The sequence below is a fragment of the Phodopus roborovskii genome, unplaced genomic scaffold, assembly GCF_943737965.1.
Source record: "Phodopus roborovskii unplaced genomic scaffold, PHOROB, whole genome shotgun sequence".
NCBI lineage: Eukaryota > Metazoa > Chordata > Mammalia > Rodentia > Cricetidae > Phodopus > Phodopus roborovskii.
The window spans coordinates 12053122-12197300 of NW_026125391.1; the positions used below are offsets into that span (position 1 = coordinate 12053122).

A 144179-nucleotide genomic window follows, 5' to 3' on the forward strand; every position below is an offset into this window, starting at 1 on the left:
GCAACACTGAAAGCCAGGAAGAATCCATGGAGAAGGTGACATTTGAGTTTTGGTGTGGGGGGGGTATGGATAAGCAGAAGTTGATCACATTAAAGAGAAAAACCACCCCAGGTTTAGCATAGTCCATGTACCAAGAAGACACAGAAACAGAGAGCCGGGAAGTACATGAAGCTCTGCATTGCTTATATACAAAGAAGGCTGTGAGGTGGCACTGTGTTACTGTGCCCATCATGAGGACCTTGGATTTTATTCTCTAAGAAATCAGAAACTTTTAGTAAATTTTAAAGTGTGAAGTAGTTATGTGATTATATTAAATTGGGAGGGAATCACTCTTATATATTTAACAATTTTAATTATGAAGTGAAGTGTTTAAGGATAAATGCATGCCTGACTGTACTCCCATTCTAAGCCTCTTCTGTTATGCAAATGTAAGCAAACAATACGGGTATGTCTTGTCTTAAGGTAAGAATGGCTGGGAAGAAATGTGTCCTCAGGAAACCTCTGTATTCTTTCCAGTAAGAATCCCAGACACATGAAAGATGTTTCCTTGTTTATTTCTGTCAGGCTTCTTTTCTGAGCAGTTCTCACCATAGGAGATCATGTCCTTCACAAGCCTTCCTAACAATGTACCATACACATGGCCTCTGTTCTTCATTTCCAGATGAGAACTGAGCACACAACACTCAGTGGAAGAAAAAAGGTATGTATTTAGTCACTGGAAATTACCCACCATGACCAGATCCATCTGAAGGATACTTGGTGAACATGAAGATGTTGTTTTAAAACAATCTACCAAAAGAGGCTACAAGAAGGAAGGCACACTGCTCCCCTAGATAGCAGTCAGCCTGTCTCTCCTTTCTTGTCTCATGCTTGCCCGGCCATAACCACCCAGAAAGAAGAGCACATTGGTGCCATGGCTGGGTTTCCTAACCTTGCTGGAAACAAACCCCCATTTCACCAGCCACTACTGCCATTGTAGAAACATACCATGTGAAGAAAAAATAGAATCTCTGTTGGCATATTGGGTACTTTATACAAAACACCCCTGTATGAGAAACTGAGCAGGTTGAAAGATAAACAGACAACATGCGGTTTCTCAATGTCTCATAGCAGGGTAGATATGATTTTCAGGTCAAACTAAATTCCCTTTGTGTAACTGACATTTAGCCCCTCAGACATTTTTAATTCTAAAACAGCGGAGAAGCTACTGTACTGTGGCTTTCGTTGGTACTTTTTGTAGCCGCGGTGTGGTAGGAAGTAGGGCCTGAGTTCCCTTGGCAACAATAGAGTAGAAGTTAAACACAGAAACACAGCTTGCGAGTGAATCATCTGAGGACTTCTGTTTCTGATCCTTGGAAATCATTGACCAACTGTTTTTACTTGCTCAGTGTTTGCTGAGTTCCCATGAACACCTCAGTGAACCCGAGGCCTTTGGCTAATTAACGAACAGAGGAACAAACAAACAAACGAAAACATGACTGTTCACCTTCCCTTTGCTTTCTTTATTAAGAGTAAGTTGGTGCATTAAGGTGTCTTCAGCAATGAAGTCCCATTTCTACAAAGATGTGTGGGCTACCCAGCAGGCTGTGTGAAGGCTTTCTACAAAGATGTCTGCTACACCCAGCTGTGTCAAGGCTTTGCCACAGTTCAAGCACCTCAATATCAAGGGAGGATGATCTCTGTAGATCTCAACTCCAGTCACAACAAATATGCAAATAGCAGAAACACAGACTGACCTTTACAATACTTTAGACAGCACTTATTTTTCCCCACAAATATCCCACTCAATTCCTTTATCTCTATATCTGTTGCATGTGCTTATTCAAGACTATCCCTTATTCTCATGGACAAGGAAAACAATGGCTGTTATTGTGCTGACAATCAAATCAAGTTCCTTGTTGGTTCCATAGCTATTAATGAACTTCTTTACTACTCATTATGGCTATAGCAACTGACATGGTGCCTGGATCATAGAATATGTGTAATTAATGGGAGGGGGAGTTGTATGTACATGGTGTGTGTGTGTGTGTGTGTGTGTGTGTGTGTGTGTGTGTGTATATGTGTGTGTATGTGTTGTGTGGTATAGCACTTGGTAATGTAGGTGTGTGCACATGTGTGCTGGGAGGGCAAAAGTGGATGCCTGGTCCGGTGCCTTTCCTGATCTCTCTCTGCTTTTATTTTCCAAGACAGGAACTTTCACTGAACCTGACTGTCATTGATTGGTATAAACCAGCTGACCACTGAACTTCATGGATCTGCCTGTTTCCTCCTTCCCACAACTCACACAGTACAAAGAGTTAAAGGCACATGGTGCTATGATTTATTTTACTATCTCAAACTCTGTTCCTTATATTTATGCAGCAGGCATTTTCGTGACTGAGCTACCACTCATGTCCCTCAATAAGTGTTTATTACAATAACTAGCAGATAGTTTCTCCTATGTCACTCCCTTCTCTGCTCCTACAGAAGCCTTGCCTCACATGTCTTTGTGTCTCCAGCTCATAGATGGCTTCTGATGTATTGTACATATCTAGTGAACATTAATTGAAGTGATAAGGGACATTTCCCTCAACTACTTGAGGTCACTTCCCACCACTATCTTCCTTACTATAAGATGAGTCGTTGCACCTTTTAAGTCCCACAAAGTCATTCAATGCCTTCATCTGAATGACCCTCTAACACTAACTATAATCCAGTCAAGACTTATGGACTACTTTCACCCGCACAGATCTTGATTTACTTTATCCATGTGGCCTTTCATTAGACTTGTGCCTTTAAATCCTCATATAATGTTATATATTTATCTATTATTCACATCAATTGCATGTTGAAGCCACCAAGTTCCCCTTCTTCTGGAGTCCAGACCTCTCCCTGTATATCAAAATAGTACTTCACTCAGATGCTAAACATGTTCAAAAGCATTCAAATTCTTAATTGTGAAGGCATATTTATTGTGTTTCTTGTGATGAGTCATTTTAATTTTATACATATAAATCAAAAATACAGAGGAAATGATATAATGCATCCAGTGTTCTTTCATATATTTGGGGAGATGTTAAAAGGAAGAGAATATTTTATTGTACCTACTACTCTATATGTTGGGACATTTCATTGCACAATGTCTACCCTATGCCATAAATTCCTCTGCTGTCACTCATCATCATTTCACATCTGTCCCTCCTTTGCTTATGTCTATTAGTGCTCCCCTAGTTTCAATGCTTCTGTGTGTGTGTGTGTGTGTGTGTGTGTGTGTGTGTGTGTGTGTGTGTGTAGATGGAGATTAACACCTGAAGATAAGCTGCTTGTGAGATAAGAGATAAATAGAAGTTGCTGGTGCCAAACCAAGTAATTTTTAAACATGACTAAAAGCACAAGGGCATATCATATATATATTTAAAAAAGAACCAGAGAATAGAAAGCTACTCCTACAGTCCTACAACTCTCCCAATGCCATGTTCTCTTGAAACAAGCTATGAAAGCCACCTCAGGTCTGGGCAACATTTCTCTTCTTTCTCCCATCTCCTTTTCAGCTGTACTGGTGACACTGCAACCTTTCTCCTCTTAGTTTGCCTTATATGGGTCTTCCTCTGTCCCCCAAAGACTGAATCAAATGCTTCTTCAAGACAGGCCCACTCCGCTTGTGCTTGCATCCTTTCGTGTGTTACTGTGGAACACAGCTGTGAGTTGATAAATGTCCAGCTTAGTACTACAGCAGATAGAAGATTTCCAAATTATCTCACCATGTTGAGAATGATACTCAATGACAGTCTGAAACTGAATCAGACAATATCTGTTTTCTTTACAGATATGGCTGTTTTTCAAAACTAACAATTGCATGTTGAAAGTCATCTCTTATGATTTCTTCTACACAAAGGTGTTCCTTATTCTTTTGAATAAATTATTTTAACACCTTTATAGCCTATATCCAATCTGACTTTGGCAATATGTATCCTATCCCCCTGCTGCCATAGACTTGTAAAAGTATTGGTGTGTCTTTCTTCCTGCCACTCTCTACCTCTCCTGAATATTCTTGGTTAACTTACTGAACTGAATATTTTAATATCAAAGACATGAGAAGAATGCATTTTTAAACCCGAAATTAATATTTGATATCCATAGCCTGCTTAAATAATGCCCTAAGCTCTGTCATCATTTGAGGGTGTTAAAAAGGTCCATAAACAGGCTGCAGACCCTAATTACTCATACAGATCATCAGGATTCTCAGTTATACTTTAACCATTTAACCAGTAAACACAAGCACAACAATTGAAGACTCATATCTGCATCTTAGCATTGGATAAGCAAACTTAGCTGATAGTAGTTGTAGAAACAGGTGAAAGTTGAATACCACACTTTCTGTATAGGGTCCCTATCACCTAGCTGACAGGTACCTCTCTGTGAATGGCATCAGGCTCAACTCACCTAACACTGCCCATCCATCACAAATACATTACAGGAGGATAGCTGTCTAAAGGGCTTAGAGAAGCTAGATGATGTTTAAAACTTGGCTGTGCCTAGTCTCGGGACTCTAGATGTCTTATTCCATCTAGTAAACAATGCCATCCACCAGAATACCAAAGACCAGGCTAATGAAAATGAATATAAATTTACTTGGCTGACAACTCTTGAGGCTTGGAATGCAGAGCAGTGTCCATGTCTGCTAAGGGATTCCCTCCTGTGTCACAGCATGCTTGATGACACCACTGATAGAAGAGGGGACCAGCTTGTTTCTAGAATATACCCATTGTCTCAGTAATAGCATTACTTCATCAGTGTGGGCAGAACCCTCAGGATCTAGTTACTAAAGTGCACCACCTCCTAACACGGTTGCATTGTGGGTTATATTATTATTATTATTATTATTATTATTATTATTATACATGTCAATCCCAGTTCCCTCTCCCTCCTTCTCTCCCTCTTACCCTCTCTGCCCCCTCACATGTACCCTGACACCCTCTCATCCCTCCACCCCAATTCCACATGTAGGGCAATGCCATCCAGGTGGGGTCATGTAAATCTGTCAAGTCATTTGAAGTAGAGTCACACAGAGATTAGATATTGATGTACACAAAGCTTGTGGAACACTGTTTTGCACTCAGTAAATGCTGTGGATAACAGTTTGATACCTTGGTTCTTGGATTGTTTCCTTTAAAACAAAGCACGGGCAATGCATTTTAAATACTGGATGAAGCATACATTTTTGGTGGGTTTTAGGAGTTAATTTCTGACACAGGAGTTGGGGAGGTTCCTGTCTTGCACACAGAGTGTGGGGGAGGTTCCTACCTTGCACACAGGAGAGAGCAGAGGCTGAGTGGGAGGTAATTTACAGGAAGAGGTCACTGGGGACTTCTATTCAGAGGCTTGGAAGCTACTGGTGACAGTATTATGAAAATGTAGTGAAAAAATATCCACCACAAAATAATTCACCAATACTATTTCTTTAAAAATTTGGAGTTTGGGGTTAGATTTTTCTCTTTATGTGTATTTCTGTTTTTCTCATTAAAATTCGTTATTTGATCCAATTGTAGTAAAATAACTTAAAGATCAAATATGGTAAGAGATGTATGCATATGGGGAGGGTTCTCTTTCTCTTTCCTTCTTCCTCCCACTTTGTGTTTGGAAGGATTACTTTTTTCTTTTGAATGAAATGACCATACAACTCTTTGTTAAAAAATTAGAAAGTAACTGATATATCAAATGAACTAAATTTCTCTCACAGCCCCAAGCCCTAACTGTGAGTTACTAATATCTCACTTCCAGAGTGGGAGTTTTTAGAGATTTGCTTGAGACTATTGGACTTCAGTGAACAAAGAAAGAAAACAGCTGATTGTTTTGTAATGAGCTTTGGCGGCTAAGTGCAGATGAAAATAAACAGAGGGTTGAAGAGCGTACAGCTAATTGGACACAACGTTGTTTGGCCTAGGTCAGGATCATATGCTGGAGAAGAACTTTGATTTCAAAAGTTGCTAAATTTCATCTCCCCTGAGCATGTCAATAAAAGATAAGGTCCTGTCTTACTGTGGAAATATGTTTGAGGGAGAGCAACACCTGGGAAGTTAGACTTGATCTTATGAACACAGACTAAAGTGGGTGGTGACAGTGGCAGCAGCATAATAGATAGCCACACTTCAGGGCATGAATGAGCCCAGCCAATGACAAAATCATGGCAGAAAACACCTTTCTCATTCAGAACATTTGATACCCAGTATTTCAAAAGCATAGCCTCCTCTTTTCCTCTTGGCCTCCTTCACCATGATGGAGTTAGTACTTCTCTGTTAACAAAGAAAGATTTTTCAGTTGCCTTCTACTGGGCAGCCTGGTACCCAAGCTCCAGGGACTCAGAGCCCCTGCACACCTAAATGCTAGGATGAGCCAACACAATGAGAGAATGTCTTAGCAACTGTCATCTCTGCTCTAGAGAGTTCTGTCTATCTCCTCTCCAATAAAACTATGTTCACTTGGGAACCAGGGATGAAAAATTAGAGCTGGGATGAGTCAGCTCTTCTTGACTGCCCTGTGCTTCTCAGTTTGTGCTTCATAAAGGAAGAGGTGTCTCCCTTAAGCAGTCCCCAAAACCACTGAAGTCCCCCAAACATTTAAGTCCCCAAAACCACTGAAATGCAACACTTTATCTCAGGAGTCATAGGGAATAATTCTCTGTCAAATGTATATGCAGATATATGCAGATATATACACACTCATATCACATGTGTGTATCCCTCTATGTATTTGTGCACATTCATTGTTGTAAATAAAGTTCTGTATTTCATATTGTCATTAATGAAGGTAGCTCCCCATCAACAATTACTCCTCAAAATATCTTCCTGCAAACAACACAAATAATCAATCATACAGATGTATCATTCATAGTATAACTAAAAGTACCCTGTTATTGAACATTTTTGTTCATTTCCAATATTATTGTAAATGATGGCATAATGAATTGTTTCCAGTTATTCATTTTCAGGATCAATCCTTAGATATAGGGGATCAATCCTTAGATATAGGCTTGGCAAGATCAGTCATTTGAATGTTTGTCAAGGTTCTTAAGACATATTGTCCAAATGCTCTATAGATACAGTATAGAAGACTATTATTAAACTCAGAAAGGTTGTCTTTTAAAATACTAGCATTAGTTTTTGACAAAATGTAACATATTATCATGAAGTTGCTTTTTATTTTCCCCCTTACTGAAGAAAATAGAGAAGGAAAAGAATTCTTAGTAGAATTAAAATGAACATTAGCTATCAACTACAGTTTTAAAATAGCATATAGTTTTTAAACTGTACAAAACATTCCATTTGTTTCTTTTCAGAAACTTTGCTTTTTGTAGAATTTCTACAGACCTTGGAATTATGTTGGTTTTGAGTCCCACATACTCAACTTTTGGCTATTTTGAGCAAAAATATTCCTAAAATGTATTGATACATTAGTATGCTTAAAATAGTATGACCTATGGATTGGATTGCAATCATGTGTTTAAGCTAAAAAAACATATGTGAATGACAAGTTTGCCTGAAGCAATAGTTTCATAGCATGGCTTGAACATTTTAATTTGTAATCTAAATTTTGCTTATAACTGTGAGATATTTCTAAATGAAAAAACTTTTCTTTGAGATATGGAAACAGTTTCAAAATATAGAATAAATTAAAACTGCCTTGATACTGTAAGATCATCTGACATTGGTTCAACATTCTTTTTCATGGCTCTCAATAAGACAGTTGTTTTCTTTCTAATCTTGTTACATTTGCCATACTTATTGTTTCCTTAGCAAAAATCATAAAATAAATTGAACAAATTTTCCAAATAATATTTATTTACATACTGTTCATATACCTACTGTAGTTTATGAAAAAATTGAAAATATACATTTATTCATTATGAACAAGGTGAATGCATTTTTAGCAATAACTCTCCATTTTAGTATCCTTTCAGAGAGGTGGCAATTGCTATCTCAGTTATGTGGATTCTTCAAGACTATTTTCTGTGCATTTGTAAAAATAGTTATGAAAAATATGTAATGTTTGATTTTCCTCTTTTATACAAGTGGTAAAGCATACCTACAATGAGATTGATCAAATGCTGAACTGTTCCATGGTATCCATGCCTTTTTCCTTCTGACCCTTGTACTGGGTCTGAGAACATGGTTACTCTGTCCTCAAATGTACAGTACTACAGTGGAGCTGGATCAAATGGTAGATTAATTTCAATTTTTTGAGAGTTTTCCAGACTACTTTCTAGAGTACATGTCTCAGTTTGCAATCCCACCCACAGTGAATGAGTGTTTCCCTTAACCCCACATCCATCCTCTACAGCACTTTTTGCCAGTTGTTTCTGTTTTATTTTGTTTTGTTTTGATCTTAGCCACTCTGACTAGGTTAAGGTAAAATATGAAAGTTATTCTGATATGCAATTCTCTAATTGCTAAAGATGATGGACATTTTTTGAAATGTTTTTAGCCATGTTTATGACTTCTTTTAAGAATTCTGTTTAAATCTATAGCTTTTTTTTGTGTGTGTGTGTGTGTTGTTGGGTTTTGTTGTGTTGGTTCACTTTTAGATTCTGATGTCTTTCTGTTAATCCTGTCACATGTGTATCTGGGAGCTTGGACTTCCTCTTCACTTGATTGTTTTCTTAGTCAGGGAGAAGCTTTAGTTTTATGAGTTCCTACTTGTCAAATGTAGGCCTTAATTCTTGGGCAAATGGAGTCATATTCAGAAAGTCATTTCTTAAACCTACACCTTCTTCTAGCAGTTTCATTGTTTCAGGTTTCACGTTTAGGTCTTGGATCCACTTGAGTTAGTTTTTGTGCAAGGTGAAAGATATAGGTCTAATTTCATTCTTCTTCATACTAAAAGATAAAAACCAAATACTAGAGATAAAAACAAAATATTGTTTTTATCTCTAATATATTCTATCTCTCTTCTATCTACCTATCTATTGATTGATAGATCTATCTATCATCTATCTATCTTTATCCGTACTGTGTTCTGTTCCATGAATCAGGTGAAGGCCTAGAGATTGAAATAAGAGACAAGACAGCAGGTCATTCATTCAATAGCAATGTGGGAATGCTGAATGTCATTTATTGAGGGGATGGAGTGGGCTTAAATACTCCCTTATAGCACAGTGGAAAATGACAGGATTTTCAGCCTTAGCTCCTCCCCACCAGGTGTGTGTTAGGAAAACAGGAAGAATTCCGGGGGGGGGGGTGGGGGGGTAGAAAGAGTACCAATAACAGCTCTGGGGCAAGAAGTTTCAGGCTTGCTCAAGGTGCCTTGAGGGTCCCTGCAGTGCCCTACAGGTCCCCCTTTCTTTTAATATAAACTAACACCTGTCTTAGGTGGCAGAAGATGTCAGCACAGTTCCTTACCCATCATTAGAGAGGTCACCCAGGCCCGTAACCTTCCTATCTTAGGTTGGATATTTACCCCCGTCTGCCTTACCTGTCTCTGGTGATTAGTTTGTCTGTAAGTTCAGCCATATGTGGGCAGAGACATTTTCTCTTGAGCCAAAGACAGTAGAACCTGTCTTGTTTGAAAGTTGGCCTGGGCCTGTCTAATGCTGTGGTGGTGTAGGAAGATCAGGTAGATAGCACCAAGTGAAAGGTCTATAAGCCCCAGTGAGAGAGAGCTTGTCCACTCTCTAATTAATCTGTCTGCAAGTTGAAGTCCTTGTAAAAGGTCTTCTGCACTAGTAGATGATACTCAGGTTTCACTGATATTAATATTCTTCATGGCTAAAGCATGTGTATATTTTAAAAATGATCACTCCTGGATCTCTGGAGAAAAGTGATTACAACAGATATGTGTGAAAGAGAGAGAACAAGAAACCATATGAGTCTCTCACCAAAAAAAAAATCCAATTGTTCATATAGGAAGCTAGTTTGTAGATTTAGTTTTAAAATGCCAATTTATACTAGATGATTGAGTGTGTTTTGGGTGGCTAAGGCTTCAGCCAATTCACCTTATAGTTGATCCTTTGTGCTTGCAGTATTTACAGATTGGGAGAGGGCTATCCTCAAAACTGATGTTGCAGTGGCAGAGGCGGCACTGGCAGCCATGATCCTGAAATCTCCTTTCCTCTCTGCTGCACAAGTTGGTCATCTGTAGAGGTCTCCGGCATATGTACCACCTCGGGTGCATGGCCCATGGCAGCTGTTACTTCATATGTCCAGGAGCTAACCAGTGGGCAGAGCTGCTGAGAACAATTGAGACTTCCTCCAAAATTAGTAGCATTAGTTACAACAAATAAAGAAGGGAACCAGAAAACAAGTGCCTGAGATGAAGATGGTTATGCTTACATGTATTCATGTTTGAGTCTTCAAAACTTACATTTGTCTACTTATATCATAGTGCTTTTATTACTATGACTCTGTAATAGATTTTGAATTTTGAAATGACAATCCATCCAACATTATTTTTTCCCTCTGGATCTATCTGGGTCATTTCATTATTACATTTGAATTTTAGAATAGTTTTGGTGTGTGTGTGTGAAATGAATGAGATAGGAATTTTAATTAGGACTGCAATCAGTCTATAAATGAGTTGTACTAGAATGGTCATTTTCAAAATATTAATTTTACTAAACCATGAGCATACTCTAGTGCCTTTCTCAGTCTTTCTTAAATTACAATCATCTAAAATTTATTTTATTAATAATGTAATAACTACTTTTCAAGTAAATACTCAATTGTTCCCCAAATTTATACTTCATAATTTACTTAGCTAACTGCCATGCTTATATTATGTGAAACATTATATATGTTTCAGTTTAATTTTTACAATTTATTTCTACTAATATAGTTCTCAATTCCTACCCTAGTGCTTGTATAATTATAAAGTATGTTTAATATGCAATAGATAAGGTCACTTCTCAGTCTCATTTTACAAGTTTTTATTTTTATATGGTCACTGCTCTGTATTAATTTCAAGCTTTGAGTTTCCTTAGCACATAAAAATTAAATTACACAATATTCACAGACTGTTTAGAAAAGAACAGACACTTTCAGAGTGTTGAATCTTCCTATTCATAAACACGGTATTATTCCTTCTCACCTCTCTTCTGTTTCCTTCCCACCTTTTATATGATTACAGCTATTATAAATAAAGCATCTTATTGATAGACTCTAGAAAAAAAATGCTGCCTCTGGCTGTGTTCAGGTCAAGGACGACCCATCACACTGTATTAATAGTTCCCTCCTGTAACCCTTCTTGTGTGTTCATCACTGACTTGGTGAGGAAGCTAATCGGACAGATAGGAAATATTTTTCAGTGCCTGGGAAAGGAAGAGTTGGTCAGATGGTGTGAAGTTCAACGGTGGGACACATGTTTGGCAGGGTGTGATCCTTCTAACAGAAGTATTTGTGCATACTCATATCCTCTCTTTTACCTCTTCATCATAGAATTCTGCAGCACAACCAACTAACATGTTTGACACAACATTCAACTTTGCAGACGTTTCACTTTTTAAATGATGTGAGGGTCACCTTTCAGCTTAACCAATTCTGAGGAACTAGAAACTTCATTTCACATTTTACAGACTTCCTTTTTTTCTACTTATCATACTTATTGCTACAGATACTTGGCGTCTGATCGAATGTGTTGACACCAGGAAATTCTCACCATAAAAAAACAACAAAACAAAAAAAGCAAACAAATAAACAAAAAAAAAAATCAACCGGTCAGACAACCCCAACCCCACCATGATAACACCAGAAAGTAGGATTTATAGAGCAAATTAACTCACATAGAGGAACAATGTTTGTTCCCTAGCAACGTATATGTGACCAAACATCACACAGAATACTTTTGCCTGCCTTAAAATATTTGAATTACTTCTGTCTTTCACTCTAAGATAAGCAGTATTTACAGTTCAATAAAAAATTAACTAAATTTGGCAAGCTGTAAGGAGTTCAAAAGTTTGTGAAGGTACAAAAACATTCATGTTTTCTTTGAATTGGACACTCACTTTTTAACTTAGCTACAAAACTAATCATTCTAGTTATTTCCTACTAAAAACTAATCAATCTTTTGACATTAGGTAAGAAATGATAAAGTAAATATGACACTGTCCTTAAATAAGAAAGGATATTTTGTAGCAAGTGTGGTGGTTGAAACTTCCTAATCTCTGTGGCCAGGAAGAATAAATCAGGAGGATTGGTATCCAAGCCAGCCTGGATTAGAAAGTGATATTTTCCTCAAACAATAAAATAAACATGTGTGCACGCACACACACACACACACACACACACACACACACACACACACACACAACACACCCATGCACTCATATTACATATATAATTGAGCATTACAATAAAAAATGTTTTGATACTGAAGATTAGAGGTTAATTATAACTCTGTTACTTTCCACTAGATAATGCTTAACTTGAAGTGTAACTATGATCCCTGTGGTTCTGTCTGCACTGAGCTACATTAAATAAATAAAGTATCAGGATGAGACACCCATTTAAAGAGAAATTCCTTAACTAGAAGCCATACACATCATCTATAAAATGATTAAATAATATTAATGAAAAATTAAAAAACAAGAGCTGTAAGAGATTTTATTAAAGTAGAAATTTCTTTGTTTTTAATTAATAAAATCAAACACTTTTAGTAAACTAAAGAAATTTATTAAAACTTCTATTTAGTGTCTTAAAATTAAGCCATGACAATGGTTAAATACTAAAATCAAAACATTTTCTTCTTTTGATGTCAAGGAACATGATTTTCTTAATCTGCAGGTGACTTCAATGTGAAAGAAAACCATGACTATCCCCATCACATTCTCTAGTCATGGTTAAATAGATTATTTTTGCTGTTGGTTTTGTCATTGTTACTATTTTAATTGATATATAATGTAGAAAAAGGACACAACTTGTAGAAATTAAAATCCAATATTTTTAAAATTTATTTTATTTTTTATGTGCATGAATGTTTTGCCCACATGTATGTATATGCATCACATGTATGTCTGGGGCCCATGGACATCAGAAGAGGGAATTAGATTCCCTGGATTCTGGGAATCAAACTTGGGTTTCTGCAAGAAAAATAAGTGCTCTTAACCAACAAACTGCTCTTCAAACAAAGCTAGTGTATTTAAAAACCCAGTCTTCTTATCAACAATCCATCAAAAATTATATCATTATAAATCCTAACCAAGAAACTTCTCTTCACTACCCTTCCCCCATAAAGGGAATAGTTCTTCTAGCTTCAATAATCAATGGTTAACCCTGCTTCCTTATGAAGCTTATGAAGCACTTATGAAGCACTGTTCATGGAACAGTGCTGAATATGGGTTTACTTTGTATTACTTTCTGAACATTTTATTGTTATTTAAAGTTGTTCCTTGACAGGTTCACACTTGTACATAATGCCTAGTTGGCACTCTCAACTCCCATACTCTCCCGTCTCCTTACTACCTCGCCTATGTGTCCTCTTCCTTTCTTGTGATCATTGTACTTGTTTTGGTTTACGGCCATTAAGCTTAAACAAGATTTTCAGTCCAGGCATGAATTTGGAGCTAACTGTTGGAGTCTATTGATCATACTACTGAAGTCAGTGGTTTCTACTTTCCCAGGATCTATAGCCATTAAATAGTTCAAGAGTAAGAGGTAGGGCCCTGTTCAATAAGTGTATTTATCATAGCATAGGTGACTTACCAGTGGTTACACTGCTGAAAAAATGACCCTCCTTGTCCCAGCAATCATTAATGGCATTAACTACCCAGGGAGGATAGAGGTCATTCAGGATACACCATCCATGATGGGTCCAATTTTGTGTAAATCTTGTACAGGTAACCACAGATGGCAGATAATGACAGCTGCTGTGACTTCATGAGTACAAGAGCTACATCGTATCCAGGGGGAAATATGCTTTTTCCAACGATCTCCCAACCTTCTGGCTCTTATATTCTTTATGTACCCTCTTCTATTATGTTTGCTGAGCCTTGGAGAGGATGTTAAAGATTCCTTTTGGGCATGATCACTCTGACATCCCTTTGACCACTGAGGGCGACTAAGGGCAGCAATACCCCATGGCTATAAACATGAGAACTTAGGAGGCCATTTGACAATATAATCATTTAGAAAAACAGTAGTAGTAGGCTCTCACCTAGGGCCTATAACCTCTTCATACACATAAATAGTTGACCAGGTTATAGTACCAGGCATGAGTTCCCGCCATGGAGTAGGCCTTAAATCCAATAATAAAGTGATTGGTTACCTTAATGCTCATGCCACTATTACATTAGAGGTCATATTGTATCTGAATGATCATTGTTGTAGCTTGTTGGGTTTATCATTGAGTAAGACTACTGATGATTATTTTCTCTTAGCTTTCTGCATAGCACTATCTAGTACTTGGGAAGGTCCTAATTCAGCTCCTGCTTGATTTCTGTGTCCTGTGACAAAACTATGCTCAGGTCTATTTTTGAAAACATATCAACACTTGTCATGACATTGATAATAGTCATTGCATGTGCTCATCCCTTTACCTGCATTACTTCACGGAAAATTTATGAGGAATGAATACTGTAATTGTGAGTTGCATTGTACATAGGCACAAAGAGGTTGAATTACCTGAAGCCATCCAGATGGCAAGTAGGAAAAGCAAGAGTCACCCAATGTCTAACTCCAGAGCTAAGGCCTTCATGCTTGCTGTTGCTTATCTCCTCTCTCCTTTTTCTCTTCTTCCCCCACCCATCATTTCTAACTCTTTTCCCTTCCCCTTTGTTCCTCTTATCTCTCTTCTTTCTTCCTCTCTCCATACATATATATGTATGGATACTAAAACACAAATATTATATGTTCTATATAGATAGGAAAACTGAAGCACAGACCAGTTAGGTGATTTGTGCAAATTAACAAAATAATAGATAAGGGATCTGGGAGCAAAAGTGTTTAACTTCAACAACTGGACTTTCCATCACTATATTCTCTATCACCTGTAGAAAGTGCTTCTAACAAAAACATGCCATTTCTAGCAACAAAATCAATTTATACAAAGACACATTTGTAGAAATATAAGTTGCTTGGTTCAGGAGGATCTGTACCTTTCATCTCTAGCCCCAATCTTTTTAACAAGCAGTTCTCAGAGGCAGCAAATTCTGTGAATATTTAGTATTATGTGCTGCATTTTTATGCCAGTCAATCATGAATAATGTTTTTTTCTAGACTATACACTCATGTTTGGCTTTTTATTTAAATAAAAATCAAAGAAAAGGAGAGTGAATATTAGAGAACTAACAATGGAATTTGGGTGGATGAAAACTTCATTTGAAAAATGATGTCACAGAAACAGAAAACTGGATTATAATAGTCAATGTCCACACCCAGAATCACGTGCATAGTATGAGGTACTTATTGATGTAAACATGCCACTAATGGCAACAAATCAATTTAAGCACTGTCTCATTAGAATATGACTCTAGAACCATTAGTGATTGGTGAACTAGTTAGGTGACACTATACCTTGAAGAGATTTAAACTCATTTTAGCTAGTGTGACATTATGCTGAAGTGGTCATCACCTTGTCATCACCTCCTTTTTGTAAAGTCCATATCATCAGGTATAAGTACATACAAGTTAAACAGGTACCAAGCCTGTTTTAAATCACCATGTCACCATGTATGTATAATTTAGGTCACAGAAAGGCTCTCAATAAATATTAAATGAGCAAAGGAATATATAAAATATTTGAGGTTCAAGTACACAGAATTTAAGAAAATTTTATACCTGTTATACTAGATTACATTTTCTATTGCTATGAAGAGGCGCCATTATCATCATGGCTGGAAACATGGTGGCATGCAAGAAGGCATGGTTCTGGAACAGTAGCTGAGTCGTATATCTTTGATCCACATGCAACAGAAATTAGTATGAGATATCAGGTGTGGCTTGAGCGCATATGAGACCTCAAAGCCCACTTCCATAGTGTCACAGTTCCTCCAACAAGGCCACACCCACTCCAACAAAGCCACATCTCCCAATATTGCCACTCCCTTTCGGGGCTTTTTTTTTTTTTTTTTTTCAAACTACCACATCAAGTTTAAGCTTATCTCACCAGAAGATGATTAGAGGTAGAATCATAATTTGTACCATGGTGAAATGGCTGAGTCCTGACTAGAAAGTCAACTATAGCTAGAGCTGAAAGGACCTAGAAGAATTCATCTGTCCATTCCCTAAATCTAAAGAGCCACTCCAACAGCAGATTTGATTCAGTGGACCTTTTCTTTCTCCTCTATGCAATGTGTTTACTTAGATTCCAGTTCCCCATACTCTCTTGATTTTTACTTTTGCATGATTCACTCATTCGTACTCCTGAAGTGACTCATCCATTTCTTCCCAGTTGATCTTTTACTTGAAAAGTGTCCACAGAATAGCAAACTTTAGCAACTACTTGTCTAGCTTATTGTATTTTTCTTTATGAAGCAACGTTTTGGTGTTGCATCTAAGAAGTCTTTGCCTAAATAAATCTAACAAAAAATTTCTACAATTTTATCTTGTAAAATGCTTCATAGTTTTCTGCTAACATTCATATCTATTTCATATTTGAGTTAATTATTGTATATAACTAATTATATTAATTAATATTTATTTTTGTATGTTTGTGCATATGCATATTCATGTGTCTGTAGGCACAAGTGTTTAGGTACATGTGCAGGTGTATAATAAACATGCTTGGGGAAGCCAGATGACAGCATTGTTATTCATCAGCTGCCATCTACTTCTTGTTGTTGTTGTTGTTGTTGAGGCAAAGTCTCTCATTGATTAGGAATTTGCCAAATATCCTAGGCTAGCTGGCCAACAAGTACCAGTAGGTTTCCTAATCCAATTCCCTATGGCTGGGATTATAAACATGCATTACAACATTCTTTTTTTTCTTTTATTGAAAATAGTTTTTTTTTTTTTTTCTCACATAACATATTCTGGTATGGTTCCCTTTCCTCTACTCCTCTGATTTCTTCCCCATTTTCCCTCCCTTCTAGATCCATACCCTTTCTGTCTCTACTTAGAAAACAAACAAAAAAATGCATCTAATGGATAATAATAAAATAAAAGACAATAAGATAAATAAAAAACAAACAAATTGGAATCATGAGAGAGGTTCCATGGAACCAGAGAGAGGTTCCGGACTTCTTCTCTTAAGTCCCTACAAGTTGATTCTTCTCTACCTCTCCCAGAATCCTCCTTGTCTTCTAGTCCCGCCTATCTTGCTTTCATGTTGGCCAACAAGGCTTTATTCATTATCCAATAAGAGAAATATATTTACAGAATGACATCTCCCATCACACTGGAAACATTGTGAAAGAAGCAGAAAGACTGTAAGAAGACAGAGGTGTTGGTTGGCCATAAGGAAACTTCTTGCATACAGTAAATGAGTTGCACATACGAATAAATAGTTGTTATTAAATATGCATAAGACATGCATAATCTCAAGCCAGACAAAATACAGCATGGGGTGGGAAGGTAGACACAAAGCTCCACCTCTAGCTGAGGAGACATTAGCAATTGACATCTGTTGAGAGAGGAAGGGTTAGTTTTCTTTAGAAATTTATCTGTTAGTAGACTGACATGTCTCAGTGGAAAGCCAAACAACCTAGAATATATGGACAGCACAAATGGGACTCAATAGTTTTTTTTTTTTTTTTAAAGAGAGAGAACACTAAATTGGTGGGTAGTGAAATGGGGTGGGTCTGGAAGGAGCTGGAGGGGAATTAAAATGATCAAACCACACTGTCAGAAATTCTCAAAGAATTTATATGACACTAGACACTTCATCAAAGAAGATATTTGGTAAGTAGAGAAGCGCCTGAATATTTCAATATATTAGCCATAGGAAAGACATTAAGACATATGTTACAACTGCTCAGTATTAGAGTGGTCAAAATAAACACTACTGTGACCCAAATAAAGTCCAGGTGGAGAGGTGGAGTAGCTCTGAGCTGCAGGTGGGAGTACAAACTGGTGCTGCCTCTTTAGAGAATTGCTTAAAAGTTCTTTACCAAGGTAGAATGTATTTCAATATGAGTTATTCCACAATTAGAAATTTACTACAGAGAGCTGCAATTCCATATCCATACATAATCCTTGGTATGAGTACTTATAGCAATTATTTACATAATTTTCCAAGCTGGAATGAGCTAATGTGTCCTTTGGTGCAAGAGTGTTGAGTCATTAGTGCCTTAGGCATACAGGGGAATGCCAATTACTAAAGAAAAGCAATAAATAAACAATACCATGGATGAATCTCATAGGCATTTTACTAAGTGGCAAAACTTGAAAAGCTATATTTACACGGCATTCTCAAAAATAAGAAGCTAGTTTGGTGGAAAATGGATCAAATGGAAAGGAACTGGTGAGAGGAGAGGCAGGAGAGCCCGGCTGTGAATACATAGCATGAGGACATTTAGCAGCTGGGGTGGGGGATGCTCTGCATATTTTATCTAAATTTATACATTTGTAAACTTCATAAGATTTGAATAGGTCTATGACATTATGAACTTGACTATTATTTTCATAAATACGTTTGGTTGTTCTTTGGTGCTTTCCTTCAAGAGAGTTATACCAATAAATAAATAAATAAATTACAAAATAAATGGAATACCAGGGATTAACTAATTAAAAGGGAAATTACTCATCAAGTATTAGGAAGTATATATTCATTTGATAAAGAGTTCTTTATTTGGTGCAGCTTCATTTTCTTATTTTCTCAAAAGTGGGTAAATTGATTGGTAGGTAAGATGAAACATGAGGCGCTAATCACCTAGATGTGACTCACAAAGAGAAATCTGGGCAAAGATTCAGAGAGGCCACTAAGCTTGAAATATTCAAAGAAGAGTACTCAAAGCAGACTTTGGAGGAGACACAGCTCAGTAGCAAGGTGGTTGTGAACCAGCTCACACTGGCCGACTAGTCCATTTCAAAGATGTGATGCAAAACTGAGAAAACTGTAGGCAGCAGAGACATACCTGACTTTGTTGTAAAGATACTTGTTTGGCATGCAATACAGACAACAGACCAAAATGGGAAAGGATGCACTGAGGCAGCCAGGTTCAGAGAGAATGGGATTTAACCATTTAGAGCCACTGAACGATCAATTTAGTAAATTATAAACAAAGTGCTATAAAAGATTGAATTAAATAAGTACTTTATCAGAATAAAAATATTAACATGCTAATATTTCTTTTGTATATACTTGCCATTCTATAAAACAACATTCATATATTTTTCTTCTCGGCTTTATTATGGAATTACTATATATTTGCCATATTGGCATTATTAGGTTAAAGAGATAATCTAGTTTAAATGGAAATATGTAGCATATGTTAAGATCTGCATGAAAAAATACCAAGGAAGTGCTGGGCCTAATAGGAGCTGTTTAGAATAAAGCAGGATTGGTGATATTCTTCCCTGCGCTATAATCATTTGAAAATAAATAGTTCTTTAACAAGCAAGAGAAACAAGATCCTCCTCTGTCAATTCAGGGAGTTTCTCAAGTTGAAAAGGACTCTTCAGCCCTTGCCTGCAGTCATTTCTTCATTTTGGATGACAGCAGTTTAGTGGCTCCTTTTCCATTTTGCAGAAATCTGCCCTTCAGCCAGTTTTGAATTAAACTGCTGCACTTGTTCGGTGAGAATTTTTTTCAGTATTTCTGGCTGAATGTATCCACTGTTCACAACCAGCATGGTTCAAAACAGAAATGCAAAATAAAAGGAGATAAAGTAGTATGTGATCATAGTATATAGTTAGTAATTGCTCATAAATTGTTGACAAATCTAATCTCATCTTTGCAGAGCCAGAACAGGTTAGGTAATGAGTTATTTCTCTATCTATCTATCTATCTATCTATCTATCTATCTATCTATCTATCTATCTATCTATTATATTTGTTTTATTTTGTTTTCACTTTAAGAAAGGGTATTACCCTTTAACCCAGTTTGGCCTCCAATTCATGATCCTATTTGGTTCTGGGATTAGAGGTCATACGACCATAGCAGGCATAAGGAGACAATAAGTGTATTTTTTTATTAGGTTATTTGTTTTTTGGACATGGACTCACTCTGTAGCCTGGAACTCCCTAGGTAGACCAACCATCCTAGCTTTAAACTCACAGAAACAACCCTTTTCTGCCTCTCCCAGACCTGGGGTTAAGGACATATTCCTAATGTCTGCAGCCAAACATTCCACTCATGCTTCACTATCCAACACAATAAAACTCATGAGTTAAAGGCCTGTCAGAAAAAAATAATCTAAGTGAGGCAATGTATTTGGGAATTAGCTAGATTGAATTATGTTGATGATGTGTGCATGCTTCAGACACAACACACTATACATGATAAAACCGTATCTGTTGGGCCTGTAAGATGGGTTCAGAAGGTAAAGATACCTTTTGCCAACTCTGATGATCTGAGTTCAATTCACAGCACCCATGCGGTAGAAGGGGAAGAACTCTATCCCACAAGTTGTCCTCTCACCTTCACAATTATGCCATGCTATGTCCCTCCTAATATTTTTTTCTTAAAACAATATCTGTTACTTTAGAAAACTAAAACTTTAAAGAAAGTTTTACATTAAAATGTGAACAACAACCTTGGTGCCAAGCCATTGTTTGCACAGGTAAACATTTCTGGTGTGTGTGACTTCCTTCTATTCTTTACCGAGCATCTAGGGAAAAGGGTCAAATAAAATGAAAGAGAGTGGGACTGTCACCATAAATTGCCATTTCTCCTGACTGCATTTGCTATTGTTCTTGTTAAACAGAACATCTTTCTAATATAAAGTTCTGCTATTTAAAATTCAAGCATAATTTTTTCCCAAGAGTTAGATTTGTCCCTAAAATTTATACTAATGTGTCTTAGCATTCAGTGATGATTCAGTTTACCGAGAACACACACACAGATAGACAAAACTCCTGCATAGACCATATTTATCAAATTATTTCTTATCATTGTCTCATTGAAATGCAAAATGGTTAGTGCTCAGAAAACAATATAAACCAATTACCACAATCTGGAGCTTGTACATAGAATGCCAAATGGAATTTAAGGTCTTATTTTGAATTCGTACAAAACTTAGATCTGAGATATAAGAATTTATGAAGGTTATTTCGGTTGGCTAATTATTAAAAAATAATGCATATTCATGGGGAAGAGGTATTTTTCATATACAAGTATTTACTTTCTCTCCTTCTCTCTCTTAGCTTATTTACAATGTGTACTTACTGAACTGAAGCACAATGTCAGGAAAAAAGATATAGGGGGAAAAAACAAGAGTCATTCAGATTTGAGAATTGAGTGTAAAGGGATTATGGGACTTTCATGGGGAAATACCCTAAAAGCTCGGTTGCTTGTCTATTTAGAGAAACCTGAGCTAAAGATGCAGAATCTTCCTAAAAACAGTTTGATAAAAGAATAGATGATGGTAACTCACAAGGAAGACCTAGGTATGCTGAACACTTCGTGGCAGGATTTTATCTTCACCAAACGCCACACCATCTGTGTTAGTTTACATCCTGGTAATTGATGTTATAGTTATGAGGGCTGAATTACAGTGCACGTAGTTCATAAAGCAGAGAGGCAGAAACAGTTTTCCAAGAAAAACCATTGTAAGTGTGTTTCTCTCTAGTCCAAATATTCCCAGACACCTGTCCATCTGGCAAAAGTCAACTCATTTGCCATTTTTTATGAGTCACTGCTATCACACCAAAGTCAATCTCTGTCTTTGTTCTCATTTCTGAGTGTTCATTCCTTCCCTCTTATGTCTGGTCTCCTCCCTGTTAAACAGAAGAGTTCTGGAAAACAGGACCACATTTTCTTCCTCTTTGTGTTTATCATAAAGTTCATCCTCAGTCAAGAGCAATTATATTAAAATTCTCTTAAAAATTCATTAAAACTACTTTTCCTTCACCACCAATTTGAAGTTTTTATAAAAGATTTATTTTATTCATGCGTGAGTGTATGTGAACTTATAGGTGCCCTTGGAGTTTGAATTCCAAGTGTTTGTGAGTTGCAGTACAGGGCTATAGATAACCTGACTCCTCCTGTGATAGAGCAGTCACAACACTTAGTTTCTGAGCCATCTCTCAAGCACCTAAATGTGCTCCAATGTCTCCTTCATCTGAAGAAAGAAAGAAGACACAGAAACATAACGTTAGATCTGGGAATTTCAAAGATGTCTGATCTCCTTTGTCAGTGTCCTTTGTGATTTCTTATGGCTTAGAGGTCAGCTTCTAGTCTTTCATTTCTTAAAAAGAAATGTATCTTCTGACTTGTTTTGTTTATCCCTAATGTCCTCTTTACCAGCATAGCAGTTTGATTTCCTGACAAATAGTTTCTGTATAATAGAGCATTAAGCAATATCCTTTTACTGAGAGTCACTGTAAGATATAGATACAGTTAACGTACATTAACTATAACCCGAACTCACTATAGGGAAAGAACAATTGTCCATTGTGAAATTTGAGATAATAGAAGTTTATTATAATAACAACTATCAGAAAACAAAAATAGTTTTCTCACAATGTGTGGCACACAAGACAGTGGATGCATGGTACAAAATTGGGCTTGAATTATTGGTAGGATCTGGGAATACATGGGCCCAAGGAGAGTCTTTGTAAGGAAATGGACAGAGATAATCTCAGTCCCTAGAAAATGGATAGAAAGCTTCCAGAAAGAAGGAAAAAGCAATTTTGTCACACGAATGGCAAATTTATGCATATTCTCCCTGAGATTCAGAAATGACTAAAGTCTTCTTGAAAGATGCCAACAGATCAAGTGCAAGTGTGCAGGCACACTAAAATTTATGTCATCCCTCAAACTAAATTTATTCCATTACTCTCTGATAAAATGAGCATTATTCAAGAGGCTCCCTTGTTAATTCTTTCCCTAAATGGCTTATGTAACTTGGGTGGATGCAGCTTATTTGACATTGTGGAGAAATACAGAAAAGAAAGTCTCATTGGCCTCAACCCTAAAACAGCTGATGTAATAAGCCAGTTGAAACAAGTGGCAATGTTTGGATACTTCCAGTGCTCACATGATATTCAGGTGCATCTGAGGAGGTGTGAGCTAGTGGAACTTGGTATGGATATTGTAGGCTTTGTCAGGGTATAGACATCTGCATGCTGACCCAGCCTACCCATCAACCTCACATCCATTCATCTGTGAAAGGTCTGAGGTCTGGATTCTGATCTCTTTGACTCAGACCCCATCCTGATTCTCAACGTACTTCCCCAAGTCTGTCTCAGTGCACTCCAAGTCATGCAGGTGCTATGCCTGACATGAAAAGCAGATGATAGGAAAAAGTCACACTTCTCTAGCTAATCTACTGTCTACCACACTAAGCATAACTGCTGTCCCAGACTCAGACTGACATAACAATCCGTGAAGAATCCTGTTGTATGGTACATGCCTTCTTCCATTAGGGCTTTAGCCCAAGCTAATTATAAGTTTCCTCTCTGCTGAAAGGAAAATTTCGTGAAGGTGGAACTATACCCTATTCCTCTTTTGTATTTACATGTACGGACAGTTCATGCCCAGTTAACCCAGGGGACTGAAAGGGCTCCATTTTCCATCTTTCTTGACTAGACTATGTTTTCCCCAAAATCATGTTATTGCAGTTTTGGTAAGCCAGTTGCTACATGTTTTAAATAGAGAAATTAAAGAAGTTAGAACATACTCTCAAAGAGGTCTGGCTTTCAAGACTTGTCTATGTTGCCTAACTTCCCTCCTGTACCTTTATGATGCCATGCTCTTCATGCCCCCTAGATTCCCAGTCATGGCAATAAAACAGCCCTTCTCAAGGTAATGCCCAAATACACATTCATTCCATTTGCCAAGATATTATGTCAATTATACCTAGCTTCTCAGAATGCTACTCTTCATCCTACAGGGAAAAAAATATATATAGGTTAGATTTCTCTCATTGAATTTCTGAACTCCTACATCTCCTCACTTTCCTTTAAGTTTTCTATGTTCACATTCTCTTCCTGAGCAACTAATACTATACTCCTCAGTTTTCTAATGTTCTAAAAACATGGTTGCTTTTAGTTATTAAATAATTATATTATTTTCTTCTTAAAATGTGAGTTTGTGAAGGTTTTCAGTAAATTTCCCTAGCATTTAAATGCCTCCTTCTGAGATTTATTGTGTTTATTTTCCATATGAACTTTTGAGTTTATAATACTGATTTTAGTACAAATATTTACATTTCAGGATCCTGGCTCTACCATTAGTTCAAATCATACTCACAGTCTTTTGTGGAGCACTGCTTGGTGTTATACACAATGTTAAAATTAATTTTGCTTTTTCTGGTAGGTTTTATTATATTATCTAAGAAATTTGCAATTGTCAGACAAGATAGTTTTTTTTTTCTCAATTCCTTTTTGTAGTTGATTCCACCCAGAAAGGACAGACCAAAAGTCTATCTACATGATTAGGTTCATAAATAATAGTAGAAACAGTGTTGCATATTAATACTAGTCCTGTCAGTGGAAAGTACACTAGAATAATCAAGCAGACAGAGATCACTTTAATTTCTGTGCATCTGCTTTATCAAATCACCATGATCAGCAACTTACCATTCTGTGGTTACTTGGTTCTAAGACTGTAAATGTTGAGAAAAACCAGAAATACCTTGGGATCTACTATTGTTATGTGGTTTCATACCTAAATGAGTCATCCTACCAAGAACCCTCAGAATATCAGTCCAGTCTAGACATTATAATCTTGGTGACTGATAACTGACCTTGGCATAAATTAGTGCATCATTAGAAAGAGAGTATGGGTGGAAAATGGTTCTGTGTGAATTCATACATTAGAAACTCAAAACCACAAAATCTTGACTAGTCATTTCCTCTGCTAAACCTTTCCATTCCCATCATTTTCATGAAATTTGTTATCAATAACTTGTTCATTAGTCGCTCTCACATCTCTAGAATAACCTATATCTTTCCTGTTGGCATTTCCAACATGTGCCATGAAATGACTTTGTAGTTTCAGGAAAATGTATTTAATGGATGCTGACATGAAGGCGAGAGCTATCTCATGTGAACCTTTGAATCCTTTATCTGACAATGCTTTCCAAGTCTTCCCTCTGTTTCTTGAGCTTCAGGGTATTTGTTGTTCATTTTAACAATATTATCTGCAAATATAATGATAAAATATGAATGACTGATTAAATTTAACTATTACCACCCTTTTGGTTTAGAAGAAAATCAGTTGTAGTATAGAGAACTGTCAGTCAATTTAGGATGGTTAAACAGACTAGTGATGGTCATAGCAGCTAAGATGGAAAAAAGTCCATATAGTCCGGTCTGAATTTTATCCCTTGTTATTCCTCTGGCTTTCTATCCTTGGTAGGCTTTAAGACTTTGCAGTTAACCATGTGAACACACCATGAATTTAAGGCATCATTCAGCAATATTTTGATGAGAAGTATATATAATGTGTGCTTTGTCAAATATTAAAGAAACACTTCTCCCTGGTAACAACACAATAACAAATAATCCTTTCAGAATCACCAAGGGAAGAATGGTTTAGAAGGGTAAGTACAAGGTGGAAAGCTTCTGTTTGCCTAGGGAGAGGATATTGAGATCTTCTGGGTATTGAGAATCGAAGAACCAAGCTTTCTAATGTTTTTCTGAACCCACATCAGCTCTGTGGTTCAGCTCATATGCTCACTGAAGTTTTTCCTTTACTGCTTTGGTTTGTTCCTCTGGTTCTTTTCCTTGAAAGATTAGACACCATTATCATCACTCAGTAAACTGATAATGATCATAAGTTATTTCCAGTGTTGGAGTTTGTCATATTTCTGTTTCTTTTGTGCTTATATGCTATCTGGAACATTTTTAGCTTACTCATGTCAAGCACGATGTACTGTGTCCTGGTTGGATATTTGTCAATTTGATACAAGCTAGTTATATAGGAAGGGGACACTCAACTGAAAAAGTGCTCTCATCAGATTCCCTGTAGGCATACTCTGTGGAACATTTTCTTGATTAATTACTGTTATGGGAGAACCCAACCCATTGTGGACATTGCCAATCCTGCTCAGGTGGGCCTGGATTATAACAGAGTAGGGCTCAGCAAGCCAATTATCATCAATCCTCTGTGGCTTCTGCTCAGTCCTACCCCCAGGTTTTTATTGCCTAAGGTTCTTTCTCTGACTTCAGAGCTGAAATGTGATCCAAGAGCCAAAGCAGAAATTAATCCTTTGTTCCCCAACCTGATTTTGTTCACAGTATTTTATAACAGAAATCTCAACTAAGGCATTATGTGGTAATAAATTTATGACAGACAACATAGTTCTAGGCATACCACATGGGGTCCAGTCTCCAAGTATAGCTTTATCCCTCTGTATCTTCACTAGAGTTAAGGTCAATCCTCATTCACCTACTGAACATTTCTCACTGGTAGGAAGGATGTTCTCCTAGTATCCTTGACCTCTTTGGCTCCTAAATTCCTTCCTCTCCTCTTCTACAAGATGTCCTGCATTCTGCCTAATGTTTGGGTGTGGGAATCTGCATCTGCTACCATCAGCTGCTAGAGAAAACCTCTCTGTTCTGATGGTCATTGAGCACCAATCTGAGAGTATAGCAGAATACAGAAAGGAATCATTACATTGACTGTTTTGTTGTTGTTGTTAGTTTTTTTGTTTCTTTGTTTTGTTTTGCCTTTTTTGGTCAGTTATGCTTGGTTCTATCCTAGGTCTTTGAGTTTTCCACCTTCTGATTCCTGCCATCCAAGCACTGTTGCACACAGGTTCCTTCCCATGGAGTAGGCCTCAAGTTAGACCAGCAATTGGTTGGCCACTCTTACATGATCTGAGCCACATAGCCCTAGCACATCTTACAAACAGAACAGGTTAGTTGTTGTCCTTGACGCACCACTGGGGACATACTGAATTTATTAATTTGCATACATTAAGTCATCTTTATATCCCCAGGAATAAATATCACTTGATTTTACTGCTTGATCTTTTCAGCATGCTATTGAACTGTTTGTTGCCATATTCCTGAAGACTTTTCCATCTATGTTCAGAAACATTATACTATAGTATCTGTGTTTAATGGCTCTTTAAAACCTTGTTTGGAAATGTTCTTTCCTCTTTGATTTTTAATAAAAGTTTATAAAGAGTGACTACTGAATTTTCTTTCAGTGTTTATTGGAATTTTCTTTTTGGGGAAGATTTTTAATTATTGAATCAACGTATTTATTGGTCTATTCAGACATTCTACTCTGTAAGCATCTTGTCTGTGAACCTGTTATGGTGGCCACACCCCTTTGGATGGGGCTTCAGGCAGATGAAATCAGAAAGAGGGAAACTTAAGGTGTGCCTTCTATTTGCTTGCTCTTTCTGGTGGGTCAGCTGATCTGGTAGGAAGGGCAAAGAAATATTCCCATGGCTTTTTTTATTTTTCTGTGTGAGTTTTCCCCAATAAACAGCGATTATCATTTATCTTGGGTCTAGAGAAGTCATTAAATCCTTGCCTTCATTTTAGTGCCCACCATGGGGCACAAACCCATGACCCTGAGATTAAGAGATTAAGAGTCTCAAACTGTATTGACTGACCTAGCCGGGCTTCCCTCCTTCTGCTTCCATCCACCTGAAACCACACCCAAAGAGGTGTGGCCACTCTTACAGGTTCACAGACAATATGCCTACACTACTGCATGAGTTAGTCTGGGTAAGATCAATGTTTGGGAATACATACATTTTATTTTTCTGCAAAAGTGGTTTTGTTTCCAGGTACAAGATATGGAGTCTGTAGAGAAGATATGTATAGAGTAATCAGACCTACATAAACCATCAAATTTCACAAAGCATCAGCATCCGAGTCATATATAGCCTGCTGTGGTAGCAGAACTGTGGTCTTCCATACAGATAGTTAGAATGGGCAAGGACCTGGGGTTCAGAACTGAACATGTTCTGGGGTCTAGGGGACCCATACTGCTATAGTGGTTCTGATGTCTATTGTTCATGTGATTTAGAGTCAGGGCATGTGAAACCCTAGTGCCTCTGGGGCCTTGGATACCAGCTAACCTGCAGCAATGCTACTCCAGTGCGTCTATGAAGTCTGTTCATCAGTTCGGAAGCATGTGCAGAATGGTCACAATTCCCATCCCAGAATATACACAGAGTTAGGAGAGAGTAATGGACTCCATCCTGGAGCGTCACTGTAATGGCTTCTCCTTGGGCAAGAATTGGAAGACTCAGGAGCATCTCCCTCTTCTGACAGGTCTACAGTGTCTACCACGGTGCTGACATTACTTCTGTTTTTCAGGTAACCAGTAAATGATATGAGATAAAATTTATAAAACAAACAGGCTGATTTTACATCCCATTCTGATAAAAACAAAAGTTGAGAAAGTTTTCAGAAAGGAAAATATAGAAACTTGGTCTATTAAACTTCATTAAAAAAAAAAGTAGATTAGCTAAAATCAGGTACAGATCTAGCTACAGGAAGTGACTTTTAAGTTCCCCAATCTTGTACAGTACAAGATTTGAAGGACTAAATTTTTTTGGTAGAGATTATGGAATGATCACTGTGACACATTTCCTGAATCCACACCTGCTAACATCCCAAGAATTTGATACCAGGAAGACCACCCTTCTTAGTTACCATTCTATTGCTGTGAAGAGACACTATGACCAAGGAGACTTATAAAGAAAAATAGTTGAGGTCTTGCTTACAGATTCATAGGGTTAGTTCCTTATCATCACACCGAGAAACATGGTGGCAGGCAGGCCTGGTGCTGGGAGAGTAGCTGAGAGCTAGTATCTTATCTGAAAGATGGAATCAGAGAAAAAACAAGATTGGGCCTGGCAGGGGCTTTTGAAACCTTAAAGCCTGCACCCAGAGACACATATTCTCTAACAAAGCTACCCCTTCTAATCCTTTCAAAACAGTCCACTAACTGAGTACCAACTCAAATATACAAACCTTGGGGATATTCTCACTTAAACCATCATGTCATCCATTCTGGAAGGTGTATTGAAAATTACCCCCTCCCTCTGTGCTGCTCAGAGATGTCTTTGTCCCCATTGAGGATTAAATAAGACAATTTACACTACACCCTGGAAACATGCTTTCCTTTTTCTTACTGGCTCACTTGGTGCTTGTATTCTCTTAAAATACAAATTTGACTTCACTTTTACTTTTTTCTCTGCTTAAATAATCCAGTCAGCAATAGCGCGGGGCCAGTTTTATTCAACTCTTTCCAGTATTTTACCCTTCCCTACCCCCAGTAATACTAAATGGAAACATGAAGAAATAAATGTTTTGTATGCCATTCATAGTATAGTGATAAGAAATTGAATCACACTGCTTTGTTGCCACCTAGGACATAATCACTCTTTTGCCTAGAGTCTCCATGGTGTATATGATACCTGCCCATTACATGGACTAAAGCCACATCACAATGTTGATGACATCACTCACCTCACTGTATGTCACCCCCCCCCCAAGCATTGTCTCACTTCACATCATCATAAGGTAATGACTGTAGTGTGGTATATCTTCAAGAGAAACTGTATTCACAAAACTCAGGTACAGCATCTCTTTATAATTGTCCTATTTTGATTTTAGCCATTATCCTCAGTCTCTTCCTATGCCTCAATTATCATTTAAACCTTACTATAGATACACATATATACATAGCAGCTATATATTATACAGCAACTATAAGGTCTTTACAACCATGATTTCAGGTATCCTTTAAGAATATTAAAACACAAGAGGGAGCGTCCATTCTAATACATAAATACTAATACAAATATTCTTTTTATTTAAACTTTTTGTATTAAAATTTTTCCAGACAAAACAATTTTATTATATTCTTTCCAATTTCCTATTTCCTCCCAGGTCCTCCCTGCCTCTCTACCTACCCAATCTCATGTTTCTTTCTTTCTTTTAAATACCCTATGCCCAAATAAAAACAAACAAAACCCAAGACAAAAAATACAAAAACAAAAATAAAATCTTGGTGTTCCTTTTATGTAGGCCAACTACTCCTGGGCATGGTTGATATATTTAGTTACACCCCATTGAAGAAAACTGGTTTTCCCTTTTCCAGTAGGTATCAATTGCAAATTACTTCTTGGTTAAGGGTGGAACTCTGTGTCCAGTTTCCCTGGTCAGTCCTGGGATTTTGTCTGGTTAGAACCTAACAACTATATCTTGTGCTTCTGATTTAGCTTTCTCTACTAGGAGTTCTTGGTTTATGCTCTAGCTTTGTTTCCTATTATGGCATGCTTCCCACTCCTATCTACATCTACACATCTACAGTGTACTCATTCTAATTGCAAGAGTTAAGACTTTTTTTTTGCATGTTAGTGCCTCCATAGATAGTTTGGTATTTCATTATTTTTTGTTATTTTTATGTGTGATACTGAGGACAAAATCCAGTGCCTTGCATACATGATACAAGTGCTTCACAACTGAGCTATATACCCCCAGTTTGATTTATAATTTTTAATAGGAAATTTAGATTTTTAGTTCACCATTTATTAATACCAACTTATATCAACCTCCTTACCCTTGATGTAATACTCTTTAAAACAGGAAACTAAGATGTATTACTTAATGAAATGCAGATGGAGTTTCTGTTCTACCTGGTCCCACAGCAGTTTTGTCCCAAGAAAACACACAGAGGCTTATATTAATTATAAACTGTCTGGCCAATGGCTCAGTCTTCTAATTGGCTACCTCTCTTTTAATTATTAATCCATTTTTATTAATCTAAGTATTTTCATGTGGCTTACTAGAGAATGTCCAGACCTGTTACTCCTTCAGCAGCTACATGACATCTCTCTTGAGGTTCCTCTCTGCATCCTCTTCCCAGAATTCTCCTCATCTGGTAGCCCTGCCTATACTTCCTGCCTGTCTGTCCAATCAGTGTTTTATTCATCAACCAATAAGAAAAACATATATTCAGAAGGACACCTCTATCAATGAACTAACTGCCAGAGTTCAATGAAAAGGAACATGGTATATACTCACTCATATATGGATTTTAGACCTAGAGCAAAGGATCACCAGCCTATAATTGACATCACCAGAGGAACTAGGATACAAGGAGGATTCTAAGAGATTCATATATGGTCCCTCACAGAAGGGGGAAGGGACAAGTTCCCCAGAGCACATGGGGTGTGGTGGGGCAGTGAGTGGAGAGCGAAATAGGAGAAAAAGAAGGGGAGGAGAGGAAAGCACGTGCAACTAGGAAGATTGAGTCAGGGGAGGAATAGAAGACAGGAGAGAGACACACACACACAGAGAGACAGAGACAGAGAGACAGAGACAGAGAGACAGAGAGAGTGAAACATAAAATATGGAGTCATTATAGGACTGAAGAGAAAAATGAACCTAAAGAAATATCCAGAGACCTACAAGACTTGACTCCAACTAACAATTTGAGCAACCGTGGAAAGGCTACCATAAATGTCCTTCCCTGATAATGAGATGGACAACTAACTTATCCAACATCATGGAGCCCTCATCTAGTACCTGATAGAAACTGAAGCAAACACCCACAACTAAACACTGAGTTGAACTAGAATCCAGATCAGAGAGAGAGGACAAAACTAGCTTGCAGAAACACATGGAGAGACAGCTGACCTGAACAAGGAGGAGCTAATGCCCCCCCCCCCAGACCATTAGCTGGGAATCCAGCATGGTACTGACTCAGACCCCCTGAACATGAGTCTCAGCTAGAAGGCCGGAGCAGTGTAAGGGACCTCAGACAGTGGAACCAGGATGTATTCCTGGTGCATAAAAGGACCTTGTGGGCACATCCCCCATGGAGGGACACTCCCTTAACCTAGAGACAGGAGAGAAGTCCGAGTCCCAACTCCAAATGACTTGACAGATTTAGATGACCCCTCCTGGTTGGGATCAACCTACATGTGGAGTGGGGAATAGGAGGGGAAGGCAGTGGGGAAGCATGTGAGAGGGAGAGAGAGGGAAAGAGGGAGGGAGGGGGGAGGAAGAGAAAGGGAATTGAGATTGATATGTAAAATAAAAATAAATAAATAAATAAATAAATAAATAAAGATAAAAAAAGAGAAAATAATGGGAATTAGTACCTGATAGTTACTACTATGGCCACTCCTCTTCCCTATAGACATGTAAATGGTCAGTCTAACTTTTCTAGTCTCTCCAAAATCTTATACTCATAGACCTTTAAAAGAGTTGTTCTGAATTGAACTCAAATATTCTGTATATTAGGTTCCCACAAATAATTACCAAATATGCATTATTAAATTTTACATAATATAAGTTGATAGAGGACAATAGAATCCTCAAACCATTCTAAGAAATCTACAGATGCTATGTATGAAAACTCCACTTCCATAATAAACATCCTGTTTTCAAATTTCATTAGGTTATGGGAAGCAACATTATTCTGATAGCTTATTAATATTACATACCTCATATTGTTGTTGATTATGATTCCATTTATAAGAGTTCTATAGATATACTAAGATCTGTATGGTATTTAAAGTGCCAATAGCCACATGGTAGAAAATTCTACACCTTTACAATTGAAGAGTCATGTGAAATTTAGCATCTGAAAGATGCCAGAAAAAGTTTGACAATATTTTCCTTCTCTCATCATTGATGCTACAATCTTAAATCAGGAAACTGTTTTATGTCATATAACTCTTGGGGTCACATGAGAATAATAGCAAAATATACATAGGAAATAAAATGAAACATAAACCATGAATGGTAAAATCTGAAGGAAAAATAAAATCTAAAGGAAAGAAAAATTTGTCAAGGCAATTTGAGAAAAAGAAGAGATAATTGCCTCTGTGTGTTCTTCTCTGTGGCATTTTGTATCATACTGGTCCTTTCTATCTCCACAGATATTTACCACATAAAGGGAAACTAGAGGCCTTGGACTAAAGGCTAAATATGTCCCCTTGTCCTTATGTATCATCAACTATAATATACATCAAATACAACTCTGCAAATATAATCTAAAAGTGTTTACTTTACAAACGAAACAGCCAAGCCATAAAGATGGTATAGAATAACCCAATGGCTTCAAATCTGTGATGATCAGACTGGCAGTTTGTGAATGAATTTGATAGTTTCTTACAAATCCATACTTCCCTAAAAAAGCAGGTACTAATTCTGTCTTTCAGCATGATGTCTTGATGCCGGAGGGAGCCTCTGAACTATGGCAGGAAATCCTTTGCCTAGTGCTATGAATGATAGCTCCTATGCTTTGTCAGCCACTGTAGCTGCAGTGATTTGAACAATACCCCAGTGCCCTCTCAGGGTTAATGAGCTTCCCAAGGCACTAACCTGCCATGAGGGAGTAGTTCAGAATGTGGGGAGATTAGATTCTTCTCTATCATAGCAGTACTTTTTTATTTGTTAACCTCATGCCCTTGATATTTCCCACAATTATATTTCTTTCCTACTTTTTATGTCCCACATCTTTAAAAAAAAAAGTAGTGTGTACTCATCTCCTCCCTTCCATCCCTCCCTTTGCTTAATCAGCCTTTGGCTGATTTCCATAAGCCAAATTCTGTGTTTGGTGAACTTACTTCTAGATTGATCCAAAGGTCTTTTTTTTAATTATCTATTTCTTGATTCCTTTGTTTTGTGAGAGTTTAATTATTGCTTTACCTGAAACCTTTTCATCATTTGGTTGGCAACTTAGAACAACAGAGGCCACTATGGAAGATGTCTCAATCTTACCTCACACCCCTCCCCTTCCCTACAGGTGTCCCTGATCTTGCCAACTGTCTCTTTCAGTAAGTCTATTTCTAGAGATTGCCTCCATGATCATGTTTATGGTAATGCGTCCTTAAATCATCGTCTCTATTCTTGATCTCTGTGAACATCTGACTATAATTTAACTGTATTCTTTAGGTTGTTGCCTATACTTACATATAAAAGTAAAACTGGGAAGATGGCACAGTCAGTAAAGTGTTTGAGATCCAATCATGGGGACCTCCTGTAAAAATGGGATATATGTAATTATTTAACTATAGTCTGAGGATTCAGAGAAAAGAAGATCCCGGGAGTTCATTAGCTAGCTAATCTGCCATTAGTTGCATTCTTAAGGTTCAATGGGAAAGCATGTCTCCCAGAGCACATGGGAAGTGGGGGGGGGCAGTAAATGGAGAGAGAAGTAGGAGAAAGAGAAGGGGAGGAGAGGAAAGCATGTGTGTGCGACTAAGAAGATTGAGTCAGGGTAGGAATAGAAGATGTGAGAGAGAGAGAGAGAGAGAGAGAGAGAGAGAGAGAGAGAGAGAGAGAGAAGAGACAGAGACAGAGAGAGAAAACGAACATAAAAGAGGAAGCCATTATTGGTTGGAAGAGAAAACTGAACCCAAAGAAAGGTCTAGAGACCTATAAGACTGCTTCCAACTAACAATTTGAGCAACCGTGGAAAGGCTACCATAAATGCCCTTCCCTGATAGTAAGATCAACAACTAACTTATCCACCATTATGGAGCCCTCATACCTGTTGGAAACAGAAGCAAACACCCATAACTATGCACTGAGTTAAACTAGAATCCAGATGCAGAGGGAGAGGACAAGACCAGGTTGCAGAAGCACATATAGACAGCTGACCTGAACAAGGAGGAGCTAATGGGCCCCCAGACTGATAGCTGGGAAGCCAGCATGGGACTGACTCAGGCCCCCCTGAATATGGGTATTAGCTAGAAGGCCTGAGCAGTCTAAGGGACCTCAGACAGTGGAACTAGGATGTATTCCTGGTGCACAAAAGGACCTTGCTGGCACATCCCCCATGGAGGGAAACTGCCTTAACCTAGAGACAGGAGAGAAGTCCTAGTCCTTACTTCAAATGACTTGACAGATTTACATGGCCCCACCTTACATGTGGAATTGGGGTGGGGGATGGGTGGGGAGGGTGATCAGGGTGCATGTGAGGGGGCATAGAGGGTAAGAGGCATAGAGGGAGAGGAAGGGAGGAGGAAGGAAGAGGGAACTGGGATTGACATGTAAAATAAAAAATAAAATAAAAAAATTCAGGTGGATCAAGCTGGAGAGATGGCTCAGCAGTTATAAATGCATATTGCTCTTATAGACAACACAAGTTTGGTTCCCAGAACCCACATCAGGCAGTTCACAAACACCTATAACTTCAACTGTGGGGGATCTGAAACCTTTTGGCTTCTGTAGGCACATGCACTTATGTACATGTACCCACATACAGACACACATACCAGCAATTAAAAATAAAACAAAATAATTTTTAAAGGCAGAAAGTGATTGAAGAAGTTACTTAACATCAACTTTTGGACAACCACATGCATGTGCACACTCATGCCTGTACACTCCAACACACATATATAATTATAACACACACACACTCACACACACAAGCAGATAAACTCCTTATCACATTCATTAAATTGTGTTTCTTCCCAATATACCATGAAAATATCCAATAAATTTCTATTTTTTCGTGCTTTACAGATGTAGCAAACATTGTTTCTAGTTAAGGATATCTTTGTAGAACCATTTTATTACACTAATTATTATTCATGCTCTTCATAAAAGTTTAGCTATTTCCTCCTCCCTTTTCCCCTCCTCCCCATCCTGAACACAGAGCCTTGCACTCACTAAGGGCCTGCCCTCTGATCTATATCCTCAGTCACAAAGCCTTTGTGCTTGTTGTCATCACCTTATTTTATCCACGCCTCCACCCACCTCACTGTCCATAGCTTAATCTTACAGAAAAACCTTTACCTTGTGACTGATGTGTTCTAAAAGGCTCTGATCCAGTTTTCACATGGTAACTGTATAAAACGTCCCTGAGCATATCAAGCATCTCCATGTGTCTAAGCCACTATTTTTCCCGACTTCAGTATAATCAATTAAGCGTGGTTCTCTGTTACAGAAGAGTGGAAGTGTCAAAGGAAGGGTGAAAAGAGGAATCAGTAAATCCAAATCAGCTCCTCTATTTCCTTTATTTGTTCTTATTTGTGTTGGTAAGAAATTAATGAGGAATAAAGGAGATGGAGAAAAGCAGCCTGCCCCAAGGACAGTGTATTCAAGATTGCCCTTGCTCATAAGAAAGTGCATTCAGAATCTCTAGTTGTCACATCTAGCCTTCTTTAAAGAGTTGCACCTCTTCCTATAAATGGAGTGTGGCTTCTCTGTGTAGATGCTTGCTTTGTCTCAGTTCATCTTTCAAGCTGTGGACTTCCTAGATGTGCTACCTTCAAAAGCCAGGCTTGGGTGATGGTGTCGGGGAAAAGGGATTGAGTGGAAGCCTAGAAGAATGCTTGCAGACTGTTTTCCACCATTTTTAAGTCTTGCTGTTTCTTAAGTGTATTGTTTATTTAGAGATTTAGAGATTTATCACAGATTAGGGAACTGCTGTTACTATATGCCTCTGGGTTGTTCCAATTGCCTCTGAGAATTTTGAGAATACAATACTATCCACAACAGACAGACAGTGCGCTCTATACTGTGGGAAACAGCAATTACAAAGAAGTTGGAGAAGCCTGGTGATAGGAGAAGTGCCCAGTTCTGTGGAAGCATGCGGTATTCACAGTATCAGCAGAGTTCCACTACCTGCTGCCTGGGAAATCACAAGCAAGTCACTTAGGTACAATCGTGGCAGTAATAACGGCTGCTTCAAAGATTTGTTAGGACAGTTGAATTTTTACAAAGCATTTCATAGTTGACATGTAGTAAGTACCCAGGAAGTGACACTTACAATAATAGCATAAGTAAATTTATGTTATGAATAGTTTTATTGTTTTGAGTTTCACTTCTTAAAATTCTCTTTGCCTTAAGTCGCAGCAACTACGTGTTTCCACTTCTGAGTCAAAACTTCTGACTCAGCCAAGTCAGACAGACAAACATTAAACAAATCATCACAAAAGGAGTGCATAGGTGCTGCATCACAGGCCATCTCACATGCGTATAAATGCACTTACACAGAGAAAGCTAATGATCCTTTACCATAGCAAAAGAGCATGAATTACGCCATGAAGCTGCAACCGACGAGTCCCAGTGTCAGGGAAATGCCATGCTTCCTTCTAGAGCTCCAGAACCTAAAACAAACAGAGGACAAAAATTAATTTTAAAGTTTAGCGTATATGCTTCTACTAAAAATTTCTTCCCTTGTTTTATTAAAGTAGATGCAGAATATACTTAGGATTTTGCAGTGGGCTTTAATAGTAGCTCAAATGCAGTCATGATCCTTAGAATGCAAGTTATGTTAAAGTGCTTTAAGCTTTGGAAATACTGTACTGTGCTTCAGTCTAACAATGCAGGACTATGTGGTGTGTTTCTTCTGTCAATGAAGGAAAGCAGACACACTAATAAACATACCTATTTATTTCATTCACTCTAGACATTACTGCAACATACTGTGGAATCTGTCTTAGCTTGAGATCTGGGGCCAGTGACTAATACAGCCAGTTTCTTTGGACTGAAGTTGGGTTGGTAAAAATATTTTAAGTGATGAGAGGAAATGTAGCACATGATAATAGGATGATGTTAGGTGTGAGGTGGTAGAACGGGCTACAGGTATTAGTAAAGAAAAATGTGGGGATATGGCTGATGGAGTAAAAGTGCTTGTTGTACAACCACAAAGAGCTGAGTTCAATCCCTGGCACTCTTATAAAAGCTTAATATGGCCCCACACATGCACTAGTGAATAGAGACAGGAGGGTTGCTGGAGCTTTCTGGCCACCAGTATAGCTCCTGGTCTAGTGAGAGGCCATGTTAAAATTGGAGTACGGTGAAGAGTAAGCAACAGGGTACCCAATGTCTTCATCTGGGCTGTGTGCATACACCTGTATATACATGCTACTTCACATACAAGGGCACCTGTATGTATGTATGTGTGTATGTGTGTGTGCACATGCATGGTACAGTGAATAAATGTCAACCTGAAAATTACTCCCTAGGCAAGTAGCTATAACTTTCCAATTCTCTTTAGTTCAGTGTAAGCTTGCAATAGATGTTTATAAGGAAAAAAAATACAATACTTGGAAAATCATTTGTTGCCAAGCATTGGTGGTACACACCATTAATCCCAGCACCCAGGGGTGAGGAGGGGCTCAGAGGCAGGTGGGTCTCTGTGAGTTTGAGGCCAGCCTGGTCTACTGGTCTACAGAGTGAGTTCCAGGACAGGCTCCAAAGCAATACAGAGAAACCCTTTCTAGAAAAAAAAAAAAAAAAGAAAGAAAAAAGAAAAAAGAAAGAAAGAAAATCATTTGTCAGTTTTTGTTATTAAATACCTAATGTTTGCAAGATGCATATTGAGGGTTCAACATTTATAGGATAATCAAGACATGCAAATTATATGTAGATCGCCATGGCAACAGGCATGAGGGTAGTAATGACTGAGTGCAACCCTTGATTCATCAGAACTTCCTCATTGGCCTACTGTGACTTGTTACAAGTCCTGTACAGAGTGAAAACCCTCAGTCTGGGGTAAACACTGACAGCCAGCTGCACTGCTGTGTCCCTTTCTTGATGTTAGAACCCTTGACAACAGCAACACAAGCAAGGCAGGGCTTATTTGATGTCAGAGTTCCAGCAGGACATAGTCCATCTGGCAAGGGAAGGTATGGTGTTAGGAGCAGAAGGCAGCTAGTCACATTTTGTCCACAGTCAGACAATGAGCAGGAAGTTAGGCCCATTTGTAACCTCAAGGCCTGACTCCAGTGACCCACTTCATCTAGCGAGGCTCCACTTCCTAAATGTTCTACAACTTCTAAATCAGTGCCGCTGGCCGAAACCAAGTTTTCAAGCATATGAGCCTATAGGGAATTTCGCACGTTTAAACCATCACATTACTCACACCCCAAATGGAATTAAACAGTTAAACAATATTTTGTTTTATTCAGTTTCTTCCCCTGTCCTGCACATACTATTTGTAGGCAAATACAAATACGTAAAAAGAAAATGAATATTTTTTTTTATTTTGGGAAAAAATGATGTAATGAGTACAATAAAATAGTATTTGATGAGTGCCTGATGAATGGTTTCCATCAACACATTATTATCTCAGAATGAAGAGAGACTTTTGGCCTGATATCCTGAGGCAAGGCTTCACAGAGAGGCTGGTATTTGAACTAATTTTGCAGTCAGTGAAAACTGTAGGATTTGTAGGGGATTTCAATTCTTTCTTTCTTGTGTTCATAGTGTATTGAGAATCATGGCAGCCGGTGCAGACAACTGGATATATACCAGTTACCTGCCTAATGAGAGCTGAAGATGAAATGTTTGCCTCTACAGCAAACAGCATGGAACAGTGTGTTCCATATTTTCCATGTTGGGATAGCCCAAAGAGGCCAAGTTTACACTTTCAGAGTAGACTGCCCTGGAAATGAAGTCTCTGCTGGGCCCAGAGCAGAGAAATTATGATGAAAGGTATGACTCCCTATTGGCCCATTGGAGAGCACAGAACAACGGAACTTACCCAGCCCTAATTAATTGTTTTCCTTTATAAAAGTTTCTGTGATCATGATGTCTCTTCACAGCAATATAAACCCTAACACACTTTCTGTGTAGCTAACCTGAGTAAAATGAATTATTCCCTACTCTCCTATGTTCCCATCACAGTAATTTGATATGACCTTTCTTTCTTTCTTTCTTTCTTCCTTTCTTCACTTCCTTCCTTCCTGTCTTTCTTCCTTCCCTCTTTCCTCCCTCCCTCTTTCTTTCTTTCTTTTTCTTAGTAATAAATGGGTAGAACATAGGAACTATGTTTGTTTTTCTAGTATCAGTGATGCTGATGCTGTGTCGGGGATCATTAAAGTGTGCAGAACAAGGACTACTGAAGTTTCCTTTGCCACTGACACTGGGCTTCACTGTATAGTGAAGAAACCACAACAGAACACCTTTGATATGGTCCTGTCTTCTAGACATATGTGATTTAAACCATATTATGTAATGGGCCTGACTGCAATTATATTTAAATTTTTATTCATGGTTTCCATACATCTTTTTAGAAAATTGATTTTTAAACATTTAAATCTTTGACAAGTTGACACACATGAAGAGAAAACTGTTCTACTAAGCATGTAAGTGAGGTAATTTTCCTAGATTACTTCCTTGATAAAGATTTGTTTTTTGTAATGAGTGTGATTTGGAAAAATTACAATTGAAGGATAGAAATGACCTGGAAGCCAGTGATGCTCTGCTTCAAAATATAGTGGCGGTAAATAAACTTAAGCTTAGCAAACCTATAGTAGTTGACACAAAGTGGATGAGACAGGGGCCAGTGAGATTGCTCAGTGCATAAAGGCACTTCCAACAGGCCTGATGACCTCAGTTCATCTCTCAATACCAAGTGGTAGGAGGAGATAACTGAGTCCCACAAGTTGCCTTCTGACCTTCACATAAATGCTACTCCATGTATTATCACAAAAAATGTAATAAAAATTTGAAAACCAAAATATAATAATTAGAACTATGAAACTCTTAGAAGATAATATAGACAAAAATGTTTGAATTTCACATTTGACAGTTTTTTAGATGCGACACTATATAAGCACAAGAAACAAACTAAACAAATGGGATTTTATTAAGGTTAAAAATGTTTGAACATCAAAAGACATTACCAAGGAAGTAAAAAGATAATCAATGGGTAGCAAATTATTTTAAATTATTTATATAAATTAAGTAAATAAATATTTACTTACATGAACTTTTAATTCCTGTATGTATGTGATTTACTTTATATATATATGTATATATATATATATATATAATACATACATACACACACATTTCAGCAATAAAATAACCCAACTTAGCAATGAGCAAAGGATTTGAGTAAACATTTCTCCAAAGAAGACATAAAAAGTATAAATATCAAGATGCTTAAATCTTTAGTTATTAGGGAAATGGAAATCAATATCATAAGAAAATATCACTGCACACTCAATAAATGGCTACAGTAGCCAAGTGGTGGTGGCCTACACCTTTAATCCCAGCACTTGGGTGACAGAGGCAGGTAGATCTCTAAGTTTGAGGCTAGTCTGGTCTATAGTCAGAACTCCAGACCAGCCAGGGCTACAAAGAGAAACCCTGTCTTTTTTAAAAAAAAAAAAACAAAACAAAAAAAAGTTTATAAACTTTATAAATAAGAACAACAATGAAGTTTGGTAAGAATACAAACAAAAACTGTAACCTCCTCCTCTGATGCTTGTTAGAATGTTCTCAGTGATGCAGCCACTGAGAAAACAGACTAGCAGCTCCTCAAAAAGTTAACTATACTTACTAGAACCCAACAATCGTACTTCTACATATATACTTCCAAGAAATGACAATATAAGTGTATATGTTGCTTTCTTTGTACTATGCCAAACTCTTGACAAGAGATGACCATGGAGAAGGAGCTATTTTAGTTCATGATGACTTGGTGCCGGGGTACCTTTGGTGAGAAGTATGCACCTGTTCTCCAGCAGACAGGAAGCACAGAACCAGCTAGGTTATACCCCATGAACCTGGTGACCTACAGATGCCAGGCAGGCCTCATTTCTAAGAGTCCCATAACCTCTTAAAATAGCATCTACCTGCTATCCCAACATAAAAGCCTATGGGGGATGTTTCACATCCAAACTTGAACTTTAGCTCACACAAGATATGTGTGTACATGAATATTATGCATAATGCCCTCAAACAGAAACTACCCAAATGTCTACCAACTGATGAATTGACAAAATGTGGGATATGTATACAACTAAACATGATTATTTGCATATCTCACATTTTGTCTATCCATGTAAAAGAATGAGGTATTGGTACATGCAATGTCATGGATGAACTTTGAAACATTAAAGCAAGCAAAAGAAAGTAATCACACACACACACACACACACACACACACACACACAATTACTCTGAATCCTTATAAATATGTTGGTTACCATATCAAATGAAAATCCTATGTAACTACAATAAGTATGCCAGAATTTCATATCATTATTATTAGAGCTTTGACTTAGAGCAGAAAAAAGCTTTAAATTGTGAGAATTAAATCACACCACCCTATAGCATCCTGCAGACATAATAAGTAGCAACATGCCTTTAATTTCAAACAGCATGTTGTAAAGGGACCTTCTACTATAAGAAATTTGTGTGACTGTTTATGAATTTGCATTCATGAAAATTTCACATGCTGAACCAAAGGGTTAAATGCCTTTGCCCAAAAACAAATGCAGTACTAATTTTGTTTTGTGACAAGCTAACACAATACTAACAGGGGAGTCATCCCTGCTTCAGTAAATTATGCTCTTCAAGTTATAGGATTAATGAGGAACAAATATGGCTCCAGATTATCACTTCAAAGATCATCCATTACACTCATCCAGAGAATACCACAAACATAAAAAGATTTCCAAAGTTTTAACTAATCAATCTCCTCTGTTTCTTTTCTGTGTGAGCGTGTGCAAAGTCTCTTGGTTCCACGAACACAACAACAAATGGAATTATACATAAACTGGTGGAAGAAAAAAGAGATGATTTTATTCCTTTAGAAGACGCAGAGCTGAATAATACAGAATAATAATAATGCACCTCTTCAATATCTCCACACACGGCGGGGGGGTGTCATCTCCCTGTCACACAAAGAGTTAGCCATCATGCTTCTGATGCCGCTATCATGGAAAAGTGGTACAGAAACAAACAAATATATATATATATGTATATATATATATATTATATACATATATATGTATATATATATATATATAAAACTCTGAAGTATTCGCTCCATTTCAGCCATAAGAAATATGTCAAATAGGCACGTGATTCTTGGCAAACTGGAGCTTTGTAATATCTGTACATTCTGAGATTTATAATAATTTGTTTAGAATTATGTGCCCAAGAGAAACAATATTTCATGAAATGTGTATATAACTATATTACCTTGTTAAAATTAATAACTGAATATGATGAGGTAATTTGATAGCTGCTAGTTAGCAGCTGTGACCATTTTTGGTCTTCTCAAAGACCTTTTAAAAGAATAAGATTTACCTTTATATCAATTAGAACTCAATGGGAGACAGGATAATCCCTGGGCATTTTAAGTAGACAGAGATTATCTACAAGGAATTAAAAGCTTACAAAATAATTGGAAAAGCTAGAGATAGCAACTCTAGGCTGTGCATCGAGAAATGTTTCCAGAATATCCCACAACTGACTAGTAGGGAGACTACTGTTTCTACTTCAGTGGGGAAGGTGGCAAATAAATAAATTCCTATAAAATCATCAAAAATATGTCACTACAATTAGAATGAAAAGGGACCACCACTGTTGTCACTCAACAGCCTCTCAGATAGATGTGGAAGTCTATTATAGACGAGTTTTTCTTCCATAAGGTCACTTAGAGGGAAACAAATCAAAGGGCAGGAAGATGACTTTTGCCTTCATCTTTACAGTTGTCTCTAACTAAACCTAACCTGCTTTCTGAAACTTCACTGACATGAAAATCTGGGGAATTCCACTTTCAGCCCTTTGATATCTGTAGTGTAGAAATGCACATTATAAAGAAGCAGGAATGGCTACAATTGACCACATCCACCATCTGGAGAGTCGAAGTTTTGGGAAACTTCTTATCTGAGGTCACAGAGCTGGCGAATGCTACAACAACAAGCTTCAACTCCAAGATTCTGGCCCTTTGCCCAGCGCTCTTTCCACTCCATCAGTCCGCAGTTTTGATTGCTCTAGAGACATTTGCCAAAGGAGACATATTTTCAAATCTTGTGCTAATTATATTTTTCACTGAAGCATTAATTCAGGCATCTGCAAATATTGTTACCTTTTAGTCGTCTGTCAAACCTATTTTCCTTCTAAACTTGGACTTAATCTCATTCTACAGTACTTACAGTTAAACCAACACTGCTAGGGTTTAATACCTCTGAGTATTTTTCTCAGCAGGCTTGCTGTTTAATCCTTTTAATGTCAGCACTACACAAGCCTCCTTATTAAAAGGGGAAAGAACATTATCAGAAGCTGCATTAGTGGCTTTCTTTGTGCCAATGAAGGCTACCAAATGGCAGGATTTGTAGCTTTTTTAATTTTAATTTGTGCTGTCTGCTGACCATATACAGAAAAAGGAATGAGTTGAGGTATTATATTCCCTTGAATTTCAATCATCATAATAGAAAATAGTATGTATGATTTCAAAATCAAATTCTCTTAGATGTATAACAATGGTAAATATTTAACATATTTAATCTGCAAATAAAATATATGGATACAATGGAAAAGTTGAGTGGACCTGTAATATCTCATTCATTTTCAATTATATCTTATTTTTTCTCAAATATGTCTTGAAGAAACATTGGGTGTGTGTATGTGTATATGCTCAATTATGTAAGAACAAATTTTCCTAATTTACACTTTAAAAGAAAATGTAAATGTGTGGTATGCTTCTGTTTACATTTGTGATCAAGCTGTTTTTGTTATTTGTTATAGTTAAGGCAGTTTCCTTTATTAATATTTCATGAAGGCCCTGATCATAGGTAATTGGGGAAATTCTGTTTAGACTTAAGTGAAATATTAGGTTAAAACTCAGGAGACAATGAAATCTATGTAAGGATTCAGCCACTCGTTAGTTATAATGGATCAGTTTCCTCTCTAAAATCAAATGGTATTATTGGTCAAAAGTTGTTGGCAGGAGTGTATCTATTAGCTTTGTATTACAGAAATGTAGACAAAGGGATACCCACTTTTTAGAAATGCATGTGCTATTAAGGATGAAATGATAGCATCAAGTCACCTAAGTCTCGAGTTGATTAAGTCATTTATAAATTGGGGTTTTCCCAAAAGCTTTAAACAAATTGCCACTTGGAGACACCACTTTAAATACAATGACAGAGCGTTTCGTTGAAAAGTGTCTCATATTTCACTTTCAACAATAGTGGATTTTTCTTTCTTCTTTTGAATAATTTTAAAATACAAGGAAACAGCTATTAGGTGGCAGCAATTATGTACTTTCTCATGTTGCTGTGACATTTCTTTAGAATGACTTATAATGAAGGCTTTGACAATAATGGCAGAGTTTTGTGCCTATAAATCACAGCCAACATCTAATCAGTTGGTACATTGAATAAACTGTCTCAAAGCATGACCTGCTTTATCTGAGGCTATTTCCTTTATTGATATATTGTGTAATTGGGGAAAATTCTACCGGCATGTCAACTTTTACATACCACCCACAAAGACAAATTCAATGACTGAACCCTAGTGGTTGGGGCACTGTGCTGCGTGACACTGATATCCATTTGTCACATGTTTCTGCTAATGCCAGTTTTGCTGAAGTTAGCATTTCATTCTTAACTCCTCAAGGGAAGCCCAAAAGAGCCACAGTTTTCAATTTACATCTCCTACAATCAAAGCATTCCAACAGGATTCAGATTGGGGATTTTATATACATGTGTATATTGACTTTTTCTCCCAATCGTGACATGCTTTAAAAAAAAAAACCTTTTGAATATTTGGCATAAATATGACACTAGCAAAATGTGCTTATAAGTAAATATTATGGGGGTAAGACAAACAAATGTTTTAAAGCAAATATTCAAAAACCGTGGTTTCTAGGTTTAAATAAGTTCACATTACCCCCAAATTTAATTTAATATTTTAAAATATATTTTTCATTGCAAGTGTGTTGTGACTTACCTTTTTGATTAGTTTATTTGTTCACTTATTTATTTTCTGTAGTAGTGGAGATTGAATCCAGGGTCGACTGAGCTGAGCCCAACCTCATGTGGTTCTTTAATGCAATCAAATGGGGATTCAACTCAAAGCAGAGATAGACAGAATGTCAGATTTGTCTGTGAAGTAGAATACATTGAATCCTCTAACTCATTTCTATTAGACCTTCTCTATACATCTGGGACTTCCATCTCTCTATAGGCAGAGAAGTCAATAAGCTGAAGTTTAGAGTTTCATAAGGGAAATTCTTGCAGCCCAATTTGGAGGAACGGCTGAGAACATGCTGTTTTTCACAACATTCTGCTCTGGCTGTCATTTTCATTAAATATGTAACTAGATCTCTTCTATCTTCAGACTTACCAATCAGGTAAAGGCAGATTATTTTTTGGATGCCTTTCAGCACCTTCTTTGCATAATACTTTCCCCCAAATGGTTACCAAAACCAATCATTTTAATATGTAAGTATAAATCCTGACTACATATATATTATAAATTCCTCTTAACAAGGGAAGTAAATGAAGGAGAAATGGACAGTAGTTAAGGACTAATGACAAAGTATTGGTATGAAATACCATATATATATATATATATATATATATATGCACTTAGCCTATACATATGTTCTTTGGCTCTTTCAGGATAGACTAGTCTGCAAAACAGACTAAGGATCACTTTCTCCAAGACTGCTTAAATAAAAGTCAAATATTTCTCAAGAATATATTGCTCTGTCATTTATTATGCATAAGAATGTGTTAGTCTTTCAAGTTTGACAAACTTAAAATACAGATTTTTAGATTCAGTTCCATTATCATTTATCTTTCCTTAATATTTCAAAAGCTAATATGATGTTTTCCTTTTAGAATAAATTTATCTCCTTTTCAATTTCTTCTATATTTTGGCTTAAATTGGAGAAAGCACATTTTGTTACTTCCAAATCAAATATATCTACCTGTGAAACTGAATACTTTTACAAAAATCGATCTTTATGATTATATTATAATAAAATGTTTACTAAATAGGAAATGAATCTTAGCATGTGAAATATAAAGCCTCTTCATCAACTTCCCCATGGTTGAATTTCAGACATATTAACATAAGAGTTCTAGAAAATAAAATGTTAGCATTTAAACTTAAGAATATTAGGTCAGCAGGGCTGCTGGTAGGTAAAGTTACTAAAGCCCAAGCCTGACTGCCTGAGTTCAATCCCCAGAACTCACATGGTAGAAGAAAAATATGGACTCCCTCGAGTTGGCCTTGACCTACACATGTGTGCATGACACACATATGCTCATATACAGGCAGTACCCTCTCCCACATACATACATAAATAGATAGATAGATGATAGATAGAAGATAGATGATAAATGCATAGATACACAGGCAGATGGATATATGGATAGATAGATGATAGATACATAAATAAACAGATAGATGGATGGGTAGAAATATATGAATCTTGATTATGCCTAGGTAAAGAAAAATAATTTTGACTAATAACAAATCATTCTTACACTGTATTTTAAGTTCTTTGTCAAGGCTAATACCAATTACCTTTGTCAGTCTAATCCTTATTTACTAATTCTTCAACCTCTGTTAATTTTTTGTTTGTAACTCCTGACAATGGAGAATTATCAAGTCAGTAAAGAAAAATTTGAGCATTTAGAAATAGCTGAGGTACATAACTGTATGTTAGAGTCTTCAGTGTTGCATTACAAATGAGCAAAGGGCATGTAAGAAGGGAGAAAGGGAAGGAGGGAGGGAGTGAGAGAGAAAGGGAGGGAGGAAGGGGGAAACTGGGATCAATATGTAAAAAAAAAAAAAAACAAAGTGTAAACTGATTATGCTTAAGAAATGAATTAACGCAGGAGAGAGAGAGAGAGAGAGAGAGAGAGAGAGAGAGAGAGAGAGAGAGCATATGAACTGCAGTAGGATGGAAAAACCCTAGAATCTAAACTTGTCTCCCGGAGCCTGAAGTTTCGGGCTTCTCAAGTGAAGAGTTGAACTACACCAGGATTTCTACACTTTCTCTTTTTAGGATATTTTTTAGTGTATCCATAAGTTTCACATGATTTGTAGGCAAAAGAAAAAGTAGTTGCATTTATTAAATAGGTTCAAACTTATATGTTTAATCCTACCAACTTAGAAGGAATTTAAAAAGTAATAGGCATACATTAGATATTCTATTTCACTCTTAATGGGATACTCATCTATGTCGTATTTTACTTATAATTGGATAGCAAACATCTTTATTTTGTATTTCACAATAATTCCCCATCATTGTATTTTATGTGAGCAATGTATAGAAGCGTAGCCTTATACCCATATGGAAAGACGAATGGAGTAGTTAAATGCTGAAGTTTGAACTACCCCAAGTTAAGTTGTGTGTATGGTGTTCAAGTATGTCACTGATGCTGGCCTTCAAATTTTAAATATCTATCAATCACAGTTGCTCTTTGAGTTTGTCATTTCAGCCACCGCAGTACGAAGTCTGGAAGGCATGGATTATGATCCAAAACAAACGAACAAACAAAAAACTAAGGTGTGGCACCTGAGAAATAGAAAAGAGTGGTCAGTACTTTTTCTGAGGGCAGCTGGTGGTAAAGAGCTACAGAAATGAAGAGGAGGAAAGGTAAATGTTACAAATGTTGGTCTCCTTGAAACAGTCTCCCTCCCCCTCCTCCTCAACACCTGCAAAATGCCTATTCCTACTTTGTGACTGCGCTTGAGTGCTTCAGAGTGACTATCCCTAAAAATCAAACACACACATAGCTTTCTGACCACCCCTAATAAATCAAGCACATGTGTGACACAGTCCATAGTATTCCTTGCAGCATGCCTCACAAATCAAAGTGTGTGTGACTACTTGATTAGTTGTTCTGTCTTCTAATACAAGGTATGATCTGTTAGGGAGCCTGTCTGTTATAGTCAGGGTATCGCTCAGTGTCTCTTCTTATGGGAATTAAATATATTAGTGGCATGGTTGGATACAAGTATTGAGCCAAAATTGCCTTAGGATTATTTTAGTTATTTTCCTTCCTTATAGAATAACTATATTTATAATATTTCTAAAACTTGCTGCTCTCATACAGGGTGATGTAGTTGGATGTTAATGGATTATTATAAACAAATTATTGCAAGAAAATTATGTAACTTGATGACAGAAAACTTAATATCCTTGTGGTTGACCACAAATAACAGTTTGAGAGCCATGCTCTGCAGTGGTAATTGGAAGCATTGTTTTCTAGAAGGTGTCAGCTGTGTTATGTTATTGTTTTTAATAGCTCATAGTAAAAACTGACTTTATTAGCACACTAACTCTTATGGGAACATTATACTGCCATTACTGAAATGAAATGAATTCCTGAAACTTGATTGTGAACATTAGACTGTTAATCTTGGTTATACAAACTTTTACTACCTAAGACTGGATATGAGAACGTAGCACGCTACACAAAAAGTATTATAGGATAATAACCACCATTTTAAAAAATGACTTAACTCTGAGTTCGAGGCCAGACTTGTCTACACAGCGAGTTCCAGGACTGCCTCTAAAGCTACAGAGAAACCCTGTCTGGAAGGAAAACAAAAACAAAAACAAACAAACAATAACAAAACAACAAAAGATTTAAAAAACAAACAACTACAACAAAAACACCAAGAGTTTTGTTCAACCCCTTACTACAGAGGAACTGTGACTTATTCAGTAAGTCAATAAACTGATTTGTGTGTGTTTTACACTTTAGATTGCTATGCTAAGAGCAAATATTCTTTCCATTTAATGCATGTTGGGCTAGAATAACTGTGTGCTCCATCTATGCAGATGAAGAAATGGAAGAAGAGGTAACATGGAGATGTTTGGTCGATGCGCTTGGTTTGTTCATCAGTGTGAATGATCTCCTTTAGAAGTATTTATTTATTTATTTATTTACATATTCACTCATTCATTCATCCATTCATTTACTTTATTGCTTTAAGGAAAAGACAATTCTCAGTTATGGTATAGATATGAATAGTTTGTGTTGGAATGGATTTTCATTTATTGATACAAATTTAAAATCAATTTTTTGATATGTAGATTTCTCCTCTTGTTTAGGTATTGTGTAGAAATGTAATGTATAACTCAGTACATATTATAGATAGTTACCTATAATAGTCAAAACTTATAGTTAATTTACTTAGGATTTCTGGATATACAGAGATGTTTTTGAGATAAATAGGCATTCTTCAAACCTTTCAAAGACCTACAGAATGTGGCATTTTAAATGGTTTAGGGTTTTTCTTGACAATGAGGCACAATTGCTCTTGGCAACACCACCTGAGTCAGAAAGGAAGATGGACATAGAAAAAAAAAAAAAAAACGCTTTATGAAGTTTACTTCCAATATGTCAAGACTAGCCATTTGGACAAGATACTGCTCTTGTCTGGACTGTTTGACTTTATGCTGTATAAACTAGACATGCAGGACCCACAGAAAAGTGACTGCTGATTCAAGATGGACATTGCTACAGAGTTTCTGTTTCATGGAAGAGTCTGCCAGACAGTCTGCAGGACACAGAGAAAAATGACTGACAAACTGCCAATATAGGTGGACAGTTTAAAGTTTCCCTACTTTGCTGAAGAGTCTGCTAGACACACTATGGCCTATGGGCTGAAGATGGAAGATTACAGAAGAACTTTGGGTGACTGTCCAGGCTGTGAGTTGCCTCTGTCATTTCTAGAGTTTATATATTATCCGTCTGTGGTTTTTGAAGGAGTTGAAGACAGATAGTTATGGTTATAGTTTTCCTTATTTAGGATTAAAGATAAGTTACATAGACTTTAGACACACAAAGATAGGATAGATGATGGAATGTTTTCTTTAAATCTTATTAAATGTTAATGGGCTAAATATTATTAACTGTGATTCTTATTCGATAACTGTTGTGTGATATATTTTGCTATGTTAAGGTTAAAACTCTTCTTTTTATTTTAGATAAAAAAGAGGGGATGATGGGAGATGTCATTCTGTAAATATGTTTATCATACTGGTTAATGAATAAATCACTGTTGGCCAATAGGAAAGCAAGATAGGTGGAACTAGGAGACAAGGAGGAAAGAGGAAGTAGTAGGGAGGAGTCAACATGGAGAGACTGGAGAGAGCAGGAAGCCAGCCAGGTCTCTGGTAAAATGAGATGACGTGGAAATACATAGATTAACAGAAATGGGTTAATACTTAAGACAGAGCTAGCCGATAAGAAACTAGTACCTGGCCAACAGCATTATATCAAATACAGAGTCTCAGTGTGTTAATTGGGGCTGGCACGGCGGCGGAACAAGATCAGCGGTGGGCGGAAAAACCTACTCCTTACACTCAGTAGGATTATTACTTTCCATAAGTTCTCCCATGATGCTGGTTATTTGGGAGGGGTTATGTATCAGGGACACAGTGCTGATACCCACCTTCTGGTTGTCACTTCCCAGATCACTTTTAATGAATACTTTCCTTACATTGAAACAAAAACTATTGGTCACAGGACATACTCATTCCTCTATAGCTAGGTAGCTAGGCTAAAATTCCCTCCCTATTGTATTTCCCCTGTAAACTTTAACAGTCTGTTCTGTCTCACTCATATATCTTATCACCCTCCACTTACTACATAACAATCTCAAACAGTTGGATCACCTGGAAGACCTTATTAAATTCACAGTCTGACTCTGTGAGGACTCTAGAACACTCAGAGATCCTGCATTTCTTTGTATGGCCCCCTTTCCCTTTAAGATAAAACCATATTATATCACTTAGACTGGCCTTGAACTTGAACTGGCCTCAGAGCATCAAGCTCTGGGATTACAGGTGTGAGCCACAAAGGTCCTGGTCTCTATGAAAAGCTATGGAGAACTTTGAAAAGCAAAGTACCTGAAGCATTGTTTGGCTGCTAGCAAGTCCACCACATCCCTGATAACATTTTTGCTTTAGTATTTTCCCTGCTTCCCTGTAGCCCTGAGTATTTTCTACAGAGTCAATGTCCTCTCCCCTTTTCTGAAGAAGTAGCACCCACTAACCCCTGATAAAATCAACCTCATATTATTGTTAATTAATAATTAATAATGGTGTCTCACAATATAGTTCAGGCTAGCCTCTGAATAGCTGCTCTTTTGTCTCAGCCTTCAAAGTAGTTGAATTTACAGGTCTACTTTCACCTTCTCCTCCACCAGTGAACCCAGCACTCTAATGTGGAGCTCTTGAGTTTTTCAGTTTTCAACCCTGGCAGTTCGCTTGCTGTACCCACATGGCCTCCCCATGCTCTCCTTTGTCCACCAGTAAATGACTTCTAAACCATGGCTCCAGCTTGTATTTCTTGAGTTGTCCCACTCACCATCTTTTCTTAGATGTCATAGATACAGTCAAACCCAAGAGGTATGAAGCCAATATTTCCTCCTGGTAGTGTGTGTCATTAGTACTCAGCCAGAAACATAGTTGAGAAAACTATTATTATTAACTCTTAAATCCGTTCCTAATATTAGCATACAGATCAATGGGCTTAATGAAATGTATGCATGTTCATACCCTGATTCTGCCTACTGCCCTTCCTGCTCCCCAGAAGCCCCTCTTCTGCTCTCAAGTCATATCTTATTTCCTCTTTTCACCCCCACAAGAGCTCCTTTTCCCTGTATTTCCCTGATTTCCCCTGTAAACTTTAACAGTCTTCTCTGTCTCACTCATATATCTTCTCACCCTCCACCTACTACATATCAATCTCAAACAGTTGGATCACCTGGAAGACTTTATTAAATTCACAGTCTGACTCTGTGAGGACTCCAGAACACTCAGAGATCCTGCATTTCTTTGTATGGCCCCCTTTCCCTTTAAGATAAAACCATATTATATCACTTACACTGGCCTTGAACTTGAACTAGTTTTCCCCGTTCTAGTTTCATGTATGAAAATAAAAATCTAGGACCTACAAGACAGGGAATGTGAAGTATTTGTCCTTCTGTGTCTACTGTGCTTACCATAATAATTAGTCCATTCATTTACCTGAAAATGTTATGATTTCATTCTCCTTTATGGCCCAATAAAATTACACACATTAGGTGCCTCATTAGCGTAGTAGGTAGCGCGCCAGTCTCATAAAAGTACACATGTTGATATGCATCTAACCTAGGCTCACTTAAGCTGTTTTGACTGAGACTCCTTCAGAAGTAGTATAGCTGGTCATATTGTAGCTCTGTTTTTAATTTGTTGAGAAACTCCATGCAGAGTTCCATAGTGGCTGGACCAGTTTACACAACCACCCACAGTGATTATGGTTTCCTCTTTCTCCATGACCTGGCCACCTTTTGTGGTTCTCAGTTTGTTGGATACATCCTTTTGCCTTGCTCTCATGTATCCTCTCTTCTCGTGTCTCCCTCAAATGTATTAAACAAATCAAGCTTCATCTCCGTTTCTACCATCACCTCCCTGACTCCTGAAATGTACTTCATTGCCTCTATTCTCTTGAGGTTAACAACTATCTTCCTCCTTCTTTATCACCCCTGTCATTGAACTTGCACCTGGACCACTTCATCGATTTTCCAACGACTCTTTCTTCATCCAATTTGTTCCTAAGTAACAGAATTTTCATCTTTTTCCACAGTTACTTTCACAAGACAGCAGGAAAATCATCTTCCAAATTAACCTTTTAAAAGACTTCCATTATCTCAGATTTAATCCCAGTTTCTTCATCAAGGCTTTATGATTTGTTCCTACAATTCCTGCATATCCATTCCAGTTTTTCTCCCCATCTCTGCCAGACTACCACAAGCTCCACTCTGGTCATACCAGTCTTAGTACCCATTCTCCAATGCCTCAGCACTCCTATGCTACTTTGAAGGAAAAGATAAAAAAAAAAAAAAAAAAAAAAAAAAAAGTGAGAGGGAAGGACTATAAAGCTCCTAGCCTACATGCCTTGACTTTGTAGGACATTTCTAAAGCCATCCCTACCAAAATGCTCTCTAGTTGCAGTATTTATCGTTGCAATTCTTTATCAAAAATTAGATGATGCAATTAGGAGTAGCTAAAGTCTTTGGTACATCTTGATGTCTGGCTACAAGGAATTTGCCTAGGCATACTCTGGCCTCACACCCCTTCTAGGCCGAAAAACAGGTACAGGGTGAACACCTCCTCAGTTCCAGAACCACTTGGAAGACAGCTAAGGCAGGGAGTCACTACGTCCTGCGTCATCACGTGCTGGGAAAAGGGTGGGGCCCCCCTGGGAGTAGCGAGGGGCGGGGTCGAGCAGGTGGGGCGGGACTGAGGGGCGGGGCCGGGCTGCGCGGGGTCGCGGCTGCAGAGGAGCCGGTCCGAGGCTGGTGGCAGCGCCTGAGTGCGGTCCCCTCGACGCTCCGTGCCCCACGCGTGCTGTGGAGGGGCTCAGCCCTGTGCGAGCCCGTGACCGGACCGGTGGCGGGACTCGGAGGTGGCAGCGGAGCCGGGCTCTGAGCGGCGCGGCGGCACACGGCGGGAGCCGGGAAGTCCCAGAGCACCGCGGCGCCTTCTGGCTCCCGGGACGGGGCGCGGCGGGCGTGCGGGCTCCTCCTCCGCGGCCACCCCGGCAGCCCCGCGTCCCCTCTGTCGCCCGCACCTGCGCGTCGCGGTCGGTCCCGCCCTCGGCGGCGGCTCACCTGGGCGCCGCGCGGGCCGGGCGCCGCCTCCGGGCCGCAGGTGGAGCGGGTAGGGCGCGGGCACCATGAGCAGCGGCGCCAACATCACCTATGCCAGCCGCAAGCGGCGCAAGCCAGTACAGAAAACGTGAGTGACGGCGGGCCAGCCGATCGGAGGGTACGGGAGGTCCCCACGCGGGCTGCCAGCCAGTGCATTTAAAACCCATGCCCGCCCAGGGCACCGCACCCTCGCAGCTTGGCGACCTTCGATGCCCCGATGCGTTGACAGGTCTGACCTACCTGAGGCCGCTCTGGATTATTTAGCTAAGCCTGTCTTGAAATCCTTCTCCTCTCCAGTTCGCCACCTTGGTGAGCTTTAGAGGACGTGTAAGATCCTTAGTGACCTGAGCTCCTGAGGTGAGGTGCTGGGAAGAGCTAAACACGTGCGGGTTTTGAAGGAGGGGTTCTTGTGCCTCTGAAGGAATTCCTTTCTGTTCTCAACAGCCAGCCTTCTGTTTTGCTATCTCCTTTACTTGCTAGGCAGCAATCTTGCAGGCTCAGTATAGAGCAGAGTTGATAGTAGATTGCAGCCTGCAGTGGACAGGTGCCCTGGCGGCTTGGTAGCATTTTTAAGCCACCCTTTGGTGAAGCTTTCTTCCTTTTGGAATGGTTTGGGAACCTATGAAATTAAAAGAAGAAAAGAGGAAATAACTGTACTTACTTATAAATTCTTCTCATTATCTATCTATAATTCATTTTCCCTCACTTAAAAATGTCTTGCCAATTCTAGCACGGGTTTACAGTCTTTGGTCTTTGTTTTGATGAGGGTATTTATGTGCAATGAGAAATACTTATAAATAACTTTCCCCAGAAAAAACAGATTCATGCTTGAGACAGGTTTCTGTTTAGGAGTTGGCTGTATTGACGCATTCATCAATAATATCTTGGCGTTTCTACAAGTTACCATTGCCCAATTTTTCATAAATAGGTTTAGGAACACTTTCAGGCAATCCGTAGTGCGCATTTTGCTTAAAATTCGACTTATCTATCACACAAGTGAACCGGAAAAATAACATTGTATGATTCATACACTACTTACAACTGATTACTGGCTTAAAAGTTTTGCTATTCGTGAATTTTAATTTTCTTTAAGAATTTCACCTGCCCTGGTTCCTCATATCTCGGCTTATAAATTAGTATTGAGAGAAGAAGTCTGTGGGTAAATGATGCCACCAGAATTCAGAAGTTTTATGGTACACTGTATCAGACGCAAATATCACCGACTCAGCAGTTTTCTGCCTAGGCATTTCTGAGGCCTCCGACTTCCAGTACTTTGCTGTTTGTAGAATGGTTTCTTTTATTAAAACGTGTTTGCTCAGTTTGACATTGTTCCTGAGGGTTTTCAAGTACCTGTTCCATGTTTTCATTAACAGCAATACTAACTCAGCATGAGGAGAAATAGTTGTATCTCAGATTTTATGAACATGGGCAAAAAACAAACAAACAAACAAACAAACAACCTGAAGCTCCTTGTGGATTTTTAAGCTATCTATATTCATTGTGTCATTTAAGGACATGAAGTACTTTCTACAAAAGGTTCACTGTCTTAGTTTTTATTTGTTATAACATTTAATGTTTTTAGTTTCTAGTTAATAGAGAGAGAGAGAGCTTCCCTTTTAACACATAACACTTCCCTTTGGATCAAGACACAGCTTTTTATTATATTGTCTCAGTATTTTCATTATTCCCTCACACTGTAACATACTACATTTGATAATTTATAACTAAACTGTGGTCCCACTCACGTAGTTTGATTTTATTTGGTCCGTAGCTGCAGTTTATCAGATCTTGACTGAGCACCCTGAATTGACTAACCTTTCAAGTGTTTTAAAGGTCACCAGCTTTGTACAAGAGCTTATATCATCTAGTGAAAGTCCTTACACTTTCCCCCTGAATGGGAAATGGTCAACTTTACAATGCACTTAGTCCAAGTTCACTCTTAACAATTAGGTTATTAAATTTTAATATGAATCTTAAACTTAAAATATTAACTTGTGTGCCATGAGGCCCCAAAAACCACAACATCAGGGAAAACACATCTTTGGGGTGACCATGCTTTCTCATTTTACTTAACTTGGATCCTTTATGGGGTAGCCATTTTGTTTTACTCAGAGAGCACATGCACTGTTATTCTATGGTTTTGAAAAATGCCCACTTAAATGTAAAGTAGATGACAAGATTTTAACCTGAAGGATCGGGAGGCAAAATAAGCCCCCTCTAGTGGCCAGTCTCACCATGGCAATTATCTTTAGTAGGAACTAAGTTTGAAAAAATGTTCAATTTCATCCCAGTACAGTGTCTTGTATACAGTTGACTGTGAATATACAGTTGACTGTGAATAATTGTTTCCTTCCTCTTTGGTGCAATGAAAGTTAGGAAGTTAAAGGGCCCGAAGCAACCGTGCATCCAGCCCATATCCTCATCTTCAAGGTCAAAATTCCAAAAACTGCCCCGGGAGTAGACAGTTCTTCAACATTTCTTAGCTAGCTGCCCCACACTTAGTAAGTCTGCTCCAGAAAATGAGCAAATGTTTTCATTTAAATCCTGTTCTTGCTTATTCTCTTTGGAAAGGAAAATGTTTTCTGTATTTGTTGAGTTATTCCAACTCATGAAGATGGCTGAAATACCTGCTGTGGAATGATTGATTGCTCTGGCCATTATAACTTTAAGTACATTCTGGAAGTTTTATTAAGACAGAATTGCTTTCCTCCTATCTTAGTTCATCACATTTTTAGAAAGTTAGTAAAGCCTGCTAGCAAATCATAGGTGCTTAGTAAGTTGTGTGCATTGGAAGATGAGGCAGTAGTGGTGGCAATCAAGCCAGCCTCCGTGGGGTGTGGGGGCTGTAGCTTTCAAGAGTCACATGACTGCTGTTGAGGTACACATTTGATCATAGCTTTTTGCCTTATTAATGTGCTGGTGATGTCGAAGGAATGTAAAAGCCCTTCATTCTGTGCAAACACCGTGAGCCTCACCTATTTAATAAACCTTACCAGAAGTTTTGTTATGTAATACTGTTTTCCACAGACCTATGGTGTGGTGCCCTCTTCTAGAGAGCACCTAGAATAAAGGTCCTTCCAGATGCTTAATCTTTTCCTTCATCCTTTTCTCTCAAATAGCATTATTGAGAGGGTGTCTGTGTTGAGGCTGTAGATATATATGCCTGTGGATGGGTCTAAACACAAGGGCTCAGATCAAGCAGAGCAGAAGAAACCACAGATCCAAACTAAAAGATGAGGCCTAGTTTCTCACTGCTGTTAATCCCGTCACAGTTTTTGTTGTCTGTATTTTTTTCCCCTTCCTGCAACTTATCTCTACCCCACTTCTTATTCTTTCTCTCTTTCTCAAAGTTTTTTTTTTTTTTTTAAGACAAGCAGGACAGTCTCCTCCACTCTGCACTACAGTTAAACTAGGAAACGGAAGGCTGCCAGAAACCTAAGTGAAGGCCTATTCTCCAAGCACTGCTAGCTATGTGTTGCAGGCCTGAGTCAGCACTTATAGACATGGCCCACTCTTACCTTCCCAGCCAGTGAACTCAGTACAGGCGCCTTCCTCTGTTAATGCCATTATTCTGTACTTAACATTGTTATTTAGAAGTGGTCACTGTGTAAATCTTAAAAGTACTCTCCTACTTTCAAACTCTTTAAAAATTATCTGTTTTGCTTTGCAGTATAATATAGCATAAGCATGCTGTTTTCTTTTTTAATATTTTCTAATAGGAGCGTTGATCACAGGATTTTCCATGTATAGTTTAATTTCATTTTCATAGTGCTACTATGGAAACAATGTCATTTCTGACATGTTACTGGGACCTAAGGTTCACATTCAAAGCTGGTTCATGTTGTCCAAAACCAGACTTTGGATGTAAATCTCTACTTGTTGGCTCCAAATCAATGTTCTGATGTTCTGACCAACAGGCAAGACTGCCTAGCTGACCAGGTTAGTCAGTGAGCATGATAGCCTCTGTCCTGGGAATTTCTTGTTGCCCGCTGCATCTTTTTTAATGGTGTTGAGGCTGAAAACACTTCTTTGCCATTTGAGGACTTGAATATACTTGCTCATCTCTTACATCTGTGTTCGTGTCTTTTCTTCTTAGAGTCTATCTCCCCATCTTCCTGTACTGCGCACTTACCCCTTATAAAGCATTTTGATAATTGAGCTGTGTTCTATTGAGTATCCTCAGTATTTTCCTCTTCAGGGGACATCCTATCACTTCTAACATTTCAGTAATTTAACTGGTGTTTTAGAGAATACCCTGGACATTTGTAAATTCTCACATAAATGTGTTATTGCCACAGGACCAACATCTGCAGGTAGAATGTGGGGGCACAGAAGTGTATGTTTGCTTCTAAGGTTGAATCGATCAAGTGTTGCATTCAGATATAGTGTCAAATTATAAGATTTTTGTGAATTACATTCCCTTGGTTGTCTATGGAACACTCCTCTCCCTGTGTATTTTACTGAAAAATATTACCAGTTTTACAGGCAAATACTGGAGGTGGTTGAGTTTGTGTGTTGGGACTGTGCATGTGTGCAGTAGTAGGATGTAGGTTTTGGATTTTCCCCTTCCCATATTGACTTGCTTTGTCAAATATTTTACAGTTTGTTTCTCTCCTTTTGAACTCAACCCCTCTAACATGCATTCACATTTAAAATGTCAGCAATATACACACAGTGGCATCTTGCATTAGTGTGCTGGGCATTGACTTTGATGCCTTCCATAGGACTTTAGTGTCCCATCTCTAAGTTTTATTCACATCTCCCTAACCTAAGAGTTTTGTATTAAATCTGCTTTCAGTGTGTCATTGTGTTTGACTGTGTAAAAATTCTTTGCTGTGAGATAAGTAATGTTCTGTGATTGCATTTTCCTCCCACTAGTATACATTGGTAATTCTTACCAGTTTCCATCTTCATATTCTTTTCCATGTATGTGCAAGGTCTTAGGTTGATGAAAAACAGGATTTCTGCCTTTGTTTTCCTTTGTATTTATTTCTGAAAGAGAAGGATAGTTGCAGAAGTGTTGTATTCTGCCACTATGAATCAATTATCCTGTGGATGGGTGGAAATACAAGGGCTCACATCAAACTGAACAGAAGAAAACACAGATCCACACTAGAAGATGAGGCCTAGTTTCTCACTGCTGTTAATCAGGTCAGTTTTTGTTGTTGTCTGGCTTATGTTTATATTTAACACCTGATTTAGAGGCCTGCATCTTTATGAACTTTTGAGCATCTTTGCTAAATCACCGATATCAGTGAGCAATGCATTATCCTTGTTTGTCTTGGTATAGAATATGCTTGGTCCTGGTAGGAAAAGCACAACTGCTGTTTGTCTTTACAGGGACCAGAGCTTCCTCCATAGTGTCTGAGGTTTACTAAGTGACTAGTTGATGATCACTTAACATTTTCTGGGTCTTGTCTTAGTGAGGTAGTATATTGGATCTGTTATTTGGGCTCAAGCAGTAATACTCAAAAAGAATATGCATGTGCATAAGAAAGCAGAAGAAAGAGCATTCATCCCAAACTCAGAATCACCCGAAGAACCATCATTCTAGGACGTATTTCATTTTCTTGTGTTTTTGCTATGTGTTTCTGCTGTTTACACATAAATCTTTCCTTGACCAAAAGCAACAGGAAAGTAAAGAACCCATCACAACTAGAGATTAGCAACAAAGCAGTGGCAAGAGAATTTTAAGTCTCAGAGGTCTGTGGATGCCTTTTGTCTCATATAGGGAATTAAAACATCAGGTTAACTAGCCTAGCAATGAAATTCTTTTTTATGTCATACATCACCCCTGTCGTTTTTAATTAAGTACACAGTTTATGATGGTTTGCATTTGAAAATCTTGAAAATTTGAAAAATGCCCATGCATGGGGGCTGGGGGAACAAACTGAAGAATGCAGGCATTTAAGAGTTGGGTGTATTTTCTTTTACTCCATCTTAAAATTAATCCCATACTCAGTGTGTGTGTGTGTGTGTGTGTGTGTGTGTGTGTGTGTGTGTGTGTGTGCCCATGTGTGCATGGTGGAGGCCAGAGTCAGGAATCATCTTCACTTTAAAAAAAAAAATATGTTTTTCTCTGAGACTTGTATACAATGTATTTTGAAGGTATTCTTCTCCTCCCCAACACCTCCAGATCCTCTCCACCTCTCTACCCATTCAACTCCCTCATCTCCTCTTTCTCTCTCTCTATATATATATCTTAAACCCCATCTAATCTATGTTTTTGGCCAGCTACTCCTGGGTGTGTGTCACTCCATTGTAGAAAACTTGACTTTTTTTCTTCAAGTCCAATAAGTGTTATCTTATTGTTATATAGCTTCTCAGGTGAAGGTGGGGACCAGGCTGACCTTCTCTCTTCCTTGCTTGGGTTTTGGCTGGCTTGAGCTTTTGTAGGGGCTTTGTCACAGTCTCTGTGGGGTTGATATGTCCTCTGCCCTGATGTCACCTACCACCTTTGGCTCTTAGGATATTTCTGTCCTTTCTTGCATATGGATATAAACGTCTGAATTATGGTTGAGCACATGTTTTAACCTCTTTTTTATTTTCTACATGTTTGCTTATTGTGGGTACCTGCCAATGGCTATCCACTGCTACAAGAAGCTGCTTTCCTTACAGTTGAGCAATGCTCTAATCTATGGGTGTGTCGATAAGTCATTAGGAGTCATTTGATTGCTGTATCCATTTAACAGCATAATAGTGGGTTTTCCCTAGGACTCATAACCTATCTAGCCATGGGTTCTTGGGTTCATTGGCATTATCAGGTATGGGTTCCATTTCATGGAGCAGGTCTTAAATCCAATCAAAAAGAGAATACCGTGGTTCTGTATTGAGGCCATTTAAGTAACTGTAATAGCAGCATAGTTAACCTTAGAGTATGAGAGGACACACTAAAATCTTGAAGGAAGATTAAGGAAGTAGGAATTTGAGCTTCTATGCTAACCAGTATGTAAATGATGGACTATGTAAATAAATAAACATTATAATTCTACAGCCATATGCATGTTTAATAGTAGTTTTCTAAGTAAAATTTGCTTTAAAATAAATTTTTACCTAAAGGCTCTTTCAATATGGAAATACTTCTGTTTTATTGTACAGCTCAATGCATTTATGTATTTATGCATGAATGTTGTGAATCTCTTCATTATTTGTGGCCATACTTGTTATTATGTGACCTTTTATCATAATCATGTTAATGAGAAAAGAAGGAGTTGGGTGTAGCTAGTATAGTAGAGGGGTTTATTGAGAAATACTTCATATTTCTTGGATAGAGAGTAGCACCCCACAAGGTAATAAGAAGGGAAGCCCAGATTCCAGGAAATATGAATGAGGACCTTCAAGTAGACTAGAGGTATTCAAGTACTAGTAGGTATACTGAAGCAGTGAGAGCAGATTAGTATAGAGGGAGAAGCCAACAGAGTGAGCTAGGAATCTAGAATTTGGTGTCTGTTGAGGAGACACCACTTTAATTGTCTAGGATTACCGAAACCATAAGTTTGCATTGCCAAGCACCTACAGTAGTAACATTAACTTATGATTAAGTCGAATTGTTCACTTTTTTTTTCCACTTTACTTCGGACACGGGGTACAAATGATGAATCTAACACCTGTAGATGAGATGAGGAAGTCCTTAGAGAGTGCAGACAGTCTGGCATTAAAACCCAGAAACATGGGGAACAAACGCTGAGCCTAACATGTGTAGATTAGACCGAGAAGTCCTTAGAGAGTGCGGGCAGTTTGGCGTTAAAACCCAGCACTAGATACAGTGAGCTGGACTTTGGAAACAAACTTATTTGCCTCCACTCAGCTGGAGCCTGCGATAGACAGGTGGGAACAGCATTTTTGAGGTTAATGCTTCAACAAATCATGAGTTGTGTCTTTGCCTCATTAGAAACTCCATTTCTCCTTAATCCAAGCTTTATATGGATCAGCTTTTATTTAAATAATGGTTGGCAAGCATGGCAGTGTAGATGTAAAGCCTAGACAAGAGTAAATATACCAGCGTACCCCAGGTCTATGCTCTTGTTACAGGATTATTCCCATTCTGTAGTGTTCTGTGTGTCATCCATTCATATGAAGATATATGAAATATTTTATAAAATAATTTTATTTTATAAAATCTCAAAAATTATCAGTGGAAAAGTAAGCTAGACATATTTCTTCACCTGCTTGATAGTTCAAGAGCTTCAAATCCTGAGGAAACATACCACAGAGTTACATTACTGAGTCTAGGGTGCCCTTCTCAGCCCAAGTTTTCTAGACCTTTCTCTGCATTTAACTTTGCACCGGGAACTCCATATATGCTAACCTTGTCTTTTTCCATCTGACTTACCATCTTTTGTCCTCTTTGCCTATCTCTTATTTAGCTCTATCCCTAAATGTCACTATTGTTCAAGCTTCCTTTTGTTCAGTGGTCCTCTCATTAGGAATCAGTTATGTTTGTAAGTCTCAGAGTCATTTGCAGTCACTCCTCATTCTTGTTTTCCTTACCCTCCCATTGCATATCAGTTTGGCCAATGTTTGAATCCCGCTTACATCTCTCCTTAGGTACTCCGCACTCTCCCAATCACACCCTGAGGTCAGACTCTGATTATTAATCTGAATGCTTCTAGCTGGTGAAGATTCGTTAGGGCTCCAGTCTGTATCAAGTACTATGCTGAGCACTGCTGAGAACACAGAAATAATCGTGCTTGCACAGTAAGAAGAGCAACATACAAACAAGTATATGCTATTTGATTTAACTTTATTTAACAATTTTGGAAATTTGGTCCCATATTAAACATTGATTGCATAAGGTACATGCTAACACATTAAATGGTGGACACTTCTGATTTGTGTAAAGAAACAGTCGCAGAATCCAGTACAGGGTTCAATACTGCAAGAGCCATCACAAGACAGTGCTTGGTGGGCTGTGGTTCTTGGTTACTATTCCTTCTCTGTGTCATCTCAGGGATCTTGCATCTGTTTATGTTATTCTCCCAGTTGTTTCATGGTTGTTACTGCAAAGCAATTAAGAGTGCATGACGAGATTGAATTTGCAGTTTTTGAAAATGCAAATTATTTATATGGCTTATTCCTTAATGGAACATTGCACGATGAGTAAGATTCAGAAGATGTGGGGTAGGTTAGGCAGTCTATTGCAAGGCAGGTCATAAAGGCCCTTTACAAAAGTCTTCCGTTGTCGACTTAAAGGGAGTGAGTCAGAGCAAGGAGTTGCATGAGCACACCAAAGTGCATGTTGACAGCTATAAAGGACTTTTTAGCTCTGGAGTATAATGGTCAAAGAATATGTTAGTCCACAGAGCAAAGCCAAACTAGAAAGATCATGAGGGCACCTCTCTTAACCAGGGGACTCAGTGCTACTAAAAGTTGTAACCAGAGAAGCACCGTTAGATTTGTGTTTTAGAAAGAATTTTCTGACCATGAGATTGGAACTTAAATGAGTCCTGCCTTGTTGTACATATTCTCTGTGACCAAGGGCAGCATGGCAAAACATAGAACTGATAGGGTAGATCCCAGTTCAGGGCTTGAGATAATTTTCAGATGTCAGAATCTAGTTTTCCTCCATTTCTAGCCATATTGTACATGTCTGTACTGAAACATAAGACAGATTTTTCCTGTCTGTTACAGTCAGCACCTCCACCAACCCTTCCTTACTTTGCTTTAGATTGCTTAACGCCAGATGCAAACATTGTATGTGTGGCCATTGGTTTTTGTTCCCTGTCACCCAGCTGCAACACAAGAATGGAAGGTTTTGTGTGCTAATTTCACATCTTAATGTCCTGCACCTGTACAATGTAGGCATTCAGTGTTTCCTGAAAGAATGTGACCTCATCCATCTTACCCCCTCTCTCGTTTTCCTCCTTCTCACCTTCTTGCTTTAGGCCTCACTTCACCCTTACCCAGGGTCATAGTCAGATGCCATTTTTAAGCACTTCTTTACTTTATGTAGCTCCCGCAACAGTTTTTGACATAGTAGAATAATATCTTTGTGGTCAGACCAGGATAGGGCATATCTAAATAAGTAGTGGCAAAGTCAGTCTTTAATCACCACTAGAGAGAGGATTACAGGATGAGGCAGATACACAATAGAATAATGAAATTTTGCAAGTGATTTAAATTTGATTATATGCATATGGATGGGAGAAATAAATAAGGAATCACCACCAGTTTCTGTTTAATAAGAAATTATACAAACGCTTTAAAGAAGGTATTGAGTTTTGTCTGTGTATCTCTTTACTTTTTTTTTTTTTTACAGAAATAATATGGATTCTAATATAGAAAGACATGTTGAAGAAATTATTTTCTAATGGAGTGTAAAAAATGTTAAAATTCTGAATTTTCTTCTTTCTATATGAAATATCTCCATTTATATCATTAAAGATATAAATTATCTGAAATACTTTTTCAGTCAAAATGGTGCTGCTCTACCCAGTCAGCCTCTGTTTTGTGTGACATTGTACTTTCATTTGTTGTGTCCTACATGGCTTTGTTGTATGGATCTTATGGCAAGTGTAAAGATGTGGTCTAAAATTTTATTATTTAGTTTCTTTTTAACGTGTGTGTGTGTGTGTGTGTGTGTGTGTGTATGCACGCGTGCGCGCACACACACATGGGCGCACACATGGAGGCCATGGTATGCTTGTGGATAACAGAACAGCATAGCACAGGGGCATCTCTTATCTTTTCTTCCATGTAGATCTTGGAAGTTGAACTCTGTTCACAGGCTTGGTGGTTGGCACATTTCCCACTGAGCCATCGCATTTATTATAGTCTCTGTTTTAGCGGGGCGGGGGGGGGGTCTTCTGATCTGTCAATTGACATTATGTTATTAATTTGAAGTTTCAGATAAGGCCTTTCTGTAAAACTCAGTTTCATCTCTTGGCCATGGCTGTCTCCGTTCTTTATTTCTTTGTGTTTTGTTTTGTTTTTTTCTCTTAGAGGAACATCATACTACAGTGTCAGGGTCTCCGTGGCTTTTTAATTGAGAAGCAAACCATAAAGCTAATCATTATGTAGACTTAGTCCAGCCATTAAAGTAGAAATTGCCTCTAATATTTGACATGCAACAAATATGAATACCGGAACTCAAATTTATCCTTGTTTGTATTTAAGGACTATATTAGGTGGGTAGCAGATCATCTTCAGGTTCCAGAAGGATGGGGGAAACTGGTTTTGAGTGGGATGTGTACAGTAAGCATCTAGTCCTCTGTCTCTGGCTTCTCTGTCATCTTCAGAAGCAATGCTGGGCTGCTTCTCTAGAAGACAGCACAAGTGTGATTTCAATACACTGCAGTAAAGAAATTCCCATTCCTTTGGCTAACTGCTATTTTCAAGAGGAAAATAAAGCCTAGTAGACTTGTTCATTGATGGTTACTACACTACATATATATGAAGCGAGTAAGCATTTTTGTAAGATGCGTGTAGTATTTCCCCATGATGAGGCTGTAAGCTTTCAATAAAGGGTTTCCCCTTTCCCTGTTTTTCTTCATTAAGATGTAGAAGGAAAATTTGGGCAAAATCTATGCAAACTTGAAGTAGATCTTGAAAGTTCGTTCTCTTAGAGATGTGTCTGAGGAGATATAGTGCACCTGCTGAATTTTCTAAAGGCTTTTGTGCATCTTCGTTTTTCAGAGTAAAGCCAGTCCCCGCTGAAGGAATCAAGTCAAATCCCTCTAAGCGACATAGAGACCGGCTGAACACTGAGTTGGACCGCCTGGCCAGCCTGCTGCCCTTCCCACAAGATGTTATTAACAAGCTGGACAAACTCTCGGTTCTTAGGCTCAGTGTCAGCTACCTGAGGGCCAAGAGCTTCTTCGATGGTAAGACAACAGGAGTGACTTTGCTGCAGTAACTTGTACAATTCTGATGTTAAGTTTGCTTCTTTTAATGTTGATGACTATTAAAACTATCTGTGAGTGAAAACATTTTGTTTGTTTGTTTGCTTTTGTTTTGTTTTCTGTTTTTTTTTTGGTCATAAAAATAATTGACAAGGCTAATTTTGTAACTATTGTTAAATTAACCCTTCTGTCTCATTCATTAGATAAATATAGCCATTTGAATGATATATGGTATCATTCTTTGAAAGTCATATATTTAGAAGTTATACTCAGGCTTTGCTTTTAGAAGAAATTACAAAACACTTGATGAACGTGATTGGGCCAGGGGCTATAACTAAGTGGATAGGAGAGTGTCTGCTGTAAAAATCATGAAAATCTGAGTTCAAATCTTCAATTCCCACTTAAAAGCTTGGAGTGGCCTCATGTGCCTATAACCCTAGCACTGTGGGAGACAGAGGCAGAAGGGCTCTGGGGTGTGCTCAAACTGCAGTATGCTCCTCATTCACTAGGCATCATGTTTACTGAAGTGTGCTCATCACTCATTAGGCATCGTGCTGAAATGCAGATGTTTAGCCTTCTGTAAACTCAGGTGGTGCTGATGATGGCTGTCCAGGTCAGCAGGCAGCATCCACTCATGTCTGTAATGTGTTTTTTTGCCAAGGAAGTCACTTCCCTTTAGATGTATGTTTATATGGTTTGATGTATTTTGTTTGAGCTACTATGACTGCATGCTTCTTTGTTTATGTGTTAATAATTGCAATCTATCAATGTACACTGATTCCTATGGTAGTGATCCATGTGATCTGCAGTGCATACCAACTCCCACATCAGTGACCTCATGTGGTCTATACTGCGGAGTCCTACAGTAGTGAGATCATGCATAGTTTCATAGCAGTTCCATCCTACTCTGCCCTTGATCCTGGCTCACTGTGCACGGCTCTGTGGTGTGTCTGAGCATCCTTGTCTGCAGTAGCCTCCTCCTGGTAGAGCTAACACAGAGCCCTGGCTTCTTGATTCCCTTTATTTTTTCTGACTGTAGCTCTGTCCCTCCCATTACTTGCAAAGTCCAGAGAACTTGTGTGCACACCCTTGGCTCTCAACAGTGCCGACAGTGACATCTCCAGACAAGCATTATCAGCACTGAATGGGCTTGTTAGCATCCCTGGACCTGCAGGGTCAGTCACTGATTGTGGGTAGAGACCTGAAAATGCTTTGGTATCCTGAACCTCAGTGTTCCCTTATACACTATGTTCACTGCTGTACCAGATTCCATTCACTTTTCCCTGATGTAGGCTGTGTCTCTGCCTCAGAGAATTTCGTGTACAGGGCATGGGGCCTCTGTGTCAACTTAAGAAAAGGTTTACTGAATTCAATCATTGTACCTTTCAATTTGTTGTGCCTTTATATTGAGGATTGTGTGTGAAAGGTAATGTATATGTTTGTGTGTTTGAAAAATAATGTATATGTTTGTATGTGTGTGTGCATGTATATATGAGAAAATATATACATTGTTCCCTGTTTTTAAAAGAAGCTTCTTAGGATACCTACTACACCACGTAAGCATTACATAATTACTATCTTTAAGATATTTGTATGCTTAACATATGTTTATTTACACACATGCATGTTTAAACATGTCTTGTTGACCAAATCTGCCTTATTAGCAATGCTGTAGTTTGCCAGGACTATTAAGTGTTTTTCAGCCCTTCATTAATTAGTTTTTATTTTATTCAGATTTATTACCTATTTGTATTATTCCTTGTTAATTATATTATCCTTAATTTTAAGCCATTGTGTTGGTGTTACACTTCAGTGTGCATGAAAGTTATCTGGAATTTTTGTTAAAATGCGCCTTCTAGATAATGCCTTCTCTATGCTGACTAAGTTACTTTTACCAAGGGGTAAGTATTTGAGCAAATGTGTTAAAAACGTATGACAGTGTTTTAGTTTAGCCCAGAGATGGTTTTTTAAAGTTTTTTGCTTTGCCTTTGAAAGGAAAAACCAAAATATACAAACTTTCAAGAAGATTATAAATGTGTATGTAGGGGCAGGCATTAATGGTGTGTATTCACTTTGAGCAGTACCTTGAGCTGTTTGGTATAGGAGAACAGACATTAGACAGAAAGTGAGGGGATAAAAGTCAGTTAAAACCAAATGACCATATCCAGAAATCTACAAGGATGAGCCCAACTAACAATCTAAGCAATAGTGAAGAGGCTACCTTAAATGTCATTCCCCTATAATGAGATTGATGACTACCTTATATGCCATTCTAGAGCCTTCATCCAGTAGCTGATGGAAGTAGAAGCAGACACCCACAGCTGAACACTGAGCTATATTCCTGGAATCCAGTTGCAGAGAGGGAGGAGTGATGAGCAAAGGGGTCAACACCAGGCTGGAGAAAACCACAGAAATAGCTGACCTGAACAAGGAGGAGATCATGAACCCCAATTGTATAGCTGAGAAACCAGCATAGGATTGACCCAGACCCCCTAAATGTGGTTTTAATTGGGAGGACTGGGCAGTCTACAGGGAATCTGGTAGTGGATCAGTATTTATCCCAAGTGTACAAATGGACTTTGGGAGCCCATTCCACATAGAGGGATGCCTAAACACATGGGGAGGGTCTAGACCTTGCAGCAAATGATATGACAGACTTTGAAGACTCCACATGGAAGGCCTCACCCTCCCTGGGGAGCAGAAAGGGGATAAGATGGGGTTGGGGGAACAGGGAAGGAGGGGAGGGATAGGGAACTGGGATTGACATGTAAAACAAGCTTGTTTCTAATTAAAAAGAAAATGATATACCCACTTGGACCCACAGTGTGTCAGAGTAGAGCATAGTACCTGCATGCACAGAGCAGTGCTGTGCAAACCTGGTGATGAGGAGCTTCCGACAGTCCTGCGGCTGCCTGTCCACGGTTGGTCTCACCGTCCCTCCATTAAGGAAGCTGTGTAGCGAAGCGAAGGGAAGCTCAAAATGAATAACAGGATGCAAACAGGGGGTGTGTAAATTCCTGCGGAAAGAACAATATAAACGAGTAATCATACAATCTTGCTAGAAAGGAAGCTCAAGTTTTACTATAACAATAGATATTTTTCCAAGAAAATACATCTATTTATTGCAAGCTCAAATAATACCACTTGAATTGATCTTAAACTTGGGAGCCATGACTGAGCTGTTGTTACTGTCTGTAAAGCAGCAGTTGAATGTTAGGTACAACATTAATGATTATCCATTCCTAATTAAGTGAAGCTTCCCAGAATTGAACTTTTAAGTACTTAGGACTACTTACTTAGTCATGTTGTAGGTAGAGTAAAGTTTCAAGTCGTTAATTTGAAACTTTTATCTACTCTGTATCATGTGGAAAGTACTCAAGAAGGTCAATGACTGTGATCAAAAGGAGTTTAGTTTCAGAGACCAGGATTTTGGTGGCTGTATCCAGGTCTTGAAATTGCCTGGCAGCAACAGAAAGTTGTTTTTCTCCTGAACTACTTCTCTTACACAGTTATCAAACATGAGATACTATGATTCTTGATGGCCAACCTTATTATGGGTAACAAGGGTAACAATTTATTTTAGTTATTTATTTAGCTTTTTTTTTTTTTTTTTTTTTTTTTTTTTTTTTTGAGACAGGGTTTCTCTATGTAGCTCTGGCTTCTGGCTGTCCTGGAACTCCCTCTATAGTCCAGGCTGGCCTCGAACTGAAGAGATCCACCTGCCTCTGCCTCCTGAGTGTTGGGATTAAAGGCATGTGCCACCACTCCCAGCTAACAATTTATTCCTAAGAATAATTTTGGCATTTATATTTTGAATGAAGTTTTCTTACTACCTATTGAAATTTTCAAGATATAAATAGTTTGTTCAAATTGTTCTGCATTTAGATATTGTCTTGGAGTTATTATTTATGTGATAAAATTTCATCACCAAGTAGCTTATAAAAGAAGACATTTAACTGGGAGATTGCTTACAGTTTCAAGGGGGTTAATCCATGGTCAACTTAGGAGAAGGTAGGCAGACATGGATTTTGAGCAGTGGCATTTAGCTCACACCTGATCCACAATTGCAGTTAGAGAGAGAGAGAGAGAGAGAGAGAGAGAGAGAGAGAGAGAGAGAGAGAGAGAGAGAGAGAGAGACTGGGACTGGGACTGGGACTGGTGTGTGCTTTAGAAACCTCAAGGCCCATCAGTGACACAACTACTCCAAAAGACCACACCTGCTCAACAAGGCCACATCTAGCCAATAAGGCCATACCTCATCTTTCTCTAACAGTTCCACTAACTGGGACCAAGCATTCAAATGTATGAGCCTACAAGGCCACTCTCATTCAAATTACCTCTTTCTACTCCTTGAGCCCCATAGGCTTACAGCCATAGCATAATCCAAAGTGCATTCTGTCCAATTCAGAAGTCCAGATAGTCTTTTGCAATCTCAACACTGTTTAAAAGTCCAGAGCCTCTTCTGAGACTCAAGCTGATATTTTAACTGTCACCCCTGTAAAATTAAAACGAAAAAAGCAGACCACAGACTTCCAGCATTCAGTGGCACAGACTATATGTCGCCATTCCAAAAGGGAAGAAAGGGAGCATATTGAGGGAGTAGTGGTTAATGGACCGACAGTTGTCTACCATGAACTTGTTCTTTCTAGCTTCACATTTTCCCACATGATGTTGGGTGCATTTTATTGTCGTATGACAGAATATCCCATTGATTCTAGGCCAGGTCTCCTTTCTGTGTCATGGAGGAAGCACACAGCAGAGGATGTCATGTCTAAGATGGGAGTGAGCAGGCAGGTGTCACTCAGTAGGCTAGTTTTTGTCTTTTAAGAGGACTTTCAACCTTCCTGTGCCACAGCATCTTCACCCTCTCAATGTGGGTAGGAACAGGAACAAGGTTTGCCTGCTCTGTGGTCTGAAGTGACTTAATGCTGAGAATAAGGGCTCTGTGAGTGAATTCTATAATTAAAATGATTCTCATGTAAACTATACTTATGTCTTATGGAATATTGACATTTTTTAAAACTGACTTAATATGCCTAGGGACCTTAAGGGGCCCAGTGCTAATGTCACCTAAGGACCCCCATGTTGAAGAGATGCTGCCCTTCAACACAGGTGGGAATTTGCTAATGAGCTCTTTACAATCTCTTGGCTGAACATGTGGTCATTACTTGCCCATGATGTTTTCTCTTGTTAGAAATGGCACATTGCTCAAGTCTAGATGTCTCAGGGAAGACAGCTGTTGCTTGCTTGGGAGGATGTGAGCCATGGATATAGTGTGTTTGTGTATTTACTCCGTGTGTCAGTTTTAAGGGTGAGCTGCAGTTTTTATCTTGGTAGAATTGTTGGAATTATCTCTGAGTGCTCTGAGTGTGATTAATCTATAGTGATTTTAGAAAACATTGGAACCCAGAAAGTTTCTAAACCATTTCCTAAGCCCATGTTTTCTGTCAGTGGTTTGCAGTATTGCTTGGAAACTGTTAGTGTGAACTGTGGAGTGCAATCTTAGAGCTACTGAGTTGGAAGTTGACAGGGACCAATCTTTGAATCAATATGCCTTCCAGATGACTCTATTATCGGTGAAAGTTTCATAGTAACTGGTATAATTAATTTATTAATCACATTCTGCATTTCAAAGTCATTTTAAATTCCACTCTTGTATCTAACAGTGTGACACAGTAAGATCCATGGCCCTATCAAAAGCCGCAAACTAACAGACAATTCTGTTCTTGTTGAATTAATGCAGACAGGGATTTTTGTAGAAAAAAAAATTTATCAAACTAAATGTGTAACATGAAGTGTGATAACTAGATCTTTGGAAGTGAGTTTTCACTTGAAATTCGGAATGGAACTGACTTTTCATCACTTTGAAAATGATCGGCTGAAAAGCAGTGACTTTCCCAAAGTACTATTGCAAACGCAAATGCGGTTCTCACCTTGCCTTGAAGGGACACCCTTCAGGGGCTGCAGAGGTGGCTCAGTAGCTAATAACACTTGCTGCTCTTCCAAATGACCCAGGTTTGATTCCCAGTACCCACATGATGACTCACAAAAGTTTGTAACTCCAGTCCCAGGGGATCTGGTGCCCTCTTCTGGCCTGTAAGAGCACTAAGCATATATGTGGTATACAGACATACATATTGCAAAACACCCAAGACACAATAATAAATATATGTTTAAAAGTACATTCCATATGTAGAAGAAAACTTTACTCTATATTAAAGTAAAAATGTACCATTTATTTCAGACTATATAGAAAATTCCTTCTAGCTACACTTGGTATATTATTTGGAAATGTATCCATTCAAATAAATTATGTTGGGATATTTTCCTTAAATTAATAAAAATTGTGTTTTTAATATTTATTAAATAAATAAATAAAAGAAATGATAAGCATTGTAAAATACATTAAATTAATATTAGAATAAATAAAACACATGTAGTTTTCCCTCAAAAATTGTATCATGCCACATTTCAATTTGAAAGTAAACTTATAAGAACAAAGGTCAAGATATACTTTACCATAGTCCAGCATTCTGTCTTAATAATTTAATATAATGTACAAAAGAGGAAAATACTAGGTTAGAAAATGTAAATTGGGTAAATGTTGGTAGAATTAAGATTGGAGTCATGGGTACTGGGATATGGCTGCTTGATAGAGGTGTGCATTTACACACTAAACTCCATCACGAGTATAACCGATCCTGTGTAATATCTAATTGCTTCAGATACTTCCAAATGAAGACATTCTTGAAATACTTTGGCATTTTACTATTCTTATTTTTATATTCCTGTCACTTCAGAAGGAGGTATGTAGCTTACTATTAGAAGTTTGGCAGGTGCTTCTCAGGTGCCAGAATCAGTGACATTTTTTGGATGGTACATTTCATTTCTACAGACTGTTATGTATTGCAGTGCTGTTAAATTTCAAGGATCATGGACATTGGATTATAGACATAATTTATGTACTGATTAACATTTGAAAGATTTCAGGTGCCATGTAGTCACCATAGTAATTCTGTTTGATTTTCACCAGTGTTCTCCATTTAAAGATGAGGAAATGGTTAGCCCCAGTACAGGTTATTCTAAGTTTTTCTGTAGTGGTTCCAGGGTATGTAAACATAGGGAAGGGCTTATTATCTCGGTCCTTGACTGTCCATGAGTAGGCTGCATGTTATTTTATGCTCTCCAGAATTCATCTCAAGTGATAGCATTGCTCTCATTTAAAGGCAAGAAAACTAAAGATGAAAAATGGTTCACTCAGTGAGAACTGTGGGACAAGGGGGTCATTGCCTGCACACTGGGAACATCCAGGCTTCACCTCTTAAAGTCTGACAACTCGGAGAAAGTTTCTTCTTCTCCTTATGTCTAAATTTTATATCACATTATACAAACAGTTCCACTCTCATAGGATTGTTATGGAAACCAAATGAGACATAATAGTTTGGAAGTGCTGTGTACAGATTACAGCTCCAGGATCATCGGTTATTCAGTATACAGAGTACATGTAACGGTAGGAAGCAGTTGCTTTCCTCCATTGATTCCTTAAGCAACATGAACATGAAAAAAAAAAGACTATTAATATGGAGTTTTAAAAAGGGAGAGGCAATAGTTATGAGACTAAAACTAAAAAGGACAACGCTATGAAAGGCTGAAATGACTTAGCCTGGATTGAGAAGTGTGATCGTAAAGTTAAGTTTTCTAAAATAGCACAGAGGAGTTTGGTGGGGAGTCCTTGAGAAGTGAGTGAGTACACATACTGTTTCTGTACTCATGTTTGTTCAATGTTTACTTTAGACCTTTACTGAGGACTAGACAATAGAAATGTCAGTCTGGACTGTTTGTAGTAGAATCCTCCCTTGGCCATTCTCAGAAATTCACTCATCATGCACACCAAATGGCATGTTTCTGACATTTCAAACCTGAGAGTTAGGCCTCATGAAGAGCTTGCTCTTATTTTCACCATCACCACAGTCTCTGTAACACTTTGTATACCTGTTCATATTCTTGACTCTTTTTGACATTCTCTTTTAGTTCTTTCTTTCTATAGCTTGTACATGGTCCTTAAAGACTGGCTAAATCTGATTACAATGGTTACTAACCCCAACACAAGCCCATTAATAACAAGTGGTAGGTACTGAGGCAAACCCTTTGGTTCCTCATTCACCAGTGATACAGAATGTATGTAAACACTGAGCTGTTGTTTTTCTCCTGTCGGTGACTGTCATTAGTACTGACATAAGTTCTGCTGATTACAAAGTTCATGTGAAGAGATCCCAGATGATAATTGAGCTCTTCTTGTTTGACACCATATCTGTCCTGTTTTAGGCTGCTGCTGCTTTTTCGTGAGAATGAGGGACTTGGTTTGTCTTTGTTCACATCTTTTCATCACGGGTCTGACTTGGTAAAACTCCTAAATTGTTCTTTCTGTGGAAGCCCATGGCAAAGGAGCAGAGTCCTTATTTAACTTTGACATTGTGAGCAAAGTTTCCCATCAGAGGGTGCAGCAACAACGGCTGATACACAGACCAGAAAGGAAGAAAAGGCCATTGCCTGTTCTGCATTTCCGTTTAGTCCTGATTAAAAGCTAAATCAGTTCACCTTACACTATATTTTGGCCTGAGGAAGTCTGTTCTCTGGCCCTTTGCAATTTTTATACACAGAGGCCAAGTGGTGGCCTCTACTGTCCCAGAGATATAGCTCCACGTCTGCAAAGGCAGGTGGGAGCTTGGCATAAGATCCCAGAGTGGCACATGCACTGATGATTTACCAGAAAGTGCAAGCGTGAGAGCGGTTCATGTGCGCTTTGCCCACCAAGACGGCTTTCCCTATGAACATGAGAATGGTTCATATATGCTTTGCTCACCAAGATGGCTTTCCCTGAATAGTTCATTTGTGCTCTACTCACTAAGACAGCTTGGAAGAGTAAGGACAGTTTTGAACTATCTGATCATAAGTCAAGATGAAGCAGAGCCATCTCTGTGGGCCCCAACACTAGAAGTCATGGCTATTATGGGGATACCTATACAAATGAAGAGTGACATTACTCTAGCACATTTCTAGTAAAAGGAAACACTTTTTTCATATTATAACATAAAGCATAGTACAGGTATACCACATAATCCTACAGAATGCTTAATAACAGAAAGGGGTAATGAAGACTCACAGAGGCCAGGCTGTGGTCAGTATTTAAATATTGCAGGTTAGAAAGAGATGAGGGAAGACAAGAATGGCTAGGCATTTAGGAGATATTCTTTCTAATAAGGCAACCCTTAAACTCTTGTAAACACCCTGAATAGAGTGACTGTTTATCGATGTGTTGGTCTGCTCTGTCAGGAACTCCATGTGCATCCCCATTGTTCCTCACCACAGCCTTGCGCGATGCACTGTTTAAAACTGCCTTTTCCCACATTAGTTAACACTGGTTCACGAGCTGGTATGTTTAATAAATGGCAGAGCTAAGATTTGCATCTGACTTGGTCAGACACATGTGCCATGTGTTTTCAAATGAGGTTTGATAGGGCATGAAGTAATGAGGAAGTCAGTGGCAGCCATAGTGATTCCACTAAGTTGTGTTGCACTAGACAGAGGGTTTCAGATCATCTCTTGGATGGTTTTTATTATAGTCCTTTTTATATTGCTTGTTTAAATATGTACCCTTTGTGTCATCACTTCTTCCTCTTTTCCTTCTTGTAGTTGCATTAAAATCCTCCCCTGCTGACAGGAATGGAGGCCAGGATCAGTGTAGAGCACAGCTCAGAGATGGACTGGACTTGCAAGAAGGAGAGCTCTTATTACAGGTAACTCTGGTAACACAGTGCCTTCCAGTTGGATGGTCATACATCCTAGGTGGGAGGCTCATTGATCTAGTTCCTCTGAGTCGTTGTAGACTCACCACACCAATTTCATGTGAACTGCCGCAGTGCCTGGCAGCTGGGATTATGAGAAGTGGTTAATCAGGGCGGATCATCCTGGGACTGTGGGAGGTGGATCCATCAGGTCTAGTCATCCTCCCCGTTGCTTCTCTCGATGTATCTGGTACACTTTCAAGAATGTTGCTACCATAGAGAATTAAAGCACATTTCCAATATACAAACACATTTGTTTTTAATCTATAATATTAGAACTTCTATTTCACTTCAGCAGTGATGTGTGACTTATGTGTTACAGGTTTCCCACAACACTTATGGGCTCTTGTTTTGTGTTTTAGAACTTGGGAATCTCTAATAGGTTTACTGTGGACACAGTTTTAAAAACGAGAATTGCATCTTAGAGTGGACACTGCTCGGTTCTCACAGTGTGAGCAGATGCTCAGTGATTTTGTGGAAGTAAAAAGTGTGCTGTGATAGCGCTGGCAACATTCCCAATGATTCTCTGTCCCAGCCAATGACTGAGCCAGCCTGGTGTAGGTTCCCCCTATTGCTCTCAGCCACAGCTAGTGAACTGAGCCAGCCTGGTGTATGTTTTGCTAACTTATTGCTGGATCAGAGCTGTGTCAGGTTCCTTTTCTGTTGCTGGAATGAGACACCATGACTAAAAGTGACTTACAGAAGGAAGGGTTAACTTGGGCTTCCAGAACCAGAGAGTTAGAATTTATCATGGTGAGGAAAAATAACAGTAAACATCAGGCATGACAGCAGGAGCAGCAAGCTTAGCTCACGGTGCAAAGAGAAAGACAACTGGAAATAGGGTAAGACTATAACCTCAGAGCTTGTACCCAGCAATTCACTTTCTCCAGCAAGGTCCTACCCAAAACAGTCCCACCAAATTGGGACTAAGTCTCCAATTGCTCAAGACTAAGGGGGAACATTTCCCATTCAGTTGACAAATTCCACTCCCAGTCTGTACATGGAGCTACAGGATTTGGCGTCTGCCCTGCTGGGTTCCAGTCTAGCTTGAGTCCAGTAATTCCTCACAGTGCCCCTGTTCCTCCCTTTTGGTTTTGGAAGTATATAATTTGCTTTCTAGTTTTATAGGGGTTACAATTAAGAGATTTCCTTGGGGGGGGAGAATAAAAAGAGATTGCATTGAGGCTCAGGAGAGACTTTGGACTGAAATTAAGTAGAAAATAATAAGAACTTTTTGAATGAAGTTTCTGACCATGGATTGTTGAACTGAGCACATACTTTTTTGTTATACAAGAGGAAGATAAACCTCTAATTTACAATGACCTTGAAGAAAACCTAAGCAAAGTAGAAAAAGAAGGACTTGCAAACTAAAAGGGAAAAACATAGAATAATCATAATAGTGGTACGGGCAGGAGGGAGGAAAGGGGTACAATGTAGCTAGAACTAATAGAAATTAGAAGGGTATCTAAGATAATGCATTTAGCCATACTAGAGCTGATGGAAGCAGAAGCAGAGATTCACAGTCAATCACTGAGCCCAACTCCTGGAATCCAGTTGTATAGAGGGAGGAGTGATGAGTAAAGGAGTCAAGACCATACTGGGGAAACCCACAGAAACAGCTGACCTGAGCAAGTGGGAGCTAACGGACCCCAGTCTGACAGCTGAAGAACCAACAAAAGACTGAACTAGGCCCCCTGAATGTGGGCATCAGCTGGGGGGGGGGTTGGATAGTCTATAGGGTCACTGGCCGTGGAACCAGTATTTATCCCTAGTGCACACATGGACTTTCAGAGTCCATTCCCCATGGAGGGATACTCTCAGCCTAGATACACAGGGAGGGCCTAGGCCCTGCCCCAAATGATATGACAGACTTTGATGATCCCACATGGAAGGCCTCCCCCTTCCTGGGGAGTAGACCTGGGGTGGTATGAGGGATCGGTGGGGGGGCATGGGAGAATGGGAGGGAGAGGGAACTGGGATTGATATGTAAAATAAGATTGTTTGTAATTTAAATAAAAATATGTAATAAAAAAGATAATACATATAAACATGGAAAGATTCACAATTAGATTAAATGTTATTAAATGTATGTGTTTTATAGCTGAGAATTATATCTAATTTTTGAATGTTACATTTTGTATGCATTGTGCATTCCAATAAAAGTTTTAATAACTTTATAATTCTTTGAAAGCATGTAAATTTTAGTCAGTGCCTGAGGCATTTTGGCTGGAAGCCATCTTCTATCTAGTTTTCTCCATTTAAAGGTCCAATAATTAGTTTTTCCTGCTGTTTTCCCTGAAGGAAGGCATGTAATTATAGTGAGTGTTTTCTGTGCAGTTTATTTTATCAAAAAAAAAAAATAGATGCAGTATATTTAAAAGAACAAATCTGGAGTGTATGGAAAACAGTAAACCTGGTATCCTATTCACGTGCCTGGTTGAACTTTAAATTTAGCTCTTAAGTTTCCCCTCAGCCAAGTAAGAGGCATGGATAGGTTTGCCCTAAACCACATGCTGTATACCTGTGTTTGGGGAGTATAAGGAGAGGGTGTTTGTAGATAGAGACAGCTTTTATGTGACAGTTGCTATTTCTGATTGACAGTTTTATACCTTCTTGTCTGCAGGCACTGAACGGCTTTGTACTGGTTGTCACAGCAGATGCCTTAGTCTTCTATGCTTCCTCTACTATCCAAGATTACCTGGGCTTTCAGCAAGTAAATATATTTCTCTTACATCATTTAAAATGATTATTTTTAGAAAATGAACTTTCTGCTGTTTTGTCTATTTTATAATTAAGAATCAAAGTTGGCCATTTGTACATGGAAAGTCTTGACTAAAATGTGTGTTATAAGAATTGCAAATATATTTTAGTCTGTTGGATATTTTTTCAGTATTGATAATGTATAGCACTGATGTTTTGTTTCATAGTTATTGTTTTTGTTCAATGTAGCTGTGTGCTATATAGTACCTACTATACTGGGTTCAATAATTAGCCTGGCAGAAGACGGCCAGGGAAAGAACCTTTAAGGCATGTCAGGTTTGGAAGCAGACAGAACATTTGCCATTAGGTGTCATGGGCTACTGACTAAAACAGTTATGAAATTACTGTGATGCTATAGAAAGGCACATTTAAAATACTGTGGTTTATGAGCATTATGAGCATTACCTTAAAGAAATTTATAGAGACTGGGCTAAAGCATGAAGAGTTCACAGATGTTGAGGAGGGAGAGTAGGGTCAGGTAGAATGCTGTTAGCAGTAGACAAGAGATCCTTGGAGGAGGTGAAGTGTTTGTTCTATGTAAGCAGTCTTGAATGGATGGTGTGTGTGGTGGTCAGCAATAGAAAAGTAATTACAGAACGCTGGTGTGTTGGGGGAACATCTGATATGATCTGAGAACAGGCCAGAAATACACTTGAGTGTTTGCTGCTCTTGTGTATCTGGCTCTCACATTGTCTTGTCATAAGCGGCACCTGAAGCTCTTGGTGAGGTCTTTGGGCTCCATTCCCAGATATTCCATTTCAGTGGGTCATAGTGTTGTGGCCCATGCTTTTGCATGTTTGTGAATCTCCCAGGCTGCTGGTCTACATGCCACAATCTGTTTAAGCACATCTTCATGTGGTACACTTGAGAAACATGGAGATGCCTTGTGAGCCAGAGTACTCATGCTGGGAAGTGATGGTAGACAAGTTTTGAATCATTTACAAGGTTGGCCTACAGTTTTCCCTACTGTGAACAACCTGGTAGCTCTGCAAGCTATCGTTACACTCAGTGCATCATCGCTAGCAGGTGCCCACCGATGTGGCCATGTCTGGAAACTGCTTTATCATTTTGTAATCACTACTTTATCTCCTCACACTCCTGTTCTATAGTCTGATGTCATCCATCAGAGTGTCTATGAGCTTATCCATACCGAAGACAGAGCTGAGTTCCAGCGCCAGCTTCACTGGGCTCTAAACCCTGCACAGTGTACAGACTCTGCACAAGGAGTGGATGGTAAGAAAATTTACCAAAAGGCCATGGAGATGCTTTCTGAATGTCTGTGAGAGGAGGCTGAGGAGTCGTAGGGCACGGAGCTCTATGCTGAAGACAGGGAACATGCATCCGGTGGTGTGAGTCTGTAGCCACAGATTAGAGCCCGATTGCAAGAAGATCATGAGCGAAGGGAATTTAGCAGATGACAGTCATGTATCTGCCCACTTGTGGGTATGTGTGTAGAGGCCAAAGGTCAGCAACCTTGGGGGCCATTCTTTGCATACCATCCATCTTATTGTTTTAAATAAGATTTTTTTCCATTGGTCTGGAGATCACCAAGAAGGCTGAACTATTGGAAGTCACAGGGATCCTACTCTCTGCACCTCCCCAGCACTGGGATTACAAGCATGCGCCTCCATGCTTGATTTTACATGGGTTATAGGGATCAAACTCAATGTCATGCTTGCATGGTGAGCATTTTACCAGTTGGGCTCTGACCCAGGCCCAAAGCATTGCAATGATATATAAAACTAAGTGTGGTACCACTGCGAAGGATGGAAGGAATATACAGGCTTGCAAAGGAATAATGCAAATCCTTCTTATCAAAATGTGCCCGTAAAAAAATCATAAACTAGCAAAGGCAAGAATAAGAGAGTTTACCTGGTGTAAGCATTGTTTTGAGATGTCTATGAAGCTGGTAAGAAAAAAGAAACACTTAGAAATATAGACATAGTTAACAGGAGTGGCTCAGAAATACAAATACAAAAATGTGTCGAGTTCTACAGGATAGATGTGTTAGTAAGTTTGGGCTTCTGAATGATTTTTGAAATGGTATTTAAATTATGAACACATACACTCTAGTTTAAAATATGTCACAGGTTTAACTATTCAGACCCTGAGTTTCAGGGCAAATGTAAGGTCAACTGCTGTGTTTTGTTTCTATAGAAACTCATGGCCTCCCACAGCCACCAGCAGTCTACTTCAACCCAGACCAGCTTCCTCAAGACAGCAATGCTTTCCTGGAGAGGTGCTTCATATGCCGGCTCAGGTGTCTGCTGGATAATTCCTCTGGTTTTCTGGTGAGGTGCAAAGTCTGAAAATATCACTCATGAAATGACTTAGTATGATAAAAGAAAGCAGCCTTGAAAAATTAACATTCCAGGGCCAGTAAAAAGGCTCAGTTGGTACAATGTTTGTGCTGTAAGAATGGGGACATGGTTTGGAACCCAAGAACACATGTAAAAAGCCTGGTGTGGTGATATGTATTTATGAAATAAGGAAACTAGAGACTCCTGAAGATTATACCCAAACACATATATACTCATCCACACATACCTGTACACACACACACACACAGGTACACACACATGTACAAACACATCATACATACACCATACATGCACATACACACATCACACACACAAACATACACATATGCACACACACACACACCACATATGCATACTCACATACTCACACATACACTACACATGCACGCGCGCGCGCACACACACACACACACACACACACACACCACCAGTGTCTCAGGTTCTGAAGGTCTTCCATAGTCCATTTCAGATGAAGCTGTAGAAATTGAGTGGCATAGCATCAAGCCTGTACTTGAAGTGTTTTGAAAGAATTTTTAAATCTAAGAATTAGCTAACCATTCTTGAGTAGGATGCTACCATTCATGGGTTGTGTGCCATGCACACAGGAAAAGCATGGATGCATCTGTGTTTGGGATAAATGCAGATAAAATGCTTCTATTTGTGGCTCTGGAGTTACTGTTGGATAGGACTGCTGCTGCAAAAGGTAATCCTGGGAGCCACCTGGCAAGGTGCAGACACTAACTGACACTAAGCACAATCTTCCAGCCACAGGCAAGCACTGTTACATCTTAAGTTAAGCCTCACAAATCAGTGCATTTTGTTACTGTATTGTTTTTCTGACCTGGTGTTAGAGCTGTTTGCTGAGGTATCTCTCCTAGTATCACTGTTAGAGGAGTGATACCAGTGATTACTGTGAGGATGTGATTTCTATGTGCAAAGGGTTTCTTCTCGTTGTGCTGTATCAGACATGTCAGAGAGTCCTACAGGCTCCTAGATCAACTAAGTTTATCACAGCCATCTTAAATTCTCTTTTGCCACTGTCTTCTAAAATCATTCTTTATCTTTGATCTCTACTTTCCTTATACAGCTTTATAAGGAGCCTCTTACTGTTTTAATAAAATTGCATTTTTCTCAGGAAAGATTATGGCAAGCTATGGCATAAAGATCATGCATGTTTGAAAATTAATATGTACAATGTGTCTTTACCACCACTCTTTCCTTTAAGATCTGTATTGAGTGACTGATATGCAAAGAGCTGTGGAAGGTAAATATGGTCAGGTAAATATGGTCTGGCACAAAAAGTGTAGGGCTCTCCTGTCTTGATGCCAGGGGCATGGGTGCTCCTCTTGGCAGGCCCTACTTCCTCACTCTACCTTTGGAGTTTTAATGGGATTTCTGTGGAGAGAGGAGTGAGAAATGGTAGCAGTTCTGAGCCTTGGTAACTGCCCTCCAATACCAAGAACCCCACTAGTGCCATGATGGAAACTTTGAAAATGAAATTATCACACCTCACACTGTTAATTTTAATGACTTTTAAAGGCAATGAATTTCCAAGGGAGGCTAAAGTATCTCCATGGACAGAACAAGAAAGGGAAGGATGGAACACTACTGCCTCCACAACTGGCTTTGTTTGCAATAGCGACCCCACTTCAGCCACCATCCATACTGGAAATCCGAACCAAAAACCTCATCTTCAGGACCAAACACAAACTAGACTTCACACCTATTGGTTGTGATGCCAAGTAAGGGAAACTTTTTCACTCTTATTTCATTATATGTGTGTTTTATTTTAGCAAATTTTTGTTGTTTGGTGAGACGTTTGGCTTAGGTTCTAAAATTCTACTATGTTAGCAATTACTCATTTTTTTCAGTATAGTCTACTAAAATAAGGTAATTCCATCAATCTGACAAATAATCTTATTATTATACATTACTTACCATACTTGTAAGAGTATTCTTAGAACATTGGTTTATTTTACATTTTGTGAAAGTGATACTTAATTTTTATCTTTAGAAATTAAATAACTAAAGTCACTTAGTTAACTAACAGAAATTTATGTCAAAGCATTTTAATTTTTTCTCCTTCATTGGGAGATTGCAGTGAAGTGCCTTAGACTCTGTCTCTGAACTCAAGTGTGAGCACTCCATGCTTTTAGTTTTAGAATGTGTTTTGCTTTTATAGTTAACTCTGTCAGATTCATTCTTTTTAACATCCTAAATTTAACGGCCTTATTCAAATGAAGAAAATAGGGTAAAACTGAAAATTCATAGCCTCATAGCCAAAAGTAAAAAAACAAAAATCAAAATTAAAAGGGTTGTTCTCTATGTGCTAATGTGAAAGCATTAATGGTAGCTACAGTGTTGGTAGAAATAATGTCTACTCAGTGAAGGTACCATGATTCTCTGACAATGTGATGCTGTTTATAAACAGAGGGCAACTTGTTCTGGGCTACACGGAAGTCGAGCTCTGCACCCGAGGCTCAGGATACCAGTTTATCCATGCCGCTGACATGCTGTACTGCGCAGATTCCCACATCCGCAGTGAGTTAGAGTTCTGATGGCCTGCTTGCCTGCCTGCCTGCCTGCCTGCCCCTGCCTGTGGCTAAAACGTGGACTGATTCCTGTGTGTGTGTGCATGAGGTGGTCAGGGACAACTTGTGGAGGCAGTTCCCTTCCACTTTGTGGATCCCTAGGACCAGCCTCAAATTGTCAAGCTTGGTGGCAAACACCCTTTACCCACCGAGGCATCTGCCCAGCTCCATGATACGAATTTCAAATTGTTATATATGATAATGTCCTCATGGAACATTTGGGTTAATCTTGTGGGGCGTCCTGTCATTTTGGTTAACCGTCCTTACGTTTTATTTTCTAAAACTTCTACAGCTGCATGCAGTAACATAGTGGTATAATGATTTTGAAAATAACATTTTGGCCAGTGAAGTTTTGTTCAGAGGACCTTTAGTGGCATCTCAGGAAATACTAAACATATTGCTCATTCAGTACGAAAAGTTTTAATCTTTTCTCACGTGTCACCAAAGCTGTCTGGCCCCCTCTTGATACTACTCTTTACATTTTACACGCTCAGCTCCATCTAAAACGGGAATGCACCAACTCTGAAAAAAAATGTTTCCTTGCCTTTCACTATGTTTGCTGTGTTTAAAACTTTTCAAGATAATTGTCAGAATTGCTGGTTAGTGAAATATGTCAGAATGGCTTTCTTAAAGTTTTGTTTTACATCTTAATTGTACATGTGTGTTTTCATGGGGGCATATGGGCACATGGGTGCAGGTGGATTTAGATCCCCTGGGACTGAGTTATAGGAGATGTGAGCCACCGATGTGGCTCCTGGGGAACAAACTCAAGTCCTCTACAAGAGCAGCAAGTGCCCTTAACCAGTGAGCCATCTCTTTAGGCATATGGAGGGGTTTTGTTGCAGGAATTTTCCTTACCATATTGATATAGTGTTTAACCTTGTTTTAAATGTTTGTTTTTAGTGATCAAGACTGGAGAAAGTGGCATGACAGTTTTTAGGCTTCTGGCAAAACACAGTCGATGGAGGTGGGTCCAGTCCAATGCACGCTTGATTTATAGAAATGGAAGACCAGATTACATCATCGCGACTCAGAGGCCACTAACGTAAGCTTACAGGAGGAACCTGCCCTGGTTTTGTGTTTTCATAAATCTCCTTCCATGAAAAGCTAAAAACAGTCTTAAGGCAATTGAACCTATAACTAAAAAATTAAAATATAAGAGTTTATATCTAGAAAGAACTGGGCAGAGGTGAGACATGCTGAAAAAAGACATGTGACGTGTCATTGAGCAGCTAATTGGATAAAGATAAAAAAAAAAAAAATTTCTACTCATCCTCCAACTTAAGGGGAGATGAAAAGCCTATGGGATCTTGAAAATTAAATAAAACCTGAAAATGCTATGGTATGTGCCCAGTGATTTGGAAGTTTCTCATGTATTCGAGAAAGGTGTCTTTTGTGAAATATTTCCATGCATGGGCTTCTGTCACCATGAGAATTGCTTCTCTGGTATAGCTGGCAGTAGGAATCCTGACCAATTTCCTCCATTTTGAATATCAAATTGATCAATAGAATTTACTAAAGAGACAAACCCTTGAAGAACCATCTTACCCCACTGCACTAGAGTGTTCTGTTAGCCTGTTTCTATAGTTGCTGGTCCAGTCCCTTTGTTTGTCTCTGTCTTGTACCATCTTTATTAGTTTTGATTTCATGTCTTTATTTTGTTTTTGTATGTATTTTGTTGTTTTGGCTTTTCTTTACCCTTTATGTTTCCAGATGCACTTTAGAATTCATTGTAAATTCCCAACAATACAACAAAAACTGGAGGGGTTTTTGAAAACATAGCTCTTTAGGGGTAGAATGAACATCTGTACAGAACTAAATCATCAACCCATGGCCATAGTGAATGTTTATATTACCCATAAGAGTACATGGGTGTGTGCGTCACAAATCCATTGTGGTCCAGCAGCAGACCCCTGCCTTCGTTGGGCTCTTCCAGGCTCGTACATGTCATTTATTGATTTTGTTATTGTCTATTTGTTTTCTAGTCCATTTGTGTCTCCTAGTTATTATTTTATTTATAATTTTTCAGTATTTATATATTTTCCCTGTATAGTTTAAGCTATGTTTGCATAACAGTAGTCATGGGAATAATTTGCCTAAAAATAAAATCCATGTTCTGTGCAATCACGCTCAGCTCTAGTACATTTTACTTATTTTTTTTCCTTCTTTTAAAAATATCTTACTTAAAACATGTATGATAAAACTCTAACGTTTGCAGACTTTCTTATCCACCCTGTTAGGGATGAAGAAGGAAGAGAGCATTTGCAAAAGCGGAGTATGACACTGCCATTCATGTTTGCTACTGGAGAGGCTGTCTTGTATGAGATCTCCAGCCCTTTCCCTTCCATAATGGATCCCTTGCCAGTACGTACCAAAAGCAGTACCAGTGCAAAGGACTGGGTTCCACAGTCAACCCCAAGTAAGGATTCTCTCCACCCCAGCTCCCTTATGAACTGCATAATCCAACAGGATCAATCCATCTATCTCTGTCCTCCTTCAAGTGATGCACCGCTAGACAGCCATTTTCTCACCAACTCTGTGAGTGAAGGCAGTGGTTGGCAAGGCAGCATTGCATCAATAGGAAATGACTCTGTGTTGAAACATGAACAAATTGGACATGCTCAGGACATGAACCCTGCACTCTCTGGAGGCCCGCAGGGGCTCTTTCCAGATAACAAAAATAATGACTTGTACAGCATCATGAGAAACCTAGGGATTGATTTCGATGATATCAAACGCATGCAGAGTGAGGAGTTCTTCAGGTCTGAGTTGTCTGGCGAGGTTGACTTCGGAGACATCGACATAACAGATGAAATCCTGACATATGTGCAAGATTCTCTAAATAAGTCGACCTTGCTGAATTCGGCCAGCCAGCCACAGCCTGTAACTCAGCACCTAAGCTGTATGCTACAGGAACGCCTGCACCTAGAACAGCAGCAGCAGCAGCAGCTACAACAGCACCAAACTCAGGCAGTGGAGCCCCAGCATGAGCTAGAGCAGATGGCACCCCAGCAACAGCTGTGTCATCAGATGGGGCTCCCACAGCAACAGCTATGTCATCAGATGGGGCTCCAGCAGCAACAACTATGTCATCAGATGGGGCTCCCGCAGCAACAGCCATGTCATCAGATGGAGCTCCCGCAGCAACAGCCATGTCATCAGATGGAGCTCCCGCAGCAACAGCCATGTCATCAGATGGAGCTCCCACAGCAACAGCCATGTCATCAGATGGAGCTCCCGCAGCAACAGCCATGTCATCAGATGGAGCTCCCCCAGCAAGAGCTGGGGCAGAAAATGAAGCATGCAGAAGTCAACGGCACATTTACAAGTTGGAACCCCACCCCTCTCGTGCCTTTCAGCTGTCCTCAGCAGGAACTAAAGCATTACAATGTCTTCTCAGACTTACAGGGGGCTGTTGAGGAGCTCCCCTACAAATCTGAGGTGGACAGCATGCCTTACACACAGAACTTTGCTCCCTGTAATCAGTCTGTGCTACCCCAGCATTCCAAATGTACACAGTTGGACTTGCCTGGGAAGGGTTTCGAACCGTCCCTGCTCCCCAGTACTTCTAATTTAGGAGATTTTGTCACTTGTTTACAAGTTTCCGAAAACCAAAGACATGGGATAAATCCACAGTCAGCCACAGTCACTCCTCAGGGATACTATGCTGGGGCCATGTCCATGTACCAGTGCCAGCCAGGACCACAGCACATCCCTGTGGACCAGATGCAATACAGCCCTGTGGTTCCAGGCTCCCAGGCATTTCTAAACAAGGTAAGGGCTTTTAGAGCTGAATAGACCTATCAGGCTTAAGACACTCCATGTTTTCTATTATGTTTAAACATACTGTCAGAACCCTTTAAACAGCAAGTGCCTTCAGAACTGCTTTTAGTGTATGTATCGTCACATAACTAACTTTGTTATAATTTACTTAAAATAGGATGGGTAAATTATTTTAAATAATTTTCTTAAAAACAGGTTAATGTGGACATAATTTAATAACCATTCTCTCTTGTCACTCTAGGGTATATCATGCTCACACTAATAAACTTCTGTTAGGCAATATTAATTTACTTGAAAATATACCAGTTTAGCTTCTAAGAATATTTTGACTAACATTAAGTTTGAGTGTGGCTTGAATCTCAATTCTGACTGTTTCTTCTACTAGACTGTTAATACGTATGCTTTATCTGAATGTGTGGGATTTTTTTTTTTTTGTGGAGAATGTAATCTTCTTTTCTGATAACCTTCAATTCCATTCAAAATTAACATTCATAATAAAGAAAACTGATTAATCATGCATTTGATATCATTTATCCATAAAAGAATGGAGTATTATCCTTTGCCTCAAAGTGCTGCATCTGGAGGACATTATAGAATGTTGAGAGCAAAACTGTGGATCACATCCATGTGTGGAAAGTTCCAAGGCTGATTTCTCAGACAGTGGAAATGGCAGCAGAATGGGGCTGGCTAATGGACACACGAGAATAGCAGTAGGATAACAGTAGTTAGCAATAATTCACTTAATGATTTTAAATCACTAGAGAAAGGAATCCAAATGTTCCTAATGTAAATGATAAATGAATGTCCACATAAGTAACCACATTTTGGACCTGGGAAGATAGCTCAGCAATGAACACTTTCTTGCTCTACTGAAGGTCCTGTATTTGATTCCAAGTACCCACGTGGGCCGCTCAAAACTGTCCATAATTCCAGTTCCAGGGGATCCAGTGCCCTCTTCTGCCTCCTTCAACACTGTACACTTGTGTCACACATATATACATATGGAAAAAATTCCCATAAAACATCAAATTTTATTTTTAAAGTGATGTTTTTATTTTTTGAAATTAAAATAAAAATATATCCATTTCCCCTTCCCATTCCTTTCTCCAACCTTTCCTGTCTATCTACCCTTGCTCTTTCAAATGCATGGCCTCTTTTCTTTAATTGTTGGTGTGTGTGTGTGTGTGTGTGTGTGTGTGTGTGTGTGTGTGTGTGTGTGTGTGTTTGTGTGTGTAAGTAAATATAATCTACACAGACTGTATATTACTTGTAGGTATAAACCAACCCTGCCCAACAACTCAGAAGGGTTGCTTCTCATGCCAAGCGTTAGGTCTGTAGAGTAAGTTCAAAGCATGCAGTGAGACAAAAAATAAAATTACAAAAAGCCAAGAGTATAGCTGAGAAGTAAATCACTGCACTAAGGTACAGTAGCTGGTTCTAGAAGGCTAGTGAAGCCTTTCACAAGGATCTCTAGCACTACAAAATATATGAGTTTATTCAAAGCAGCTACAGGAACAATTTTATGATTTTTACCTTATTTTTATTTTATTTTACCAACTATGCACTATAATGTGAAGGTTCTATAGAGTATCAACTCTCATGTCTGTCTTTTTTTTTTTTTAAGCAGTTCTGAAAATGAGACTAGTTTTGGTGTAAGAAGGCAAGTGTCTTAGTTATGGTCACTGTTGCTGTTGTGAAACATCGCGACCAATAGCAACTTGATGAGAAAAGGGCTATTTCACTCCCAGTTCCATGTTACAGTTCATTATCAAAAAGAGTGTGGACAGGAACTCATGCAGACGTCATGGAGGAGTGTCTCATACCCACTTGTTTCCCATAGCTTGCTTAGCCTGCTTTCTGATAGAACCCCCAAAATGGGCTACCCCCCCCCCATAAAAATCACTAATTAAGTAAACGCCTGACAGGCTTCGTTCGGCCTACAGACAGATCTTTTTTGTTGTTGTTTTGTTTTGTTTTTGTTTTTTTGAGGCAGGGTTTCTCTGTTATGCTTTGGAGCCTGTCCTGGCACTCACTCTGTAGGCCAGGCTGGCCTCTAACTCACAGAGATCCGCCTGCCTCTGCCTCTGCCTCCCAAGTGCTGGGATTAAAGATGTGTGCCACCAGCGCCCAGCCCTACAGCCAGATCTTATGGATGCATTTTCTTATTTGAGGCTCTCTCCTCTCCAATAACTTTAGCTGAGTCAAACTGACATGAAACTAACCAGCATAGCTAAACCTTTGTCAGCTTGACACACAAAACATCAATTTTTAGTTCGACCCTTTCCTGTCCCACTTTTCCCCAAGATGGCACATTAATATTATAATACAAAATATAAATGACCTTATAAGTTCCCTGATCTTTACAAATTTGAACACATTAGAAGTTCAGTTTCTTTAAAATGCCCAATGTCTTTTAAATATCCAAAGTCTTTAGGCTGTGGGGTCCTATAAAAATCAAATAAAATTGAATACCCTCTAACTTCGAGAGGGCGGAGCAGAGCTAAGTCACAATAAAGTCAAAGCAAAACCAAACTCCAAATGTATAGATAACTCAGTGTCCACTGTCTGGGACCCACTGGCAGTCTTCTGGGCTCCCCCAACGGCTTGGGTCACTTCTCAGGTTCTGTGCTGTGCAGCCCACACAGCTTGTCTTCTAATATCCAGCAGGCTCAACTCCATAGCTGCTTGTGTCCTTGGTGGTCATCCTCTGGTCCTGGCATCTGCAAAATGCTGGGGTCTTCTGCAACTGGGCTGCACTTTAACCAATAGTCTCTAGTGGACTTTCTTCAGGGTGCCAAACCTGAACTTCTCTCCATGACCCCATTTAGTCATGGGCCTTTAACTGCCACTGAGGCTGGACCTTCCCTGGTGGCCTTTCCTGGCCTCTCTCAGTGCCAATTCTCAGCTGCTCCCCATGACCCCTTCATTCCTTCAAAACCAGAACCACCTGGGCAACTCTTACACTGCCAGGTTTGACTGTCAGCACAAGGTGAAACCTTGGCCACCTCTGGACTGCAGCTTCTCTGTGCTCCCAGGAGACACTTCCCAGAAGATGTCACCTCAGCAATGCTGATCTTTTTAGTCACCCCTGACTCTTCAACCCCAGCTAGCCTACCATCCAATCATTTTCCCAATTGAGGTTTCCTCCTCTCTGACGAGTCTGGCTTGTATCAAGTTTACATAAGACCAGCCAACACAGCAAGCTAACATTTTCCATTTGGTTCCTTGCAGAAAAACTCAACTTGTCTTACAAATAAATTCATTAAAATTATACTCATGGTGTAACATGAGAACAGCAAGAAACAACTTGAAGCCCAGAACTGAGCAAAAGACTTTGGTGTCTGAAATGCAGTATAGAGGTTCTGGGTTCATTGATTCCAAGTTCCTGATTGGGGTGATGGCAGACCAGAATATCCCTCTGACACCCTATGTCACATAATTTCCAAGTAGGTCCCAAGACAAAAGAAATGAAATAGTTGTGACATTTTCTGTGCTGTCTTGAAACTATCCCCTAGAATTAACTGGGGAACCTGGTTTTGTAAATGAAACCAATGTGTGATCATTTCTCTGTGTGACTTGAATGGTGAAGGGGCAGCTAAGGACTGTCAAGTGGAGGAGCATTCAGATGGAAGGGTCTAGAATGTGTTTTTAAGGTGTTGTTTAGTGGATCTAAACAAGTTGCTCTGCTGTTTTTGTTTTCAGTTTCAGAATCAGGGAGTGTTAAATGAGACCTATTCGTCCGAATTAAACAGTGTTGGTCACAGGCAGACCGATGCTCATCTTCAACATCCAGCAGAAGCGAGGTCGTTTCCGGATATCACACCCAGTGGATTCCTGTAGCTGAAGGAACATAATACAGGAACTGTCCATGCTGGCCATAAGCACTCTTTTTCCAAACCAGATTTTAATCTTTGTGTTGAGAAAAGGAGTTTAAAAACTGTTATCTGAACTTCTCTGCTCAGTGACTTCAGCCAGAAAGAGAGCGAAGTTCTTTGAACTTCAGGATTCCTGATAGTGTACCAAATACCGTTACAAGACTTATTGATTCCTATGTTTGTAACTTCTCTTTGTCCCAGATGTTAGAATAAATGGTTTTGGTACTTGCATCAGAAGAGAAATCTCAGTGTTTTTCCTTCTGCACTGTTAATATAAGTGCCTCACGTTCTTTTCAGTCCACCTGTAACACAGTAGGGTGTGCATTTTATATAAAGTGCTCTTCTATCTTTGTTGAATTAATATTCTTTCTGCACAGAAATGTTACTGGATCATTTTTTATTAATTCAGGCATGTTCTTACTGCACTACTTGCCCCCTTTCTTCAGATAAAGGGCAGATGATAACTGAAAGGTAACTATTTATTATGTAATATACTTGCTTCTGGACTGTTGATGCTCTCCTGTGCCTTATGTTGAAATTTTGAAAGTAACATGTAACCAAGATTATTTAATTATTGCATAAATATTAAGACAGTAGCACTTGCATTTTAACAGTGTTTTCTGAGAAGTGGCATTCTTAGAGTGGCACTGTCTGCTTTCACTGAAACCTCCATAATGACACCAGAATGCTGGCCATCACGTGAAATGCTCAACCTCCATAATGACACCAGAAGGCCACCATGTAAAATGCTCAAGGCAGCCATGTTCACTAAGCTACAGTGAAGGGAAGTGGAGTTTGTCTAGCTCTTTGGTTAAATTAAGTAAAGCACTCATTTCATTATGTATACGTTGTCTTTAAAAGCTATGTTAGGTCTATGATCCTTTTTGTTTCACTTCTTATACTAGTGGAAGCTATTAGTTTTCCTCATATTTGAGGAGTGCTAAGACTGAAGTTGCCATGTTTGGTGCAAGGTATTTTAATGAATGAAATGAATGGTGTGTTGTATAAATGTAATGAACAAAACAATCTGTAAAATATTTTCAGTTTTCATTTAAGAATAATCCTTACCTCATATGTGTATTTTTTTCGGTGTATCTCGTTAAGAAATCAGATAATGAATCAAGGCTTTTGTGCTGGTATTAAGGTAAAGGTAAATGTGATCTGTTCACCTCCATACACTGTTGGTATGCTACCAACATGGCAGATTCATCACTTGGCCAAATTTATGGTTCTCAAATGGCTTAAAGAAAAGAAAAATACTGGTGTCTGTCATTGTTTTTTGTCATTTACTTAGATATAATATATGAAGGACATGAACCTGTTTTTCATATGTTGTATAAAAATATGATGAAACCCCAAACTGAGATGTAGTATTAAAATATGCAGTGGCTCTTAATCTTTAGGCCTTGACCCATTTGGGGGTCAAACAACCCTTTCACAGGGGTCACCAAAGACCGTCAGAAAACAGAGATATTTATATTACAATTCATAATAGCAGCAAAACTAGGGTTATGAAATAGCAACAAAATAAATTTATGGTTGGGGATCACCACAACATGAGGAACTGTATTAAAGGGTCACAACATTAGAAAGGTTGAGGACCACTGAAATACAGGCTCTTTTATCTCTCTTTTAGAAAACTAAAGTATGTAAGCACAGCTTCAGGTAAAGAGATCTGTCAATTCTATGCATTTTCAGTCAAAATTCTTAATCTTTAGGAATAAGCATTGAAAAATGACTGTCGAGAACATTTCACAGTTTGCTTCCAGCATGAGGTATCACTAAGGAGTAAATCTCCATTAGAAGTTGTCAGTCTCTTTTACATGTTAACAAATGTTCAGTTAAAAACATACTTTGGACATTGCATGCATGGTGGCATTTAATTACACACTTATAAAACTAAAAGTTTTAAAAGCAATATTGTGTATTTTTACCTATATAAAATAACTAAAAGTCTAAGAATAATAAAATCACATTAAATTGAATATGTATTTGTCTGCATTGCTAAATGCCCAACAAAAGGAATGATTAAAGCAGTGCTGGGCTGGGGAGTTACTTTCTAGATGAAATTCACATCTAAGGCCGTGTGTCTGTGTGACTTGCGTTCTTGCTATCCAGATGTTTCTTACATACGTTAACACTTACCAATATGCCATTGTATTAACCTTTCAATTGTTACTACGCACAAGCTAGCTTGTTTGAGTATGAATTGATTTAAGTTTACATAGCTTCTTGCTATCCTTCAAACTGTTATTGCTTACATACGCCATGCATAGATTTTTGTTTACTAAAGTATGATTTATAATATCCTTAAACGTTGAAGAAAATGTAAACAGTGATATACAATAATAAAATAACCACCAAGTATGAAGAATGGTTTCATAAATTCTTCTTTCTGTCTGTAGAAAGGAAACAAGGCCTTGTACTCTCACATGATTGCTTGATGGTGGTAATCTTTGAAAGAAGACCAATACCAAATCTTTGTAAAAATCATTTAAATTCACAATTTGATCTGAGAAAATTCAAGTTTAAAAGGGATGTTCCCAATCACTAGTGTGTTTGTTTTGGTGGCCACACATGACAGCGAAGTTATGCAGTGGATGACACCACCAAGGTTTGGATAGTACACTCTGTGGTGTCATGTGTACACATCAGAATGATCATCATCACATTTCTTGCATGCACATATCACTACATAATGACACATGACAGTAACCTTTCTGATCTTGGTTTGAATTCAGTTTAATGGCTTCCTTAACTAAGAATAACTCCAGCTGTACTCGCCTCACCAAGACTACTGACCACTCCAAGGAACTGGGTGATGGTCACGATTCTTGTCTTATATTTTGCAGATGACCTTGCTTCCAGTTTTCCTAATAAAATCGGTAGCATTACCAAGTGTAACCTATACCTTCATCCCTTCAACACTAGTCTTTGCTTTCCTGTAATACATAGGAAGAGGGGTTCCTAGACTTGACCATCTTTTTTTCATTATTATTATTCTTTGAAGTTAAAAAATAAGCTCTTATGCTTTCTATTTTTAATCTCACCACTTTTGTGGATCTCCCTGTGGGTAAGTTTCCATCAGGAAAGCATGGTCCTTCTTCCCCTTAATTTGTTCTCTCTTGGCCTTGCTCAGAAATTCTCTCCTCACATCCAGAGTTCTTCCCTCCTGTGTTTCTGTGTTGCTGTGGTTCACTTCAACCCTTTGCACTACTATTTTAAATGCCAAAATCATAATTTTTTATTTTCTGTCATGTGATTTTAAACCTCAAAACATTAATAGCAACCAGAATAAGACACTCAGCAGGAAAAAACAATACTAAACTCATGTCTGCAGAACAGTCCATTGAGGTGAAAGAATGCAATGTGCCATTCTAATATCAACTCCGTTTGTTCTTTGTAATGACAGTTCAAGTGTGTTTTTAAGATTTTTAACTTGTAAACAACATGAACCAAAATGAACTATTAGGTAATCTAAGCACTGCAAGATAATTTTAAGATACTAGATAAAACACTATATTAAAGACATAGAAATCAGGGTTCACTTTGGTCTTTACATGGCTGGAGTTGTTACCACCATAAAATCAATACATATGAACTAAAGTCAGCTTGATAGTGGGTGCCTGTGGTTGACAAATGTAAGTGACTGAAGAGGTAGTCAACACCATAATTTTCAATCTCAGAACTGACAAGTGGTAAGCCACAGGTGTATTGAGTATCGGGATACTTTCTCACAATACAGTACTTTGTTCCAAGCATAAGATCCACACTGAGTCATAGGTCACCCTAACTGAACTGGGTCAAACTAGGTCACAGCTCAATCAGGCACATCTTGGAGAGGCTGTTGACTATGTAAGACAGAACTGGATACTTTATTTTTTAAAAGCAGCTAAAATTTCCAAATAGTTGTCATACGCAGAATAATAGTCAACAAAATATGTTTATATTTCTTCATAAGCTTATGTGAATTTGGTGGCAAGGGACATTTTGTAGATGTTATTGAGTTCAGTACCTAGGAATGGGAAGGTGCTATGGTCTATTTCTTAAACATCCTCCAAGCCTTTTGTTGAATGCTTGCCTGGTCATTTATGCTTTATTGAGAGATGATAAGGGAACATTTAAAAAGGGGGCATTATGGGAGGATATTAGGCATTGAAGATGTGTCCTAAAAGGGGACTTAAGACCACAACCCTTCCCCTCCTTATATTTCCTTAGTCCAGTGAAATGAACAGATGTTTCTACCTTTCCCTCCTGAAAGGTGTCCTGGGCAATTTTATTGCTTCTCTCTTAGGAGAATGCTGAAAGCTGGCCAGTGGTGGTGGATGCCTTTAATTCCAGCGCTCGGGAGCAGAGGTAGGCTATCTCTGTGAGTTCAAGGCCAGCCTGCTCTACAGATGGATTTCTGGGACAGGCAGGGCTACATAGAGAAACCCTGTTTAAAAAAAAAAAAAGTAAAAATAAAACAGAGACAGAGAGAAGGCCAACATATAGTCTGTACTGGATTACCTGGAGAAACTCAGTGTAATCACCAAAAGTTCTTTCAAGAGGAAGGTTGGAGAGTTAGCAGGGAGGGAGAACAGAAATTGAGGAGATCAGAAAGTATTAGAAGAATCTACACTGATACTGCTGAAGATGTAAGACCACACACCAAAGAATGCAAAAGGGTCCATGGAGCTAGAAAAGTCAACAATGTAATTCTCCCTTCATGCTTCTAAAAGAAGCCCATCCTTGCCAATGCCTTGACTTCAGAGCTAGCATCTTTTTTGTTCATCAGTTCTCAACCTGTGGGGGATGACCCCTTTGTTCACATATCAGATATTTACAATTTATAACAGTAACAAGATTGCACTCATGAAGTAGCAATGAAATACTTTCATGGCGGGGGTCACCAAAATATGAGGAACTGTATTAAAAAGGCTCACATTGGGAAGGTTGAGAGCCACTACTCTGGTTCTATCAAGGTAACATTTGTGTTGTTCTGAACCAGTAAATGCAGTAATAGTGGCCACTGGAAATCAGCAAAAAAATGATTTGGATTTTATGGAATAATGAATTTGGAATTGAAACATCTTCATTTTCATAACTTCTATTGAAAGAGTTGTTCTGTGCATCCTCCCAGGCTACAGTAACTTTGCTGTTTCAGAGAATAGCCAGTGTGTGTGTGGGGGGGGGTGGCAATACTTCCTGCTGCTCCTCCCCACCTTCAAGTCCCTCAGAACCAAGAAAAGAGATTCCACTCTATGAGCAAGACAGTGGTGCCTGGTAGGCTCCAGCCTTTCCTTACAGAGCAAGGACATGTGGAAAAACACACTGCAGCCTTGCCTTTTCCAGATGTTTGCCTCATGTCTGGAGTCAGGAAATGCATTGCTTATAGCCCCACATATGTTTCCAAGGAAAGATCTTAATAATGTGTCTGCTTGTTGCAAATCACCATCAAATTGACCTGCTTTCTAGAAGGAAAATGGCTGTCCTGAAGTGGGTTAGACATTATACCCACATTGCCATTTATACATCTTCAAATAGTGTTCTGCATTTAAAATTAACAAAGCTGTTTGGAGGGTAATTTTGCAACTCTGCAACTAAAGTGCTTGTGTATGAAAAAAATAGTTAAGTTTGCATTTTTAAACCTCTATTAGGATATTTTCACTTCCTGGGGTCCAAAGGAAGCCTATTAAATGAGAAAAAAATCACAAAGCTGTTACAATATTGTCTTTTTAAACACCTTGCCAGATATTAATTTAGTGCTTTATTTGCACAGAAATTTCAACTTCAATATTGGAATTGATTTGTTTATTATGCAATAAGCTCAGTTTATAGTCTTGTAATTTCCTACTTATTGTCTTAAGACCATGGTTAACTGTGGGTAATAGAATAACAAAATGTAAAACCTTGAATAGGGTTTCTGCTTTATTTCAGGGTAGTTTTCTGTAATAGGGCATGATGATATTTGAACCACTAATTTAAATATATGCCTGACTCAAGCATTTACAGTTTCCCTCAAAGATTTTACACTGGGTCCAATTCAGGTTATTCTTGCATCTATTAAAGAATTATCTAATGGATGTAAGGCTAAAATCTAAACTGATGTTTAACTGAAGTGCCCTTTTAAATATAGAAAATTATTATAAACATATTTTAGAATGATCCAGGCATCTTGCCAAGTTTCAGCTTTCTCTCCTTGATTCAGATAAAGTGTGAAGTTAAGACTAACCCACTGGATAGAGAGAGCAAGCATGCTCTTTTCTGCATTCACCTAGAAATCAAAGACCACTTGCAAAACTTTTGTGTATCAATAAAAAGACCATCATTGCAAAATGGACATTTAAAGAGGCATAGGACTTTCCCTGCTGAAACAAAAGTTTTAGAACATTTGGATAATAGACTCTTTATTTCCCTTGCATTAGCAAACTGTGTGCATGTACATCCTCAAGGCTCAGGGAACATCCCAAAATAAAGGACAGAGCGAATGTGAAAGCTGGAAGATGGGTAGGAGTATGGGGAATTCTGTGGTCATGGCAGGCCTGTTGCTCTTATGAATTCACAGAGGCTGTGGTTGCCTACACATAATCATGCCAGTCAACACTCCAGCATGGATAGGGGAGGGTTCAGAAGGCTCCCTTTCCTACTGAGTAGCTACTGACAATTCATGTGTACTAGTGGAAGAACAGTAACTTTTCCTCAGGGCTATTGCTACTGGGAGATAACATTATGCCATCTAAGCACTAACCAGACTCAGTGGGTTATTAATTATAAAAGGACTTACATGTGAGAGGGGAACTATTGCAGGAGTCCACAAAAAGCAAGAGAGACAATTTGCCATAGGTCTGATGATAGTACATTACATTTGTGCATTGAAGTTTCAAATAATAAAAATATTCAAAGATATAAAAATTTAAAAAAATTATTTCAGAAAGGGGATAATTAACAGATTTCATAGTTTGGAAAGGAATACCGACAACACATGAGGAGTTCTGGTGCTTTCAATGTGCAAATTTTCATTATGTATGGGGGCTATTAAGGACTCCTTGCTTTCATTTTACATTTGTTTGAGGCAAAACTAAAAGAATCATATTTAGGCTGAAGGGTGTGCAAGAACTTGGTGTTAATGTCTACTGTTTTGCTTGCCCTAACCTTCTTCAACAATTACATTTTCTTGGTGATTTTCACCTCAATAGCATATCCACTCACTGTCTTCAGAATCTATCTACAAAGTGTTTAATATACTATTTACAAACAAAGTCACATAATATGTTGACATGGGAACTTTGTGACAGGGTAAACCCGGGCTAATCCTTCCCCTTTGCCAAACATTTTCAATGTGTTAATGTAAAATGAAATTTTCAAAAGAATTGATGTGCACTATATTTCAAACTTGACATCAGAACTCTTTACAAAAAGCTTACATATTTTTGCTAGTGTCCCAAAGAAAACACATTGAAAAAGTCTCATTTGTGGAGAAAAAAACCCCAGGCTCTCCTTACGTTTCCTTGTGGTTCTGTCTGTATGTACAGATATGATTTGCAAAACAACAGGTGCATCTCTGTGTCGGAGAGTAGCACACCATCTCACACCAGCAATCACATGTGTTAGAATTTGCTCCCTTCTGCCATTTCCCAATCAAGTTTCTCAGTTTGTGAAGACCATAACATTCTCTCTACACCTGAAGCATTTGTTATAGTCTATTTTTTAAATAGATCCTAAAGTTTCTTTTGTTCAAACTTGAGTATCAAAATACTCTGTCACTCAGCTATGCTATTTTGGCCATCTATAGAAAATTCCATTGTCCTTGGTTTTGTATTTTTTTAAATCTTAGTTTTCATAGAGAGTAAGAAAAGCAGTCTGTGAGACACGTGACTCTAATTACTGTAGTGATCACATTTAAACCTTTTAGATAAGACTCATGCTTTTGTTTCCTTGGTTAGAACTAGGAAAAAAACATGTTTTCCTTCACCAAAATACAAGCAGCCCTCTCTTTTATTTGGAGCACCAGGAGGCTTAGAACAACCAGGGCACAATGGGAACAACACTTGGTGACATACTGCGTACACTGTTGTTACAGCCCTGTCACTTTCTGGCTTATATTAACCCATTTCATTTTATCTCCTTTTATTTAAGCTATTTTTCTTGTACATACTGTGTTACTTTAACTCTTGTCATCAAACTCAAGCATCCCTTTGTTACCAGCTATCTTTGGGTAATTTGGACAAAAAAGTAATAACATAAAATAGAGTGAAGCAAAGAATGAAAGAATGTAATGAAAAAAAAAAATCATTCTGCCCACGACTCTGCTACCAAACCTCATTACTGCTAGGAGAGACTGATAACACAGTTCAACTTGTGACTCATGTTCACAAAGTATGTGGTAGCTGGTTGTCCCCTTTATTCTTTCAGCTCTGCCATTATAAATAATTGAGAACTAAGATCCTTCAATACTCCTTAATATGCACTTCAGCACTCCTTAAAACATCGAGAGGACATGCGCCATCAAAATCATGAATTGTGCCAGCTGGCCTTATGAGGGAAGATAGAGATTCTCCACAATTTAAAAGGAGTTCAGTGATTACCATAGTGTGGAGCAATCTGCAGAGAATCCTGTAGGCCAGGCAGGAAGCAGAGTACAAATGGGCCTGTGATGCCTACTACCCATGTGTATGTTAGGCTTGACACCAGGGCCTACTGTGGCTCTACTTTCATAATCAGTCAGGACAGTTCCTCCAGGTGCCCAAGAAACCAGGTGCAGCTCTCTATGGTCCTCAGTGACTCAAGAAGCAGAAGTGAGGCTGCCTTGGTGCTCCCAGTGGATGGCAGCAGTCTAACCCACTTTGCACATGTCAGGGTGTCTGTTATTCCTAAGTCTAGGTCACCGAGGAGTGGTCACTGAGAATCTAATAAGAAACATTTTCCCTGTGCCTGGTTAATGATACAAAGATATTTTATTATTGCACTTTTCCTATGAAATAACTCTGAGTGCTCCTCCAGGATGTGGCAGGAAGAGGACAGTGGCGGTTGTCATTTGGCTCCCAGCTATAATCCTGAAATTTTTTTTCTACTCTTTTTCTGCCTCCCTCCATCATTCAATGCTCCACTTTGTCCTCCACTTTTTTTGTTGTTGTTATTGTTGTTGCTTAAAATAAAATTTAACCAAACAAATATTGATGGCGTTGTTCATAATTTAGCATATTTGCATTTCCTTATATAAATTATATCTGTTTTGGTTTTGTTTAAGACAGAGAATCTCTATGTAGCCCCTGAATGTCCTAGAATTCACCACATAGACCAGGTTGGTGGGAATTTACAGATATTCACCTGCCACTGCCTCCTGAGTATTAGGATTAAAGTGAGTGTGCACTACATGCCCAGCTAGGCCATAGTCTTCTTGAAGTGTAATTGACAAATAAAATTATAACCATTTCAAGCTTACATGTTACTGTGTGTATACTCTATGTGATGATCACCACAGAAATCCAAGGCAGTTTCTATGTCATGAAGAGGGCATCCCTGCAAATTGCTGTGCAGAGGAAAATGCTGAATTACTGGTTTCCTCCTCAACTCTCTGGGCTGTTTTGAGGTCTCTAGATGCCCTTTTATTTCCAGATGATCTTACTTTCAGATGTACTTGTCTCTGCAGACAAGATGGATGCTTCATGGCTAATTTATAAATGATGTTCATGCAACTAGGAGAGAAAGAATGCTTATATGAAGAGTAGATTCAGGTACCAAGGGACAGGCACATCTCATTACCTCAGCAGGTTCCTTTCCAGTTTGGAGGTAACCCAGGAAGAAACCATGAGTCCTACAGTGCTAGGAAAGGACTTAGCAGTCCTCTCATCCTGACTCTCTTTTGTTTGTTTCTTCTTTTTGTCTTTACAAATGAGAATTCTGATGTGCATGAGATAAACCAACTCTCCGAATACAACATGGTAGCTCTCACAAAAGCCCACATACAAATGAGGGCCATGTTACTAGGAATGAGGAGTGGTGGCAATACTTTTCACTTTTTCTTGAGGGACCCCATCGGGACCTGTTGTCATCCCAGACTGATTCAGTAGCTGAGACAGGTCCCCCCCCCCAAAAAAATCTGCATTTCTACCATGCATTTCCATGTTATACACCCAACAGGGACTGCCACATTGAATATTGAAGATTCATAGGCAAGCCCCAGCCTTGTCTGTGTGCAGAGTCTTCAGCAGAAAGGAATGCAGGACTTTCTGCTGTAAATTAACTACTTCCTTATACAGAATTCTAATCAGAGAATTCTTCTGTGCAGAGCAAGTAAAGTTCCTTATGGGTAGCCCTTTTAGAAGTAGACCAAGAAGCTGAAGTGTCTAAATCTCTGTTTGGTAGACAAGGTAGACACTCTTCTTCCTCTTTTGTAAAACATTGCACAATTGCAGCTAAGAACCAGCAGAATGCTTTGTAGGAACAAGAGTGCTTGCTTTCTCTTACAGCAAGTCTCCTATCCTAATTCTCATCTTTCCCTCAGCCAGTAGGTTGGTCTAGCAAGTTTAGTACTATCACCATATTTTAATGTGTCATTCCTTGCTGGGCACAGCAAGGTGCTTCACAGATTCTCATTTCTCCCCTTACCAATGCTAGCAGCATTCTGTAGTGACTCCAGGAAGCAAGAGCTTCCCCAGTGAGAATACTGTTTTAAAACAGAATTCATTCTGTGTTGAGGACACCCAGCTGCAAACACAGCAAGAGATCTTTAAGCTCCAGTGCACGGGGGGGGGGGGGGGGGGGGGGGGGAGAAGGGGGGGAATGTCACACACTAAGTTATGTTAGACTAATTGACTGCAAATCTTTCCCTTTAGTCACTTTTAGACACTACTAATGCTTCGTTTCTGAGTGCAATGGATTCAGTTAAACAAAAAGTTCCAAATTATGTATTAGCTGTAGTCTTTACAGATGTGGTGTGCAGTGGGGCGGGGGTCACTGCTCTACTCTGCCTCTAATAGCTCATGGCTGGAGGGCGAGATGACTCCAGTCTTTATAAAGTGCAAACACACTATCCGTGTCACTCCAAAATGAGTTAGTCCACATGTCCTGCTCTGGGCTTGTCAGCCACTACCTAGCTAAACTCTGGAACAGCTTGTCTTGACAACCAGTTATAGTAGGTCTTAACTGGTCATATGCCCTTGTGGTTTTGAGAAAGGTTTTCTCACTTGAGTATTAGTTGTAAATATTTTACTGATATTTAACTGAAGAGATAGAAAACCACCAAGCATTTTGCATAATTATACATAAAAGTGGCATACCAAAATAATCGCTTGTTTTTATGCTATCTTATTTTTAAGAGAACTCTGGAGTAAAAGATGAAATTCATGTTTCTTGCTCGTGGATTCTCTAATATCAGTAAGAAGTGATGGCCATGGAAGATATCTTGAAGACAGCTATTTATAGAGGCCCCGACACTAGGCCAGAGGGCAGGGGCTATTTCCTTGCTGTCTCCTACTGAGAGAAAGGAAAAGCTTCCATCTGTCAGCATAAGCTGGGGACAGCAGCCACCGCTTTCCAGCAAACATTGCTGGCCCCCGCAGCTCCTGCTAGCCCCTTTATTCACCCTCAGCTAACACTTCTTATATACCTGCCAGGTGCGACCATCCGATCCATCCACTTCTGTGTAGTTTCTTTTATCGTCATTATTTGGAACTGTTCAGCTAGAACTTCCAGCTTGCTCCAGAAACCCCATTTCTCTCCAAACAAAGAAAAGCTGCCAAAAGCTCAGTTCCACATTCTTGGTGGCAGCAGTAAATGTGGCTCCTCCCTGGAATCATCTGGCTGTCTGAGACCCCACCTAAAAGTGTACCATATTGGGCACAAACCAAGCTTGTGGCAAGCATGTCATCACCCCACACAGTGAAGGTATTTAAGCACTCTTCCTTAGATCGGCCTTAGATCTGATTTTTTTTTCCTGCCCCTCTCCCCATTTCAATATCTGGGGGCTGGAGTAGTCACCTGGGAGTTACTTTACTAAAAAATGCCTGTTCTTTTGTTTTTTAAATACACCTTGATCTGGCTTACTGTCTTGGTGAAGAAAACTAAGGTCGGGGTACAGAAAACCTATTAGGTATACTTGAGAAGCAATACTGAATCTAAAGTAAAGAAGGTGAACTGTGATGTAGACCTATCTCAGAGATTTTATGCTCAAAACAGTGAGTAACTGAACAAACCTGAAGTTTTCAGGATGACACTTAAGTCTGAAGAGTGGGTACTGACATGAATAGTCAGGTACATTTCTCACTTCTCTGCTTGCTCAATTGTAAAGAAGATTCAATTTCTTTTTTGATTTACTTTTGAAATGTTTTGTGTGGTTCCAGAATTTTTAAAACTCATGCAATCATTTTGTTCGTAAACAAGACATTCTTTGGTAAATGGTCAGCCACCCATTATCTGATTTTTTTTTAATTATAAATTTTAACTTCATCAGTTTCTCTAAAGTGGCCATACGTAATCTTCTCTCAGGTCACCTTAGGCAATCTGAGCCAATGCAGGTTGTATCTTGACAACAATGTGTTCCATGTACAGTAGCTGTATAGATATCAAATATTAACACCAATAACCAGACAAATGAAGTGACACAAACAGCTGAATATTTTGAACATGTCTATTTATGTTAGTTTCCTATTGCCTTTGAAACAAACTACCATATACGTAGTAGCTTAAAATAACACAAATTTAGTGTTTTTAATTCTGGAAGTTATAGGTACAAAATAATCCAAAATAAGATCCAAATAGTAAAGATAACATCTTTGTGGTTAGAGCCTCTTCCTTCTGGGGAATGAAATTCTGTTTCATTCTGTTTCCTATCCTCTGTCATCTTCGAAGTGGTGCCTGTATTTCTTGGCTTGTGGCCCCTTCCTGGTATCATTCCCACCAGTACCTTTTGTCTGCTTCCCTTTTCTAAAAACTGTAGTAATTACATCAGGCCCATTTAATAATTCCCCCTTTTAAGATCCTGGGCTGCATATACAAAGTCCCTTTTAGCATGCAAAGTCCCTTGTACACTGGAGTCATATATCTTGTTTAGCATGTACAGTTCACATAGATAGGACTCAGATATCTCGGGGGGGGGCATTACTTATTTTATTATAGTGCTGAAACAAATTTAGTATAGAAATAGTTCCTTCTTTTGTAGGAAACAAACAGGTATGTCTGCCTAATATGCTGCTTTAAATCATAAACATAAAATAGTATTGGAAACATTTACTGTTTAAAATAGCTAAAAGAATAGACTAAAACATTCAAGGAATTGTTGTGCAAGCTTTCAGTTTTAACTAGTGGCTCTGTTCAGTGAATCCCTTTTGATGCTGAACCTATTATGCTTTCCATTAAAAGGTAGCATCTAATAGAACTTCAGAGATAGACACATGTGAAAAGTCCCATAGACAGAGACAATTAAAGTCAAATTATCTGGGAAATTCCTTCCCCTTCTTGGTCTTTGTTCAAAGCAACGATCCCTCTTTTTTCTGTATTCCCAAAGGTATGATTTATCCAAACCTCACACATATTTAATTTTGATTTTATAGTGCAACAGCTCATAAAAATTTAACACAGTAGATGGCAAAGCCTCTCCCATCTTTTCTCAAAAAAAAAAAAAAAAAAAAAAAAGTTCCCATTGTTAACTTCAGATTATCTGCAGAGATGTGGACCTCCTTTGTCTTTAGTGAGCTAACCAGCCTGCCATGTAGTTCTAGTCATACTGCTTTCTGCTGCCATGAAAAACAACTGGTTTGGGGAGATCAAATTAAATATCAAATTGATGTAAATGAAAAGAATGGAGAAGTTATAGTGTGTGATTTCAAATGAAGCCTTTCCCTATGATCATTTCTTAATCTCTTATCAGAAAACAGACTGAAGCCCAAGGATTTATTTCATTGGAAAGATATTTGGTGATTTAGTGAGTTGATCTCTACATAATTAATAGAAATCAGATGTCTTATTGCCCCCCCTCCAAACCTCCTAGAAAATACTGCTGGTGCTGGAATGTTACATTTGTAAAATCTGTCTTTATATGTGGATTGGTGTTGGTGAAAATCACGTGCAAGGGATGGTTGCTTCATGCTAACTTAATCTTTTTATTTCAATTGAAACATTAAGACCAAATTTTATAGAACATGGTGATGACTCACATAGTCTGCATGCATAATGTTCAAGACAGGGTGAACATAAAACTCGATGTCAAGGGACTAGGAGCATAGCTTAGCTGCAGACAGAGGCTCGGGAAAGTAGGGAACAGAGAAGTGGGCAGAAGGCATTAAGTTTCCATCGTTACTGGTACGCTAAGCACAGTAGGGAAGATGGCTCAGCAGTTGAGTGGATACTGCTTGCCCAGTGGACCAGGTACCCATGTTGGGAGCCCCTCATCTGCCTGTAATTCCATCTCTGAGAGATCCAGCATCCTCTACAAGCCATCTGCACTCACATGCATATAGCCCTGCCCCCCAAACACACACATACACCCACTTAAAAATTAAAACACAATAAGAGAATTTAAAATAATCAACATTTAAGATAATAGATGTGCTCAATTGGTTTAACAGTGGGATATACTACACTGGACTTTATCATGCTTTTGTAATTTCCCCTGATCTGTCCAGGCCATCACTCTAATATGAGCTAGTTTCTTTAGTGAATGTGCAGCTATCGACTAGCCTTATTCTTCAGCTGCATTTGTTTCTTAGGTCAAATTTATTACTTCCTAATAAAGCACATAAGAACCATCTGTGACTGACTGTTGGAAAAATGGATGGCACCTGTCCATATTAAAATCTTTCCACTGTTACCTTGAACAAGCATTTTGAGAAACCCCCTAACCCCTGAGTGTATGTCAATGAATGGGTAATTCATTACTTACATTTTTAATATTTATTGAAATAAATCTCTGTCAATTATAGAAAATTATTGTATATTATAACTACAAGAAAACATGTCTGAGTTCCTACAGTGGGGATGGCATGACCAGCATTCCCATTAGTATAAACACAGACAGTCTAAACCACTTCATGGTCTAAGACCTTTACATTCTTCATTTGCTTGAAATATGATCTTCTGGGTGTAGTGATGCACATTCTTAATCCTAGCACTTGGGAGGCAAAGGTGAGCCAGTTAATTTCTCTGTGACATTGAGATTAGCCTGGTCTACACAGTGAGTTCTAGGCCAGCCAAAGCTAAATAGTAAGGCCATAATGAAAAAAAAATTCTTCTTCTTCTTCAGACATACATAAGGCTATTCTTTTAAAATGTCTAGAACAGGGAGCAGAGCCATTGCATTTCTCCAGTCTCTCTATCACAGTTTCCTTTCTTATCCTTACTGCCTTAGCCTAAATTAAAATGCAACCCTGTCTCAGCAGAAGGACTGAGCAGTCTAAGAGACCTCAGACAGTGGAGCCAGGATGTATCCCTGGTGCACAAAAGGACTTTGCGAACACATCCCCCATGGAGGGATAACTGCCTTAATCTAGAGACAGGAGAGAAGCCCTAGTCCCTACTTCACAAGACCTGTCAGATCCCAACTGGATGGCATTCCCCTACATATGGAATTGGGGTGGGGGGATGGGAGGGAAGGGTGGTTAGAGTGCATGTGAGAGGGTAGAGAGGGTAAAAGGGAGGGAAGGAGGGAGAGAGGGGTGGAGGGAGGGAGGGAGGGAGGGAGAGGGAACTGGGATCGACATGTAAAATAATAAATTAAATTAAGAAATATGCTTTGACTCCAAAATTTAAGTTGAAGGACAAGTTACTGGGGAAAAGGATTTCTATTTTTGTTTCCACAGAAAATGAAAAGATGTGGATTCCTTCCAGACTAATGTGGTTTGATCAAGCCAGACCACCTGAAACAGAGTACAAGCTGATTCTACATTCAAAACAGCTGGACAAAGCAGCCTTACAGACTACAGCCAGGATTTCTGAATCTTCTTGGAATCCCTCATGACAGCGCCCCTTACCAGCAGGAAGTAGTTTGGAAAGAACGATGCCCAAATTCCCAAATATTGTGTATAAATGTTTGTTTTCATTTAATTGGACTTTGTTATATAAAATAAAATAATAAAATAAAATAAAATAAAGAGAGGGGAAAAAATAAAGATGTGAAATAAAAAAAAAAAAAAAATGCAACCCTGTGTGTTTGCATCATGGTACTTGCCATTTCTGTGTCACCTGTCCTCTCCTCAGATCACCACAGAGCAAGAACTTATTTATTTGTGTGCCACTGTAGGTGTTTGATGAACTGTTGACTGGCACTTATACTATGAACCTTTCTCAATGTCAGTAATCATCTTCCAGATTAGCCAGTCATGCCTACCTCCAGGAACTATGTGTAAATGGAAGTAGGTGTCATAAACTATTTTAATAGATTCTCTGTGGCTGCAGGACATTTTGGTGCTTCTCAATTTCTGCTATGCAGACTGCATAGTGATAAGAATGCTAATTTTCACATGGTGGGGGGGGCACAGCCAGGAAATTCACTGAGGAAGATTCCTAGAAGTAGGGTGGCTGCACTCAAAAATATACACTTTTAAAGGACTTTGGTGATATGTATTAAATTCTGCTACAAAAATATGGAATGCATCAGCATTCCCACTAGCAACAAAGGGAAGTGTTCATAAGGCACATTCTTGCCAATCCCAGAGGCCTGTTGTTTACAAATGCTTGCTAGTGTTACTGTCTTCATGTAAAAACTGAGTCGAAATGACAGATACTTAATATACTTGCTGTGCCATGCAAGAGCAGAGAGGGAATACGATTGGCACTGCTTGCCAGTATTGGCCATGGCATGCCTTTAACTCCAGACTGAGGCCGCTTCTCATTTTCGGGCACCTTTCCTTATTAGTTGCAAATCCGAAAATGAATGTCTCCAAACGGGCTGCTCTAAATTGTAAATAATCCCCAGTACTTTTAAGTTCAGTGTGTTCTAAATTTAGATCTTGTCATTTCTGGTTACATCTAAAAATCTTCAAAGAGAAACAATTCTTCATCCAGAAATTTGGTTTGGCTCTGGAACTAGGAAATTATTGCTAAATATCTAAAACCCTTCACAATAAGTTTAAAAATGCTAATGGCATCTTAGAGAAATTCAGTCTACATCTGACAACTCTGAGCAAAAGCAGAATGAGTTAGATTGATTTTCTGTGCATACAGGCTATCCTCACATACAGTAGATGATTGACTCCGTCAAAATAGGTATCCTGAGTCTTGAATGTTGTAAAATGCACTATGGTGCAGAGGACCCAAGCTCAGATCCAACCCCTTCTAGGAAGCATGCTCTCTTAAAGTCCAGGCAGAAAAAGCAAACAAAAAAAAAAAAAAAAAAAAAAAAAAAAAAAAAAAAAGCAAAGATGAAAACTATTTCAAGATCCTGAGTGATCTCAAGGCAACCTTAGTTACTTTTCTTGATGGAAAGCAAACACAGAGGGACACAGGGGGTTGGAAATTAAAGCAGCTGGTTATGGAATTCAGGGTAGTGTCAGGAGAAGGCAGGAGGGTAAAGGAAGTAAAGCTGTGCAAAGCACAAGAAATATTTTGTTTGTTTTTTAATAAATTTTTTATTTAAACTAAAATCAATCTTATTTTACATATGAATCCCAGTTCTCTCTCCCTCCCATCCTTCCATGTCCCCCACTAACTTCCCATCCCACCCCACATCCACTCCCCAGGGAGCATGAGGCCTCCCATGAGGGATCACCAAATCTGTCACATCATTTGGGGCAGGACCTAGGCCCTCCCCAATGTGTCTAGGCTGAGAGAGAGTATCCCTCAATAGGGAATGGGCTCCCAAAGCCCACTTGTGCATTAGGGATAAATACTGCTTCCACTGCCAGAGGCCCCATAGACTGCCCAGGGCTCCTAACTGGCACCCACGTTCAGGGGTACTATTTCAGTCCTATGTTGGTTCCCCAGCTGTCAGACTGGGCTTGTGAACTTCCACTTGCTCAGTTCACCTGTTTCTGTGGGATTCCTCAGGGTGGTTTTGACCCCTTTGCTCATTACTGCTTTCTCTCTACAAGTGGATTCCAGGAGTTGGGCTCAGTGCTTGGCTGTGGGTGTCTGCTTCTGCTTCATCAGCTACTGGATGAAGGCTCTATGATGGCATTTAAGGTAACCTCTTCACTATAGCTTAGATTCTTAATTGGGGGTCATCCTTGCGGATCCCTGGACATTTCTCTAGTCCCAGATTTCTCTTTAAACCCCCAATTCAATCTTTCTTATCCCTCACATTCTCCTCTCCCTTTCTCTCCTCTTTCTCCTATTTCCTTCCCCACTGTTCCCCTCAACCCCAAGCTCCCAATTTGCTCAGGAGATCTTGTCCCTTTCCCCTTCTCTGGGGAGCAATGTATGTCTCTCTTAGGATCCTCCTTTTTTCCAAGCTTCTCTGGGGTTGTGTATTGTAGGCTAGTAGTCCATTGATCTATGTCTAATATCCACTTATGATTGAGTACATATATTGTTTTTTTGTTTTTCTTTTGTATATTTGTTTGTTTGTTTGTTTTTCTGTTTCTGGGTTCCTCACTCAGGATGGTTTCTTCTAGTTCCATCCATTTGCCTATGAATTTCAAGATCTCATTGTTTTTTCCACTGAGTAGTACCCCATTGTGCAAATGTACCACATTTTCTTTATCCATTCTTCAGCTGAGGGACATCTAGGTTGAAAGCACAGGAAATTAAAAGGTAGACTGGAGAGGCAGCTGGGTGTGGATTTATCCAGAAGGAGGGTTGGGGAATTGAGATGCAGGTGGAGCCTGAAGATCTCAGGTACTACTGTGAGCAAGCTCATGGAGAAGCATTTTCATTAAGAAAAACCAAATGGTTGCAGTAACTTTGCTTGTGTTGCAATTGAGGTAGAAGACTGCCTCAATAATATTGGAAAGCCTCATTGATTATCAATAAATTGATAGACTCAGTTGCCTCCAGACACAGCCCAAATCTGTAGTATGATTTCAGACCACCCATCAAGGATCTTATAAGCCTAAGGTATCAAATGTTCCAACTAATGCCAATAACGTACTGGTTCAGCAAACATCCCTTCCCAACTATATCTTTTCCTGCACTGTTTTTCTCATTCTGAAAGTGTATGCTTTCTCACCACTAAACACCACCTCTCAAGATATTCCATCCTTGGCCAGACACTGCCGGTTGTTTGTTATCTCTGGACTGACATTCTTCACTGTTCAGTATCCCTTGTCTTCCTGCCTGGGCTTAATAATCCCCATACACTGCCTTCATGCTTTGTTTCTCATGTTCTTGATACCCCAGTGGAATTCCAAACTGGGGAATGTTAACCTACCTTTGTTAAAAATCATGACAAACAAATTCAATATAAAATGGTTGAAGTATAATGTCAAAGACTATGACTCAAATACATCTGTTGGGAAATATTCTTTTTTTCATTTCATATTGTATAGCTTTAATTCAAATAGGAATTAACATCCAGTATATAGCCTGGATCATCAAACACTAACACTGGCATATAGTGTTCAATGAATATACAATAATTTCCAATTTCATGAAAACAACACCAACTACTTAGCCACCTTGGTACTTTGTTTCTGATAAATGTGTCTATTCAATGAGGACTATTTCCAACTTAATATGTACATGCCCTCAAAAATGCATTAGTTCTATGGAGTCATTTTTCTTCCTTCAACTTCATAGTTTTTTATCATGGTGATTAAAAATTTACTTCATGGTTATATTATAAAATCGTTTTTGGAATCCATAATACCAATAATTTGTCAATTAATGGTAAATTACTACTTTTTACTCTTTTTTATTTAATTCATTATTTTACATGTCGATCCCAGTTCCCTCTCTCTCCCTACTCCCTCCTTCCCTTTTACCCTCTCTGTCCCCTCACATGCACCCTGTCCACCCTCCCCTCCCACTCCCCCACCCCAATTCCACATGTAGGGCAATGCCATCCAGGTGGGGTCATGTATATCTAACAGGTCATTTGAAGTAGGGACTAGGACTTCTCTCCTGTCTCTAGGTTAAGGCAGTGTTGGGAAATATTTAATTCCCACCTTTTATGCATGTATGTGTCACTAACCTGGCCAAATATAAACAAACAGACACACAAACACACACACACACACACACACACACACACACATATATATATATAAAATACAATAATAATAGCAGCTAATATTTGTTAAGTTCTGAATAAGCCAGACAGTTCTTTAATCACTTTCCTATCACAATTAAATGTCTTCCTGAGAACAGCATGGGAAAATTAACATTTTTCTTTTCTATTGCAAGTGAAAATTGTGGCCTGTCCTAACACAGCTAAACCATAAGGATTGGAAAAGTGATGAGTGGCTCAATGATACCAATGTTTTATAACATATTCAGTTATCTGTTAAGCAGGAACAACATAGTCCATTAGGATGATATAGCTCTTATTTACTTTATTATTTTCCTGGTGTTAACATTTAAAATATTTTTTCTTTTGTTATTTAAAAAATCACACCATAATTAACATTTTGGTACTGAAAGTGTTTTAAATAAAAGTTCAATTTTAAGATACATAAAAATAGGGAAATCATACATATGTGTAAAATGCCATGTGATGTTTTGGTGCACAGTATAAGAATCATGTGTGCAGTGTGTAAAGCAGATTAACCTGCCCATCTCAATCCTTTTTCATGCCCTCTTGATAAAAAAAAAAATTCAGACTCCTTTCTTTTATTCTTTTAGCTTTTTGAAATGTCATTGTCTGCAATTTCTCTTAGTAATAGCACACTGAGGCTTCTTACCCCATCTAATTATAATGTAGTAGGCATTGCTCAATTTCTCCCCACCTGTGCCATCCCTGCATAGATACAGCCCCTGGTAAGCAGAATTCTGTTCTTTCCCCCCTTTGAAATTAACTTATTTTTATATCTCACATGTGAGATATAGTAGTAGTTTTATGTAGTTTTTGCCCTTCTGTGCTTGGCTTATTTCATGTAGCGCAGTAACCTCAATGTCCATGGTTCCATGAATGACTGAATTCTCTAGTATTTGCTTGTCTCTCTTCTGTATGTGCTGCCTTTACTGCACTCATCAGCTGATGGATGCTTAGGTTGTTTCCATTCTGTGACCATTATGAACAGTGCTACAGTAAACATGGGAGTGCAGATGTCTCCTTAAATGACAACTTCATTTCTTTCTCATCCATATCTGGCATAAGATTGCTGATAGTTTATTTTCAATTCTTTGAGGAACTTTCATGCTATTTTCCAAAATGGCTGTGCTTATTGTCATTCCTACCAACAGTCTGAAATTGGTCACTTTTCTCCACATTCTCTCAGACATGTTATCTCTTCTCTTTTTTATAATAACCATTATTACTAGAGGAAGATACACTCCCATTGTGGTTTGCCTGGTTTTGTAGTTTATGTTGAAGCAAGGCAGCATTGTGTTTATTGCTTTATTCTACTTGCTAAAAGTTAGAATGAAAATAGTTCATCTATTTTTTGGTAACTCCATACAAATGTTATTTTTGATAAAGGGTTATATTGAATCTTTTATGTAATATAGATATTTTAATAATACTGATTTTTCCAATCTACAAACATGGATGTTTTTCTTCTTTCTTTAAGTCACATCAAATTTCCATTAAATTTTAGAATTTTACTGCATAGATTTTTGTCTTTTGTTAACTATATTTATAGGTATTTATGTGGCTATTGCAATACTTCCCCAATTTCTAGTTTAAATAATTCACTTTTTATATACAAAAACCCTTGCCAGTTTTTATGGTTGTTTTTGCATTCTGTAGCTCTGTAGAACACATTAATTCCAATAGAGCTTTATGATAGAAAGTTGAAAACCCAACAACAATAAAATCTCTAAGCTTTTTTGTCAAGTACTCCTATCAGTTTGTTAGTGACTGGATTGGTGTAAGTACCCACCCTTTGCCAGCTAAATATATAGGTGCAAGTGCACTGGTGGTGGTCCCAGAAGAGGAGGGGCCAAATGCTCCCCAGTCCTCAGAAGAATGGAACTGTAAGTGGAGTGATTGCTTCGAATTTTGATATTATTCTGGACAGCAGTAAATGCACACAATACGATATACTACTTACTACCTCAGGAAGCTGAGACCTCTACCAAGGAGTCCTTCCTGGAGTGGGAAGGGGAGATACAGAGTTCTCAGAGCAGAGCAGGAGATACCCCAATCCAGGAGACAGAGTTTTTAAGTAAGAGTTGCCTTCCCTTGAGACACTGGAGGAAGTTCAAGTGTCAATGTTAAAGACTGATGGGCAAATCCTATTAAATTTATTCCATTTTCTCTTCCTGGCTTACAGTGTGACCCAACCTTTCTTTTCCATCATCTCTCTTGAAACACTTTTCTTTGTTCTTCTTTTCCTGCCATGCAATATCACACAACTTTCTCTCTGTTGTACACTGCATGAATGTGTGTATGTGTCTATTCCCTGTCTAGAATGTCATCCTCTGAGATCTGTCAGTTAAAGTCTTACATGACTTTTTAGGATTATGTCAGAAACTCTTTTATAAAGCACACACATGCACAAATTTACACTCAAAATAGAGAGAGAGAGAGAGAGAGAGAGAGAGAGAGAGAGAGAGAGAGAGAGAAGGGAGGGAGGGGAGAAACAAAGAAAAGAAAAGAAAGAAGAAAGAAAAAGAGCTGGGATTTCAAATCCTCAGATCCTTTACAAGCTGCCATTGGTATATGACATCACTTTGCTCTCCTTTTAAGAGTTATTTTCACCAGATTCACTCAAAAGACAGGGAACTGGGCAAAACAGCCAAATTGCTAGATAGAAATTTACTAGAAATCGGCAGTGTTCTGTCCCAGCATACACAACTGAGCCTTGTATACACTCCTCAATTGTATCCTAATATGTGCCCACACACACATACACCAGGCTTCCAAAAGGCCCCAAGTGGTTACTGCTTCAGAGCCAAAGCACACTGGCCATGTGAGCTAGAAGTCAGTGTAAAAAAAAAAAAATGCAGTCCTTCACCTTCCAACAGGAGAAGGCTGCACTCATTATAGCAGTATCTTAAATATTGTGTGTCTGAGGATGAAATTGTTCCATCTTACATACATCAACATTAGTCTTCTGTCTTTGGACAGGTAGCTCAATTTTCTCCTTATGTTTTACTATTCATGGTATGAATGGACTACGTAGCTCTCCCTTGGGGAGTAGAAAGTAGTATCAAAGATGCCCTTCCTAAGCCCCTTCCTGATTCCCTTCCTCTAGCACATGGAAACATTTTTCTTTTATGACACCTAAATTATCATGGCTTGCACAAGTGCTGTTTGGCTGAGACAGACTATGAGAACTGACTTCTATATAGCCATTCTCTGACTAGACCTTCTCAGCAACATTTGGATTCCCTGGACTTAGGCAGTATTTACTAAATATGTATCAATGGTCATGTCACTAAAATATTGATACCCAGCAACCTTTCCTGACTATCACTTAAGATAAATTTTTGCACTGGTGCTATTAAACTTATCAGAAGAATCTGAACCATCCACACTCATCCCATCACGAATCTTTCAAATGGGCAGACACTGTTTTTTCCTTTTCTAAGACTGGCACATCAATTGGGACTACCACAAGAAAAATATCAAGTTCCAAAGGGCTGTGCATAGTAAGAGAGGCAACAGCAGAGGTGCTCTACTGAGGAGCAAGATGGTGTTAGGAGGAAAATGGACCTGTAGTGTATCAAGGATAATGTGGAGATTTAAGGGCAACTTCCCAGGGACTATAGCAGAGCACTAAGCATGAAGTCATTGGTCCTATCTGCAGCCCTGAGGGGAAGATAGCCACCATTACCACATCACCACTACAACCACCACCACCTACAACAACAACAAAAACAGGAGTTATTTTTCTTTTTTCCAGTAACTTACTCAAAAAGGTTTGTAATGTTGTGTGAAATGCAATTTCTGTCTGTAAACAAATGCAGTAATTGAAATATGTGAAATGATCCAACTCACACTTGAATGAAATGGTGGAAACATTCCCTTAGATTCCTCAGAGTCCCAGCAAGCAAGAACACAAGATGGTCTTCCTGTGCCTTAAATTGCAGCTGTCACTAGCCCAGCCACATTGGAAAATAACACTGTAAGAACAATCATTTCAAATACTGCTAAAGGAAGGGACAAAATAACAAGTAAGAATGCAGAATCTGGCTTCCTTCTCCTTCTTCCATGGAAAGCAAGCTGCCAATTGGACTGATTCTGTGAGCAGTCATCGCTGGTGCAGCCATCGTGCAGTTACAACTTCTGAGCTATAAATTCTGTGTAATCACCATGGGCAGATAAGCTGCACCTGCAATATTGTGCTGCACACTTTGATGTCTGATCGTAGGTACTGTTACTCGTTTCCTGGATACACTTCTCACAAGGGAATGCCCATGACATAAAAGATAATTGTGTTTCCTTCGATTTTGCCCTTTCCATTCTTTTTTGTTTGTTTGTTTTGTTTTGTTTGTTTGCTTGTTTTGAGGCATAGCTTTGGAACCCGTACTGGTTCTCACTCTGTAGACCAGGCTGGCCTCAGACTCACAGATATCCACCTGCCTCTGCTTCCAACGTGCTGGGATTAAAGGGATGCACTACCACCACCCAGCTACCCATTCCGTTTTGAAGCATCTACACGTACATGATGTCTTATTTTTAAAACCTACCTAAATATTTACAAAAACCAAGGTTTTCACCATTTGATAAGAAACTGAGAAATAGGACTTTTGGTGTGTCATTAAGTCAATTCCATTTTATCTTGAGAATAAATGATGCCACATTCAAAATATGGGTCATAGGGACCTTCTTTTGCTGTCAGCATGCTGCGGACTTCTCCTGGATACCTTGGCTTTGAAGACAGAAAGAAATGAATGAATCTTACAACATAAGACTTCCCCATTATATTCGAAGGGTGTGTGGAATACCCTTGAGTAAAGAGGAAGTATTTGTCACTTCTAAACCTTTTCTGAACACATTTGGGATGTTCCCAAAAGACATTCAAAGATATTATTTTGAGATACATTATCAATGAACATGCTTTAAGAATAACCTAAATTTGTGTTTACCACCCAGAATCCATAGTTGCCACTGTGGTTTAGTTTGTAGAGTACTGCACAATATACATAAGCCAAACAGTTCCTTTGACGTGGAGTTTAACCCCTATACCTTAGACAGTTGCCAGCTTCCATCCAAATACTACCTTAGTCACTATGAGACACCTATATCTCCTGCCACAATATACTGCTTGGTCTTCTCTCCTACCCTCCCTTCCTTCTTTCTCCCCCTGCTCCCTCTCTCTCATTACTTAATATACACACAAAACAACAACAAAAAGTCTGAGAGACATATAAGAATTTCCAAGTCAACCCCATCTCTGAAGGTAAGTGTGACAGGCTGATAGCCAAATTTTCTGTCTGAAATATATGCACTATTTATTTTGTGGGTCATTTACTCTTAAAGTGGACCTTAAAATATAACCTTAACTGAAATTATAATCATTTCACTGCAATTAGTTTTTAAATTATTGGAGAAATACAAATCTATGAGGAAAAAAATAGTTGCAACACCTGGAGCCATCCCCTCATATTTACTGCTTAGAGGGAAAGAGAGCAATATGTTTAAAAAGAAAAAACCATACTAGTTCATTATTTTGACCTTACATAATACTATATAAGCCAAGTGGAATGATTACTAAATTCCAGCTATCTTTAAAAGGGGAAACCAATCAGCACTCTCAAGGCACACTGCTGCTTCCTTTCCAAGGGTGCTGATAGTGGACCCACACACACCCTTCCTGTTACCCCAGGTGCTAAAGAGATTGATGTTGAAAATATAGAAACACTTCGAAATCCTAAAGACATCTTCCAAGCTGGCTATAAAAATACTGCTTGTGAGGTCTGCTATGGTTTTTGTTTTTCTTCTTCTTCTTCTTCTTCTTCTTGGCTTTGTCCTATACTCAACTTTTTCTCTTTTTTTCTTGCTATGTGCAACATTTCCCACTTTTATATCTCATTGATAGGATGTTTTGGCAATGATACTATTATTTATGTTGTTTTTACCTGAGTGTAAGCTACCTCAATAATAATAGAAATATCCCCTCTCTATTTTCTCAAAATGTATGAGAATTATTGACTAGAGTTGTATCTAGGGAACTGGTTGTTGTACAAAGTTGCCAGAGAAGTGGTAGAAAGCTATTTCTTCATTGAATGAATAACAATAACTGCTATTTGTGTTTTGACCATAGTGACAGAGGGACAGAGGTGTCACAATTCGGCCTTATCTATGAAGGGGGCTCAGTTTTGCTCCTATTCATGTATGTATACCTCAAAAATATACCATTTGTTTACATAATCGCCATTGCTTCAAGTTTTCCTAATGAAATTCCAGTCTGATAAATTTTCTGATTATGAATATAAGTATATTGTGGAAATGAGGCTCTTAGCAATATTTGTTATGGAGACAATAGCTGTGAAATCTGAAGTAAATCAGATCCTTCAGTAAAGAGGAATTTGGAAGTTACAAAGCATTTTTTAACTTCCTTATTCAGAGTTAAGGGGAGCATCATTTATGTCAGCAATTACCAAAGCTGTAGGCAAAATTATAGCTGATAATTAATCTATGTAGGTCATTTTTGACCATATGTGGGATTCTCTTTGTTTCATGGAATAGTGTGAAAATAAATAATCTTGTGAGAAAACATGCTGGATCCATAACTAATGGATAGGAGAGGAACTTTAATAATGTTGAATTTAGGTCTTTTAAGATGATTAAATCATTTGATTAAGCCCATGCCTTAAACTCAGATGGACATCAGAGCTAATCACATGTGCATGTAATTATCTTTATTAGCTGATTGAAGCCAAACCTATCAGATGTCTTGAGAAGAATGTCTTGGAAAGAGTACTACTCCAGGGATACACAGAATAGGGAACTGAATAAGACTGGAAATAAGGGGGGTAGATAGGAAGGAAAGACTGGAAGTTTCCCCAGGACCCACTTCATCCAAGTCCCAGGCCAACTGCTGACTCCGTCTGAGGTGGGAAGGTATCTCCACTCAAGTGTCAGTTGAGCACCTTTATTATAATATATATATATATTCAAAGGGTGAGAAAAGCAGAGAGAAGCAGTACTCATTGGGATACTCAAGTAGTACCAGCAATCTATTTTCATTTTTTAAGTTTGTAGAGAAAATTCTACGTTTTTAAAATATGCACTGAGGTGTGCATGCATGTGTGTATGCACATATGTGTCCATGTCTGTGTTCTCTATCAGCAATTTTCAGGCATCCAATACAGGACTGACTATAGTCACTATGCTGTACATTCCATCTCAACAACTCACTCATCCTATATATCTAAGACTTTACAATCTCTGAGTAATGGCTTCCCATCCTCCTACTCCTGGGAACAACTATTGTATCTTCCAATTCTATGAATTTTAGATTCATTCTGTATATAAGCAATCTTCTTTATTAGCCACGACTGAAGAGATTTCAGCAAACCTGTGTCTTATATCTGGGTACAATTGAAGTCAGAATTTGATCTATAGCACAATGGCATGGTATTGTGGTCTATAGTGATGTCATAACAATCCTGAAACCTATGTTGCCCACAGGCCACAGTTTGGAGATGCCAGATAACACCTTCCTCCTCTCTCATTTTCTAGGGCTGACTTTATGTTAGCTATAGAAGCCAGAAGATGCATAGTGATTATTCACTAGTAATTCTACACAAATGAATCTACTGTGAGTCAGGAGTGCAATAGTGATAAAAATCATAAGCAATGGGCACTATCTAAGGTTGGGATGATGCATTTTTATATTAGATCAGTACAGATTTGAAAGGGCAAATGGTTCTTACAATAAGTCAGGCTACTAAAAGGTGTATCTAATACCTCATGGGTAGAAGGAGGACATAGAATAGTTACTTTGTTTTGTAATATTTTCTGGTTGACATATTTAGAGTCAAAAGCACTACAAAGTAACAATTTAAAAGTCGATAATGGACAGGCGTGTTTGTGGATTTCAGTTATTCATTCATATCTGTGTATAATGTGACACAAGGGAGAAGAATGAGTCATGGAGTACATGGACAATAATTTCTAAGGTTCAATGGAAAAATAAAGTTGGTAAGTATTTACTTTACTTAGAAATGATGATGTCAGTGGTGACCTTAACAAGAGTAGATTCCATAAAATGCTCAGGGCAAAGCATGGTGACAGGAAGGTGAAGAGGAGACAGAGAGCTTCCCTTTCCGACAATATTGGCAGAGCAAATATCCTGAAAATCTACTGTGCTGCAAGGCATCTAAGGAAGTAGATACAAAATAAAAAGCCTGTTCTAGTGCATGTCTGAGATGGAAGAAGAAGACATTATAGTCATAAAAAGCATTTGTATTTTAAAAAGAGAGTAAATGGCATGAAGTTAAATGGTTGAGAAAGTGGAGGGGATCTTGGGGGGTTGTGGGAGGGAAAGGCATGATCAGAATATATTGTGTGGAAAATTTTCTCCTTAAAAAAAAAAAAAAAAAAAAAACATTCTGGAAGGAACCAATTGAGAGAGCTCTGAGACCCTCTGGCCGTTCCTGTGACTTGCAGCTTCAATATGTGCATGGGAGAACTTAGTTCTGCAATGGTACAAGTACTGGATTCTAGAATCTACAAAGAACTGTCTTCAGTGACAGTTTGAATTAGAAAAATAACAATAAAATCTGCCTTCAATGGAGAAATAAACAAACCTCTAAATTGCTTCTCTTCTCCAAGAAATTCAACTAGCAGAGTCAATTCTTAAACAGCACTGGGGTAGGAGGTCTAGACTGGCTCATTTGAGTGTTAACTTGAGTGCACTTTTATAGCCGGTATAGCATCATTTCTGGGTGTATCTTTGGGAGTATTACTAGAGGAGACACAAGCAAGGATGCTTTGCTTTCTAAGTATGGGCTAGTACCCATTAGGCTAAGGTCCTAGACAGAATAAGAAGGGAGTATTCCCTCTTCTTAATCCAGGCCCTCATCTCCTGTCCCTGCATGTTGGGGTTCAGCATTTCTAAACTTTGGACCAAAAATTTGCTCATGGTTGTCAGGCTTGCAGCCTTGGATGGAGGGGCACCAACACTCTCCCTAGTTTTCCAGCTTGTTACTGCTTTATTATCCAATATCTCAGCTCTCAAAAGGCATGGGCCATTTCCCTCAACAAAGCTCCTCTCATCTCACTGCCTGGGTGGTCTAAAAAGGGTTCTAGCAATGCTGGGCTCCACACTTTCTTAAGTATCTATCAGAAAACAGAAACAACGACTTTCCCTAGAAGAACTGACAGTCATATCAAATGTCAAAGAATTTTCATCTATAAATTCTAAGTATGATCCCAGAACTTAAAAACACAAAACAAAGCAGGAAAGAAATAACACATTAAATTTGAAGAGAAACAATAAACATGGGAAGGTCTAAGTATTGAAATGCTCATTTCATAAATTAGCATTTAACATAAAGTAAAACATTATTTTGCAAAACAAAATGTGAAAAAGAAAGACATGGCTATGAAGTTGACCGTGTTGTCCTTATGAAAATAAAAAGTAAATTAGACATCTAGAGGTGAAATTATACTGTTTAGCCTATCAACTACTGTGAAGAGGGGGGAATCTGGAAGCTAGATCTGAATGACCCACTCCAAGGAGCACAGAAAAGCCAGTGGAATATAAAAGCATCTGAGAAACATGAATGATGGTTAGACATGAAATTTGTCAAATCACAATTCCTCAAACAAGTACCAAAGAAATAGCAGAAAGATAATTCTGGAAGGGACAAATGTCCAAAATCTCAATTCCAGATGGCACAAATGTCAGTAAAAACAATCTGCCTTCACCTAAGTATACACCAAAAAAAATGGAAAATGCATTTTAAAATATATTTTGTGTATTAAAATACACAAATATATATAGAGAGAAAGACAATACTCTATACAGAGAGACTGAGAAAAACATTACTTACCAAGAAACAGAATGATAGCAAACAATGTTTGAAGCCAGAAAATAGATATTCAACTGATAAAAATTTAGTTCTATCATTAGAAGTTTTATGTTGCCTTTAGTTGAAAAAAGTAAAACACAAAAGTGTATCCAGAGGCTTGGAACACAGCTTATTTACAGTGCTTTCCTGGCATGCCAGTAAGCCTTGTGTTTGAACCCTAGCACTAGAGGAACAGGGTGTGGTGATACATACCTGTAAAGCCCAGCACTTGATAGGTGGCCTGAGGGTTTGGGTGTTAGGCCAACATCTGCCAACCAGCCTGGGCTTCATGAGACATGGTCTTAAAGCTAAAAGTCACCACAGACAAGCAGCTTGCCTAAAGTGGCCCTCCTTGTTGCAACTTTTAAGCTACAGGGAGTTGTGAAGAATAAACCAATGAAGTTGTAAAGGTAAAGAAACTTAAACAAATGTGCTCTGAAATAGTAATAATGAGGTCTATTTTGACACTATGTTAATTTTTATTTCCATGTCACAAGTTGCCACAAATACCGTGCCTGAAAACTACATATCTATTAGTAACACATTTCCATGTGCACTGGGCCTGGGTTCAGATTACCTGGATCTATGGACCTGACTCTGAGTTGGGTGCTTCAATTGATTAAGTGTACAAAGGTTACTTTCCTATTGGAGGGGACACCAGAGAAGACTGTACTTCCAGGATCATTCAGGTGGTTAGCCGAATTCATTTCCTTGAAGCTTGGGCTTGGGGGGGGGGGAGGGGGCAGGCCTCAGATATAGGCTCTCTTTGTTTCCTCAAAACTATGCCATTACCTGGACCTGTCTGCAATGTGGCAGTTATCTAGGTCAGTAAGAAGACTCTCTCTTGTCTATCGATGTTCCTGTGATGACAGCTAACATCTTTGTCATGCAAGGTGACCTAATGATGAAGGAAGTGGAATCCTACTGTCTTTGCCAGACATTGTTGGTTAGGAGCAAACCAAGCCATGTTCTCCCTACCTACACAGATGGAGAGCACTTTGTGAGAATGTGACCCCTGAGTCATCTTACAGTGTGCTAACCGCAGAGGCTGGAGAAACGGAATTGGAATTTAAGCAGTGGAGAGGTCACAGTAAGAGTAAAAGCAAGCTACAAGTTTTTGAAGGAGGTACAGACAGGAACAGATTAGCTATAAACTGCATGGATCTACAAGAGATGGAAGAAATTAATCAGAATACTTAAGAAATATAAAGACACAAAACATTTTGGAACAAACCGAATAAAGTGAATATAGCTATGCTATCAAATGAACATTATGACAAAAATCAAGCTGAAAAACATTAGATCATTAATCTAGAATTCTATGCATTGAATTGTATAATTAAAAATCATACATGGCAAAAACATGTCAAAGGGATTTACAAATGATGAATAGTACATTTGAAATAGATAAGATAGGAGAAAACATCATTCAATTATAAAGGACTATCAGAATACAAACAGTGAACTTGAATACTATCATTAGAGCATTATAATAAACCATGAGGGGCTGCAAAAATGGCTCAGTGGTTTAAAACACTGTTTGCCCTTCTGAAGAACTTGGGTTCAATTCCCAGCACCCACATGGTGGTTCACAATCACTCTATCTTCAGTTCTGGTATTTGATACTCTCTTCTGGTTTCCATGGGCACCAGGCACATATATAGTGCACAAATATACATGCAAGCAAACCACCCATACACAAAAAGTCAAAATTAAAAACAAAATAAAGCATGGAATATTTAGTAACTGCATTATTTTCAAACATACTTGACTCTTCTTTACTATTTAGGTATATACATACAACATATAACTATCAAAAATAGTTTTAACAAACAAAAAGGGTTTGATGGGAATTATAGTCTCTGATGACAAAAGGTTAATTTTAAAATTAATAATAAAAATATCATTTAAAAGTTCATATATTCCAAAATGCACTTGATTTCAAAGATTTTTTTACAATGATTTAGTCTCTCTCTCTCTCTCTGTGTGTATGTGTGTGTTTGTGTGTATGTCTGTGTGTGCTCTGAGGGACACACAAATGCCACAGTGGACATGTGATGGCCAGAGGAAAACCTGTGGCATCTGCTTTGTTCTACCACCAGGGATTGAACTCATGTCCTCAGATGTGGCAAAAAAAAAAAAAAACAAAAAAACAAAACACTTTTACTCACTGATTCTTCTTGCTTCAATAACCTCAGTATACTGGTATCAGAAAACTATAATGGGCTGGGTAGTGGTGGTGCCTCCCTGTAATCCCAGAACTTGGAATGCAGAGGCAGGTGGGTCTCAATGAGTTTGAGGCCAGCCTGGTCTACAAATCAAGTTCCAGGAGAAACCCCTATTTCAGAGAGAGAGAGAGAGAGAGAGAGAGAGAGAGAGAGAGAGAGAGAGAGAGAGAGAGAGAGAGAGAGAGAGAAAGAAAACTATGATAGAACTTCACAAATGTCTGCATTGATCCTGATATTGGCTAGGAAAATGACTAGAAAAAGATCGAGATGTTAATGTCCTTGACAATTGTGGCAGAGGGATAGGTAGGAGAAAACAGTAGCAAGTTCAATGGCAGACCATGTGGATGGATGGATGGATGGATGGATGGATGGATGGATGGATGGATGGATGGGCAGGCAAAAAGCACTGTTTAAATAAAAGTTGTGCATGATGTATTCAAAACACATGTGTATAGGATAAAGAATATATCAAGTTCTAGCTTCCTAACATTTAAAATTATGGCCCGCAAAGCCTCTACTCTTCATGATTATTTCCAATTTTCAAACTGTTTACCATCATTGTTATTTTTTCCATATTATCTTCACATCTGGACCGACATCACTGCTTGTGCTTAACCACAATGCACTGAGATGCTTGGGGTATGTCTGTCTAATCTACTAGATGGACTTTGCTTCATGGAGAAAACCTGTAATGTCTACATGTTTGCCAATATTACCTAGTATAGTGTTCAGTGTGTAAAATAAGCTTAGTGTGTATGTATTGACTAAATGATAGAAAGACTGGAAGCATGTTAACAAATGTAAAGGAATGTGAAAATGGTATGTAGTGCCTTCCTATGTATTTCAGTGGATTTTCCATACATGTTTCTTGTATGAGTTGGGATGAAAGAAAGAAACTCTGGAGAACCTAGGAAAGTTTAGGGCAAGGAAGTCATTCAGTCTGAAACTCAGGCACTACATAGTAAGTATGCACATTCAAAAGGAGGAAAAATGGCAATCTATCTATTGATCACACCGTAGGGGAAGTGTTACTATAGTCCTCACTGAACTTTATGAAGTTGATTATCATCCAGACAACAACTACCAAGTTGTTCATTAAAGACATGGTCCACACTTCCAAGTGCCATTCCTTATGAGAACAGGAAATCAAGGCTTGGCTTGGCTTGCAGTATTGGAGATTAGTATCCTATGGTATCACTTATACCTTTAGATAATGATTTAAGAAACCTAAAGGTCATCATAGTATGAAGGGAAATATGTATGCTTTACCTGCATGTATCCCTATGTACTTCTTGTGTTCCTAATGTTCACAGAAGCAAGAAGAGGGCATCAGATCCCCTAGAACTGGAGTTATAGGTGATTATGAGCCACCATATGGGCTCTGGGAATCCTTCATCCTCTGGAGGATATGTCAGTGTTCTTAACAGCTAAGCCATATTTTCGGCCCTTATGAGATGTGTTGTAAATGCATTCATGTTGTAATATTTAGTGTACTACTTATTTTGAGTCTCAAAAATCTGCTAAAATTTTTTAACCAGTCTAAAAGTGTTTTGAATTTTCATTTATAAGGTTCTGTCTTTATCAACAACACTGCCAAGCACTTCATGGCATCATAACATTAATTGACTGCATATACCAGATGATTTATTTATTTTCTTTTTTTTATTTATTCTTCCCTTATATATTGCATCCTGGCTGCAGTTTCCCCTCCCTCTCCTCCAAGGCCCTCTCCTCCCCCTTCCCACAACATACAATCCTCTTTAAACAGGGCATATCAAGTTATAATAAGACCAGGCGCATCCCCATCCCCACTGGGAAAAAGCAACCCAGTAGGAGGAAAAGGATTCAGAAAGTAATCAGAAGTGTCAGGGGTACTCCCCTGTCCTCACTCTGAGGAGTTCCACAAAAACCCTAAGCTAAAACCACAGCATGTATGCAGAGGTCACAGGTTATACCCATGCAGGCTCTCTGGTTGTCTCTTCACTCTCTGTGAGCCCCTATGAGCAAAACCCACCATTGATTCTGTGGGTTTTCTTGTGGTGTCCTTGACCCCTATGCCTCCTATAATCAATCTTCCTCATCTTCCACAGGATACCCCGAGGTCCACCTAATGTTTGGCTGTGGGTCTCTATATATACTTCCTTCAGTTGCTAGATGAAACCTCTTTGACTCTTTGATAATGATGATGCTAGACTTCTTCTTCTTCTTTCTTTCTTTCTTTTTTTTTTTTTTTTTTTTTTTTGCCAATAATGTTTGGTTCTATCCTAGGTCTTTGGGGCATCCAGACTCTGGTTCCTGGCCATGCAATCAGTGTCAGAGGTGGACTTTCTCTTCTTGTATGGCTCTCAACCAGTCATTGGTTGGACACTCCCACCTTTACCCCAGCACATCTTGCATGTAGGACAAATTGTACATTTCAAGTTTTGTTTCTACATTAGTGTCCCAGTTCCTCCACTGGAAGTTTTACCTGGTTACACAAGAAGGCCCATTCAGTCTCTGCATTCCCCATTACTAGGCGTCTTTGCCAGGTCACTCTCATGGATCCTGTAAATTTCCATTGCACTAGATTTCTACTTCACCCCTGGAATGCCCTTCCAGTTCCAATCATCTCTGCTAGTGTTCTCTCTTCCCACTCACCCACTTTATTTATCCTATTCCCATCCCCACTTGCCCCCAGTCCACCTAAGATATCTACCCTATTTCCCCTTTTCAGAGAGATCCTCTTCTTACTTAGCCTCTCTGGGTCTGTGGATCATAATAGCATGATCACCCTTTACATTAGAGTGAATATCTACTTTTATGTGACACACTGTGTTTGTCTTTCTGGGTCTGGGTTACTTCAATCAGATTGGTTTTTGTTTGTTTGTTTGTTTTGTTTTGTTTTGTTTTTTTTATAGTTCCATCCATCTGCCTGAAAACTTAACCATGGCATTGGTTTTAACAGCTGAGGGATACTGCATTGTGTAAATGTACCACATTTATTTTTTATTTGTTCTTCAGTTAAGGGACATCTAGGTTGTTTCTAATTTCTGGCTATTATGAATAAAGCTGTGATGAATATTGTTGAGGAAGGATCCTTGTGGTAGGATGGATCATCCTTTGGGTACATGGCCAGGAATGGTATATTTGGGTCTTGAGGTAGATTGATTTCCAATTTTCTGAGAAACCTCCATATTGATTTCCAAAGTGGATGTACAAATTCATACTCCTACCAGGATGGAGGTGTGTTTCCCTTGCTCCACATCCTCTCCAGCATGAGCTGTCACTTGTGTTTTTGATCTTAGGTATTCTGATGGCTGTTAGATGGCATCTCAGAGTCCTTTTCATTGGCATTTTCCTGATGATTAAGTATTGCGGTTTAATAAGGATCAGGATAAACAATTAGGCCGAACAGATGTTTATTTAGGGAGAAATAACTCACAACATAGACAGGTGAACAACAGGTTCCTGCTTCCAAGAATTCCTCTGGATGTCCTCCTGTCCCTGTGTGTCTGGCAAGAGACAGCTCTCCAGCCTCCTCTGACCTAGTTTCCCAGGTCACTTCCGCCCCTGGCTCCACCCCCCAATGGGAGTGTTCAGTGCCACAGAAGGAGACAAAGTGAATATCCCACTACAATTAAGGATGGTGAACATTTCCTAGAGTTTCTTGGCCATTTGAGATTTCTCTATTGAGAACTCTTCTGTTTAGATATGTATTCCACTTTTAACCGATTATTTGTTTGTTTTAATGTCTACTGTTGTGCGTTCTTTATATATATTTGGATATTAGCCCTCTGACAGATGTGGAGTTGATAAAATTCATTTCCTATTCTGTAGGCTGTCATTTTGTCTTATTGGTGGTGTCATTTGCCTTATAGAAGCTTTTCAGTTTCATAAGATCCTATTTATTAATTTTTGATCTTGGTGCCTGTGCTATCAGTGTCTGGTTCAGGAAGTTGTCTCCTGTGCCAACAAGTTCAAGTTTATTCCCCATTTTCTCTTCAGTTAGATTCACTGTTAGGTTTTATGATGAGATCTTTGATCCGCTTAGACTTGAGTTTTGTGCAGGGTGATAGATAGATATTTGCATTCTATATGCTGACTTCCAGTTAGACCAGCAACATTTGTTGAACTTTCCTTTTTGCCATTGTATAATTCTGGCTTCTTATAAAAAATCAGATAACCATAGATATGTCGATATATGCTTGTGTCTGTGATTCATCTTCATTGATCAATCTGTCTTTTTTAATGCCAATACCATGCATTTTTACTATCATATCTCTGTAGTACATTTTGAAATCATGAAGCATATTATCTCTGGAGGTTCTTTTATTGTACAGGATTGTCTTAGCTATCCTGGGTTTTGGGGTTTTTTTGTTTTTGTTTTTTTTTTCCATATGAAGTTAAGTATTGTTTTTTCATGGTCTATAAAGAGTTATGTTAGAACTTTGATGGGTATAGCATTTTATAAACTGGTTTTGGTAAGATGGCTATTTTTACTATGTTAATCATACCAATCCATGAGCATTGGAGACCTTTCAACTTCTGATATCTTCTCCAATTTCTTTCTTTAATGACTTGAAGTTCTTGTCATACAAGTCTTTCACTTGCTTGGTTAGAGTTACCCCCCCCAAGATATTTTATATTATTTGTGCCTATTGTGAAGGGTGCTATTTCCCTGATTTCTCTCACAGCCCATTTATTATTTGTATATAGGAGGGATACTGATTTTTTTTTCTTAATCTTGTATCTAGACATATCACTATAGGTATTTATCAGCTATAGGCGTTTCTTGGTAGAATTCTTGGGTTTTTGATGAATGTTATCACATCATCTGCGAATAGCAAATGTTTGACTTTTTCCTTTCCAGATACTAGAATGGTATCCTTTGGGACATTTATCAAGACTTTGGCAACATAAAGCTGACATATGGAAGGACTATTCTTTATTCCTTTGGTAGGATAGTTCATTAAAACCTCTGGGCCAGCCTATGCATGTTGGGTTCCCAAACCATAAAAGCATAAAAACCATAAAAGCAAAGTGGTCCTTGTCCTGTGAGGCCAAAGGAATTTGAAAGAAGCAATCTTTAATATCTAAGATAATTATATGGCGAGAGGGGAGAATGGCACTGGGGTGTGGGAGGCCTGTTTGTGCTAAACCCATTTTCTCCATTTGGTCATTAATTGCCCTGAGGTTCTGTAACAGGCAATATTTTCCAGACATTGGTATTATGAAGATAGGGGTATTCTGTCTGCTAGTAGATGGTTCTATGTGACCCAGTTTTAGATGTCCAGCCACCAAGTCCTTTAATATTGACAGTTTAGGATCAATAATAGGCACTGCTCCACCCAGATGTCTTGATCTGAGAGCCATTTAATGGTAATAGGACTCAGAGTTGGGATGTCTAGGGATCTTGGGGGAACAGTGGCTTTAGGATTGCAGTTCTTGAGCAGGGTTACAATCCTTCATGACCCCCTTCTCATGGACTGTGACATCATCAAAGAAGATACAGTCATATGTCATGAGGACAACATCCATGTCTTCCAGGATATCTCTTCCCCATAGGTTACCAGGTACATTGGCTATAAAAGGCTGAATCGAAAATCAGTAGGGGGTGGGGTAAGTAGGCACAGGATCAATGGCACAGACTTTGGGAGACAAGCTGGGTGTAGAAAGCTCAGTTTATTTTAGGAAGGGGAAACCCTTATATACTCTCTACCCACCCGGAGAAGGGGAAGTAGCAGTGCTGGCACCAGGGTCTTTCACAGCGACTGGAGACTGGCACAACAGCTGTTGTTGGGGCTTCTAGGCATATCTAGGTTGACCAGATTTGGGGAATTTACCATACCACATACTTAGTCCAGGTTAGTCCAGCAAGGGCCTTCGACATGTGTTTAGGACTGGTGTCAAGAGCCTTTACCTACACTCTGCACCATTTTGGCAGTCCATACTGGAAGTTATAAGACAGAAAGAAAACTGTATGCACAATGTATCATGTTCTTTATGTAATTCTAAAATTTTGAAAAAAAAAAAACTGATAGTTTTGTCTCAATATCCTAACATTTTTATGTGAAAAAAAGCAAAGGGAGTTTGTGAATGTGAAGAATGAGCTTTTGGTGATGACTAGACTAGGACAAACGATGGGATTCCATGCTCTATACTTACTCTTCCTCCTCTTTCCAATTTCAGTTCAACAATTATATTTCATACCTGCACATTGCATTTTATGCAAAACAAAGTAGTTGTTGAAATTTAATTGGAGAGGCATAAACTTGATAGGACTCATAAGTTGAAGATGAAATAAACAAAGTTTCCCATGGAAAAGCAATTATTTCATGAAAGGAATATGCTACAAAACCATTAATCAGATTAGCCTTCAAATTAATCAGAGAATTGAGATTCTCAAAGGCCTTGATGGGGGATGTCCTTCTGTTTATATATGTTTCTCTTATTGGTTGATGAATAAAACACTGATTTGCCAGTAGCCAGGCAGGAAGATAGGTGGGGATACCAGACCAGGAGAAGGCTGGGGAAAGGAAGTCAGAGGGAGATGTCATGCTGCTGAAAGAGTAATATGCTGGATGGCAGGTAAGCCACAGCCTTGTGGCAATATATAGATGAATAGAAAGCAGTTAATAATTAAAACAGAGCTAGTCAATAAGAAGCCTAGGCATCAGCCAAGCCTTTTATACATAATATGAGTCACTGTGTCATTTATTTGGTGAGAAATAGCTATGGGACCAGGTGAGACAGAAACTTTCATCTACAAGCCTTCAATAAGATGCATACCCTGGCTCCCCAAAAGGACAGCCATAGCATCTCACATAATAAAGGTATGCATGAACAGCAATACCCTGCACTGTAGCTTGTTTAAGGGGTTTGTCATAAGACCCTGGGCTTATGGTTCTACTGAAAAATAACTGACTAGTAAATATCAACTCTGCTACAGAGTTGGTTGTTTAATGAAGGCATGGCTGGGCAGATCTGTTGTTTGAGCTTTCCATGGTAGTCACATAATCCTGCAAATTTTTCGTTCTCTACTTCCTTTCCACATTAGAGATTTGACGAAGGTTGGAAGGAGAACTTGAGAACATTAGAGCCACAAAATGCTGTGGCTTGAGGTGCTTAGCGCTGGTAAGCTATTAAAGAGACTTTAGTAGGTATTTGATTTGTATTAGGGCTGATACCAAACTCCAAATCAGGAGAAAAAAATGCATCAAGAACTTACACAGTTGCCTTAAATAAAACTTGGTGTAAATGTTGTGATAAAATGTACACATTAATTTTATACCACTGAAATTTTGGAAATTTGAGTTGTCTGTGTACACCTATCTTCCAAGTAAGAAGCTACAACTCACTTACTCCTCCTAGCTAATTGATATCTCTTATCTGATCTTTGCCCTGTTTCTAGGCAAAGCGATATTTCTTCCTCCTACTACTATAAAGTAATTCCTAAAAGCTTAGTATCCACAAAATTAATGCCATAGAACTGGGCTTAGTTGAGAGCACTTAGTTAATATGCAGGGAGCTGGGGTTTGATGCTTAGCACTTCATTGGCTACCCAAAGAGTTAAAGATCAGCCTTGGTGGGGGGCAGAGAACCAAAAAAAAAAAAAAAAAAAAGAATAAATCAAAAAAAAAAAAAAAAAAAAAAAAAACCACAAAACCTAGTCATCCTGTCTCAAAAGGAAGAAGAAAAAAGATAGACTGGTGTCTCTAGGCTTTTATCCTGTGAGAGTCACTAAGTCATTTATATTGCACTAGATACTCTAATGGTGGAGCAAATTCCATTTAAAAAGCTCTGTTTTGACACAATTTTATTAACCAAGTTCAGGATTAAAGGGATTTACAACCCTGCTCTGCTAATGTGTTTCTGTCAATTTGATGAGTGTAGAAAAAGAGACAACTCTAAAATAAGGGGAAATAAATAAATATATATATATATATATATATATATATATATATATATATATATATGAAACAGAGGCAAATCCTGATCTGATGGTTAGGCCACTTCACACATGGTTTTACATTAATATTCTGATCAAAATTTCTGCAAATAAAGTAAGGAACAAAAATTCAAAGCAACTTTCCAGGAAGGAACATCCTTGCACTGAGAGCTGCACCATACTCATTGTTTTATCTCAAAGGGCCAGGCCAGACAGCTGTGCTCAGTAGGTAGTGAATGAGGAAAGACTTCCAGCATTTTGCTGATAACAGATTTATCTCCTGATCACTGCTGGGGCTGCTCATTTCCGTTAGGGTTGCAGCCAAAATTGAAAGTATATTGATATGCTCTACCTTCCAAACATCATAGCTCAGTCACACACAGCATCATAAACATAGAATGTTGTTTGTTTCCCCTCATGATTCCGAGTCTGCTTGTGATCTGTGGCCTGTTTCCACCACTCAGTGTGCAAAGAGAATATTGAACCCAAATGTTGCTGGTCTAAGGACAGGTCAAAGTCCCAAGTTCAAGTCACAGATTGTGTTGAATGTGTGTTGTTTACACACCAGCATGCAAGGGAAGAACAGGAAGAGGAGCTGGTCTAAATGGATCTGTTCTAACAGGGAAGAGCTTACAAACGTGGCACCGTCCTTCCTTCCCCTTCCTTACATGCTGTGGACCGCACGGGCGATAGAGCTGTGAAGTCTACTGATCTGTATTAAGGTTATTGATCTTAAAAACATTTTGTCCACAGAGAATATCATAGACCAGCCTTTTTTCTTTTCAAAGACTAGTTTTGAAATTGCTGTTTACTTCTCAACCATTCTGTGTTTCTGTGGTTGGTATGGCCTCTGGCTACCCAGTCAAATCTATTATTAATCATTTCACTCAGGAGGAAGTACAGCCCCCACTGCAATTGTTCCTGGGGCTGGTCAGTGTCTATTGATTTTCCTTCCACGAAGGAAAGCCATCATTAGTGAGACTTCTTGGCCTGCTGAGGTGCAGACACATAGACTAGTTGATGGAGCATGAATTTCACAGGCCTTTCTCCCTGTCTGCCAGCACCAGGGGAGTACAGCAGGATAGAGTAAACAATTAATCAGCTCGTCTTTAACATGTGAATTGTCATGTGATAAAGTTCTGACTCATAGTGAAAAGCTGATGAGTGACAGCTGTCTCCTTCCTCCTTGAAGCATGATTACATGAATATTAAAACCATTTGCAAAGGATGGTAGTGAACAACAATAGGCCTAAACCATGACCATTGTGTGTAAATACTGTGGAGGTCTTTATGAACTTCTTGGCTCATAAATAACTGCTCAGTTATTTTTCTTCATTATTTTTTATATTTTTAAATATATACAACAAACCTTATCATCTTACCCACGTTTAAGTGCACACTTTAGTGATATTAAACACATTTACATTACCGTGCAGCCAACATAACCATCTATCAGTATCCTGTTTTGATCATGGTGGCTATTAATGCTATATCATTCCATATGTATGAGACATATAGAATAATCCTACTCAGAAACAAAGTCAAATGGTGCTTGTCAAGGGAAGAGAAAAAGATCTTGAAGTATGCTCCAAAGTATATCTAAGTGGTGTGTTAGTTCTGCAGAACAAGAGAAATAATGTGACACCACTATAATTATGATTGCATGTTATTGTCTTTTGAATATATGATTGATACATTGATAATTAATTTTTGTTATTAAATGCATTATTAGAATAACTTGCAAAAGTAACTAAAATTGACTTGTCTTTCTAATATGCAAGTCAATAATAGCTTTTAAAATTAAGTCACATTAAGATTACCTTATACGTAAATGTTATTGTCTTTAATTGGCTGTAGAAAAGTAAGGATAATCCCAAATCATCTAAGTACTGGAGATGCCTCTACATGTCATTATCTCCTCTCAGTTGGACATGTGCTATGATTTGGATGTAGTAACTCCCAGACTCATGAACAGGGATAGTGGTCTTCCAATGAGGGATCTGGCAGTCAAAACAGGCAGAGTTACAGGAACAGAACATAAGCATAACAAGTTAGTCATAGTAACTTGAAATAAAGACATAGCTGCAAGGTGGGTACAACAAGGTAGTCATAAGGACAGGCAGTCATAACAACCTTTCTGAAACAAAGACAGGGTTGTAACATGGATACAACTTTTGAAACGAGAGGTGTTCATACAGGTGTGTGAATGTGGAGGCCAGAGTTTCACACTGGGCAGCTTCCTCAGTCATGTCTCCACCTTACTTTTATAGACAGTCTCTCACTGAGCCTGGAACTTACTGAACTAACTCATAGTTAGACTAGCTGGTCTCTCAGTCCTGACCCAGCATGGACATCATGGGTACACATCACCATAACAGGCTTCCTGCATGTCATGAGGAACCAGACTTAGATCCCCAAGCCCCCACAGCAAGCTTTTTGTCACAGGTACACACCATCATGACAGGATTTCTGCATGTATCCTGAGGATCCAAACTTAGATCCTCAAGCCCTCATGGCAAGCCCTTTACCGACTGGGCTATCTTGTCAGCCTAGAAAATAATTTATGAGAGCTACTAAAATATTGATGCAGTATGGAATCCAAAATTGCGGTATTCGTGGAAGCTTAATATTCTGTTATATTAAAAGCCATTGGATTCCCTACAGCTCTGAATAGAATCATGAGTAAAAACCCATGAAGGCCTTTGTAACTTCATAAACTAGTTATTTGAAAAATAATGGTTCAATAGGCTATATAGATCTCCTCCAAATGTCAACTCATTCCATCATATATTTGAATATGATTATATTTATAAATATTTTCTATACTACTATAATTTTAAATGTATTTTTAATAGCACCCAATATCACAAACCTTTTTTTCAGAAAAATCTTTGAAAAATTTAAGCTGATAGTGATGAATATTTCCAAAATTATAATTTTCACTAGAAAGCTCAGAACTTACCAGACAAGGATTTTGTCACATAACAGTTCTGTATAACCATAGTGTCAGTCAGCCATCCTTTTATGTAAAATGATGTTTAAGTGGCACTGATTCCCCTATGCTGAAAAGGTGACAGATCAGCTGTCAGCTGAACCAATCCCAGACCTCCTCAATCTTAGGACAATTGTTTTATTTGGTATTGCTCGGTTTTATTTCCCATTGTCATTGTATCATAGAGAATATTGAAACACATATACACACAGAGATATAATTATGAGTTTATGCCTTAAAGAAATTTTGAAAGAAAAAATCATTTTTGAAATACAAAATGTGTCTTCTTGTTTATAGAGAATGGCGATAACAGCGAATATACTGACAGCTGGTACATTTTGGTTCTTGCTAGGGCACCAACAGTTTTACCCCCTGTAGCCTTCCACCATTAATAAAAATGACTGCACAATGAAAAGAAATCAAGTAATGTCACAGCAATGGAAGGAGCATTGACTCCAGGGACTGTCAGGGTGCACTCCGTATTTTGAGTATCATTCCATGTGGCATATTAAATTGCCCTGAGGTTAATCTCAAAAAATGCATAAAACATCAAGTAAAAATATTGCCTGAGAAATCCAGCTCCCTCCCCATAGTCAGTGGCTGCAAAGATGTAAAATGAGCTCTTTTCTGAAAAATTGTATATGTGTCCCATAAACAAGTCATCACACTATGTGTGCATTACTGTTTGTTTTTCTGAATGGAATATACACTGACATTTGTGAAAATATGCCAAAAAGGGTATTTTCACACCATTAACTTTTATTTATATCTGATGTATTTTTAAATATTTTAACTCATCATTAAAAATAGACCTACAATCCAAATTTTTGTGGCTATAAAATACTCTCATTTGAAACAAAACTAGTTTTTTGCCTTGTTTTGTTTCTTAGCATTTTCTATAGGTTTATTTTATGTATGTCATTTTATAATTACAGATACTGGTACAAATTGAATATAGATTCATATTCTAGCCATTTGGACTTTATATGGAGGTTATGTCATGACTGTTAGTAAATTCGAGTATGGCATTTATTTGCATTTACTTGGTAAATGCTATTTGCTAATTTTTTTCACATTTATATTTTGTTCATATATATTTGAAACTTTAACTGCGTTTTCTCTTCTTTTATATATGATCTCTGAATAGTGCGATACTGCTATATACTCCACCTTGCTTCACAAGTTATTATTTTTTTATTTTACTCTTTACTACTTAGTGTACAAAGTAATAGGTTTTATTATGGCATCTGCCTACATCCAAGTCATTGTACATTTTCTCATTTGTTCCCCTCCCACAACAATCTCTCCTATGGTCCCTGCCTCCCCCTCTGGCTAGTTTTTCCTGGGCCCTGCCTCATCTATAACTAAGTAAGTGTTTTTCCCTCTATGCACTAGACCTCTTTCAGTCACATCACATGTATTTCTTTACCCACAGTATTTTGCTTGTGAGCCCAGCCATTATGGTCTCTGCTCTCTTATTTATCACTCTAATGTGTCTTCCTCTTCTTTCTTTCATGAATTTCTTTCTTGTTGTATGACTTACACATAGAGAGATACACACACAAAATTTTAAACTTACATTGTATATAGGAGAGAAACATTGTTTATCTTTCTGAATCTAGCTATCACTAAATGTAATGATTGTCATTCTACCCATTTTCCCCAAAATGTCACGATTCCACCTCACTTTATGGCTGTTTAAAATTCCATTGTTTTAATAACCATGTTTTCTTTATCCACTAATCTGTAGATGGTTCTCATGGTGGCCCCACTTCTAGGCTGTTGTGGCTAGTCAAACAGCAAACATGAATATACAAGTGTCTCTTAGGTGTGTTGAATTGGAGTTCTTTGGGTATATGCTCAAGTGATCATATAGTTGGGCAGGTGGTCCCTCTAACTTTAGCTTATTGAAAATTGCCCATACAGATTTCACAGTGGTACATATTTGAATTCCTGTCCTTGGTGCTTGAGGTTACTCACTCCAGACATCCTCTCTATTGTTTGTTGTTTGGCTTCTTGAATGTAACCATTTTGGCTCAAAGTGATAGATTCTCAAATCAGTTTGAATTTTTATTTTCTTGATGACTAAGAATTATCTTATCCTTATGGTATTACTACTGCCATGATGTGGTTTGGATGAATCTAGAAATCTGTGCATATCTTTTAGCTTTTCAAAATTGAGTTGCATCATTAAGTCATTTATTTGTGCTCTTCCTCTTTTCATATTGAGGGAACTTAAAGCTATAAGTTTCCTCAACAGAACTGCTTTTAATGTGTCACAGAGGTTTGTTGTGTTTAAATTTTTTTTATGGTTTATGTTGTTTTCTTCTTTGATCCATTCATAATTCAGCAATTAATTGTTTAATTTCTGTTAGTTTGTATGCTTATTAGTGATTTGTTGGGGTTTTTTGTTGTTGTTTTGTTTTGTTTTTCTAAATTGGTTAAGGTTTGTTTTTTAGCCCTGGATGTGGTCTATTTTAAAGACTGCTAGGTAGAATGTACATTTTTGAGTGGTTATGTGAAATATTGTATAGATATCAATTAAGTCTTTTTGATAATATATGATGTCTTTTAATTCTGTTTCTCTATTTTATTTTATTTTATTTTTGTCCAGGTGACCAGTCTATTAGAGAAGGTGGAGTATTAAAACTACTACTTTTAGATGGGCAGTAATCTGTGTCTTTAATTTTAGTTGTACACTTTTTATTAAATTGGGTACTCCAGAGTTTGATGCATATATATGTTTAGGTAGTAAAGTCTTCTGGTTAATTGTTTCCTTAGAATGAAGTCTCCTCTTCTGGTTAGTTTTAGTTTGAAGTTTATTTTGTTGTTCAGCAACAAGAAAGAAAGAAAGAAAGAAAGAAAGAAAGAAAGAAAGAAAGAAAGAAAGGGAGAGAAAAGAAGAGAGACAGAGAGGGGGGAGGGAGAGAGAAAAAAGGAGAGGAGAGGAGAGGAGAGGAGAGGAGAGGAGAGGAGAGGAGAGGAGAGGAGAGGAGAGGAGAGGAGAGGAGAGGAAAGGGAAAGGAAGTTTACTGTACAGTGTCAGATGCTAAGATAGCAGTGCTTGCTTCCTGGTCATGATTGTTTGGAGGACTTTTCCTGCATTTCATTTTAAGGTTCTTATCTTGAAAACTGAGATGAATTTCTTGTAGACAAGAGAAAGGTGGACTTTGTTTCTTAATACATTCAGCCCCTGCCCCACTCCATGTCTCTTTGTCTTTCTTTTCTTTTCCTTCCTTCTTTCTTTCCTTCCTTCTTTCTCATTTTTTGAAATAGGTTCTCTCTGTAGTTCTAGTTGTCTTGGAACTCACTTGATAGACTTGACTGACCTCAAACTCACATAGATCTGCCTGCCTTTGAATCCCAGTTCTGGGATAAAAGGAGTGCCTCAATACACCTGGCCAGCCTGCATGTTTTGATTGGAATGTTGAAGCAATTAATAGTTGACGCTATTACTTGAAAGGTGTATATTTATTGTAAGCATTCTGTTGTATTTTTGCTGTTGGTATTCTTAGTTATACTTAGTTATAATTTCATTTGTCTACTTTCCACATTCTCTTAATGTGCTTACTCTTGTCTAGTCCAAAGTATTGCTTCCAATACTCTCTTTAGCTTCAATTTATAGATATGAATGTTTTGGCTGATTGCATCATAGGAAGATTTATTTTTCTCCTGCTATTATGACAGTTTTTCTGTGTACAATAGTTTAGACTAGCAACTTTGTTTTTTAATATATATATATAATTTGAAATGCATTGTTCCAGTTACTTCTGGCTTTCAAAGTGTCCATTGAGAAATAAGCTGTTAAGATGATTATTTTCCTTTATATGTGACTTGTTCTTTTTTCTATTACAGGTTTTGATACTGTCTTTGTCATGTAAACTTAGTGTTTCATCTATGATATGCAATGTAGAGTATCTTGTCCAACCTTGTCTATTAGCTATGCTGTGTGTTTCTTGTATATGTATTGTCATGTCCCTTAGTTTGGAATAGTTTTCTTCTATGATCTTAAAGATCTGGTCTATGCCATTTGCCTAGGATTTTTTTCCCCTATGTATATATATTATTTCAAGATTTAGTCTTTTCATGGTGTCCCAAAGATCCTGTATGTTTCTTCCCTAATGCTTTTACTTCATATTCTTTGTGTGGTCTACTTTACTTTATCTTCAAGTCCTAATATTCTTTTTTTTTTTTTTTTTGATTCATTGTAAGACTTTCCCTAGAGTTCTACCTGAGTTATTGAGTTTTCCAACTTCATCTTCATTTAAACTTGTTTCCTCTTCAATATTTTTATCTTTTAATTTAATTAGCCTTTATATACTGGATTGCCTTTATAATTTCATTCAGTCTATGTTTGTGCCTCTTGAGTATCACTCAAAAATTTATTTTATTTAAGTTCATTCAGTTGTGTCTGTGTCTTCTTTAAACTTGAATTATTTGATGACAGTTATGACTGTTCTTTTAAATTCTAGGCTTCATCTAGGTAATTTTCACTGAAGAAGATTTCTATAGTATTGGCTAATTTTGAAGGAGACACATTATCTTAATATTTCATAACATATATAGTTGTTTCATGAGACCAAGGCATGTGTTCTTCTGTGTTGTTTCTGTGTCTTATGTGAACACACTAACCTTGTAATAGAGCACAGAATGTGAAGACCTGAAAACTGGTTATGGCATGAGCAGGATGAAGCCAAGTGGTAACAAGGAAGTCTCGGCTGGTCCAGACTAGGCCAGGGCATGAGATGAGGAACCTGAGCTCCTTCTGGGAATGGAAAATGATTCAGGGAGGGTAGAATGAGGTGGGTTTAGCAGGCTAGGTCCCAATACAATATGTATCACATCTAATTTTTTAAAATTCAGCCAGCTACGGTTATTGTCCTTTGTTTAGTTGGTTTTTTGTTTATTTGTTTGGGGTCTTTTGTTTCTTTGTTTTTTGTTTGTTTGTTTGTTTGTTTGGGGGGTTTGTTTGTTTTTTGTTATTGTTGTTTTGTTGTTTGTTTGTTTTTGAGACAGGGTTTCTCTATAGCTTTGGAGCCTGTCCTGGAACTTGCTTTGTAGACCAGGCTGACCTTGAACTCACAGAGATCCTCCTGTCTCTGCCTCCCAAGTGTTGATGTTAAAAGCATAAACCACCACTGCCTGGCTCTGTTTGTGTCTTTATCAATGCATTGAAACAATTTACACTTAAGTTTATTATTGAAAAATGTTCAGTAATTCCACAATTTACTTTGTTGGGTTTCTGGTTGGTTGGATTACTGTTCATCTATTTTTGTCGAATTAACAATTGTTATTTGTGGATTCACTGTGTTGTAAATGATGAATTCCTTTCTTCTCTTCTTCATTAACCCATTTCTCTCCAGATATTTATTCTTTCCTGTACTATTGTGATTAATACTATATTTCTCCCTTCTCTATGTACACTATTCCTTTATATTGTTGGCTTGCTGGTAATGAACTACTTTAGTTTGTACTTACCTTGAAAAGTCCTTATACAGTTGTCAATGTTAAAATAAAGTATTTCTGACTATTGCAATCTTAGTGAGCAGTTACTTGAAATAAATCACCCCATACTTTCTAGGCTTTTAGAGCTGCTGATGACAGAGCTGATATTATTCTGTGGATGACTTGGTATTTTTTCCTTATAGTTTTTTATATTATTTCTTTGCATTGTCCCTATATATTTAACACACAATGTCCTGGAGATGTTCTTTTAATATCTTGTTTATTTGGAGTCTAAATACCTCTTGTGTTTGAATGACATTTCTCTATATATTTGGGGGGCAATTTTCTGATATAATTTCACTGTGTTGTTTCTCCTTGCCTTTTGCTTCCATCTCATGTACTCTTCCTCCTGTGGAATATTAGGTTTTGTCTCTACTGCATCCTGAGTCCTTGGATGTCATCATAATTATGTATGTTTTCATTTATTGTCATTTAGGTGCACTGTTTCATTAGTCACATCCTCTATGATGATTTTAGCTGCTTTTTCCCTTTTATGTTTATTAACAGAGTTTTCATTTCTAGAATTCCTATTTTTCATCTCAATTTCCTTCTATTTTTCACCTCTATTTCCTTGCTGAATTTTTCCTCCATATTGGAGACTATTCCAGCCACATTGTTTACTCTCTTTCTTTCGAGAACTTTACCTCTATGTTGCTAATTTATTCTCCAAGTTCATCTACTTGGTTTTATTCTTTTTCAGGCCGTTAAACCTTTTTACAAGTGAATTTTGAGAACTTCACCTACTTTTTTTTACATATTTCAATATATTTTGATGTTGATAACTCAAAAGCTATGTCATTGAAGGACTTGGCAACCTTCCTTTTTCTTTTTGTATTAGTGTGTTGCTATCTGTATATCTACTGGTTTTTATATCTCTCCAAGGTTTATTTGGTGGCCATTTTTTTTTTGACAGCCATCACAATTCAGAGATAACATACTGCTATAAGAGCCAAAAATCATACAAGATATAGTTATACACTCTAAATTGATTAAAGCTCACTAACATATCACAAATGACCATAAAACAGAAAATTTCACTACTTGGAATGTGTTATGAAGTTAAAATTATTTAGAATAAGTATAGGAATATTAAATGAGGTGGAGGAATCCAGGAAATGGGGGAGACATAGACATAAAACAAGTTTACATAATGTAAGGAAAAGAAGGAAGAGTTTTACAAAGATTAAGATTTGAAAACATGAAAAATATTAAATGATTTCCCAATGATGAAGAAGTTTTTTTTTTTTTTTAAATTAGAGATGTAGGATATGGGCAATAGTGTACTATGAACACAAAAATATTTTTAAAACACAAAGACAATACTGTCAAGCCCAAATAGTACTCAAGATAAGGAAATATGGGTGTAGTGAGGTAGTCCTTCTGTAGCACTGACCACGCCCATTGGGGGGGTGGAGCGATGGGCGGAGGTGACCTGAGGAGGGAGGTCGGAGGGGGCCAGGAAGGCGCTCTCTTTTCTGGCGTGACTCGGACAGGAGAGGATCGGGTTGAATTTCCTGGTGTTCATCTGTCTAGGTTGTAAGTTATTTCTCCCTGAATAAACATCTATTCGGCCTATTTGTTTATCCTGACCCTTATTTACCGCAATAATACCTTTTTATTACACCCTGGCCAGTTTCAAATAGAACTACAGTCAAGAATTTTCTGCCACACAGTGACTAACTACATATGTCACAGCCAGTTCTGTTGAGAAATTTGGTTGCTAAAAATTTTCTTCCTACAGGATCCATTGGAGCAATCATCGTCCCATTTCAGCAGGAAGTAATCTTAATATGACTACGCCCCCTTTCCCTACCCTTGGAAATTTGGGATAATAGTCATCGTCTTTGGGTTGGTTTTAGTTATTTGGGATTGGGTGATGCTTACACTCGGGTTTATCTTTTAGACAGGAATAGGGAATGGTGGGTAAAGGTATGGTTTAGATGGGATATAAGTAGATTAGCCTATTTCCTTGAGAATTTGAGTTTGAATGAGATAGTATTTTACAGCTTACATTGTTATGCATTCCTATGTGGTAAGCTATGTAAAATTAAGTTTATATTTTGTTATATTGTGTTAAATGTTTCCACTTATAATATTTATGCACATTATTTTTTACCATATTCTATGTATGTATACTTTTCTTGTGTTCAAGACATTTTGTATATTGATACAATTTGGGATATTTATCTTGCTGCCCTTTATAGTTCTACCTCTTGTCTTGACACTTATACTCTACCTCTATTTTAGGGATTTACATGTAGGTATATGTAAATAGTTATATTGTTTAAGTATTTGTTCCTGCTTTACTCAGGAAAGTTTTAATCAGTCTTTTTAGCTAAGTTCCCGAGTATTATAGATTATCTTCACTCACATTTCCTGTACCTATGAGATTAGTCAGATATAGATGCTTAATCTTCAATCCTTCATAGACATGCAGAACATGGCATTTAAATGTTTTAATATTAGTACTCCTTTGACATGAGACACTGTTGCTCCTGACAGCACCGTGCATTTTCCCGAAAATATGTTGGACACTGTTGTTGCTCCTGCTGGAGTTCAATCTCGCCTCAGCTAATGGCCTGTTGGGCATAGAATTGCCCCCACCTTGACCACTGATTTGGACATGCAGTCCTATGTGCTTGCAGGAGACAAATATAGAAGACTGCTTGACCTTGCCAAGTCAGGGTAAGACAGCCATTCTATTTCCCTGCTGTTGTTGTGGTCTGTCAAGTTCTCTTGGCCTTAGCCAAATCTGGGTGTACCAACGTCGCTGTGAGACCTAGGGTGACTGTTCAGGTGGCTTGCTGTTTCTGTCCTTGCTGCACCGTTTTGGAAGTTGTCCATCCGCATTTCCTGTCTACTCTAGTATTGTTATTTTCCTTCTCAGGTCTTGATGAGGTTGAAGATTAAACTATCACAACTATTATTCTCTCTTCCTAGTTAGATATATTAGGTACTAGACTTACGTTTTCCAGCTTAGGACAACTCTATTGTAAACTCCATTATGCCCTCACCCTAGGACTAGATATGTAGGTCATTTTGTTCTCGATTTTCCTTTTCTTAGAGCACACTTGTTATTCACTGTTTTGTATATAGTTTTGTATTAAGCCTAAATCTTTTCTTTAGACTAAAAGGGGAATTGTAGTGAGGTAGTCCTTCTGTAGCACTGACCACGCCCATTGGGGGGGTGGAGCGATGGGCGGAGGTGACCTGAGGAGGGAGGTCGGAGGGGGCCAGGAAGGCGCTCTCTTTTTATGGGGTCAAAAATAAGGAAAAGAAACTACAAAAATGAAAAGTCATTACTCAATAACAAAAAGGAATATAAATAAAATTAGATAACTATATAAAAAGGAATAACAAAAACAAAGAGGAGTGATGAGCAACAGGGTCAAGACCAGGCTGTAGAAACCCCCAAAGAAGGTTGACCTGAACAACAGGGAGCTCATGGACCCCAGACTGATAACTGGGAAACCAGCATTGAACCAACCCAGACCCTTTGAACATGGTTCTCAGTTAGAAGTCCTGGACAGTTTATAGGACCTCTGGATGCATCCCTGTTACATGAAAGGACTTTGGGAGAACATTCCCTATGGAGGGATATTCCCTTAGCCTAGAGACAGGAGGAATGGCCTAGGCCCTACTCCAAATGACTTGACAGATTTTGATGATCTCTCTTGGAAGGCCTCACCCTCCCTGTGGACTGGGTGGGGAATGTGATAGGGGGTAAGTTGGGGGGCATGGGAGGATGGGAGGGAGAGGGAACTTGGATTGATATATAAAATAAGAAAAAAAAGAAATATCTAACTACAAAATTTTAAGTGTAATGAAATAAAAATTCTGATTAGATCTAGTAAAAATAAAAATAAAGAAAATAAAGGTTTTTAATTTTTTATGATTATTTATTTTCATTATATGTATGTTTACCTACATTTGTGTATTCGGACCAAGTGCACCAGAAAAGGGTCTTAAATAAAAATGAAGAAAATTAAGGTTCTAATTTTTTATGCTTATTTATTTTCATTATATGCATGTTTGCCTGCATTTGTGTATTCGGACCAAGTGCACCAGAAAAGGGTCTTAAATAAAAATGAAGAAAATTAAGGTTCTAATTTTTTATGCTTATTTATTTTCATTATATGTATGTTTACCTACATTTGTGTA

The 144179-nt window shown here is 38.4% G+C and overlaps 1 protein-coding gene across 1 annotated transcript; it reads left to right on the forward strand.

Annotated features, from left to right (window-relative positions):
• The first annotated feature begins 54115 nt into the window (after positions 1-54115).
• On the forward strand, positions 54116-93758 carry Ahr (aryl hydrocarbon receptor). The gene is made up of 11 exons (XM_051175095.1): positions 54116-54457; positions 66004-66191; positions 75903-76006; positions 78678-78767; positions 79924-80047; positions 80972-81105; positions 82675-82877; positions 83567-83676; positions 84630-84771; positions 85967-87500; positions 91212-93758. The coding sequence occupies exons 1-11, from the start codon at positions 54396-54398 to the stop codon at positions 91347-91349; spliced, it is 2829 nt and encodes a 942-aa protein (XP_051031052.1). The 5' UTR covers positions 54116-54395; the 3' UTR covers positions 91350-93758.
• The last annotated feature ends 50421 nt before the right edge of the window (positions 93759-144179 follow it).

What these genes read in the sequence shown, in the direction of transcription:
- Ahr (XM_051175095.1), top strand. Translation starts at nt 54,396, where the DNA reads ATGAGCAGCGGCGCCAACATCACCTATGCCAGCCGCAAGCGGCGCAAG. An exon ending in CCTATTGGTTGTGATGCCAA is followed by an intron (nt 82,878 to 83,566) that starts GTAAGGGAAACT and finishes GTTTATAAACAG; the next exon opens with AGGGCAACTTGTTCTGGGCT. An exon ending in GCGACTCAGAGGCCACTAAC is followed by an intron (nt 84,772 to 85,966) that starts GTAAGCTTACAG and finishes CCACCCTGTTAG; the next exon opens with GGATGAAGAAGGAAGAGAGC.